The sequence below is a fragment of the Pinus tabuliformis genome, chromosome 2_2 (assembly GCF_031772625.1).
Source record: "Pinus tabuliformis cultivar Carrire ecotype Pingquan chromosome 2_2, CPIR1, whole genome shotgun sequence".
Classification (NCBI taxonomy): Eukaryota; Viridiplantae; Streptophyta; class Pinopsida; order Pinales; family Pinaceae; genus Pinus; species Pinus tabuliformis.
Genome location: NC_142300.1, coordinates 1,029,846,836 through 1,029,991,014, shown reverse-complemented (window position 1 = coordinate 1,029,991,014; position 144,179 = coordinate 1,029,846,836). Strand labels below are relative to the sequence as shown.

At 36.2% G+C, this 144,179-nt stretch overlaps 2 protein-coding genes and 1 pseudogene across 2 annotated transcripts; all 3 read right to left on the bottom strand.

Moving 5' to 3' along the window:
• Window positions 1-13,099: 13,099 nt before the first annotated feature.
• Window positions 13,100-13,561, bottom strand: LOC149196863 (36.4 kDa proline-rich protein-like). The gene has a single exon (XM_089408468.1). It carries the CDS (start codon window positions 13,559-13,561, stop codon window positions 13,100-13,102), a length of 462 nt encoding a protein of 153 aa, XP_089264594.1.
• An 18,441-nt stretch (window positions 13,562-32,002) lies between these two features.
• LOC149196862 (potassium channel AKT1-like) lies at window positions 32,003-72,874 on the bottom strand (annotated as a pseudogene).
• A 4,321-nt stretch (window positions 72,875-77,195) lies between these two features.
• Window positions 77,196-77,699, bottom strand: LOC149196861 (14 kDa proline-rich protein DC2.15-like). The gene has a single exon (XM_089408467.1). The coding sequence runs from the start codon at window positions 77,697-77,699 to the stop codon at window positions 77,196-77,198; it is 504 nt and encodes a 167-aa protein (XP_089264593.1).
• Window positions 77,700-144,179: the final 66,480 nt, after the last annotated feature.

Here is a 144,179-nt window from a genome sequence, read left to right as displayed (position 1 = left end):
TCATCATTTGCGGGTTCTGAGTCAGGGGATGTTGGAGCACTCCTTTATTGTTTGACCTCACTATTAGTGTGGGACAATCCTCCGTCTCATGATCAAACAATGTACAATACATGCATGATGGTTGCATCAAATTTGTACAATCATAGGCATAATGTCCTGGCCTTCCTCAATTGTAACATATCCGCTGTTTACGACCTATCCCAGGTCCTCCTCCATCTCGGCCTCATCCGTGCCCCTGAAATTTGTTTTGCGCCATCCCTGCATTTTGGTCAAGGGGCCGTGTTTTAGCCTGAACTCTGTAGGTGGGAGTCATATCCACCATCAATTCATATCTTTTGCAGGTGTGCTCATCATGTCCTACTAACCTATAGAAATTACAAAACAACTGCTACGAATTCTACGTGTACTTCTGTAATAAATTGTAGTTATCCATACCATGATTTCCTCCTATCTGACAAATCACGCACCACAACGCAAGTGATGCGCTCAGTCCTACCTGCGCCTCTGGTCTCAATGCCATTGGTCCTCCTCGCGAAGTAATTCATGAACACTGGACAATGGTCCTTGTCATGACCCTGACCCTTACATTTAACACACCATACTTTGTCATGCACTTCTAGGCGAGCTGCCCTGTCGTGTTTCAGACTCTGCATATCAAGTCATAGGTTTTTCAACTGTGCGTGAATTTGCTAAACTCCCAGGTTGGGATCATATATTGGAGTCTCAGGTTGGGATCTTGAGTTTTTAGCCTTTGTTGTGACAATACATTCCTTAGATGCGGCATTAATGATGCTACAAACCATTCGCGGTGTTGTCCATCCGTCAACATCCTGTTAGCTTCACAAATTGTGCACTTTAGTATTTGATCCAACTCCCAAGGGGTTTCACCTGGTATCATTGTGATCTCCTTGAAACCAATGATCGACTGCACCTCTAACTTCGACCTGCTAAATTCCCTATTCAGCGCAATTTGGATGTTTGCAATCCACGCATTTGGATTGTCATTAGAATGCTTAATGTACTAGGTTAGCGCGTGATACTGTAGAGCGCTGACCAATGTTTCTTTCTTTATATTGTCATCTGCGACTCCCTGTGCTTCCCATACAGCCTTTACCATGAACCAAAACTGGTCTGAATATTCATTTCCTACACCCTTAAACACTGACAATTTTATCGTGCTTTCCATATTCCCTTGCAGTGGTGGCGGAGGTGGTATGGACGAAGATGGGGGTGAAGATGGTGAAACTAGTGGTGGTGTGGGTGGGGGTGGTATGTGCGGAATCCTCTACCTTATCAAATTGATCGCACTTCTTGGTGAGACCTTCGCAAGCTCTTCCTCATTCCCTTGCGGAGGTGAAATCAAGGGGCTAGTTTCTAGTTCTGCACTGTCTTCATTTCTGTAAATTATCCCACTTCATGTAGCCCCAAACATCAATTTATTAGAATAACCCACTTTTCACACAGTATCATTTTAATACAAATGTTCAAAGACTTAACGTACTTACCTTGCGGTCCTTTGAGGAAGCATCATACTGGCTCACTGTCGCTGACTGAAGTATCTACCATGAACTCAGTGATGAATCCACCTATAATTTGATCAAGCCAGCGGTCGACAACATGCATGATCTTATACTCTGATGCTTCCAATCTGTGCAACAATTCTGGAGTCCACACAATAGGTCTATCGAGCTTGCACCTTCCTTGGCTATCAGTTTAGTAGAGAACTAGTCACTTTGGTGTTTTAAGGTCAATTCAATACAATACCAACATTAGCCAATTTGAACCACCAAGCTAGACTACTACAACTCTAGGCTAGTTCTAATAAGAATGTGCCCTTCTCATCTTCCTCTCAAGTTGTTGTGTTGGATCCTTTCAGGAATGGTGATTTAGAGAGTGCCATAAACTGTTAGACTGTTGTGAGCACCTAAGATCATAAGTAGTTAAACCTTGACAAACAGAAATTTGCAAGGAACCAGTACAGACATCCCAAAACATATTTAGTGAGGACGTGCATGCAAGGAACTATTAGAAACCTCCCAAGATACTTAGTGGGGACGTGCATGACCAAAAAGCATCAGAAAAAACTGTCCACCCTCAAACCCTGCCCAAAACATTTAAGTATGGTGCAAAACAAATTGTTGGTAGGCTATTAATGCTACCAACAATCATTCCCTCTCCAATTTCAAAAGAAGCTCCTACTCAAGATACCTCCTCCACTATGGTTACAATAAGTTCTTGAAACTGTGTGAGCTTCAAGAAATTAAAACTGCATTGGAATCTCCATCAATATTAGGGAACTCAACTTCTCTGCATGCCCAACTATTTTGGGTTGATTGATTAGTTAACTGGATGATCACTAATTTTGACTAAAGTCTCACTGCTTAAATGAACTTCCACTAGTTCCTCCAAAAGTTAGAACTAGTTTAACTAGCAACAACTTGAGATAATTGACCTTCATTGCTACAAATTAGCAATCGCATATGCACAACTGAACTCTAACTCCTCCAACTCAAATTTACTGAGTAAACTAGGTGACACAAGCCATGTCACACAAGTTAAGATCATCCAAGTTGTATGTTGATATGGAAATTCAAATTTTTTTCAATTTAATCAAGGAAAAAGCAAATTGAGAATTTCTTGTGGCATTTTTCAACACATAGTTCACTAGAATGTATTAATTTCACTATGAACTTAGCATAGCTCACATGTAAAGTTCATAAGGTTTTCGATTGATGTGGCTCTATGTGTTGTGTATATAAAGAATAAGTTTCCAACTCTTGCTATTATAAATAAGAGTCCCTATGAAATTTGGTATGGCCACATTCCTTCAGTGAGACATTTCAGGGGTTTTTGTTCCTCCTGTTATGCCATCATACCTAAGGAACAGATTAAAAAACTCAATGCAAGGAGTCAGAAATGTATATTCTTTGGGTACTCATACTTCCAAAGCATGCCATCTCTATGATGAAGTGAATAAAAGGTTTATAATATCTAGAGATGTGATATTTCTTAAGTCTTCCAAGATTGGCAATGTTGTTTAGTGGCAGCTTAATAATTTGGATAGATTCGAACATGAAAAGTATTTTCAAGAGTTTGATAGTGAGATTCCACATCTCCTTCTCTTAGCTCTATAATTTCTATGAAGAGCCTTGAAGAAATCAGGTTGAAGTAAATTCCTTCCCCTGCTTTGTTAGGAAAGAGCTAAGAGACTACTCGTAGCAGGTAGCTAAATCTAACAAGCAGTGAGGGTACATGCAAGATACAAAGCAAGGATTAATGAAAAGGAGTGTACTGAAAATATACATATCAAAAAACATCTTTGATCCCACTTAGGATGCCTTGCATCATGCCTAGTTAGTCATAAAATCATGTTGGTCACAACCTCCATAGCTTAAATAAACAAGTGGTAATGATCTTCATCTTCTAAGCTATGTAACAAATAAGTTAAAGGGAGCAAGACACGTAGAGGAAACACATGGAATGACTTTTAGTTCTTGCAATCATTCATGCAATTGAAGATGGATCAATATGACAATGATAAGCAAACTTTTAAGCTACAATAAGAAGTGTATTTCAAAAGATGTGCTTTATTTTCCATACGTAGCCTCCAAAGGGTTATGCATCAGATGTAGTCTTCTTGTGGTCCCAATATTCTATCATACTTTCGGTTCCTTCACCTGATTATTTTCTCCTTAGCTCCTTGAGAGTCATCTATCATGTCATCTTTATTTGTGGCCCCTGAGAGACATAATTGCGTACTTACATTGGGCACTGACTGTTGCGGGATGAGGCCCTGGGAGGACACATTTACACAGTTTTAGGATGCAAGGCACTGATATGGGATGAGGCCCTAGAAGAACACATCTACACAATTTTAGGATGCAAGGGCGACTGGGTAGTCAAGGGACAAAACTGCACAGTTTCCAAAGGTAGTGGGTTCCGGCTAAGGGAAGGAAATTGGAAGAAACCACTGTGCAATTCTGAATGATACAGGAGGTTGGAATTTCTACACATTTCACGGTTCCAACAATCAAGGGAAAAGCTTGAAGGTTACATATGTGAAGTGTGTAGCTCAGGAAAGTTGGATTAGGCTAGGTTAATAAGGAATCTCCAAAATTTGGCTAAGTGTGGGATCAATGGAATTGATGTGAACAATGATAAAAATTGGCTAATATCATACACTTGAAAACCTAGCGATACAACATAGATCATCTAGAACATATATAACATACTTCGCTTAATGCAATAACCTTTGTGGCAGACGGTGAAGCAACCTCCACATTTCTCTTCAAGGTGGTCTCCTTCACTCGCTTTTTGTTCTCACAGGCAAGTACGATTTCTCCTCTCAGATCAGCAGTTTTCGTGGATGATGATGAAAATCATTGAAAGGAAATGAGCAATCATCGTGCTTTTCCCTCTACAATCCATGATGATCAATGCTCTTTTTACCTCAGGAAGAACGATGATTACTGTGAATAAAATTAAAAAAATTCCATGTTGCTCTACCTACTCACCATACGAGGCTTTCTTCACACCAACCACAAAGGGCCTCTCTTCTGCCACCTAGACACTTACTCAGCTATCAAAGCATACTAGCTTTGACTCACCAAACCTGGAGCTGTGATACCATGTTAAAAACTGAATAATCAACTTTATTAATAAACTAGGCATCTCACAAGTAGGAGCTCCACTTGGAGATTGCCTCCGGTAGAATGTTCTACACATTTCTTCTTACACTAAAAAATATATACAATTTTCACACAAGTAGGGATGTTAGAACAACTTCCTAAGAAGTATGAACCAATTTACATGTTCTCAATTATCTGCAACAAGTGGTTTGTCGGATTAGTGAGAGATGAAAAAATATCTATACTTCGAAAAGAAATTGTAATAAATGATGTAGAGAGGTTTCACAAAGAAATTGTAAAAAATGATGTAGAGAGGTTTAGGATATTAATATAATAATAATAAAAAGGAAATTATGATTACACGATGGGGAAGAATTCATATTTTTTTTAATGATATTTTATACATAATCATAAATTCTCATTTAAAATTTGTATTATATCACTTTAATTTTTCATTAATACACTCATACTCACTTTGATAATATGTTGCTTATAAAAACACCTAAATATTAGGAAATGCAACCAACATCGACTTGATATATAATAATTTCTCAAAAATTAGATATACTTCAACTTATATATAATATTTTCTAGAAAATTAGATATCTCTTTTTTACTCTAAAAAATGTGATGTTCATTAATTCTAGAAATAGGAGTTTGTTGAGGTTTAGTTGGTTGAGAGATTCTCTCCAACTAGTTAGCTTCTTAGATTGGTGTGTGGTTCAAATATTCACTCAACAAAGAGATTGTATGTCCAACGTAGACTAACTATTTAAAGACATCATTTCCTGCATTTATATTGTATCATTATTTGATATGAATAATAAAATTTAAAATGTATTTAGAAAATCTTTATTTATATAACACAACCGCTTTAATAAATATAATTAATAAGTATATATCAATCACATACATAACCATAATAATATTTGTAATTAATTAATAATATTCAATAATTAATTAAATCTATTTAATCATAATAAGTTTGAATAGAAAATGTCCTTTTATCTTTGTAGTGGATTAGTGGTTATAAGTAATTGATTATAAGTAATTGATTTTTATTACCAGCAATGAGAGAAACATCTAAAATCTAACGAAATTCTTTTGTGTGGATGACGACGTCTCAAATTCAATTAATATTTAAGCCAAAATTCACCATTATTATTCGTTCATTCAATCAATTGAGTGCACAATTAAAATATACCACCTGGAAATTGTTACCGTACATATTAAAGTCCACTTATATTTGATTCATAATATATCTAAAATAAATAATGCCAAAGTATTCAACATATAAGTGCTATGAATTGATAAAGAAAACCCAAAACGTTAATCACTCGTACGAAAAGAAAATAATGAGGAAAAAGAAAACTTCGGGTGACTTTAAAGTTGGCCTTCGGTGAAGAAATTGTGCAACCGAGGGGCTATTGGAAGTATAATGTGTCACATTAGTAACAGATGAAATGATTTCTATACTTCGAAGGAGAGTGTAATAAAGGTAGACAAACGATTTCTATACTTCGGAAGAAAGTGTAATAAAGGTAGAGAGGTTTAGGATATCAATGTTAGACCAAACAATATGCAGCGGAAATAAAATTAAACAAATATACACAACACATTAAAAAAGCACAAAACCATAACACACAGATTTAACGTGGTTCACCCAACCAATTTGAGCTACATCCACCATAACAAAGTCATCGACAATCTTATTATTCAGCAAGAGATTATAACAATTTCTAATTCTTCACACATACTCTCAGCTCACCCTATTTTTTCTACACTCTCTACACACACTCTCAATCCTCTACGGGATTACATTTCTTATAGCTGGAGCATAAAACTGAATCATAAATTCCCTCACAACAAATATAGGATGCATTAACTCCTCCTGAAAAAATACTAGAGTTAATATAGGAACTAATCCTATTGTTGTCACATACATGAGATTTTTCCCAAATTTAATACAACAGAAAATCTCAACAATCTCCACCTTGACAACAATAGGCTATTGTTTTCACATAGTCTGATGCTCTGTTCATTTATTATTTTTATCTTTTCTGCAAGCCAAGAGAAGCTAGACACCAACGTAGCTTCTCTAACAAAACTGGTTTCGTGAACATGTCTTCATAGTTTTCCTTCATATGCACTTTTTCAAGAGAGACTCCCCTTTCAGTGATAACATGTCTTACAAAATGGTACTTGATAGGTATATGCTTAGATTTACTATGATAGGCCGGATTCTTAGCCAAATGAATTGCACTTTAACAAAATAAATTGATGTTTTCCTGTAACCTACCAAACTCACCAATCAAACCTTTCAGCCAAACCACTTCTTTGCAAGCATGCGAATCAGCTATGTATTCTACTTCAGTAGTGGATAAAGCAACAATATTTTGTAGCTTTGACATCCAGCTAATAGCTCCACCTGCAAGAGTAAAGACATACCCTGAAGTTGACCTTCTCTTATCCAAATCACCTGCAAAATCGGAATCAACATATTCGCAAATAAATTCAATACTTATGTTATAAGTGATACAATAATCACCTATGCCTCTAAAATACCGAAGCACCCATTTCACTGCTAACCAATGTTCTTCTCCTGGATTTGCCATATACCTGCTGACAACCCCAACTGCATGTGAAATATCCGGTCGAGTACAAACCATTGCATGCATTAAACAACCTACTACATTAGCATATGGAATTCGAGACATCTATTCCTTTTCTTCATTTGTATTAGGACAAAAACTTGAAGAAATCTTAAAATGGGAAGCTAAAGGGACTGAAACAGGGTTCACATTGTTCATACCAAACCTCAAGAGTATTTTCTCAATATACTTCTGTTGTGATAGCCACAGCTTACCATTGCTTCTGTCTCTGAAAATCTCCATGCCCAAAATTTGTCTTGCTGCTCCTAGATCTTTCATATCAAATGTTCTAACCATCTGAGCCTTTAACCTGTTGATCTCTGTTATGCTTTTGCTTGTTAAAAGCATATCGTCAACATACAACACTAAGATAATGAACCTGCCATTACTTAATTTCTTAAAGTAAACACAATGATCATATTCACTTATATAATTTTGACTCAACATGAAAGAATCAAACTTCTTGTACCATTGTCGAGGCGACTGCTTCAGACCATACAATGATTTCTTGAGCCTGCAAACAAATTTCTTGTTGCGATCTTGAACAAACCCTTCCGGTTGTTTCATGTAAATCTCCTCATCTAAATCTCCATGTAAAAATGCAGTTTTAACATCTAGTTGCTGTAATTCTAAATCAAGTAAGGCAACTAATGCTAATACAATTCGAACTGAAATAATTTTAACAACAGGTGAAAATATCTCATGAAAATCAATGCCTGCTTTCTGAGAAAAACCTTTCGCGACCAGCCTTGTTTTGTATCTGTCCTTTGAACCATCAACACCCCTTTTCAATTTGTACACCCATTTACATCCCACAGTTTTTTCTGTCTTTAGGAAGTTCTACCAGATCCCATGTGTCATTCTTGTCTAATGCCATCATCTTGTCCTTCATAGCTTCTTTCCAATTTTCACTTTTAGAACCTTCTACAGCTTCCTGATAGCACAAAGGTTCATCATCGTTAGTGGTTAAAGAAACTAAAGTAACATAATCATAATACCTTCTAGGAGGACATTTAATTCTCATGGACCTCCTTAAAGATGTTTCTGGTACTTCCACAATTTGCTGATTATTATCTGTAGGAACTTCTTCATGATCAGCATCTGAATCATGTTCATGATCTACATCTGAAACTTGTTCATGACCTGCATCTGAAACTTGTTCATGACTTACATCTGAACCATGTTCATCTTGATTATCATCAATATTTGGACTGGTTTCAAATTGAATGTGTTGAAGCTTAGATACATTATCATGTTTCAATTTATCATCTACATCTGAACTTTCAAGTGAGGATTCATTAAAGTTAACATATTTGTTAATGATGATCTGGTGAGTAGTAGGATCCCACAATCTGTATCCCTTAGTCCCATCAACATATCCAATAAAGATATATCTTTTTGATTTAGGATCTAATTTAGAATGCTGATGTTTTGGAACTAGAGCGTATGCATCACAACCAAAAACTTTCAGTTCAGAATAATCACAAGGATGACCTTTCCATACCTCTTGAGGAATTTTGCATCCTATTGCAGTTGATGGTGATCGATTTATCAAATAGCAAGCTGTAGCAACCGCTTCTGTCCACAATTCCTTCTGCAAATTAGCGTTACTCAGCATACTTCTTGCTCTCTCTAAAAGAGTTCTGTTCATGCGTTCAACAACTCCATTTTGCTGAGGAGTATATACAGTGGTTTTATGTCTTTCGATCCCAGCTTCCTTGTAATAATTATCAAATTCCTTTGAAGTAAACTCACCACCATTGTCAGATCTTAAATATTTAATAGTTCTTCCAATGATGTTTTCAACTAATGCTCTAAACTGTTTGAAAACTATAAACACATCAAATTTCTTCTTTAACATGTAGACCCATACTTTTCTAGAGAAATCATCAATAAAAGATACAAAATATGATGAACCTCAATATGAGGTTATAGGAGATGGAACCCAAACATCATAATGGATATAATCAAGGATTCCCTTACTAGTATGTATTCCAGTTTTAAACTTCTGCTTGCTTTGTTTCCCAAACAGACAATGTTTGCAGAAATCTAACTTAACAAACTTTAGACTAGGAAGTAATTTACGATCAGATAAAATCTTTAAACCTCTTTCGCTCATATGGCCCAACCTTTGATGCCATAAACGAATATAATTACTGTCATTTTCAGACACTAGAGAAACATAATCTGACTCTGTTCTTCCTTCTAACTGAAAAAGATTTCCAACTTTCTTTGCTTTCATTACTAGTAAAATTCCTTTATAAATTTGCATTACTCCACCTTGAATAAAGGTTTTATATCCATTTGTGTCCAGTACTCCTAATGAAATGAGGTTTTTTCTTAGTTCAGGTACATGTTTTACATCAGTTACAATTTTATTTGTCCCATCAAACATTTTAAGCTGAACGGTTCCAATTCCCACAATGTTACATGTGACATCATTTCCCATGTAAACTACTCCATCATTGTTTGGTTTATAAGTTTTAAACCATTCCCTATGAATACACATGTGATTTGATGCACCAGAATCTAACAACCAATGTTGATTATGACTAGACAAATCAACTGATAACACTTCATCACTCATACCTGTCTTGGATGCCCAACCTATATTGTCGTGTTTGCTTCTTTCTTCTCTGTTGAAGAGTCTTCTTTGGATGTTTGTTGTCCCTTCCAATAGTCCTTCTTCAAATGTCCCGATTTGCCCCAAAACCAACACTTTAACTTACTCTTCTTCCCTTTCGATTTTGAACGCGAGTTGTTGTGCTTACCAGACCGTCTTTCTCTAGAACGACCTCTAGCCATCATTGATTCTGATGTAGAGGTTTCAGAATTTGACCTCTTCCTTGTCTCTTCGGACAACAAAGCTCCAACAACATCATCAAATTCAAGGGTTTCTGATGTAGTAAGACTTATAGAAGTAACAAAATGATCCCATGACTCGAGCAACGAGCATAATAAAGTTATAGCTTTATCTTCTGATTCAAATTTTACTTCTATACTTTCTAATTGCACTGGAAGAGTATTAAAGACATTCAAATGATCAGTAATAGATGTACCTTCCTTCATGCGCAGACTGTACAATTGTCGTTTCAGAAGAATCCTATTGGTCAAGGATTTTTTCATGTAAATCTTCTCAAGCTTTGTCCACAAACCAGCAGCAGTTTTTTCTGACACGATGTTAAGCAAAACATCATCCGCCAAACAAAGTGGAATACCGCTCAGAGCTCTTCCATCCCATTCATTCCACTCATCATCTGTCATGGTGTAAGGTTGTTTGGATTTTCCCAATAGTGCCTTCACCACACCTTGTTGCACAAGTAGATCTTGCATCTTCACTTTCCAAATTTCAAAGTTATTTTTACCATTGAACTTCTCGATCTCAAAACAAGCACTTTGAGTTTTGGTCATGTTGTAACAAACAGAATCTCCAATTCCAACTTAATAAATAAAGTTAATATCTAACAATAAAATGCCTTTTCCTTCTACTGTGCTGCCTTTACCTTATCATACAATCCCTCTGTTGTACAAACTGCAGATTACAATTAAAAAACAAATAACAAAATTGCAATTTTACCAAAGCAATCCTCGCTTGGCGCGTTGGCGCTTCTTTGACAGTAGACAATCTGCATCGAAACAAAAATGGTGTTGACAAAATATTGGCGCGCTTAAACCCATCGATTCCGCGCCAATCGGGATACTGGCGCTCTGGCGCGAGTATTAAAATCGGATCCGCGCCACTGGCACGTTTGTTCCAAAATAAAAACGTGCCAACCCGATCACTGTTAGAATTTGGCACAACTGTCTCTGCCGAAACCATGCCAATCGTAAAAAATCCACCTTCAGCAGCTCTGTCACATGCACCAGCTCCACAACCAGGGACTTGTAGGTTATGGGCCCTCCACGCTTCCGTTGCGCCGCTCTGATACCACTTGTTAGACCAAACAATGCGCAACACAAATAAAATTAAACAAACATACACAACACATTAAAAAAACACGAAACCATAACACACAGATTTAACGTGGCTCACCCAACCAATCTGGGCTACGTCCACCAGAACAGAGGCATCGACAATCTTGTTATTCAACAGGAGATTACAACAATTTCTAATTCTTCACACATTCTCTCAGCTCACCCTATTTTCTCTACACTCTCTACACACACTCTCAATCCTCTACGAGATTACATTTCTTATAGCTGGAGCATAAAACTGAATCATAAATTCCCTCACAACAAATATAAGATGCATTAACTCCTCCTCAAAAAATACTAGAGCTAATATATTAACTAATCCTATTGTTGTCACATACATGAGATTTTTCCCAAATTTAATACAACAGAAAATCTCAACAGTCAATACAAACAAAAAGGAAAGGATTTCTATAGTGCAAAAGAACATGTAATAAAGGTAGAGAGGTTTAGGATATCAATATAAGCAAAAGGGAAAGGATTTCTAAAGTGTAATAAAAGTAGAGAGGTTTAGGATATCAATATAAGCATAAAAGAAATTGTAAATTGGATGGTAAGAATTAAATAATGACCTAATAATTAAAAAAATTTATTTAAAAATAAAAAATAATTAAAAAAATAATTTATAGTTTTTAATTAACAAAAAAAATTAAAATCGGCTAGGAGTATGTTTTAAAATTGTTTTTGTTAGGTTAAGAGTTGGAGTATGTTCTAGAATTGTTTTTGCTGGGCTAATAACTTGTTTTCTTAGAACATAAGGAAATAGGTTAACAACCCAAGATTCAAAAGCATATAGCAGGAGTGAAGCCTACCCTCTTATGGATGACTAAAGATTTATTCGAATTAGTGTGGTTTTCCTTGAATAATGGTGACGAGTCACCTAAATATTAACCAAAAATGGTTATCCTCACTTTTGGCTTGACAACTAAGTTATGGTAAGTTTCTTAACATCAAAAAAATAAAACCCAATTTTATTTTTTTAATAATATTTTTAATGTACTTATAATAATGATCGCTAAACTATCGGCTTTTAATAATATAATAAAAAATTCTTAAACATGTAAACTTTTACAAATGTTACAATTAAGCTAACATCCTGCTTATGAAATTTAAATTTAAAATCTCATAATATCTATGAGAGACGAATAGATATAGTCACTCTGATGTTAGGTATTAGAACACCTGAATTTTAGGAAATGTTACAAATTTGAATTTAAAATCTCATAATATCTCTGACAGGCGAATAAATATACTCGCACACTTCCTAATTATATTTTAGGTATTAGAAACCCTGAATTTTAGGGAATGCGACAAACTTTTATTTGACATATAATATATTTTTGGAAAAGTAGATATCATTTTATATTCGAAAAGATGTAATCCAGTATCTAGAATGGGAGATCATTTTATATTTTGAAGTGATGATCCAATACATGGATCCTATTCGTACGAATTACTGAAATTCAAATTGAGAAGTACATGATTACGTTAATCAAATAGGTTAAGCTTCAAATTGCGATTAACGATGGCCTCATAAAGAGAAACGAGTACATTTGTTATAATTTATAAGTTAAACACAGTGCAAAAGCTACCATAAACTATTATTCTGAATGCTGTGCTACACTGCTCTGCTCATCTCTCATAAAACCAAGGAAGGAAATCATTGGTCTTTCTTAAAGAAACAAAATAACAAAACCCGGGCACATATTGTATTTAATCCGTGAAGGTCGGTCCGGTTATTGTCACAACATTACATTTCACTTGAGCGCAATCCATAATCACTGTGGACATATGATTGACACTACACCATTAAAGGAAATAGAACGTTTAAATGAAACAAATAGTGCCCTAATTGAGAGGTGGGCATGTGAATCCGGGAGGAGGGGTAACGCCACATCGAGCAAAGACATCCAGAGCCAATGGTAGGATGACATTGACATTCAGTAGCTTCAGGCGGATAGTTGTACACAAGCACAGGGCTGCCTCCAACTCCGCAACGCCTTGTATGAGTGGGCACCACTGGTTGACAAGAGGGTTGCCAATGCCTAAGTGCACCAACCCTCCCAACAAATAAACACACGCTCCCACTTTCAACGCATCCAAAGGACATGATACACCACCTGGGGGCCTACTACCTGTGCCCGACATGCTAGGAGGTCCGCCGGATCGCCCACCCGGGGGGCTACTGCCACCGCACGGAACGCTAGTAGGTGTTGCAGCAGGAGGACAGTCACAAGAGAGGACTAGCATGGGCATGGTACTTGCAGCACTAATCATATATATGAAAAGCATTGCTGCAACCTTTCCCATCTTCAACCAAATGCGATGCTGCTCCCTTACTCGAAATGAAATTGAATGAAAGAGAAGGGAAAGAAAGAACCGAAAAGGAAAAATAAGGGAGTTTCATGTTTGAGGTCCCACGATATGGATTTTATAGCAACTTCAGTAACTGTTTCATGTTGGAAATTTGAGATAATTTCATAACAGACAGACAAAAAAATGCTCTGTTTTTACTCTGTTTTTAACAGAAAGCTGAAAAATGTTTACTAAAAACGGTGTTGTCGCAACGTAGTTTGGTGTTGCAGCAATGGTGGAATTGGTGTAACAGCAACGGTGACGGTGTACCAACAACAGGAAAAATAACTTAACCTGTATTGGTAAAGAAGAGATACTGACTGTAAAACGAAAACAAGCAAACAAAAATTCTGCTGGAAAAATTCTGCTCAACAAACTTCTTACAGCTCCTACAGTGAAAAACAATCTCTGTTTTTGACTCACTGAGTGGCTAGACAGGCTCTGATACCATGTTGGAAATTTGAGATAATTTCATAACAGACAGACAAAAAAAATGCTTTTTTTACTCTGTTTTTAACAGAAAGCTGAAAAATGTTTACTAGAAACGGTGTTGCAGCAACGTAGTTTGGTGTTGCAGCAACGGTGGAACTGGTGTAACAACAACGGTGACGGTGTAACAGCAACAGGAAAAATAACTTGTATTTATTAAAAATAAAACTAACTGTTACAGGTTTGTCCTTCTCTCACAGCAAACAACCATAAAACAAAATTACATTCAAGATATCTGCACTACTGTGCATTTTTCCCTTGTTGTTCTCTGCTACGCTATTGTGTCTACTCTGATGTGCACTACTGTGCGTTTCACTGTTCTGAAATTATTCTTCTTCACGCTGTTGCGTGCTCTCCTCTGCTCTGTGTGATTCTTCAGCTGCTAACCTTAAAACAGAACTGTTGTGTGATGTATTTATATGCTAAAACATATCTGATTTAAACAATAAAATATTACAAAATATCTTCTAATGCCTATCTCTGTATTTAATGCAGCAAGGCGGTAATGCTTTTATCAAAAAACAAGTCGGCTGTCTGCAGGGGAAATCAATTCTGTGAGTTTAATGCACATTTATGTGCAAAAATATCAAAGGCGACTTTGCGGCATCAAACAGCCTGGAGTATTTACTGCAAATTAAATTCCTTTCCAGTTTTTCATCGTTGCAGTTGGAATTAAATTCCAACACTCCCCCTTAATTTCAACTGTTGCATACCCAGACATTTCCTGAAATGATCAAAACCTTTCTTTGCAAATGGTTTTATCAAGATGTCAGCTATCTGATCCTCTATTCTGCAGTGCTGCAAAACAATCTCACCATTGTTAACCAATTCACGTATGAAGTGAAATTTGGTGTCTATGTGCTTTGTTCTTTTATGAAAAACAGAGTTTTTAGACAATGCTATTGCTGAGCTATTGTCACAATAAATGGTTGTGCCATTTTCTTGTTCATGACACAAATCTTTGAGAACTCTTCTCAGCCATACTGCTTGGCATGCAGCTGCTGTTGCTTCCACATACTCTGCCTCTGCTGTTGATAAAGACACAACTGGTTGCTTCTTGGAAGCCCATGAGATGGCTCCCGATCTCATATGAAACACATATCCTGATGTGCTTTTCCTATCATCAACACTTCCAGCCCAATCATTGTCAGTGTAACCTGTCAACATGAAACTTTCAGAAGAGGAGTATAAAATACCAAACCCGTTCGTTCCATTCACATACCTTAGAATCCTCTTGGCTGCCTGCCAATGAGTTTCTTTTGGTCTTTCCATAAATCTGGAAATTAAGCTCACAACGTGCATAATGTCTGACCTAGTTGCAGTCAAGTACATAAGGGTTCCAACTAATCTTTTGTACAGTTTTGGATCAAAATATTTGCTGTTGTCTTCTTTGGTCAATTTCAACCCTACTGCAGTTGGATTCACAACTGCTTTGCTGTTCTGCATGTTAAATCTCTTCAACACTGCTTCTACATATTTATCTTGAGAAATGAAAACACCATTTTCACTTTGGTCTACTTCAATTCCAAGAAAATATCTTAAGAACCCGAAGTCAGTCATTTAAAATTCACTTTTCATGACTGCTTTAAAATCAGCAATGAAAGAAGCATCATTGCTAGTAAAAATCAGATCATCTACATATAAAACAACAATAATAACCTTACCGTCATTCTGTTTTATGTAGAGTGTGGGTTCACCATCACACTTATCAAATCCATTCTCAATCAGATAAGCATCAATTCTGCTGTACCATTCTCTTGGGGCTTGCTTCAGCCCATAAAGAGCCTTCTTCAGTTTACAAACTTTATGCTCTTGGCCTTCAACTTCATAGCCCGGAGGTTGATCAACATAAACCTCTTCTTTTAATACTACATTCAGGAATGCAGATTTAACATCCATCTGATAAATCTTCCATTTGTGTTGTGCTACAATAGACAACACTGTTCTGACTGTTTCCATCCTTGCTACTAGTGCAAAGATTTCATCATAGTCTTTGCGTTGTTGCTGCTTGTAGCCTTTCACAACAATCTTGCTTTGTGCCTGTCAATCCTGCCTTCAGCATTGCTTTTGGTCTTATAGACCCACTTAACTCCAATGACATCTTTGCCTTTAGGGAGGTCCACCAACTCCCATGTTTTACTCTTCTCAATTGCACCAATTTCTTCATTCATTGCTTCAATCCATTTATCTTCATTTACAGCGTCTTCAAAATGGATTGGGTAATCAATATGACAATACAAAGCAAATAATGAATTCAGATCGGTATTGTTACTTACCTCTCCTTGTTCATAAATCTCATTCAGAGTTCTGAATCTTGGTCTTCTTGGTGTGCTTGGAGTTCCATCCGAACTTGAGGGTATTTCGGATCCCTGCGGCGTGCTTGGAGAAGCACTTCCTTGACCTCTTAAAGCTGTTCGAATTCCAGCTTGTGGTGTGGTTTGTTGTACTTGTTGTGGTGGAGGAGGAACCACCAAGGAAGGATTATTTGCTGTTGTCCCTTTCTCTTGTTCTTCATGAGACACAAATGTCTTCACATTCACTGTTTTTTCCAAGCTTCATCTTCAATGAAGTGCACATCTCTGCTTATTATTAATTTCTTGGTGGATGGATTATAAAGTTTGTATGCTTTTGACTCATCACAATAGCCAATAAAGACACACTTCTCCCCCTTACTATCAAGATTTTGCCTTAGCTGATCTGGTACATGTGCATATGCTACACAACCGAATACTCTCATGTGAGTGATAGTTTGTTTTTGACCACTCCATGCCTCTTCTGGTATTCGGTTCATGACAGATTAAGTTGAGCATCTATTCAAGATGTAAACTGCGCAAGTAACAGCTTCTGCCCAATACTCATGCGGCAAGTGTTTTGCCTTCAGCATACTTCTGAACATGTCAAGAATGGTCCTATTCTTTCTTTCAGCAACACCGTTTTGCTGAGGTGTATACCTTGCAGTAAACTGCTTTTGTATGCCATTATCTCTGCAAAAACGTAGGAAGTCTTGGGAGATGTACTCTCCTCCTCTATCTGTTCTGAGCACTTTGATATAATGCCCACACTGCTTTTCAACAAGAGTTTTCAAGTGGCGGAATTTCTCAAACACTTCACTCTTCTGTTTCAGCATGTACACCCATCTTTTTCTGGTGTAATCATTAATGAAGGTTAAAACATATTTATTTCCAGCAAATGATGGTATTTGCATCGGTCCGCACACATCAGAGTGAACAATTTCCAAGGGTGCTTTTGCCCTATACTCTTTCCTGCTAGGAAACTTTCTTTGTGTTGCTTGCCCAAGATGCAACCTTCACAAAGGCTGTCTGGTTTCTCAATCAACGACAATCCCTTTACCATTCTCTTTCTGTGCAACAGATTCAGGCCTCCAAAATTGAGATGTCCAAATCTCAAATGCCACAACCAATTCACATCTTTCACCTGTTTTTGAAAGACTTCTTGTGTTACAGTCGCAATAGTTCTTCCTTCCTTCAAATCTGCTCTGAGTTTGAGAGGAAACATTCTATTGCTGGTCATCTGCACCTGTGCAATGATCTTCTTACTTGGAGGTATGTCTCTGATTGTACACATATCATCTTTGAAGAACACGTTGTAACCTTTGTCTATGAGCTGTCCAATGCTCAAAAGATTACATTTCAGACAAGGTACATAGTATACCTCTGGCAAAATCATCTGTTCTCCATTTTTTGCTCGAATACAGACTCTGCCCTTACCCTTGACAGTTATCTTATCATCAGTCCCTGTTGTTACCTCAGATTTCACATTTTCATTCAGATTGGCAAACATTGCAATATTTCCAGTCATGTGATTACTACAACCTGAGTCTAAGAACCAAAAATCTTCTTGTTTGTCTTGTGCTATGTTACATGTTAACAGCACGTTCTTTGGGTTCTTATCTTCTTCATTTGCAAAATTAGCATTCTGCCTATTATTCATGTCATTTTGTTTTTTCCTACATTCATTGGCATAGTGCCCATTTTTCTTACAATAATGATATTGGACTTGGGATTTGTCATACTTTTGTCCATGAGTTTGCAGTTTTCTTGAACCTTCAGCTTGGTTTTGATTGTAGCTCCTTCCGCTTGTTCTAATAGGATAATTTCTGCCTCTGTTTTTGCTTCTTCCAGGACCTCTGTTATTTGCTCTGCCTCGACCTCTTCTTTGGCCAAAAGACATCTGAGTCTTGAATGCTTGGTCAAATGAGGAATCTGTTCATATACTCAATCTGTGTTCATGAGACAAAAGTGAAGCACTCAGCTCATCTACCGTGAACTGTGAGAGAACTTTTTTTTCTTCTATTGCTACCACAATAGATTCAAACCTTGAGGGTAAACATCTCAAGATTTTCTCTACAATCCTTCTATCTTCAAGAATCTCACTATGAGATCTTATCTGAGTTATTAAGCCAATAGCCTGAGTGAAGAATGAATCTATTGTATCAGATTCCTTCATGCTGAGATTTTCAAAGTCTCTCCTCAACATCTGCAACTTTGCAGTCTTCACCTTCTCCATGCCTTGATAGGCAGTTTTGAGAATATCCCATGCCTCCTTAGATTTTGTTGCTGCTGAAATCCACGGAAAAACACTTTCATGTACTGATTGGAAGAGGAAAAAGAGGGCTTTGGCATCCTTCTTTCTGTTGCCCTTCAATTGGTCTCTTTCTGCTACTGTCAAAGTAGCCAGTGCTGTTGCATGTGCAGGTTCAACATAGCCAGTTTCAACGAGCTCCCATAGTCCTTGAGAAGCAAACAATGCTTTCATTGTTATGGACGAATAACTGTGATTTTTCCCTTCAAACTGTGGCAGTTGGGAATTTGTCAAACCTGTTCCAGCATCTGCCATCTTAACCTGTATTGGTAAAGAAGAGATACTGACTGTAAAACGAAAACAAGCAAACAAAAATTCTGCTGGAAAAATTCTGCTCAACAAACTTCTTACAGCTCCTACAGTGAAAAACAATCTCTGTTTTTGACTCACTGAGTGCCTAGACAGGCTCTGATACCATGTTGGAAATTTGAGATAATTTCATAACAGACAGACAAAAAAAATGCTTTTTTTACTCTATTTTTAACAGAAAGCTGAAAAACGTTTACTAGAAACGGTGTTGCAGCAACGTAGTTTGGTGTTGCAGCAACGGTGGAACTGGTGTAACAACAACGGTGACGGTGTAACAGCAACAGGAAAAATAACTTGTATTTATTAAAAATAAAACTAACTGTTACAGGTTTGTCCTTCTCTCACAGCAAACAACCATAAAACAAAATTACATTCAAGATATCTGCACTGCTGTGCATTTTTCCCTTGCTGTTCTCTGCTACGCTGTTGCGTCTACTCTGCTGTGCACTGCTGTGCGTTTCACTGTTCTGAAATTATTCTTCTTCACGCTGCTGCGTGCTCTCCTCTGCTCTGTGTGATTCTTCAGCTGCTAACCTTAAAACAGAACCGCTGTGTGATGTATTTATATGCTAAAACATATCTGATTTAAACAATAAAATATTACAAAATACATTCTAATGCCTATCTCTGTATTTAATGCAGCAAGGCGGTAATGCTTTTATCAAAAACCAAGTCGACTGTCTGCAGGGGAAATCAATTCTGTGACTTTAATGCATATTTATGTGCGAAAATATCAAAGAGGACTTTACGACATGAAACAACCTGGAATATTTAATGCAAATTAAATTCCTTTCTATATGTTCATCGTTGCAGTTGGAATATGAGTAATCTTCTTAATTCCATATGTTATTGTAGCAAATCCTGATTGCAAAAGCTGAAGCACTCCATATGGCGCCGGATGCTCAATCAGAAACCGCATCTAGTCCTAGCTCTACGTTTTATAATAATCTTGCAAACTACACATTTCCACGTGATCCTGAAACTCTTCCGTGGATGACAGCTTCCAACTGAAATAAGATGCATTCACGTGAAATCAACTCGAAGATAATTAATTCAAAATCTACCAAACCTTCTCGAACATTTCCGGATATACAGATAAAGAATGTTCGGATATGACTAATTTGAAAAGCGCACCTTATTCACCCATGTTTCGTTAGAACATTCTTTTTAAACAACAAGATCAACTGAGGGTCCATGAGTTCATATAATTTTGCTTTTTTCATATAACATTCTTATATAGGTATATGTGAAAAAGTAATGTTGGAAATACTTCTGGTGGCAGCCATCCGCATTATCACTCAATTTTGCTATTAACTCTGTTTTATATAAAACATTTTATAGTAACTGCTGTTATAATTGATGTTCGGTAAGTACTCTTATGGGAAAAATTGACTCAAGAGCACTATATTACACGGGTAAGGTAAATTAAACAATATGTATAATTATACTTAATTAAACGATATATATAATTAAACACTATTTATAGCTAAACAATATAACTAAATAATATGTAAATTATATTTATTTCTGTTTTATATAAAACATTATTTTAGGATAAGGGCTCTTATTTAAAAAAATGATATTTGGTAAGTACTCTTATTTTGTAAAAGTTCACTCAAGAGCATTATATTAAATGGAGTTAAGTCACTGAAACAGTGTTTGTAGTTATGTGAAGTATTGTCATGCCAACAATAATATTGTTTATTTTTATGGAAAGAATAATTTGTTGGAGTATGAATTTGTTGTAGTTTGTTTTTTATAAAATATGGTATATATTTTAAATAAGATATAATTGAATTATAAGAGAAATATGAAAATAAGTTTTATTTTCAAAGTTAATGTAATTGATTATTACTACTTTCATATAATATAATATTTATATAGAGAGAGAGAATGATTTCTCACTTTCTATTATTTATTTTTTTGTGTCACTTTTATGGTTTTATAGGTGTGAAATAAAGATATTACTATAGTGCACTACTGTTTTCTGTTTTCTTTAGGGTTTAATGAGCACTAAAAGAGTTAAAAGTTCACTAAATAAGTGTTTTTTACATAGCTTCATGATTTTTATTTTTTTTATGAAAGTAAGATCAACTATTAAAATAATAACATACATCAATTTTCCAATTTAGTGGAATGGACCTATGAAAATATTATGTAAATAAACACTAGAAAATCAAGCATTTATTGTGGTAGTTCTCTCTATGGGTGTAAACACTGCTTAGAATATGTATCCTAATGCAAATGGTAAGAGATCAAAAGTGGTTACAATGGAAATACACAGTTCAAATCAAATTAATGATAGGGTAGTATAGATAACCAACAATATGCATGTGTAGCTATGAAATTGTTGTTGCCAAAACCCCTTATATTCTTCTTTTGGAAGGGGTATGAGGACTCGCTATATAAATTTTGGATAAATCACTTTTATTTTGTCTGATTTGATTTATTTTGCCCTATCTCCAATTTGTTTGAGTTTTTATTTTAATGATTCTATAGCATGTGGTTTGTTGGCAACTTCCTAATAGCTAAGATTTTGTTGAGTTTAAAATTAAAGCTTACTCAAAATTACGGTCAATTTCACTCACTAAAATTAAAATTTACAAATTTGTATTTTATTAAATTTTTGTTATTTATAAATAATATTAATTTTAGTATATTTAATTAAAATATTTTTAATTAATTAAATCGATTTAATTTAATTCTAATTAATTAATAACAAATAATTTATATATTTCTAATTATTTAAATAATTATTTAATTAATTATTTATTTATTTTATTAATTTAATTACTAAAGCAGTGAGTTGAAAAATTAGATATATAGATATAGATATATAAATTATATTAAAAGAATTTTTAAATTATTAATATAATATAATATAGCATATATAATAAAATATAAAATAAAATAAGATATCGAGATTTATACACACCTCACTCCATGGACCGAGGAAAGCTCGAAAGTCATTTATTACATAAGTGTATTGAACTGGCAAGTAATTTCGAATCAAAGTAATGAAGGTTTGATAATACAGTAGGTTTATTTTAGTAGGATGAGGGGTCCAATCAGCCACATTCTTCATCATTATGTACGTTTACGTCTTATCTGAACCATGCTTATATATATATATATATATATATATATATATATAATTTTAGTTTTAAAAATATTATTTTTATTTAAATATTATTTAGTTTAATTTTAATTTATTTTAATATTTTTTAAGTTTTATATAATTAAAAGTAAAAATTTGAAACATACAAAAATAAAAGTAAAATGGTTTAGTGCTTTGATTTTTTTAAGGAAATGATGAATTTTGGAATTTAGATATTAGAAAGTTTTATTTTGAGTTTTATTTAGCCAAATGCCGTTGGGATGGTTTATTGGAAGCTAAACTCATGGAGAATAATATAGAGATATTAACTTAAGAAAATTAGAACATTTATTATGACAAAAAAAATAGTGAAAGTGAATACTAAGAATTTGCAACTTAAAATTAATTAGTTATGTGTGCTTGGATTTTAGAAATTCATTTTTTGAAAGTTGTGTTGTTGCAAATTCATTCGAAACTATCCTCTTGTGCCAAAAAAATCATTGCAAGAAGCAATGGGAAGAACACATCTCTTTTAATTTAACTTAATTTATTTTAGTCTATGAATTTGTTTTCACAATTTTATATTTTCATATTTGATGTTCAAACCTTATTGGTTTTAATTTTAGTTGATCTTTTAGTGAACTTGTTGAAGAGGATGAGGCAAAGCAATCTTGGTGAAATGTGGTTGAACCAACAAGAGGGAAAATATGGATCTATCGAGCTATAAGATCATGGACCAAAACTTCTTTCAAAAACTCTCCTTTTTGTGAGATTTTTCCAAATTATAGAAACAATTTTGAGGAGGAGAAAATAGTCCCCCTTTTATGAAAAGTAGAGACTCTAAGCACTTTTATGAGGACTTTTTTTGTTGTAGGTTGAGAGGAATCCTCATATATGAGTGTTGTGAGATTTTCATTTCATGATCCAATCTTTGTCTTTGGAGCAAATCTTCCGCTATTGCATATCTTTTTTTTCATGACAAAGCTCAAATTTTTGGGAAGATTGTTGATGAGATTTATTGTAAAATAGAGAAATGGGCTTCTGGTTTTATTTTTATTCAAATTCTTTTATTTGTTAATGAAATTTATATGATTTTTAATTGGAAATATGTGTCAACTGTTTCATTTTTTTCACTTGTGTTGGATATGAGAAAGGTTGTTCATAATTTTAGTTATATGATCTTGTAGCTTCATTGATCTGTGATTGATTTCCGAATTTCCTTTTAGGCTTTAATCAAATTTGTGAATAATTGTTTTCCAAAAAAATTTCCATTTAAAATAAATTTAATCGTCATTTAATTGTATGAACTATTTTGCAATTTCATGTCTTATGTATCAACTTATCTTTGATTATTTTTAATTTCTAAAATGGAGCATGTATGACACTTAAAATGTTGTGTGTTAGAATTTCTTCAAAAACTTGATATTTATCATACAACACATGTTAAATCCTCATTATTTTGTATCACTTTGTTATTTATTGGGATGAGATATATATCTTGTCCTAATCAATATGGGATAGATAAGATTTCCTTTTTGCTACTTGTATCCTAGGGTAGATTTGAATTAAGAATTAATTCATGAAATTTTTATAAATATCCTTATGTGTGAGAAAATTCTAGTGTACCTTGGTTGAGCCCTTGTTCTAGTTTAAGGGTTTCTTTCTTGCGAGAGTTATGCAAGAGGGTATATCTGATATTTCTCTTTTTGGTGATGAGTAATTAGGGACATCATAAGTTAGCAGGAAGGAGGTGGGTGTAATTGGAAACAATAGAACCAGTTGGAACCACAAGTCCAAACTGAAGAGACTCTTATTTGGGGCTCTAATTGGGCGGTCTCCTCAATGTTGATTTTGGTAATTTTTGGCCATCAAATTTTTTTGGTGATAGAAGGAGGGCCACATATAGATTTTATATGCGGAGTCTTGTTTTAATTTTTTTTTAACTAATCATGGCTCTAGTGTACATTCCTAATTGTGGTTATTCTTTTAGCTCATGAAAACCTACTAGAAGCATACCTAGGAGACAACTTGAATCCTTGTCTAATATGAGGTATGAAAGTGAGAGTAAAATTTCTTCCTTAAATCATATTTGTTTTTGTAGATAAAAGTGAATCCTTCGATGATACTAATGATAAAGAAATTTGTAGATTGCAATACCTTGTATGAATGTGAAGCAATGGTTGACAATAGGGTCGTCAATGCCTAAGTGCACGAACCTTCCCAATGAATCAATGGATGCACCTAGTTTCAATGCATGCAAAGGACATGATGAGCTTCCTCTGCCTAGTCCACCACCTCGGGGGCTACTGCTAGTGCTTAAGAGGCTAGGAGGTTCATCAGATCTCCCACTTTGGGGGCTACTTCTGGTGCCCCGGACGGTAGGATATCTCTCTTGATCCTCTTCTTCGGGGGCTACTGTTGGTGCCTCGGAAACCATTGTTGGACAATTGGCATTGTCTAGATGGCCAGTGTCCTAGTGAATATATCTGCAAGTGTTTTGGCATTGATTTCAATAGTCATCTTGGGAAGATGTGTTGGGAAGTTGGCATTGCCTAACTGTTGGCAGGAGCGTTGGCATTGATGTCAACTAGATTATCTTAGATGCTTGTCACAGTAGGTCTCGATAGTGATGGCCCAGGAGGAATCTCATGGGAGTTATAGGTTTCATGTAGAGAATCATCACAGTAGCAAGCTTACTAAATAAGCCATAAAACGATCACCTTAGTGGTTGTTAGTTCAACTGTATGCATAATCAAGGGGAAGAGATTTTGCAGTAATTTTGTCGACGGTAGATGGGCTGAAAGCCTACATCAGACCCTCTCCATTGGAAATTTCTATGAATAATCTTTCGAACGATATATGGAAGTCCAAAATGGACTTCTAGATAAAAAAAATTGGCTTGCTAATGTTATGGGACATGAAGTCTTGAGAAGGTTGAAATATCGGAGGTTGGAGCCCATTGAGCCCTGATATCTGAACCCTAGAGATTGAAGTATCTAAATATCAAAGATTAGAACATCGATGTATCAGCATATCCTAGATCGAAAATTTGGAGGTTGAAAAGTCAGAGGTCCAACATATTGGCATATCGAAGAGTGCAATGTCAAAGGTCCAACATATTGGCATATCGAAGAGTGCAATGTCAAAGGTCCAACATATCCACACATCAAAATATGGGAGGTCAATGTATCAGTGCATCAGGATATCGGAACCCCGGAGATTGACGTATCAGTGCATCAGGATATTAGAACCCCGGAGATCGACGTATCAATGCATCAAAATGTCAAATGTCAACATATTGGTGATATCGGAATATTAGAGCTTTGATACATCAGAGTAGGCTGTATCGGGTTTTGGAGGATATGGGAATCCCAGAGATCGGTGTATCAGAACATCGACCTCTCGGGAATCAGAATATCAGAACTTCTTAAAGTGAGGAACCTTTAAAAGTTGTGATATCCGATAAGTGTCGATAAGCCTGAAGGATAGAGAGATGTAAAAGTTTTGATGAATTTTTGATCTTGAACATGAAAATCTTCTTTTTTGGTAAGTGTTTTTTTTTTCATATGCTTGTTTCTTTCCTTTTTATAGATTTAACAAAACTAATGATCTTGGGAGTATGTAAATCTCACTAAAGATGTAATTTCTTGACATTTTTAAGCATTAATAGAAAGAATAGAGTGCTTCCATAAGGCCTAAAATTTGGAAAAATCAAGGTAAATAATAACAAGAGTCTCCAAGGTAATTTGTTATGCTTGTTCATATTTTTCCATATAATCTATTTTAGGGATCCCACATTATTCATAGTCTCTTGTTTCAACAAGTATAATATTAATTTTACATAAGTTTAGATGTTATATAAAAAATCTTAATATATCCAAAACTCCTCAACAGGTTATTCCTCCTCTATCTAAAACCATCTTCACCTGTATGGACTCCCTATTTAACAACATTTGGAATGTTCAAAATATTATTTCTTATAGGTTATTTAGTATCTATCCATAATAACATATTTTCCATTCATAATTATTACATATTATTCTTTCTTCTTGGTTTCTTTTACCTTATAAAATTCCTAAATTAAACTTGGTACTCTTGTCTTAATTTACAATATTTATGAATCTCTAGGATTTACAACCATATTCCATAGTTATGGTTTGTATAGCTTATTTAATGTGACTAAAATATTTCTCATATTTTCTTATCTCAAACAAGTAAATTCACTTTACAATTTACATTTTAGTTCGTTTAAATGAGTGGTAGCATTTCATGGTCTTTTTTTCTATGATGTTGAAGGATATTTTGTTGTGCTAATGATCTAAATCAATAACTCAATAAATAAATAATTTTTATTAGTGCTACATTTCAATGTAGTAAAAATAATTTAAGTTATTATTAAATCATTTCCAACTTAATATACACAACTTCTATTTGAATAGATATGATAAGATATTCAACAAACCTTACTTTCAATTTATAACACTTTCATTTTACTACCATTTGAGATATTTAAGTTTCAATGAAATTAACAAACATTATTATTACTGAGATACCAATTTATATAATCATAATTAATATCATCATTTTAAATTTATATAAATTATATATTATTAATTTATAATACTAAAATATATTTAAAATGCACTCTAATTAAAAGCTAATATTATATATAAATATGTATCTTCTAAATTAATATAGAAAAAAATAATAAATTGAAAAATAAAATAAAAATTCAAATAAACCAACACAAGTAAATATGACATGTGAATATGTATTTTAATATTAAAATTCGTTCCTTCAAGTAAAATTGTTTATACAAATGTTTAATTTGCTCTAAAATATATGAAAACCCAATGGTGGAGCATAGCCATTGGAATCTATATGTTGAAACTTTAAAACCAAATCCATGATACTTATATACCACTATATATTTATCATTGGTCTAGCGAGTTTAAAAAGGAATTAATCTTTTTAGGTGAAAATCTTTTTCACAATGAAAAACCTAAATGATTTTTATTTCTACAGATTATATATATATAAATTTAATTTTATAATTGTATTTGTGATGAATATACATATATAGAGATATAGAATTGAACACAATAAAACTATTTTTTATATTTCAAAGTCAAATATAATATATTTAAATAGTTGGTATCAGATTTTCCTAATTTTAAAGACGGTTATGGAGGTTTAGATGTTCACTCAACAATATCTAAAATCAAATCTAGACTTAACACACCGCATTAGTGAAAACATTATCTCCAACACCCCCTTTTAATGTTTACATTAGAAAACACAGTATAGAAAACACATATAATCCAAATTCAAGTCAGAATTGTTTGATATGGCCTTGATTAATGCTTATACCTACTATGGAATTTGTGGGATTGCGCTCTTTCTCAACTAGATCTTCTTGCTTATCACTTGAGAAATTTAAGATATAACTACTTCTAGCGATCATTGAACTATTTGTAGTGATTAGCAATATTGAAATGAACCCCAAAAAAGGAAAGACCAGGAAAGTGTGCAAATCCAGAATGCCACTACTTTTCCATTTTCTACAAATAAAGCATTATGTCCAGCTTGCTAAATTTTTTTCCACAATTGATGAATGCCCAAACAGCTTAATCTTGGCAGATAAGTAGATAGGTAGAGAAACAAAGGAGCTCAATAGTTTAATCTAATCCCTTGGAAGTAATAAGTGCAGACTTAGGTGGGCTTACTATGCAAAGAAAAGAAAAGTTGAGGAGGGTTTGAAAGTGTAAGTGCACCCGAGAAAGAGAAGAAAAAATGCTAGGAAAAGTAGGCCAGGTAGGTAGATTGATGTTGCAGAATGATACTTGTGATGGATCATATCTCTCAGTGTGTTAAATTTCACTTCTATCACAAGTGCTAGGCAAATATTGCACCTGATGCAGTTCAAGAAAGATAAGATTCATAACTAACTCCCCTTCATATTTTTCCCTAATCATTTACTAATTTCCCCCTAAAGTATTGAGATCTGCTTAATACCACTAAAATCACTCATCTCATTTCATAAACAGTGCCTAAATAAGACCCTATTTTACTTAGGAAAATGGCCATATTCTCCATAAAAACCATTTTCTGGATTTAGCCTAAGTTTTAAATATATGTAAAGTGTTTTAGAACTTGGCACTTTCATTCATTTTCATATTAACGATTAACATTTATTATATAAACTCCCATGTAAATATCACCCTTATCCCGTATTATGTAAATATAACAAAACCCCAAGTAATTAATATCCCCACCCCGGTCGATTATGACCATAGCACTATTTGAAAGAAATTAACGGATTTATTTTTTCATTAATAAACTCCCCACCGTCGCGCTAAAGGGATTAATCACCATCTGGGTCGATTAATAACCAAGCCCCACCAATGAAAATAACCTCAAAAAACATTAAAAAAAATTCTTTATTTGTATTGCACTCGCACATTAAACCTCCGCCTTGATCATAACCCGTCTGTCATCAGATCTCTGCTCCACCATTCGACGGTCTGCATCTATTTCACGACCCCCCTTTCGGCCGATGTTTAACCTGCGGGGAACCAATAGTTTTGGCACCGTACCAAAGACACGTGTTGCTCTCCAAGCATGATCGCTCCCTCCCCACCTGAAACCACTTGACCCCAAAAGTGTTGCAGGGAAAAACCCCTTACCACCACCCCACGCTGACTGCTGATGTCACTACCACATCATTTGTCCCGTACTCCTACTTACATTAGCCATCCTTCAAGTCAAAAATCCCCGCCAAGCTTCATTTTGTCAAAAAAGGGATAAAATATCATTTTTGTTATATTTTCACTGCAAACGACACTCTGGGCATGATATCTACCGAGTTCGCATTTCATTCTCGACCGCCTCCAGACCAGAAAAGGCTCCATCAATGAGCTCCTTCACCTGTCAACCGACCCTCCAGAGTACGGTTTCCTCCTCCTTTGACATAGGTACCTGTAAATTTTCTCAATACCAGCGCATCAATTTCCAAAACTTCTTAGCAATCTCCGCAGGAAATTAGCATACCAGCCACATAAAATCTAAAGGAAAGGTAATCGGAAGACACGTTATCAATTGTATTTTTCCAGAGAGCAGTGAGCAAGAGTCAAAACAACAATTAAAGAGTATCGGCTCAACATTAAAGTGTATCAAATCAGCATTAAAGATGCTATAGAAGAATTAAAAGCAACATAGAAGAATTAAAGAAAGCAGATAAGAATTAATGCATCAATTAAGACAGGTAGTCGACACAAATTTACTACAGAAGAAAACTGCAATGCTGAACCCTAGAGGCCTACCCCCAGCACAACATCAGTCAGTTGTTTCTATTTTACTTGTAAACTCTTATTAGTTAAAACTAGATATTACCTCACAGCTGTAATGAGATATTTGTTGTACAAATTTGTAGTATAAGTACGCCCTCCATTAGAGTTTGGAGGTGGTTGGTGGTGTGTGGATTTCCTAGACTCTGCTGTAATACTGGATTTTTGGAATAAAGAGCTGTTGAAACAATCTGTTGTCTGGCCTACTGGATGAAGAATTGAATCAAAGGACTTGTCACAGAATTCTTGAATCAAACTCCAGATCAATAAGTCCCCTATATCTTGTGTTTTACAGTTTTCTGGTTTACTATATCATCTGTGTTTCATAATCTGAATAATAAAGAGAAAGGTTAATTTCAGAATATGCTTGACTGCACTCTGTTTTCAGTCTTTATTATTCTCTTTGTTTTCCTCAGAATTTATATGAACAGTCAACTCTTAATTGCTCATGTTTTCTAATTCTTTCATGTTGATTATTTGCTAAATAATTCTTAACTGCTCCTTATCAGTAATCATCCATTTCCCCTCTTTAAAATAGGTTGAAGGATTCTGAACTGCCCTTCACCCATCTGAGCCCATTCCAACTTTTTCTAGCCTTCATTTGTTCCCTGTTTGACTACCTTGCTTTGTGAAGCCATCCTCTGTTAAGAAACCAAATCTAGAAAGCCATATTCTTTGGCTCCATTAGCACAATGGACTGAAATGCTTAGTTTTACCTCTCTGTTCTATCGAATCTCACCACCCAAACTAAAAAAAAAAACCCTTGAACTTCATAACTAGCCTAATACATTTAAAAATAAAGCTAAATTATAAAGAGAGAGCCCTCTCTGGATACAAATTGGCTAGATTCTGTATCTAAAAGATTGGTTTGTGGTTACCTCGGCATCCTTCCCTTTCTTACAGCTTTTGGGAAAACCTGAGTGATAACAAGTCCTAGAAAGAAAAGTAACTAAAATTAGCACAAAATCTTAATATCTTGCCACAACAATTAACTTTCATATTTCTTTCTACATCAGATTTTGTTAATAAAGAAATATAAAAAAGGGTCCCAAAAAGGCTTCAAATCACTTCATTGACACCATTACCACTTGGTTTGATTGATTGCAAGAATAGCTCTTTTAACCCATTTGAACGCTCATGTTTGTATGAAAATCTCATTTAGCAAATTGAATAGATCCTTTAGCTCAACCTACGCTCCTTCCTGCTATGTCTATATGAAAACCTTGATTTTTCATATATGTCAACTGATTTTAATATAAAAATGAAAACATTGAAAAGTCTCATACATGATCTTAGATGAAACTTAATTTAATTAAATTCTTCAAACAAAATATGGATTTCATCTTAATTAATTTTCTGAAACAACCCCTATGTAGTAGTGTGTAAATCTTGCATATCATGTCTCCTGCTACCACTATTGCTATCATTGGAACTACTGAGAAGTATGTGATGAGGAGGATCATGTGGAATTGATTTTTCAATCTTGGGCCTGACGTTTTCTGGAAGTCCTTGTTTGGGAACATGAAAGGGGACATAATGAATTCTTCTCTCTGTGCCTACAACATCCCACTTGGATGAGGTCCAAAAAAATATTAGAAGTGTTGATATATCACCATTAACAATAAACAAGCAATCCACCACCATGTCTATGCCTTGCAATACTTTCCTATATGCTTGTCCTTGCAGTCAAGTTTTTTTCATGAGTATAGTATTCATTTGTTGAAACCCTTGTACTTCTAAAAATATTTCATTATATTTTTGAAAGGCCTCCCAAATCTAGCCAAATAATTACCAAATCTAATGCCTTAAATTTCTACAACTATCATTTAGGCATGTTAACAAAATTTCTACAACTATCATTGATCATACATCTCATATATCTCTTCAGTCTCTTCATTTTCAACAAGGATTAGATGATCCCCTTCTCTAATGACATCGATATCATATATTTATGTACAATCTTCACTCAAAATTTTCACAAGCAAATAATCAAAATTTTCACTTGCGAGAACAACAATTCTATGATGGCTAATTTTAAGTTCTTCTGCATCACTCTCATTTAAAATATTATAGGAAATCTGAACTCATGAAATCATGAGCTCATATATAAAATAAATACTTGCCGCCAATTTGCAGTAGCTCCTGAATTGTATTTGGCAAGAGTATCACTTTCCCTACTTGCTTATTTTCTTTGTTGTAAATAGGTTTATTTCTATAGATCGTCACTCTTTTAGGAAGAGAGGGGCTTGTCCAGCAGGAACAATTAATTGTGTGACTCATGCCACCAACACTAGGATCAGTGTTGCAAGACATTGTGACTATATCGATAAGACAATTATCAAAATTAGCAACTCTTTTCCTCTGCAATCCATTAGGTGGAGTGGAAATTGTATTTATAAAATGATGAATGCCATTTTCCTCTGCAAATCCTAAAGGTTTCGTGATCTCCACATGATTTTTCTCATCTAGGTTCAATGGGACAAACGAATCTTTGATAAATAAACATAAGTGTGAACATGTTGACTGAGATTTTTCTTGAAATAATTCTCATATTTATTCATGTCCTTGATTCTCTGAACAAAGCTTTTAGTGTCCAACCACCACAATCTGTTTTGTTCATGTCTCCTCCATGATCCAAAAGATATTTCACTACCTCTATCAATCCATCATTGATGGAAACATCGAGGGATGTGTTCCCATATCCATTTGTTGCATTTATATCTAATCCATAACTTAGTAAATCGTTCAACATATCCAAATCCTTATTTTGTGTAGCAGTGCAGAGGAAACTGGTAATAGTACCGGTCTGAATATTTGCACCATTATAAAAAAGTAATGTGGAAACTGGTTTATGATGGCTCAGTATTGCTTCCCATAGGCGAACACTTCTATCTTCATCTGCTAAGTTTATGAAATGTTATATATACTATGGTCAAATTCTTCATATTATTAATGGTGGCAACATTTTGAAATTTAAAAATATGTTGATTTCATTGAGCTTTAGAGAAAATTTTAGAACACGTGTTTATATTAAGAAATACACTCCTTGATTGGGAAAACAACTAAATAGTGCACAAGGGAGGGGAAAATATAATCTTTCTATTGTCATCTGCTCCATGTTCTAAAAGACGGTTGACACAATCCTTAAAGCCATTTGTTGCAACAATGTGCTTATAACAAAACAAAACAAAATGGAAAGTTTTAATCAGTTATCCACTCATAGCAGTGTATGCTTTCAAACTAAAATATGTACTTAAGTCAGGAACCACAAAAACATAAAGAAAGTATTGCGAATACCATGAAACTCTACTGATCAAAATGAATTTTAGTTTTGAAATTTACCAAGGGTGTCCAACAATTGTAGTTTGATTCATTAGGATCCATCCCTCTCTTCAATAATTCCTCCATTAGAAGGGCGTCCCCTATTGGAGCAATAGAACATAGACAAACAGGTACATCGATTCTTCTCTTAGCTAGCAACTAATCTATTTTTTTTTAAAGTTGTCCAAAATTTGGGTCCTTCAGTTCCTTCAATTGCTAGAGTCATATCAACACGAAGTTAAGTTTTCCTGCAATACTAACCAAGACATTACAATAATACATTTAATTGATCCTCTTCCTAGAAAAACCTATTATGGTAAGTTCACTTGGCATATTTATCGTAATTCTTGCTTGTAAACATTAAGAAGGTTTTTCATGATGGTCGATCCATCTGCATTATTAGATTGTAAAATATTCATGAATGAATTGCGGTTCAATCGTAAAAGTTGAGAAAGCCTTTTTGTGTGGACTGTGTATTGTTGTGGTCTATAAAAGAGCACTCCAGTTTCTCAAAAGACATCTCCAAGCTTGGACTGCCCAAGAATCTGGAATGCAGCATGAGACGAGTTCACAATAAAGAAACCATCTGACTTAGTTTTGTGATTTCAAAAACATGTATGTGCTACTAATTCCTGGGGTAAAACAAACAAGTCATTTGGAATAAGATATGTCACTTTTGTACTTCAAATTTTCTAATTTGACTATAACATAAAGTGAATAATCACTTAAATTAAAAAAAAATAAAACATAAAGAAGATAGTAAGAGCATGAATAATCACTTAAATTAAAAAAAAATAAAACATAAAGAAGATAGTAAGAGCATGAATAATCACTTAAATTTAAAAAAAAATAGCTTGCCTACTATGTTTTATGCTTGTCTTTGTCTACTAGTATGTCCTGCAAAATGAAACAAATTTCAGTGTTATTGTAGCTTCACATCAACATTTACAATGCTTTGTTGTTGTTCTTTGTTTGAAGACACCCATTCGGCAAAAGAAATAAAGTGAACCACCTAAAAGTTCTGAAATTTTAGACTTTGTAACATTTAGAAGGATACCTACCACAACACCACTACACTAGACACTAACACATAAAAATACGTGGGTGATTCATTGATTAAAATGACATCTTCCTTTGGGGGAAAGTACTCTTCCTTCATCTCTGAAACCTTCCAAGTAGAGGGTGAATATTAGTTTAATTTTTCCTCAAAGTTGTTCTATTGATGTCCACTAGCAAAGACAAAATATAAGGTATCCTTACCATAATTAGGCAGTACTTACTAGCTAGAAAAGAAAATCATGTGACACTCCTTGGAAAGGATACACTTTATCAACAATAGGAAAAAACAAGACATTTGTGATGCTTGTGCAGATGGCCTTTGGCAGATTATTTAATGTTTCTTCTTGTTGCAATACCTCTGTCATGAATTTCAAGCATATATGTGCCAACATTTGATCTTGCAATTCCAGTGGTAGCCGGTTCCTAAAGGGAAATATTGACATTTCCTGAATTGTGTCCCTCTACAATCGAAATAGAAGTCAAATCCTCATATGACATATCATTTTTGCATTGAAAAGAGAGAATATGTAGGTATCACTTTTCTATACACAAATCTATTAAAAATATATTCCTTACAAATTTTATGGTCCGGCTTGTGCCATGTACAATTAAATTTGTCATGTTTACTATCAAGTATGCAGACAAGCCTATATTAAATAACATGTAGACGATATCAAATATCATTTCTCTCATATTTTCAGCATGCAGGTCTCCATATCCAACAATGGTCAGAGTGGTAATGGAAAAATAGATTGCAATAATATAGAAAATCCAAAGGCTTTGTTTCATAAAATATGGAAATGCAACACCAATCCATGTCCTACTTGGATCATGATATCTAGCAGCAAGCAGATATGAAAGGCATCTAGCATAGTGAACTGCAAAAAGTGTTAACTGCACTATTGAGAAAATATGGTTTCAAATTCATTATGCCGGTGAATACTATTTGCAATTAAACATTGCCTTCCACAAAAATCAATCAAAATGAATTTATTGGTGTTAACTTACACAAACAAGCTTAAAACAACATGTCCAGAAATATTTGGGTCGGATATCCTTCTTTGGTCTTGAGAGTCAAGCACTGATCTGGAGTCTTAAGAACAAAGCACTGAAACAATTGAGTTCGAAGCTTTTTTTCTTGGAAGTTTGCGTGCCTCAAATCCCCCAAGTATTGGAAGAGTCAAAGTATTTGATACCAATGATTAAAATTTCATTTGAATAGTGTTTCCTCTTTTTCCTGATTAACAATTTTGTTCTCATTCTAGAGGCGATCAAAAACTACCCGTGTATTTCTCAAAATAAAATCATCTTTCAAACTATATTTTTGTGTCTTCTCGAAATCGAAATCTTCTTTCAAACTAGATTTATTAGTAGAATCAAGAAAAGATAGTAACATGTATAAATTAAGAAAAAATAATAGCTCCATCTGCTCAAAACTACCCAGTCCTTTGAATTCCAAGCTAAAACGTATTCGGTCCTTTGAAGTCCAACAAAACATGGAAGATATGACCACAAACCCTTCCTCCCTACAAGTTACTAAGAACACTACCACAAGTGAAAAAACTCATTAGAATCGTAAGAAATAAGCACATTGTCTACCTCAAATCCAAAGGTATTTGATGGGAGCAAGCTATCCAGTAGATGCAAATTTTGAACACAATGCATAACTTAGATCCAATAGTATTTGAAGCATATCTTAACAAAATGTTGTTTAGAAAATGCAAACTTCGATATGAACTGGTTGCAAACTTGTCAAAAATATAATACATGGGGGCAAGATCCAAGAATCTTCTTTAATCATAAAATTAAGCTACCATATTTACTGCACTTCATACTGCTTGCAATTGCATGACTTTGTTAGTTGACATAGTTGTATGAACTGGTTGCAAACTTATCAAAAATATAATAGAAGGGGAAAAGGTCCAAGACTCTTCTTTAATCATAAAAACAAGCTACCATATTTTCTGCACTTTATATTGTTTGCAATTACACGACTTCCCTAGCTGACATGGTTGTCAAAGTTTCTTTCTTGAGAATCATTAATCAATATCAGATGCATTCACAATCAAATCCCCTTGCGAATTTGGGTATAGAATTTGTGCCATCTACCCTTAAACATAAACCTATGTGTTACCAAATATAAAGATATACGCATGAACTAACCCCTCGGGGATTCTTTTTCCAAGGAATACTTTGCAGGGAAACCTACTAGATGCTTGTCCACTTTGGTGGATAGTTTCCCTATTGAGCCTTACTGAGGAGAAATTGAACAATACACATGTGGGCATGAAATTAGCCAAGTGCCCAACAACAACTCAAACAACTAGTTCAATTAATCCCTGGCATTCTATCACAAAATTCTAATCTCCTAGGGAAAAAACATTTTGGGTAGAAAAAATAAGCCATGAAACATCTCATTCACCATATTTTTCTTGCATATGAAATGGATCCAATGATCTAATACAACATCATCCACAATCATCCACTTAGCCTTCACTTCCCTTTCGTCATGAGTTTTCAACTACTATAGATCTATAACTAGAGTCACAATGTCCTTCAGATTATTCTCTTCTAATACGAATGTAACCCTCACCATTCACCATAATAAATTTGAGGCACCATCCAATCTGTCTTCACACTTGAGGCTAGCTGCACAAACTCCCTAATCTAAAAATTAGTTTGAATTCCTTTTGATAGACTAATTGCTATTCCTTTCTCCATCCAATCTGTCCTCACACCTAAGACTGTCTGCACAAACTCCCAAATCTAGAAAATAACTTGAATTCATCTGATTTCTATACCTTTCTCCCTACGTTGCAAATTCCTAAGAATCACAATCACATAAATAACTTTGATACCATGTTGAAATTGGATTGGGGAAATAGGTGGTTCAGTTTTGTTTTACTATGGGTATTTTTTATAACCTCTTGACTGCAAAATGGTTTTAAAATATGTTGCAATTATTTCAATCAGCTAAAGATAATTTTCACCATTATTCATGTATGTTGTAAATAATTTAATTGCATTTGTTCACAATACGTATGAGCAGATAAGTATCTCCATTCCCTTTGTTATAGTTTTCTATCATAGATTAGGAAAATAAAACTTTATGCTCAATTTTATTGAGATATTTGTGTGATCATATAAAATTCCTGTTAAGAGTACCATGACAACCGAGGCATCCATATGAGTCCACCTGTTCTCTACTCTATTCTCTAACATGAAATCTAGAATCTCCTCTCTATACATACTCGTTAAATACGTGTAGCGGAATTTTCCTATTTTTCCTAAGATCATGAATTGGAATGTAGTATAATTTTCTCATTTTTTCTAAGAACTTGAATTCCAATGTGGTACTCAAGGTGTAGGCATTAACAAACTCTTGATACAAAAGCTCATGCTACTCTACGAATCTAGTTAAGATTTTTAGTTGGAATCTCAAGCTGCATAACCATGCACATGGTTATATATAATCAATCAAGGATCTTGGATTTATAAATTAGTTTTAACTAGTTTAGATATACATACCTCTTTAGATCCTCCAAATGTAGAATTGTGGGGGTGTAGGATATTGCAAGCTTATGGATGGATGGGATTTGTCAAACCCCTTGGCCTAAGAAAATTAAATATTGTTTAACCTATTAAATTCTCCAATAGGTTTAGATCAGCGAGCCTTATCCCATAAAAATATTTGGATGTAGCCTAGGGCTCCTATAGAAATCACTGGACCTCAATGGTTCATTCAATAAATGCTAATGAAAATAAACATGTGCATAAAATGTACTTCGTAATAAAATTGAAACATTCTTTGACTCTATCATTTATTTTTTAATGCAAGATTTATTATGAGCATTATGAATTGTAACGTTGGGACTGCCCAAGAGTTTGGAATGTAGTAGGAGACAAGTTTATAGTAAAGAAACCAACTGAATTAGTTTTATGATTTCAAAATAATGTATGTGCTACTAATGCCTGGGGTCAAACAAACAAGTCATTTGGAATGAGACATGTCATTTCTGAACTTCAAATTTTCCAATGTGACTAAAACATAAAGTGAAAGAAATGGTTGTTCCAAATTTATTTGTAAATGAAATGAAAACCTTTTAATATTCATGCTTATTATGTAATGAATCTCCTAACAAGAAGATACTAAGAGCATGAATAATCACTTTCCTTTAAAATAAATTAGCTTTCCTGCTCAGTTTTACCCTTGTCTTTATCTTCTACTATTCTTGCAAAATGAAACAAAATTTCAATGTTATTCTAGCTCCACATAAACATTTACAACCCTTTGTTGCAGTTACCTATTTGAAGACATACATTCAGCAAAAGAAATAAGGTGAACCAACTAAAAATTATGAAATTTTAGACTTTGTAACATTCAAAAAGATACCTACCATAGCACGAGACACTAACACATAGAGACCTATGGGTGCTTCATTCATTAAAATGACATATTCCTTTGGGGGGAAGTACTATGTCTTCATCTTTGAAACCTTACAAGCATAGGGTGACTATTAGGTTATTTTTTCCTCAAAGTTGTTGTACTGAAGCCCACTAGCAAAGACAAAAAATAGGGTATCTTACCTAACTCGACAATACTTACCAACTGGAAAAGAAAATCATTCTGACACTCCTTGGAAATGTTGATCTGTTTATTATTAATAGCTTCTGCTAGCTTCCATTACAATATCTGAAGATATTGAACAATCCTAACTCATAAATTAATAAAAAAACAACAGGTAGAGTAGGAGACATACATGGCAAGGTATTTTTGTTCGACACAAAATTGGACAATCATAGAGCCAAGGAGAGAAATGGAAGGTATTTTTGTCCGACACAAAATTGGACAATCATAGACCCCAGGAGAGAAATGGTAAGTTTAAAAGTCATGATAAAAAACTGAAACGCCAGCTACATTGACCTAGAGTTTTGAAGTGTGGCACCACAGGAAGAATTTCTGTCGAGGAGAGTTTCATGAAAAAATTGCAAGTGTGCTTGATATTGCAAGTTGAATGCCAAAATTGTAGTACTTCAGTTATGATCTATGATAAGATTTGTGCCAAGAATCCATGATAGACAGAATATGAACCCACTCTAGCATGGGAATTAAACATGTGGTATTAACGGTTGTGAAGAGTACTATGATTGTATAAAATGTATGGAAGGTCGTGGAAAAATGGATAAAGAAGATTGAGTGGGAAGGTGCTACATGCAGGTTTATTAACCTGCTAATAGGAGAAGAGAGCATTCATGTGCTATGGATTCCTAGAGTAGCTTGGAGGTGAGATGTTGAGGATAAACTTGAATAAAAGGGACACCAAGGAAGCTGGAATTGAAGAACTCCCAAAGTAGTTAATCTAAGGTTTTGATACTAACTGACATTAGTACAGTCAAAAACAATGAAAAATACTTACAAATGTGAAAAAGACAATGCGAGTTATAAAAGAATATTGTTGCAACTATGCATCATGTATACTCTATATTGTATTAGATATTTATGAAAGAAAAAAATTGGTGGAGAGAAATCATCTTTAGCCAAGATTCTGAGGGTCATGAAATAAAAATTATAGAGTTAGGTGAGTGATCATTGTTGACGAAGTTGTACATGAGATATTCATAATGAGGCAGGCAGGATACAAAATATGAAAATCCATTTCTATACATATTTGGTTTAAGTACACTAGGAATTAGTGACCAAGTCTCATCAGTACCTCCATCTCTTTCCATTCAAGATTTCCTCCAACAATAAGTTAAACATAGTGGGGATTAGGTTAAAAAATAATGGCATATGTGTGTCATTGATGTTACTAAAAAGTATCAATAACAAAACCTAACAACTTCTAGTTCAAAGGGCAGGAATTATTTAGTCCCATTCACCTTAATTTAACGAACACTCGGAAGTGTGAATTGGATGTAACAAGCCTAGACATTTTCAGAGTAATGGGGAGGTGTTTTCTGTTGATCAACTTTTCCTATGAGCAAAGTTATATTTCTTTTTGTTCTTCTTCAAACTATGCTAACAAATACGTAAGTATCAACAAACCTTCTACATCTTTAGACAAGGAGAAACATGTGCATGTGAATGTGTGTGTGCGCGTGTGTAAGAGAGAGAGAAGCCATTGCAAACCAACCTAGTTATGTTATGTATTTGAAATCTTTTTTCACTGTACTTTTAAATGGGAGATATAAGTTCAAAGAAGATACTTGTTAGGTCCCTATACTACTAGTGTAACCCCTTATTGTTTTTAGTACAACCCCCTTATTATATTGTTGTGACCATGTAGTCCCCATATTGTTATTATTGTGCCCTATAGAAGCACACTATTGTTATTATTGTGCCCTTACATTATTATTGTTATGTTGACTCTGATTATATTATGACCCCTTAGACTCCTATATATAGAAAGGAGGTCTTGTCATTTGTATAATCAAAGAATGGTTCATTTGTGTAATGTAAAGGAGGTTGCCCCCTCGAAGAGGCTTATTTTTAAGGCATTTATCTATCTTTCCTATCTTTTTTGTGAGATGGTTTCATAACATTTGGTATTAGAGCTTTGGATTCTATGGTTTCGCTGCTCCAAACAGGTCATGGTGGAATTTTCACTATAACGTTTTTGCTGCAAATTTTCAGAAGAAAAAAATAAAACCCATTTGAGAAGAAATAGATCTGCACCTCGGGTCCAAATTTCATATCCTTTCTCTCTATAGTTTGAGAGATATTATCTGAGGAATTTAGGGTTTTTGAAAGATCTAGAATTTCATCTCAAACATGTCATCATGGATGTTTTGCTATAATTGTGTTTCTACTAAGGTTCATTCTCTGAAATTAAAACCCATTTGATCCGAGATCTTGGTGAAGCTCAAGTCAGAATTTTCGATCTTGTCTCGCTATAATTTTAGAGATATAATTTGAGACATTTAGGGTTTCTATAGGATCCCGAATTAAATCCCAAACAGGTGACCTGGGGAAAACATTCATAACTGTCTCTCTGAGCATCATATTGAAATTTCGTAAGAAGTTATAGAAAGAGGATGGACTATAGTTTTATGTGTATATTTTTCAGATCCGAAGGTCAAAACAATGACATGTGGAACTTCATACAAGTTCGATCTTCTGAAAAGGTATATAATTAGTCCATCTTGGGAGATTGTACATAACTCTTTCTTGGAGAATACAATTTTGACCAGAATGGTGGCATTGGAAAGAGGACATAGTGGGCTACTATAGATCGCAATTTCAAGATTGGAAGATCTGAAATTACAAAGTTACAGTCGTTTCCAGATTGAGATCCTAAAATAAAGAAAAGACGATATGAGGAGGTTTGATGGACATGATTCGGTAAATTGGATACTACAGATGGAGCAATATTTTGATATACATGAAGTGCAACTGTTACAAAAGGTACGTATTGCATCTCCATATTAAGAACCAGATCAATTTTTATGGTATATATGGCTTTGTTCTCATAAACCACTTGTTACATGCTCAATTTTCACGGAAGAAATGATAGCACATTATGAGGATACAAAAAGAAACACATTCTTCAGCAAATTGATAAATCTCAAACAAAAGTGTTCAATGGTAGAGCACATTGAGGACTTTCAAAAATTGAATATAATGGAAAATGAAATTCCAGAGAATCAGAGTATTGATGTCTCCATAGGGAATTTAAAGGATAACATTCAACATGAGGTTTGTCTTTGGGAACTTGGTTCATTGGAGAAGGCATTCATGTTGTAAAGAAAAGTGGAAAGCAAAATTATGGCAACAAGGAATTCTACCCATCACAACTATAAAGATGGAGGTGTTGTTTCTCCTAGCCTCCCACAACCTATAAGGTTGAAACCACAACAATTGGAAGAAAAAAAGCAAAAGGACTTTGTTACAATTGTGATAACAAATACATTAAAGGTCATAAGTGTGCTGAGAAGAAATTATTTTACATTGATTGTGAATAGGACGAAAAAAAGGATCAAGAAACATCAAAAGAAGAGGATATACACCAGGAACCAACCCCAAATAAAGAAGAAATGAATCCGACCATATCTTGTAAAGCATTGGCAAGAATTACCACTCCTCAAACTCTCAAGATGGAAGGACATATCAAGAAGAAAAAGGTTCAAGAAGTGAAGATCACATCCAGAAAGAAGAAATGAATCCGACCATATCCTGTAATGCATTGGCTGGAATTACCACTCCTCAAACTATCAAGATAGAAGGACATATCAAGAACAAAAATGTTCAAGAAGTGAAAGATCACATCGAGAATCAAGAAATGAATCCAACCATATCTTATATTGCATTGGATGAAATTACCACTCCTTAAACTCTGAAGATAGAGGGACATATCAAGAAGAAAAATATTCGAGCAGTGAAATATTAGATCAAGCATTAACAACAAGTTCTCCAACTTTTAAAGGATAATACCACTTTGGTCAAGAATCGAATGAAACAACAGGAAAATCAACATCACAGTGAAAGAAGTTTTGATGTAGGCGATTGGGTATTTTTATGACTACATCTTAAGCAAGCTATTTATGAGAAGGAAATGTCGGCAATACTACATGCACTTAAGAAATGGTGACCTTACCTAATGGGAAGACACTTCAAGGTAAAAATGGATCATGACAGTCTTAAATAATTTTTAGAACAAAGATTATCTTTATAAGAACAGAAAAAATGGGTCACAAATATGTTGGGTTATGACTTTGAAATAATCTTCAAAAAAGGGAAGAAAAATGTTGTTGTAGATGCATTCTCAAGAAAGGATGAGGATGTGGAAGCATTGCTTTTTGCTATTTGTATCATCCACAAGATTGGATAAACGAAGCAAGGGATGAATGGAAGAAGGATGAAGAAGTGTGGCCACACATTCAAAAGTTGTAGAAGATCCCAGTTAAAAAAATATTGCCAGAACTTGATGAGGAAGGAAAAATAAATAATCTAACAAAAATTATTGGGCAAGTGTCATGGTAATTTAAGTCATGTTACAATTGAGATGGTCGTGATTAAACGAAATTGGTGGCCAGCTAACTGGCCACCCTCATCCATTTCAAACAGAACCCCTCATCCAGTTCAAACAGTGCCTTGTCCAATTCAAACAGTGTTCAGTGGGTGCAATCGGCATGTGTGTTCAGTCAACTCGGGAAGAAAAACTCAAAACAGGTAGTGGTGGCAGCATATAACGGGAATAACAGAAGTGATTGCGGGTAAGCAGCATGAAGTATCATAATGGCACTGAAGTAGGGACCAATGGTCCAGATGAAGGTAATGTACCCTTCCTGCCACCTCACCTCGTCACCACAAAACACGCTCGTAAGCTCCCGTAAGCTTAAGTTCACTGCAGTCGACGTCCTCATCACCTTTGTTTTCATTTGCATCGTTGTGCTCTCGACTACAACAACCTACCTACCACCTCCAGAACCTCGAAGCAGTCGCTTTCTGTCAGTTTCAAAACCCTTCCACTTATCGGCCTTCTACAGGAGCATTATCGCACTCTACAGGAGCGAAAAACACAATCCTACAGGAGCCCTTCTATAGGAGGGCCAATGAGCAAAATTGCAGAGGAAAATTCAGGATTTTCTATACCAAATTCGAGCTCCAAAAGATAGGCTCAATAAAACCCACTCTGCATTTCATATATCTACAAAAGGTGGTGGATTTGAAGCGAAGTACTGAGTTGAAAAGAAAGGAAAAGTAAGAACAGAAGTTTGCCTGTGTTTTTTAGAAATATATATAGTTTCTCCATTTACTCTCTGAACTGAAATTCTGTCTCTTTCTCCTCCGCGGTATTCTGCTGTGTAAAGAAAGGATGCAACCATAGGAAATTAAGCCTGTAAAATAGTGAATTTGCATTGGGTGGTCTGCTTACTTTGTGAAAAGAAAAAAAACATTGTCTTGTATACTCTTTGTTTTTTTAAAAGATATTGTTTCCCTCAAACAGACCAAGAAGTAAATTAAGTTTGAGAATAGAGTTTGAAGGGAAGGAAAATTTCAAATTGCTTTTGTTAAAAAGGAAGAACACGAAAAATTCTCTCTCTGGTTCTAGAAAAAACCTTAGTTGTTCCTCTGTTTTCGGGTTTGAAAATTTGTTGCCTTCCTCCTCACCTGAAATGTTCCAGTAGTCTCTGAACATCATGACAGGGGGTTTTATGAGGAAGGAGCCTCTTAATTCAACTAAATTGCATGAACATCCAAAAGTGGTGGCCCTCTTTACCGGGGCAAATTGGATGCCTTTATTTGAGAAGCTTCATGGGTATGATGAGGAAGTCACTAAGGAATTTTTATTGTCTTTAAAACCCCACACAAAAACCCATGGTACAGTCAGTTTCATGGGTCTAACCATATAACTTACACCAGAGTTCATCAGTAGAATTACAAGTCTCCCACTTGGGCTCCCCTGGAGCAAAGAATAAAAACCACTAGGACAGGTTGCTAAAAAGACCTTTTTCCAGCCTGATGAACATCTTGTGGAGGATAAGAATGGGATCAGAAGGACAAGTATACCTTATCCATGGGGTGAGGTCAGCTATCAGATCATGAAGTATATCTCTTGTGACGGAAGATACAACATTGTTTATGGTTATCATTTCAGACTGTTACATGAACTAAAATATGGCATGAACCTGCCTGCATCTAGAAAACTCAGTCTTCCATATTTTCTCCTCCAATCCTTGATAGAGTGTAGCACCAAATTGAATGCAGGGGTTCCAAACCAGCTGGCTCACCATGGTCTCATTAAATTGCTGGTGGAGGATGCCCTCCACACTTACACAATCCCTATAGCTTGGGAGATTTTCAGGAACATGACTAAAGAATATGACATAAAAACTCTCACTGATGACCTTAGTCCATCTGGAAGTGAAGAGGAGGAAAAAAAGAGGAAGCTGAGAAGGAAATCCATGAAGAAGAACAGAACATTTAGCTGGGAGAAGAAAAGGAAGAAAAATAGAGAGGAGAGAAGAAACATGACACCACCATAGATGAACCTAAAGCAGAGAAGAAAACATCATCAAAAGCAGAAAAAGGGAAAACCATAGTAGAGAAAAAGAAGAGGACAAGAACTGAAAAGAAGAAACCCAAGACAACTCAGAAAAAGGCTGCCACAGGAAAGTCAGAAACTCAGCAAGTAGAGGAGAAAGCAACACAAGAGGCAACAGGATCAAAATCAGAGATAGCAGACATAGGAAAAATAGCAGATGGAAAGGAGGAAGCACAGCAAGAAGAAGTGTCTCCTGAGACACTAGCAAGAGAAGTAGCAGCTCTTCTTGTTGCACTTAGTACTCCAACCAAGCCCAAAGGAAAAAGAAAGAGACATCCATCTATGTACTTCAAGGCTCGAAAGAGCACCAGAATCAAGATGGGGAAGCCTCAGCCACCTTCGAAGGAGCCCATCATCATTGAGGATGTATCTACTGCAACAAGGGAGGAATCTCCCTCCAAAAGCCCAATGACTTACGAGAGAGGAATTCCTAAGACCTCCACTTGGAAAGAAAGGATCAAATTAATGGACTCTAAAACAGTCCTACAGGAGGCACATAACTCTCTACAGGAGACATTAGTAAAGCTCAAAGAAACTAAAAAACTTGAAAAGAAGGCAGAAGAACAGACCTATGAGGAAGACAAGACAAAAGAGATACCAGAGCCTGGACCTCAGCCTAACTTAGGCTCCTACTACAACCTTCTGGAAGGAGGGAAGATCATCCCACAAAAGTTTGCAGTGCCTTTTTTCTTCGAGATGGAAAGGGAAAGAGTCAGGACCCATATATGGATGTAGATTTCAAAATCAAAAGGGGTATAAGATATTGGGAACATGGAAAACAAGTTGAGAGAAATGGGTAAAGAATTGAGCATGGTCGGGCATACAGAAAGCATCAGAAGAGATCAATTGGAGGAGGAAAATTAAATGTTGAAAAAGCTGCTGCAAGAAAGGGAACCTCAAGGAGGAAATGAGCTATCAGTCTTAAAAAGAAAGCAATAGGAAGAGGAACCCCAGACAGACAGTGAGAAATTAATGAAACAACAGGAAAGAGAATCCTAGGAAAAAAATGAAGTGTTGATGTTGAAAAGGAAACTACAGGAAAAGGAAGCCTAGTTAGCCTGCATGGCCAGCTGGGTAATGGAAGCATTATAGTGCAGGAAACCAGCCAAATCATATGCACTATACCTCAAGGATCAGTGGCTCCAATTTCATATTAAGACACTAGACTAGAGGGGCACAATACCTTTTCAGGATTATGGCAAATTTATGCATTTATGTGATCACAGTTCAACTGAGGACAAGCAAAGCCATCAAAATTTTACTTGCAAAACATGGCACTTACTAACGTGAGCTTGTGGGATCCAAATGCTACATTGGGAGACTTGCAGTGATGGCTATGGCATCTTGGATGAGCCATGAAGAGAAAAGGGTAGTGGAAATCTAGAAAATGATGGCAAAAGAGCTGAGGGAGCCCCTGATGATTAGAACAGAACTAGCAGACCCCTTAGCTCTCATCTATGCCCACCAATATCTTGCAGCTAATCCTCAAGTTTTCCTAGAGTATGTTGATAAGCAGGCCCAGGTCATTCCTCACTTCAAGGAAATGGAGAGACTATTTGGAGATGGCTGCATTCATGCCTGGATGAGAAGGTGGAATACATTGCCACACATCCTATGGATTAGGGAGTATCATTCCCCAAACAGGATGAGGGAAGCCGTGAGGAGAGTGCCCTAGTATAAGCAATCAATGAAAAATTTGAAGGCCAATTGGATTTGCCTTAAATTCAATCCTCCACTGCTGCTAGGACTGCTGGAAGGAGTAAGAGAAGAACAAGAACAGAAATAATGGGAAGAAGTGGATAGGAGGGCAGGTTTCAATGATAAAGAGGAATATATCACATCAGAGGCATGGGATGTCAAGGAATTTGTTAGAGCCATCAAGGATGAAGAGTTATATTAGTTTCTCAGAGGATGAGCAACACAAACAAGCTTAAATCGAAATCTTCTTTCAAACTAGATTTCTTAGCAGAATCAAGAAAAGATAGTAACATGTCTAAATTAAGAACAAATAATAGCTTCGTCCACTCAAAACTACCCAGTCCTTTGAAGTCCAAGCTCAAACGTATTTGGTCCTTTGAAGTCCAACAAAACATGGAAGATATGACCACAAACCCTTCCTCCCTACAAGTTACTAAGAACACTGCCACAGGTGCAAAAACTCATTAGAATCGTAAGAAATAAGCACATTGTCTACCTCAAATCCAAAGGTATTTGATGGGAGCAAGCAAATACCCATCCTTGGGAGCAAGCTATCCAGTAGATGCAAATTTTGAACACAATGCACAACTTAGATCCAATAGTATTTGAAGCATATCCTTAACAAAATGTAGTTTAGGAAATGCGAACTTCGATATGAACTGGTTGCAAACTTGTCAAAAATATAATACATGGGGGCAAGATCCAAGAATCTTCTTTAATCATACAAATAAGCTACCATATTTACTGCACTTTATACTACTTGCAATTGCACGAATTCCTTAGTTGACATGGTTGTATGAACTGGTTGCAAACTTATCAAAAATATAATACAGGGGAAAAGGTCCAAGACTCTTCTTTAATCATACAAATAAGCTACCATATTTTTTGCACTTTATATTGTTTGCAATTACACGACTTCCCTAGTTGACATGGTTGCAAATTTTCTTTCCTGAGATTCATTAATCAATATCAGATGCATTCACAATCAAATCCCCTTACGAATTTGGGTATAGAAATTGTGCCATCTACCCTTAAACCTAAACCTATGTGTTACCAAATATAAAGATTATGCATGAACTAACCCCTCGAGGATTAATTTTCCAAGGAATAATTTGTAGGGAAACCTACTAGATGCTTGTCCACTTTGGTGGATAGTTTCCCTATCGAGCCTTACTGAGGAGAAATTGAACAATACACATGTGGGCATGAAATTAGCCAAGTGCCCAACAACAACTCGAACAAATAGTTCAATTAATCCCTGGAATTCTATCACAAAATTCTAATCTCCTATGGATAAAACATTTGGGGTAGAAAAAATAAGCCATGAAACATCTCATTCACCATATTTTTCTTGGATATGCAATGGATGCAATGATCCAATATAGCATCGTCCACAATCATCCACTTAGCCTTCACTTCCCTTTCGTCATGAGTTTTCAACTGATATAGATCTATAACTAGAGTCACAATGTCCTTGAGATTATTCTCTTCTAATACAAATGTAACCCTCACCATTCACCATAATATATTTGAGGAACCATCCAATCTGTCTTCACACCTGAGGCTAGTTACACAAACTCCCTAATCTAAAAATTAGTTTGAATTCCTTTTGATAGACTGATTGTTATTCCTTTCTCCATCCAATATGTCCTCACACCCGAAGCTGTCTTCACAAACTCCCAAATCTAAAAAATAACTTGAATTCCTTTGATTTCTATACCTTTCTCCCTATGTTGCAAATTCCTAAGAATCACAATCACATAAATAACTTTGATACCCTGTTGAAATTGGATTGGGGAAATAGGCGGTTTAGTTTTGTTTTACTATGGGTATTTTTTATAACCTCTTGACTGCAAGATGGTTTTAAAATATGTTGCAATTATTTCAATCAGCTAAAGAGAATGTTCACCATTATTCATGTATGTTGTAAGTAATTTAACTGCATTTGTTCACAATACGTATGAGTAGATAAGCATCTCCATTCCCTTTGTTATAGTTCTCTATCATAGATTAGGAAAATAAAACTTTATGCTCAATTATATTGAGATATTTGTGTGATGATATAAAATTCCTGTTAAGAGTACCAAGACAACTGATGCATCCGTATGAGTCCACCTATTCTCTTCTCTATTCTCTAACATGAAATCTAGAATCTCCTCTCTATACATACTCGTTAAATACGTGCAGGCATTAACAAACTCTTGATACAAAATCTCATGCTACTCTACGAGTCTAGTTAAGATTGTTGGCTAGAATTTCATGTTGGATAACCATGCACATGATTATATATAATCAATCAAGGATCTTGGATTTATAAATTAGCTTTAACTAGTTTAGATATTCATACCTCTGTAGATGCTCCAAATGTAGTATTGTGGGGGTGTAGGATATTGCAAGCTTATGGATGGACGGGATTTGTCAAACCCCTTGGCCTAAGAAAATTAAATATTGTTTAACCTATTGAATTCTCCAATAGGTTTAGATCAGCTAGCCTTATCCCATAAAAACATTTGGATGTAGCCTAGGGCTTCTGTAGAAATCATTGGACCTCGATGGTTCATTCAATAAATGCTAATAAAAATAAACATGTGCATAAAATGTACTTCGTAATAAAATTGAAACATTCTTTGAATATATCATTTATTTTTGAATGCAACATTGATTATGAGCATTATGAATTATAATGTTGGAACTGCCCAAGAGTTTGGAATGTAGCAGGAGACAAGTTTATAGTAAAGAAACCAACTGAATTAGTTTTATGATTTCAAAATAATCTATGTGCTACTAATGCCTGGGGTAAAACAAACAAGTCATTTGGAATGAGACATGTCATTTTTGTACTTCAAATTTTCCAATGTGACTAAAACATAAAGTGAAATAAATGGTTGTTCCAAATTTATTTGTAAATGAAATGAAAACCTTTTAATATTCATCCTTATTATGTAATGAATCTCCTAACAAGAAGATACTAAGAGCATGAATAATCACTTTCCTTTAAAATAAATTAGCTTTCTTGCTTTGTTTTACCCTTGTCCTTATCTGCTAGTATGTCTTGCAAAATGAAACAAAATTTCAATGTTATTCTAGCTCCACATCAACATTTACAACACTTTGTTGCAGTTATCTATTTGAAGACATACATTCGGCAAAATAAATAAAGTGAACCAACTAAAAATTCTGAAATTTTAGACTCTGTAACATTCAGAAAGATACCTACCATAGCACCAGACACTAACACATAAAGACCTGTGGGTGCTTCATTCATTAAAATGACATATTCCTTTGGGGGAAGTACTATGCCTTCATCTCTGAAACCTTACAAGCATAGGGTGACTATTAGGTTATTTTTTCCTCAAAGTTGTTGTACTGAAGCCCACTAGCAAAGACAAAAAATAGGGTATCTTACCATAACTGGACAGTACTTACCAACTGGAAAAGAAAATCATTCTGACACTCCTTGGAAAAGTTGATCTGTTTGTTGTTAATAGCTTATGCTAGCTTCCATTACAATATCTGAAGATATTGAACAGTCCTAACTCATAAATTAATCAAAAAACAACATGTAGAGTAGGAGACATACATGGCAAGGTATTTTTGTCCGGCACAAAATTGGACAATCATAGACCCCAGGAGAGAAATGGTAAGTTTAAAAGTCATGATACAAAACTGAAACACCAGCTACATTGACCTGGAGTTTTGAAGTGTGGCACCACAGGAAGAATTTGTGTCGAGGAGAGTTTCATGAAAAAATTGCAAGTGTGCTTGATATTGCAAGTTGAATGCCAAAATTGTAGTACTTCAGTTATGATCTATGATAAGATTTGTGCCAAGAATCCATGATAGACACAATATGAACCCACTCTAGCATGGCAATTAAACATGTGGTATTAACGGTTGTGAAGAGTACTATGATTGTAGAAAATGTATGGAAAGTCGTGGAAAAATGGATAAAGAAGATGGAGTGGGAAGGTGCTACATGCATGTCTATTAACCTGCTAATAGGAGAAGAGAGCATTCATGTGCTATGGATTCCTAGAGTAGCTTGGAGGTGAGATGTTGAGGATAATTTTGAATAAAAGGGACACCAAGGAAGCTGGAATTGAAGAACTCCCAAAGTAGTTAATCTAAGGTTTTGATACTAACTGACATTAGTACAGTCAACAACAATGCAAAATACTTACAAATGTGAAAAAGATAATGCGAGTTATAAAAGAATATTGTTGCAACTATGCATGATGTATACTCTATATTGTATTAGGTATTTATGAAAGAAAAAAATTGGTGGAGAGTGATCATCTTTAGCCAAGATTCTGAGGGTCACGAAATAAAAATTATAGAGTTAGGTGAGTGATCATTGTTGACCAAGTTGTACATGAGATATTCACAATGAGGCAGACAGGGTAAAAAATATAAAAATCCATTTCTATATATATTTGGTTTAAGTACACTACGAATTAGTGACCAAGTCTCATCAATACCTCCATCTCTTTCCATTCAAGATTGCCTCCAACAATAAGTTAAACATAGTGGGGATTAAGTTAAAAAATAATGGCATATGTGTGTCATGGATGTTACTAAAAATTATCAGTAACAAAACTTAACAAGTTCTGGTTCAAAGGGCAGGAATTATTTAGTCCCATTCACCTTACTTTAACGAACACTCGGAAGTGTGAATTGGATGTAACAATCCTAGACATTTTCAGCGTCATGGGGAGGCGTTTTCTGTTGATCAACGTTTCCTGTGAGCAAATTTATGTTTCTTTTTGTTCTTCTTCAAACTATGCTAAGAAAAACATAAGTATCAACAAACCTTCTACATCTCTAGACAAGGAGAAACATGTGCATGTGAATGTGTGTGTGCGCGTGTGTAAGCGAGAGAGAGAGAAGCCATTGCAAACCGACCTAGTTATCTTATGTATTTGAAATTTGTTTTCACTGTAATTTTAAATGGGAGATATAAGATCAAAGAAGATACTTGTTAGGTCCCTATACTACTAGTGTAACGCCTTATTGTTATTAGTACAACCCCCTTATTATATTTTTCTTCCCACGTAGTCCCCATATTTTTATTATTGTGCCCCATAGAAGCCCACAATTGTTATTATTGTGCCGTTACATTATTATTTTTATGTCGGATTTGATTATATTATGACCCCTTAGACTCCTATATATAGAAAGGAGGTATTGTAGTTTGTATCATCCAAGAATTGTTCATTTGTGTAATGTAAAGGAGGTTGATGCCTCAAAGAGGCTTATTTCTAAGGATTTTATCTATCTTTTCTATATTTTTGTGAGCTGATTTCATAACAATACTATTTGAAAAGTCATATCTACCATGACTTCTTGATCCATAACTCTATTACAGTATTATTGTTCATTTTGAAAGTTGGTGAGATACAAGGTTTAAAACCAAACTGCTAGTCATACGTGTTAGCTACCTAGGTTCTGGCATGGCTGGGATATATGACCCCTCCCTCATTTGCATCACAGAGGTCAAAGTAACTAAAGGAATTATTCGAGTCAAATATAGACACTTTCTAGCCTATTGACTGCTTGATGCATCTACATCAGACACAAGAAAACACATATACACAGATAAATGGCTCCAGCCAGTGTTACCAAAAATAAGAGACAATAATGAAAAGGGGGGTGGGGAGGGTGGAAATTAAACGATGATAGAAGGTTTCAAGGGACAAGATACTTGACCCCCCTCCATATGCGTGAATATATTACGTATTTGAAATTGATTGGCAATATTCTAATGTAGTATCGAGATGGTAACAGAAACAAGAACAAGAAACATGCCTATTGGTCAATTTTCTGGTATCATAGATTTCTATCATTACACTTCCCGAGTGCAGTTGTAGAGATGAAAAAAATCATTTCATTACATGAATTTTGTAATCATGAAAAGAACATAGCCCCATATGTAAACACCGTATTTTATTTGCAACTCCTCTACAATTTCACCGGTAACCCCAAATCCCTCTCTACACCCAAACTTTCCAGATTGTGTAAATTGGAAACAACACCCAAGTAGTCACCGTAGTACCTCAACATACCCACCCTCGCCCCACAACTGCTACTCACGAAACCTTCCATTGGGAAAAGCTTCCCATTTTATGCAATTGCGAGAATAGATTGATGTTATCGGAGTAGTCTGTGTGTATTTATCTTATTCCTTGTTTGAGGATTTTGTTAGAGGGCTCTATTTTAGAATTCACAAATTTTGTAGCATGTGCACTGAATACCTTAAAAAGGAACGAAAAGAACCAGAATCCAGCACAAGATTTCCGAAAAAGAAAATATCCAAATTCAAAGTTAGTTTTGTGATTTCAAAACAATGTATGTCCTACTAATGCCTGGGGTAAAACAAACAAGTTATTTGGAATGAGATATGCCATTTATGTACTTCAAATTTTCCAATGTGAATAAAACATAAAGTGAAACAAATGGTTTTTCCAAATTTATTTGTAGGTGAGGTGAAAACATTATAATATTCATGCTTTTTATGTAATGACTCTCCTAACAGGAAGATACTAAAATCATGAATAATCACATTCATTTGAAAAAAAATTAGTTTTCCTGCTCCGTATAACCTTGTCTTTATCTGCTAGTATGCCCTGCAAAATAAACAAAATTTCAATGTCAGTCTAGCTCCACATCAACATTTATAATGGTTTGTTGCAGTTCTCTATTTGAAGACACACATTCGACAAAAGAAATAAAGTGAACCATCTAAAAGCTCTGAAATTTTAAATTTTAGACTCTGTAATGTTCAGAAAGATACCTACCGTATCACCAGACACTAACACATAAAAATATGTGGGTTCTTCATTTATTAAAATGCCATCTTCCTTTGGGGGGAAGTACTTTGCCTTCATCTTTGAAACCTTCCAATCATAGGGTGACTACTAGGTTATTTTTTCCTACAAGTTGTTGTACTGAAGCCCACTAGGAAAGACAAAAAATAGTGTATCCTTACCATAATTAGACAATACTTATTGACTCGAAAATAAAATCATGTGAAACTCCTTGGAAAAGATACAATTATCAACAATAGGAAAAAACAAGATGTTTGCAATGCTTGTGTGGATGGCATTTGGCAAATCATTTAATGTTTCTTCTTGCTGCAATCACTCTGCCTTGAATTTCAAGCATATATGTGCCAACATTTGATCTTAGAATTGTAGTGCCAGCTAATTCCTAAAAGCAAATCTTGAAGTTGCCGGAATTTTGTCCCTCTACAATTAAAATGAAAGTGAAATCCTCATATGACGTAGAATTTTTTCATTGAAAAGAGAGATTATGTAGCTATAACTATTCTATACACAAATCTATAAAAAATATATTCCTTACAGATTTCATGGTTGGGCTTGTGCCATTTACAATTAAATTTGACTTGTTTCATATCAAGTATGCAGTCAAACCCAGATTAAATAACATGTAGAGGATATCAAATATCATTTCTCTCGTATTTTCAGCATGCAACTCTCCATATCCAACAGTAGTCAGAGTGGTAATGGAAAAAAAGACTGCAGTAATATAGTGAATCCGAAGGCTTTGTTTCATAAAATGTGGTAGCACCAATCCCTATCCTACTCTGATCATGATATCTAGCAGCAAGAAAATATGAAAGGCATCCAACACAGTGAATTGTAAAAAGTGTCGCCTGCATAGTTTAGAAAATATGGTTTCAAATTCATTATGGCAGTGAATACTATTTGCAATTAAAGATTTCCTTCCACTAAATTAAAGAAAAATGAAATCGTTGGTGTTAAATTACACAAACAAGATTAAAACAACATGTCTAGAAATATTTGAGTCAGATATTCTTCTCTAGTCTTGAGAATAGAGTAAGGAGGTTTCCATCAATGGTGAACAGAAAGCAGGTGATGTTAGAGTCATGGGAAGTTATGAATATGGTCCTATTGAGGTCATAGTGCTTGACTCTCATCTTCTCGTGGTGCCAGCCTGAGGAGGACAACATGAAGCTCTTGGGAGCATGAGAAAAAACACACAAACCCTTAGGGTTTGCCTTCGTCTCAATATCATGCACCAACTTCAAATCCACGAAAGTGTACACAAAAATTGTGTTCCCCAACATGACCACAATTCTATCTTGTCTTAGCTTCACGACCTGAACCGCAGACCTGAAGGATAATTCCTTATGACAACGACCTGATGATCATCCTAGATTATGACCTTATTGGGTGGTACTGGGGATTCAAAACCCTGCCCACAAGGGCCAAAATATTACTTCAAATTAACATCTCCACAACAAAAATACTGCCATTGTTGAAGTCCCTTCTAAAGGTTTCTCTGAATGGATCGTAGTTGTAAACCTAGAAACCCTGCTCTATACCACAGGAAAAACAACTGAAGTCCAACCTGGAGACCCTACTATATGCCATAGGAAAAACAGGGGAAGTCCAACCTGGAAACCCTACTTTGTGCCACAGGAAAAACAACCGAAGTCCTGGTTGGATGATACATAGAGAAATAGGATTATTCACTGGTAGTATCTGGAGAAGACAACAAATTTGGATTTGTATTGAGAGAGCACAGGGGCAGTCCTATCTCTCGGCTGTGAAAAAGTCGTATTATCATGTTCCATACAAAAGAAAAAGAAAACAACCCAACCAAAACAAAACGTTAAAATATAAACATCTTTCATCTTACAGAAAGGTCATAATTCAATCTTTATTTTCTAAAATTAATATCATTGTATAGTTATGTTGTTTGTTCAAGTTAATCTCAAACATCAAATGTGATAATAAGAAAATATCTGCATAAAATGTAATAATAATCAAATATGAACATTGGACATACATTATGCAAGAGTCCTCCCCAAATATTTTATCTTTTGCTCTTTCTTTCAATTTCACGTGCATGAGGGATTGCAATTTCTTGTAGCTTTTGGCCATTAAAAGAATACGACTATATGGAAGGTCAAATGACGAATCTATATTGGCTTAGTATGTTATTGCTTGTGTTTTTTTTTGTTTGGAAAGAATTTTTTTAGCATTAGTGATATTTAATAAAATTATTATTTGGTATGATAAAACTAATATAAAAATAGATTATAATAATACATTATAATAATGAAAAGGTAAAATTTTCTAATTATTTGAGCATTTTTATTTCATGTATGCAACTTATATAGTTGTGTGTTTGATCCTGTAAATGGTGCAAAAGGAGTATGTTAGATTTTTGAAATTAGATGAATCTAGTGACAATTGATGTTTATTGATTTGATTTTGTAAGTGGTGGTGAGATGTTGCAAAATAGCTATGTGATATTCTCTTATATTAGATGTATCTAGTGATCCCCCAAAAAGAAGATTCAATTTTCATGAGTTTCCAAAGGAGTTTTCAAAACTGCCACTAAATATCTAAAAAACTTTTAGCGACAGTTTTGACAAGACCTTCTAAAGACTAAACCTCCCCTAAAGGTCTTTTTTGTAGTAGTTTTTTCATTATATGTCCACTACAAATAAGTTAACCAATATAAAATTTACATCAAATTAACATTCACAAGATTACTAGAGGCGAAAATAAGGGAACTTCAAATTTAGAAGGGCACAAGTTTTAGAGATATATCATGACAAATATCAACGATCAATATAGTCTATAAATTAGGGTTTTGAAAGGTACATAACTTAGCATTTCCATAACATTGATTAATATGTAAAATATAGTTGTCCCCTATGTCTCCTATATAATATGGAAAATAAGGAAAAACCCCTACGTAATGAAGCAATCATAACATAAGTGGAAAACGCAGTTGAGCAAGATACCCTATAGGATATGGAACTTGATGATCTTGATTTCTCACCCATGGAAGAGGCTTGGAACATAAGGAGGGAGATGTAATGGAATGCCCATAATTTGGTTTTGTTGTAGTAGTTCGATCAGAAAGTCTCAAGAGAAAAAGATATTTGGGTATTATTACCACATAGGGTTAGAATATTGAGATTGTAGTAGAGTTGAACTGGGTCTTTAAAAGCAGCAAAAGAGGAGTAGTTCGAGAAAGGAGCTCTTAAAAGGTTGGTTAACACGATTTTGACATGGATAAATAATTTTGTGGTAGAAGACGATTATGTGTCTTTTAGTTCTCCAACCATGGAAGTGTAAAGACCAATGCTCAAAGGCAACCTAGAATGGATTGAATGATATTGAATAACTAAGGGAATAAGGTGCCATGGAGGAAGCACATGCATTAAATAGGGTAAAATAGGATTTTAATCAAAATGAAATAATTAAGAAGTGGTGGATGAATAGAATGAAGGGGATTCATCACAATAATATGGTAATGAAAATGAGTATTAGTGAGGATTGAAATATGAAAAGTATTTTCAAGAGTTTGATCATGAGATTCCACATCTCCTTCTCTTAGCTCTATAATTTCTATGAAGAGCCTTGAAGAAATCAGGTTGAAGGAAATTCCTTCCCCTGCTTTGTCAGGGAAGAGCTAAGAGACTACTCGTAGCAGGTAGCTGAATCTGACAATCAGTGAGGGTACATGTAAGATACAAAGCAAGGATTAATGCAAAGGAGTGTACTTACTATATAGATATCAAAAAAAAAATTGGATCCGACTTAGGATGCCTTGCATCGTGCCTGGTTAGTCATAAGATCATGTTGGTCACAACCTCGTAGCTTAAATAAACAAGTGGTAATGATCTTCATCTTCTAAGTTATGTAATTAATAAGTGAAAGGGAGCAATACACGTAGAGGAAACACATGGAATGACTTTTAGTTCTTGCAACCATGCATGCCATTGAAGATGGATCGATATGACAATGAAAAGAAAAATTTTAAGCAACGGTAAGAGGTGTATTTCAAAAGATGTGCTTTGTTTTCCATACCTAGCCTCCAAAGGGTTATGCATCAGATGGAGTCTTCATGTGGTCCCAATATTATATCATACTTTGGGTTCCTTCACCTAATTATTTTCTCCTTAGCTTCTTGAGAGTCATCTTGTTGGAAATAATACTGAGAGGGGAGGGTGAATTAGTATTATCAAATTCTTTTCAATATACCCTCTAGATTTATAATTTAATTTATTCTTCAGATGTTGACCATTAATTTGAATAATAGTGAAGAGGAACAAGAAAAACATACAGTCACACCAAAGAACACTAGATATAAGGTGGAAACCCAGTGTGGGTGAAAACCACCTGCTGCAATGTGTCTCTATATTCTTTCAATTAGAAACTTCTTTTTACAATGCTTTTGTACTGGTGCAGTCCTTTACCAGTATGCAAGCTGCAACTTGTAGAGAGCTACAACCGTCTCTCATTTTCCAAACTCTCCTGGAAGGGAGCTACAACCCCCTTAGCTCTTGTACTAGCTGAGCTACTAGTACGTAGGTGCTCAGCTATTGAAGGCTTCAACCTTCTCTTTTCTTCTAGGTACCACATTTCATTAATTTTCAAACTGGATCCAAGTATCTCAATCAAACATCAATTAGATCTGCAATAAACCAACTTCCTTGTGCAAAGATTGAATTAATAACTTCTCAGAACATAGTACCAATAATCGGACACCAATTCAGAACCCTGAACACAACAGTGATAGACAAAAGTAGCTGAAACATATATCTAGAGAAAAGTCCGCAACTTCACCAATCGTAACCTACGGATATCCACACTTTCTCTGTCAGTGGCCTGCGTAGCTTCGCTCTTGTGCTGTCTATGGCATGTGCTGCTTCGCACTTGTACTTTATCTGCCCGGCGGACATCCGCACCTGAGGCATCTCCTGATTTGCGTACCTCCGCACCTGCGCTGTCTGTGATTTGTACACCTCTGCACCTACACTGTTGGTTGCTCCGTGCACCTCTGCACCTGCACTCTCGGCTGCTCTGTGCACCTACGCACCTCCACTGTCGGCTTCTCCACGCACCTCCACAGCTGGGGCGTCTTATAATCTGTGTACCTTCGCACCTGAACTGTTTCTGGCCTACAGACCGCCAGATAAAGGCAGTTTATCAGTCCTCAGATATACCCTCGACTGTCAGATTCACAGATCTGATCATGCACCAAAGAGGTCATGACCCCTCAATTGATCTGTCTTCTCATGCTCAGGTTCAACTATAACTCACCAACCGATTACAACTATTTCAGATCTTGTTCATCTTAAGATATTCAACACATCAGTGCCTAGCCAATTGATCTCCTTTCCTTTTTATAAGCAAGCCCTTACTCAAACCACGGATCAAAACAATAGAAAGCCAATACAAGGGACCCAAAACCGGGGTTCAATATTTTAGATGCAATACCACAGACCAAAACCATAGGATCAAAAACATCAGACTAAATACCATGGATTAATCATAAAATTTCCCACGTGGGCTCACTTCTCTGCATGAAAGTGAGTGAATTTGGCATCCACACCTTTTGTTTGAAGAACCTGTGAGTATGTTCGCACTTCTTGTTCGGAGCACCTATGGGTCTGCAGCTTTTGTTAGGCGCGCCTGCGGGTATCTCATTTTCTATCATTTTGAGAGCCTAAACAGTGATTTTCCACTTGAGTGAGTTGCCATCAAGGACAACACATATGCCATAGCACCACATCTGTGTCATAATGCCAACAATCTCCCCCTTTTGACTTGATGGCAACCCCAAGATCCTCAAAGTCATTCTCTCCCTTTGTCATCAAGGGCAAAGGGTTATGCTCCCCCTGAGAACATGCTGAAAACTCCTCTCTATTGTGCTGATCGTTCTCCCCTTGATTGTAGGCCAGATCTGCAAAAGAAATTTTCTTTAAGAAGAACCATAATCCACACCACACCATAAATGACCTTCCTATCACCAAAAGACTCTATACATACATTCATCACCCAACCAAGTGGGGATCATCCACCGAACCAAGTGGGGTTACATCAGAAATTTACATATGACAACCAAGTATATTATATCATTCATCCTAGGCATAGAGGGGAAACCAAAATAGGCCATTACATGACCTTGACAAAGAAATATAAGACATAGAGACAAAACATTAGCAGCATTATTCAGATCAGCATCCATGTTCTCCTTCTGTACTTTCTCTTCCAAGATCTTCTACAATAATGCTAACAATGCATTATTAGAAGAATATATGCTCCCCTTGAACCTGTGCTAGTTGGTATTTGACCAATCCATAAACCAGCAAATGTACACGTATGCCCCATATGAAACTCGCATACAACCAACAATCTCTGAAATAGACAAGATTCAACAGCAAGATGATGCATCAACTACCCCTAGCTTTTGTCTGAGGTATTCAAAGGTCTCCCTAGGCAGTGGTTTGGTGAGTATATCAACAACTTGTACCTTGGAGGGAACATACTCCAACATGACCTTTTGTTCAAGCACTTGTTCCCGAAGAAAATGATATTTCATAGGTATATGCTTGGCCTTCGAATGCATGACTGGGTTCTTTGAAATGTTGATAGCACTTGTATTATCACATAGGATGGAGATAGGTGGAGTACAAGTGATTTGAAAATCCTACAAATTTTGCATCATCCAAAGAAGTTGTGTGCAACAAGATGCAGCAGCCACATACTCTGCTTCAACTATAGATAATGCTATTGAACTCGGTTTCTTGCTGAACCAAGATACTAATATGGAACCAATGAAGAATGCACCACCACTAGTGATTTTTCTGTCATCCAAAATTCTGGCCCAATCTGCATCTGTATAAGCATGAAGTGTGAGATTTGTATCTCTAGGATACCATAAGCCATAGTTTTGAGTTCCTTGAAGATACTTGAAGATTCTGTTAACTGCCTGAAGATGAGTTTCCTTTGGATTTGCCTAAAATCTTCCAACTATTCCCACTGCATGCATGATGTCTAGTCCGGTACCTGTCAAATAAAGCAGACTTCCAATCATGGATCTATAGGTTGGTTGATGCACTGCTACTGATTCATTATTTTCATCGAGGCTGCATCCTGTAACCATAGGGGTACATACTGGTTTCAAATCTTCCATGCCATATTTCGTCAAGATCTGCTTGAGGTACTTGGTTTGAGATAAAAAGATACCGCCTTCATTTTGTTGGATTTGTAGACCAAGAAAATATGTAAGCTCTCCTAGCAATGACATTTCGAATTATTTCTACATTACCAAGGCAAAGTTTTGACTCATAGCTTCTTCATTGCTGCCAAAGATAATATCATCTACACACACAAAAAGTATTAGCAATTTGTCATTTTCAATTTTTATATAAAAATTTCTATCTGTTGATCCTCTTGAAAAACCTTGTCGATGAAGGTATTTCTCCGAACAATAGTACCAAGCCATTAGAGCCTGTTTAATACCATAGAGAGCATTTTTTAGTCTGCATACAAGATTTGGATCATTCCCAAGGATGAAACCATCTGGTTGCTCAATGTACACTTCTTCTTCTAAGTCTCCATTTAGAAAGGCTAATTTCACATCCATTCGAAATACTTTGAACTTCTGAAAGCTAGAGAGAGCAAGGAACATTCTGATGGCCTCAAGTCTAGCAACGGGAGCAAAATTTTCTTCAAAGTCTATTCCTTCTTGTTGAGCATACCCTTTACAAACAAGTCTGGCCTTGTTTCTAATTACTTCCCCATTTTCATTCAACTTGTTTTTGAAGATCCATTTTGTCCCTATGACATTCTTATCTTTTGGTCTAGGAACCAACTCCCAAGTGTTATTCTTTTCGATCTGCTCAAGTTATTAATCCATTGCCTTGACCCAGCAGTCATCTTTTCACGACTCTTTTACATTTTGTGATTCAGCGTAGGAGAGTAATGCCAAATAGCTTGAAGCTTCTGAAGTTGTTCTTCTTGTTTGTATACCTGCCTCCTTTTGCCCCAAAATTTGAGATTCTGGAAGATTCTTTTGAACATACCTGGATGGAGTCTTTTCTTCTACCCTTATCTGTTCCTCTGGTGCTTCATGGGTTTCTTTTTCATCATGAATATGATTTGATGTTGATGGATAGTCCTCATCATCTTTGAAGTCTTAAGATCTTACCTGTTTGGGAGTGATTTCTTCTTCATCAACCACTACATCAATGTTGTCGACAATTCTTCCAAGCCTTTTATTGTAACATTTATATGCTTTGATGTGAGGAGAATAACCAAGGAGAATTCCTTCATCTGCTCTAGGTTCAAAGTTGCCAATATTTTCATCATTATTTTTAATATAGCATTTTCTTCCAAAAATTTTGAAATGTTTTACTGAAGGAGTCTCACCATACCAGAGCTCATGAGGAGTTTGAGTGTTGTTCACCCAGATATTTGTCTTTTTGAGAATAACAACTGCAACAAATGCGGGTTCAGCCCAGAAGGTTGCGGGAGTAACAGACTCATCAAGCATAGCATGAGCCATTTGTTGAATCGTTCTGTTCATCCTTTCCACTACTCCATTTTTCTTAGGAGTCCTAGCTGTAGAGAATTCCCTTCTTATTCCATGTTCTTCACAAAAATCGAAAAATTCATTCGAGGTAAACTCCCCACCTCTATCAGACCTGAGGCATTTGATTTTGTGATCTGATTCGTTCTCCACCAAGGCTTTGAATGATTTGAACTTTTCAAAGGCTTTGTCTTTGTGCTTCATAAGTCCTATCCAACACATCCTGGAAAAGTCGTCAATGAATAATATAAAATATTCTTCTCCTCGAGGTGACCTTTTCCTAGATGGACCACATACATCAGTATGGACAAGTTCAAGTGGCCTACTAGCTGATCCTTCCTTCTCAGGGAAGTTAGTTCTGGTTTGCTTACCAAACTGACACGATTTGCATATTGTATTGTCTGGAATTCTGATGTCTAGAAGACCACGAACTGCCTGGTATTTGCATGCTTTCGTTATCCGTGAGAAGCTAAGATGCCCCAATCTTCTATGCCATAATCAGTGTTCATCGTTCTTGCTTAGATAGCATTGATGTTGTCCTTCTTTGAATATGTATAAATAATTTGGAGTCCTTATGCCTTTGATCACTGTTTTTCCTGTATCAAGATCACAAACACTACATCCATTTGATCGAAGTATTACCTCCGTTCCTTGATCACACATCTGACTGACACTCAATAGATTATGCTTTAAGCCATCAACATACATAACATTTCCAGCTTTGACCTTTTCTTTCAACTGAACAAAACCTTTACCTTTTATGAGCGCAGGGGTGTCATTTCCAAATGAGACCTTCTTCTCCTTCTCTAAGGCAGTATATGACTGAAGTTTTCCTTTATCACCCATCATATGTTTCGAACATCCACTGTCGATGTACCATTGATTTTCTTGTCCTTCCGCATATAAGGCTATACCACATCTTTCTGGTTGTTGTTCTTTCATTCTCCATGTTTTGGGGTTTGAGACTTGTTCCTTTGTTTACCGAAACCTGCTCCTGCATTCAGAACCTTCATGACCAAAGTTGTTACAAATAGAACATTCAATTTCATTCTCAAGGGCAAAAAATTTAATGTAGGTTCTTTTCATGATCCCAGTCATACTTCTTTGTTTTTGAGCTTCTCTAATCATGGTTGCCTTACAGGCAACACATTGAGCTGCTTTGTGACCAAATTTATGACAAGAGAAACATTGGCCATTGAAAAAACTCCTGCGATTATCAAATCTACCAACCGAATGATTGTAGTTTCTATCGACATCCATTCTTGAGGAAAATTGAGAATGTTTTACCTGTGGCTGCTTGTAGCTTCTTTTCGTCCTTAAAGTAGATTGCCCCCGATTTACCTGGTAGTCTTTGTTCATTCTTGAGGTAAATTGTCCCTGATTTACCTGGTGATCTCCATAGTGCCTTTGCTGTCGATTGTCAATTTGTTCACTCCTCCTTGCTTCATCAAGATAACTTTTGGAGGTTGATGGTTTCTGTGCTTGGGATGCTTCTTCATTATATCCCAGAGCTCTCTTGAGTAGAGAATAACGCTGCACATTGATAATCTCATCTAGAGTTTCAAATCCTTTAAGAAATCTAAGATTAAGTGGTTTTGTTTTCTCAATCTCTTTTTTAAGACCCACAATTTCACATTCCAACTTTTCATGATGTTTTTCCCTTTCAGCCAGTTGGAATTGCAGAGTATCAATAATTATATTTTTCTCTTCTAAACAAATTTTGAGCTTAGAAATTTCTTCATACAGACCTTCTTCATCTATAGCATCCATGAAATCATCATCTTCAAAGGCCATTAGAAGTCTATAATTATTACCTTGTTCATCTTCATCACTATTTGAAAGTCCATCACTGTCTTCATGAGTGTAATAGATTTTCTTATTTACATTTTGTTTCTTGTTCCATCTAATAGGTTCCTTACCTTTTTCAAGCTTATCCTTATGAGGACACTTGGCAGCATAGTGACCAACTCTTCCACAAGCAAAGCATTTGAAAGGTAACTTACCTCTGAATCTTCCAGCACCCCGTTGAAGGTTCTTGACAAAATTTGCTTCTTCCTCTTCTTCTGACATATGTCCTGACTCATAGTAATATCCTTTGCCTACAGCCTTGAATTCAGCTTCTCTCATGTCTGATGGTCCTCCTTTCCTCATTTTGTAAGCAGTTAGAATCCCGTGCAGCTGTGACATGGTAAGTTGCTGTAGATTATGTTTTTCTTCTATTGCAGAAACTTTTGATTCAAACTTAGAGGACAAATATCTTAGTACCTTTTCAACCACAACAACCTCTTTTATTTCTTCACCCATGTTTTTCATACAATTAACAATCTCATCTATACGTAGAAAATACTTAGCCACACTTTCATCATTGTACATTTTGAGATTTTCATACTGAATTCTGAGGGTTTGAAGTTTTTCTTGTTTTACCTGTTCATCTCCTTCATAGCTCAGAACGATCTTATCCCATATTTGTTTTGCGGATTTGTACAACTTCACCTTGACAAACTCTAATTGAGATAGACATCCTAATAGAGTATTGACAGCCTTTGCATTTGTTTCACGTTTCTTCTTACCAGCCGGATCTGTAGGTGCTGCTGACAGAAAAGTGTACCCTATATCTATGATATCCCAGACTTCTATACCAAGAGATTGAAGATAGGTAGTGACACTTACCTTCCAATATACGAAGTTTGTCCCATCAAAAATTGGAGGTCTGATCGATGCTTCTCTTTCATAGTTGCTCATGATGATAGATCTTCCTTCAAGCGATCAAGCTTCTTCCGAAGGACCTGCTCTGATACCAATTGTTGGAAATAATACTGAGAGGGGGGGGGGGGTGAATCAGTATTATCAAATTCTTTTCAATATACCCTCTAGATTTATAATTTAATTTATTCTTTAGATGTTGACCATTAATTTGAATAATAATGAATAGGAACAAGAAAAGCAGACAGTCACACCAAAGAACACCAGATATAAGGTGGAAACTAAATGCGGGTGAAAACCACATGCTGTAATGTGTCTCTATCTTCTTTCAATTAGAAACTTCTTTTTACAATGATTTTGTACTGGTGCAGTCCTTTACCAGTACGCAGGATGCAACCTGCAGAGAGCTACAACCCTCTCTCGTTTTCCAGACTCTCCTAGAAGGGAGCTACAACCCCCTTAGCTCTTTTACTAGCTGATATACTAGTACGTAGGTGCTCACCTACTGAAGGCTTCAACCTTCTCTTTTCTTCCAGGGACCACGTTTCATTAATTTTCAAACTGGATCCAAGGATCTCAATCAAACATCAATTAGATCTGCAATCAACCAACTTCCTTATGAAAATATTGAATTAAGAACTTCTCAGAACACAGTACCAGTAATCAGACAACAATTCAGAACCCTGAACACAACATTGATAGGTAGAAGCAGCTAAAAGATATATCTAGTGAAAAGTCCGCAACTTCACCAATAGTAACCTGTGAATGTCCGCACTTTCTCTATCAGTGGCCTGCGTAGCTTCGCTCCTACGTTGTCTATTGCCTGTACAACTTCGCACTTGTACTGTCTCTGCCTTGTGGACCTCCGCACCTGAGGCATCTCCTGATCTGCGTTCCTCCACACCTGCACTATCTGTGATTTGCGCACCTCTGTACCTGCACTGTCAGCTGCTCCATGCACCTTCGCACCTGCACTCTCGGCTACTCCACGCACCTACGCACCTGCACTATCGGCTTCTATGTGCACCTCCACACCTGGGGTGTTTTCTGATCTGCGTACCTTCACACCTGAACTGTTTCTGGCCTACGAACCTTTGGATAAAGATAGTTTATCAGTCCTCAGATATACCCTCGACTATCAGATTCACAGATATGATCATGTGCCAAAGAGATCATGACCCCTCAATTGATCTGTCTTCTCATGCTCAGGTTCAACTATAACTCACCAATGGATTACAAGTATTTCAAATCTTGTTCGTCTTAAGATGTTCAACACATCAGTGCCTAGCCAATTGATCTCCTTTCCTTTTTATAGGAAAGCCCTTACTCAAACCATGGATCATAACCATAGAAAGCCAATACAAGGGACCCAAAACGGGGGTTCAATATTTTAGATGCAATACCACAGACCAAAACCATAGGATCAAAAACGTTTCCCACGTGCCTGCTCTTCTCTGCATGAAAGTGAGTGAATTTGACGTCCGCACCTTTTGTTCAGAGAACTTGTGGGTATTTCCACACTTCTTGTTCAGAGCACCTGCGGGTCCACAACTTTTGTTAGGCTCACCTGTGGGTATCTCATTTTCTATCATTTTGAGAGCCTGAACAGTGATTTTCCACTTGAGTGAGTTTCCATCAAGGACAGAACTTATGCCATAGTGCCACATCTGTGTCATAATGCCAAAAATCTCCCCCTTTGGACTTGATGGCAACCCCAAGATCCTCAAAGTCATTCTCCCCTTTTGTCATCAAGGGAAAAGGATTATGCTCCCGCTGAGAACATGCTGAAAACTCTGCTTTGCTGTGCTGATCCTATTCCCCCTGACTGTAGGCCAGATCTACAAAATAAATTTTCTTCAAGAAGAACCATAATCCACCATACACCATAAATGACCTTCCTATCACAAAAAGACTCTATACATACATTCATCACCCAACCAGGTGGGGATCATCCACCCAACCAAGTGGGGTTACATCAGAAATTTACATATGACAACCAAGTACATTATATCATTCATCCTAGGCATAGAGGGGAAACCAAAATAGGTCGTTACATGACCTTGACAAAAGAAATATAAGACATAGAGACAAAACATTAGCAACATTATTCATATTAGCATCCATGTTCTCCTTTTGTACTTGCTCTTCCAAGATCTTCTACAATAATGCCAACAATGGATTATTAGAAGAACATATGGTCCCCCTGAACCTGTGCCAGTTGGTCTTTGACCAATCAATAAACCAACGAATGTACGCCTATGCCCCATATGAAACTCGCGTACAACCAACAATCTCTGAAACGAACAAGATTCAACAGCAAGATGATGCATCAACTACCCCCAGCTTTTGTCTGAGGTATTCAAAGGTCTCCCAGGGCAGTGGTTTGGTGAGTATATCAACAACTTGTTCCTTAGAGGGAACATACTCCAACTTGACCTTTTGTTCAAGCACTTGTTCCCAAAGAAAATGATACTTGATAGGTATATGCTTGGTCTTTGAATGCATGAGTGGGTTCTTTGAAATGGTGATAGCACTTGTATTATCACATAGGATGGAGATAGGTGGAGTACAAGTGATTTGAAAATCCTACAAAGTTTGCATCATCCAAAGAAGTTGTGTGCAACAAGATGCAGCAACCACATACTCTGCTTCAACTATAGATAAAGCTATTGAACTCTGTTTCTTGCTGAACCAAGATACTAATCTGGAACCGATGAAGAATGCACCACCACTAGTGCTTTTTCTCTCATCCACGCTTCCGGCCCAATCTGCATCTTTATAAGCATGAAGTGTGAGATCTGTATCTCTAGGATACCATAAGCCATAGTTTTGAGTTCCTTGAAGATACTTGAAGATTCTCTTAACTGCCTGAAGATGAGTTTCCTTTGGATTTGCCTGAAATCTTCCAACTATTCCGACTGCGTGCATGATGTTTGGTCGGGTACCTATCAAATAAAGCAGACTTCCAATCATGGATCTATAGGTTGGTTGATGCACTGCTGCTGATTCATCATTTGCACTGAGGTTGCATTGTGTAAACATAGGGGTACATATTGGTTTCGAATCTTCCATGCCATATTTCTTCAAGATCTGCTTGAGGTACTTGGTTTGAGATGAAAAGATAATGCGTTCATTTTGTTGGATTTGTAGACCAAGAAAATATGTCAACTCTCCAAGCAATGACATTTCGAATTCTTTCTGCATTACCAAGGTGAAGTTTTGACTCATAGCTTCTTCATTGTTGCCAAGGATAATATCATCTACATACGCAACAAGTATTAGCAATTTGTCATTTTCAATTTTTATATAAAGATTGATATCTGTTGATCCTTTTGAAAAACCTTGTTGATGAAGGTATTTGTCCAAACAATAGTACCATGCCCTTGGAGCCTGTTTAAGACCATAGAGAGCCTTTTTTAGTCTACATACAAGATTTGGATCATTCCCAAGGATGAAACCATCTGGTTTCTCAATGTAGAATTCTTCTTCTAAGTCTCTATTTAGAAAGGCTGATTTCACATCCATTTGAAATACTTTGAACTTCTGAAATCTAGAGAGAGCAAGGAACATTCTGATGGCCTCAAGTCTAGCAACAGTAGCAAAAGTTTCTTCAAAGTCTATTCCTTCTTGTTGAGCATACCCTTTACAAACAAGTCTGGCCTTGTTTCTAATTACTTCCCCATTTTCATTCAACTTGTTTTTGAAGATCCATTTTGTCCCTATGACATTCTTATCATTTGGTCTACGAACCAACTCCCAAGTGTTATTCTTTTCAATTTTCTCAAGTTCTTTATCCATTGCCTTGACCCAACATTCATCTTTGCATGCCTCTATTACATTTTGTGGTTCAGCAGATGAGAGTAATGCCAAATAGCTTGAAGCTTCTACAATTGTTCTTCTTGTTTGTATACCTGCCTCCTTTTGCCGCAAAATTTGAGATTATGGATGATTGTTTTGAACATACCTGGATGGAGTCTTTTCTTCTATCCTTATATGTTCCTCTGGTGCCTCATGGGTTTCTTCTTCGTCATGAATCTGATTTGATGTTGATGGATAGTCCTCATCATCTTCGAAGTCTTAAGATCTTGTTTGGGAGTGATTTCTTCTTCATCCACCACTACATCAATGTTCTCGACAATTCTTCCAAGCCTTTTATTGTAACATTGTATGCTTTGCTGTGAGTAGAATAAGCAAGGAGAATGCCTTCATCTGCTCTAGGTTCAAACCTGCCAAGATTTTCATCATTATTTTAATATAGCATTTGCTTCCAAAAATTTTGAAATGTTTTATCGAAGGAGTCTCACCATACCAGAGCTCATGAGGAGTTTGAATGTTGTTCACCCGGATATTTGTCTTGTTGAGAATAATAACTGCGGCAAATGCGGCTTCACCCTAGAAGGTTGCGGAAGTTCCAGACTCATCAAGCATAACACGCGCCATTTGTTGAAACATTTTGTTCATCGTTCCCACTACTCCATTTTGCTGAGGAGTCCTAGCTGTAGAGAATTCCCTTCTTATTCCATGTTCTTCACAAAAATCAAAAAATTCATTCGAGGTAAACTCCCCACCTCTATCAGACCTGAGGCATTTGATTTTGTGATATGATTCGTTCTCCACCAAGGCTTTGAATGATTTGAACTTTTCAAAGGCTTCGTCTTTGTGCTTCATAAGTCCTATCCAACACATCCTGGAAAGGTCATCAATGAATAATGTAAAATATTCTTCTCCTCGAGGTGACCTTTTCCTAGATGGACCACATACATTAGTATGGACAAGTTCAAGTGGCATACTAGCTGATCCTTCCTTCTCAGGGAAATTATTTCTGGTTTGCTTACCAAACTGACACGATTTTCATATTGTATTGTCTGGAATTCCGATGTCTGGAAGACCACGAACTGCCTGGTATTTGCATGCTTTCCTTATCTGTGAGAAGCTAAGATGCCCCAATCTCCTGTGCCATAACCGGTGTTCATTGTTCTTGCTTAGATAGCAATGATGTTGTCCTTCTTTGAATATGTATAAATTATTTTGAGTCCTTATGCCTTTGATCACTGTTTTTCCTGTATCAAGATCACGAACACTACATCCATTTGATCGAAATATTACCTTCGTTCCTTGAACACACATCTGACTGACACTCAATAGATTATGCTTTAAGCCATCAACATACATAACATTTCCAGCTTTGACCTTTTCTTTCAACTGAACAGAACCTTTACCTTTTATGAGCGCAAGGGTGTCATTTCCAAATGAGACCTTCTTCTCCTTCTCTAAGGCACTATATGACTGAAGTTTTCCTTTATCACCTGTCATATGTTTCGAACATCCACTGTTAATGTACCATTGATTTTCTTGCCCTTTAGCATATAAGGCTATACCACATCTTTCTGGTTGCGGTTCTTTCATTCTCCATGTTTTGGCATTTGAGGCTTGTTCCTTTGTTTGTCGAAACTTGCTCCTGCATTCAGAATCTTCATGACCGAAGTTGTTACAAATAGAACATTCAATTTTATTCTCGAGGGCAGAAAAGTTATTGTAGGTTCTTTTCGTGATCCCGATCATACTTCTTTGTTTTTGAGCTTCTCTAGTCATGATTGTCTTATAGGAAACAAATTGAGCTGCTTTGTGACCAAAGTTATGACAATAGAAACATTGGCCATTGAAAAAACTCCTGTGATTATCAAATTTACCAACCGAATGATTGTAGTTTATATCAACATCCATTCTTGAGGAAAATTGAGAATGTTTTACCTATGGTTGGTTGTAGCTTCTGTTCATCCTTAAAGTATATTGCCCCCAATTTACCTAGTAGTCTTTGTTCATTCTTGACTTAAATTGTCCCTGATTTACCTGGTGATCTCCATAGTGCCTTTGCTATCAATTATCAATTTGTTCACTCCTCCTTGCTGCATCAAGATAACTTTTGGAGGTGGATGGTTTCTGTGCTTGAGATGCTTCTTCATTATATCCCAGACTTGTCTTGACTAGAGGAGAACGCTGCACATTGATAATCTCATCTAGAGTTTCAGATCCTTTAAAAAATCTAAGATTAAGCACTTTTGTTTTCTCAATCTCTTTTCTAAGACCCACAATTTCACATTCCAGCTTTTCATGATGTTTTTCCCTTTCAACCAGTTGGAATTGTAGAGTATCAATAATCACATTTTTCTCCTCTAAACAAATTTTGAGCATAGAAATTTCTTCATACAAACCTTTTTCATCTATAGCATCCATGAAATCATCATCTTCAAAGGCCATTAAATGTCTATAGTTATTACCTTGTTCATCTTCATCACTATTTGAAAGTCCATCACTGTCTTCATGAGTGTAATAGCTTTTCTTATTTACATTTTGTTTCTTGTTCCATCTAACAGGTTCCTTACCTTTGTCAAGCTTATCCTTATGAGGACAGTTGCAAGCATAGTGACCAACTCTTCCACAAGCAAAGCATTTGAAAGGTAACTTACCACTGAATCTTCCAACACCCCGTTGAAGGTTCTTGAAAAAATTTGATTCTTCCTCTTCTTCTGACATATGTCCTGACTCATAGTAATCTCCTTTGCCTGCAGCCTTGAATGCAACTTCTCTCCTGTCTAATGGTCCTCCTTTCCTCATTTCGTAAGCAGTTAGAATCTTGTGCAGCTGTGACATGGTAAGTTGTTGTAGATTATGTTTTTCTTCTATTGCAGAAACTTTTGATTCAAACTTAGAGGACAAATATCTTAATACCTTTTCAACCACAATAGCCTCTTTTATTTCTTCACCCAAGTTTTTCATATAATTAACAATCTCATCCATATGTAGAAAATAGTTAGCCACAGTTTTGTCATTGTACATTTTGAGATTTTCATACTGAATTCTGAGGGTTTGAATTTTTGCTCATTTTACCTCTTCATCTCCTTCATAGCTCAGAACGATCTTATCCCATATTTCTTTTGCAGATTTGTACTGCATAACCTTGACGAACTATGATTGAGATAGACATCCTAATAGAGTATTGACAACCTTTTCATTTGCATGATATTGCTTCTTACCAACCGGATCTGTAGGTGTTGCTGACAGAAAAGTGTACCCTGTATCTATGATATCCCAGACTTCTGTACCAAGAGATTAAAGATAGGCAGTGTCTCTTACCTTCCAATATACAAAGTTTTTCCCATCAAAAATTGGTGGCTTGATCGATGCTTCTCTCTCGTAGTTGCTCATGATGATAAATCTTCCTTCAAGCGACCAAGCTTCTTCTGAAGGACCTGCTATTATACCAATTGTTGGAAATAATACTGAGAGGGGGGGGGGGGGGGGGGGTGAATCAATACTATCAAATTATTTTCAATATACCATCTAGATTTATAATTTAATTTATTCTTCAGATGTTGACCATTAATTTGAATAATAATGAACAGGAACAAAAAATACAGATAGTCACACCAAAGAACACTAGATATAAGGTGGAAACCCAATGTGGGTGAAAACCACCTGCTGCAATGTGTCTCTATCTTCTTTCAATTAGAAACTTCTTTTTACAATGATTCTGTATTGGTGCAGTCCTTTACCAGTATGCAGGCTGCAACATGCAGAGAGCTACAACCTTCTCTCATTTTCCAGACTCTCCTGGAAGGGAGCTACAAGCCCCTTAGCTCTTGTACTAGCCGAGCTACTAGTACATAGGTGCTCACCTACTGAAGGCTTCAACCTTCTCTTTTCTTCCAGGGACCACGTTTCATTAATTTTCAAACTGGATCCAAGGATCTCAATCAAACATCACTTAGATCTGCAATCAACCAACTTCCTTGTGCAAATATTGAATTAAGAACTTCTCAGAACACCAATTCAGAACCCTGAGAACAGCAGTGATAAACAGAAGCAGCTAAAACATATATCTAGAGAAAAGTCCGCAACTTCACCAATAGTAACCTTTGGATGTCTGCACTTTCTTTGTGAGTGGCCTGCGTAGCTTCGCTCCTACGCTGTCTATGGCCTGCGCAGCTTCGAACTTGTACTGTCTCTACCCTGCAGACCTCCGCACCTGAGGCATCTCCTGATTTGCGTACCTCCGCACCTGTGATGTCTGTGATTTGCGCACCTCCACACCTGCACTGTCAGCTGCTCCGTGCACCTCTGCACCTGCACTCTCGGCTGCTCCGCGTACATACGCACCTGCACTGTCGGCTTCTCCGCGCACCTCCGCAGCTGGGGCGTCTTCTGATCTGCGTACCATCGGACCTGAACTGTTTCTGGCTTCCAGACCTATGGATAAAGATAGTTTATCAGTCCTCAGATATACCCTCAACTGTTAGATTCACAGATCTGATAATGCGCCAAAGAGATCACGACCCCTGAATTGATATGTCTTCTTATGCTCAGGTTCAACTATAACTCACCAACCGATTACAAGTATTTTAGATCTTGTTCGTCTTAAGATATTCAACACATCAGTGACTAGCCAATTGATCTCCTTTCCTTTTTATAGGCAAGCCCTTACTCAAACCATGGATCAAAACCATAGAAAGCCAATAAAAGGGACCCAAAACTAGGGTTCAATATTTTAGATGTAATACCACAGTCCAAAACAATAGGATAAAAAATGTTGAACTAAATACCATGGATCAATCATAAAATTTCCCACGTGCACACGCTGCTCTGCATGAAAGTGAGTGAATTTGACATCTGCACCTTTTGTTCAGAGAACCTGCGGGTATCTCCACACTTTTTGTTTGGAGCACCTGCGGGTCCACAAATTTTGTTAGGTGCACCTGTGGGTATCTCATTTTCTATCACTTTGAGAGCCTGAACAGTGATTTGCCACTTGAGTGAGTTTCCATCAAGGACAACACTTATGCCATAGCGCCACATCTGTGTCATAATGCCAACACATCTATCATGTCATCTTTCTTCGTGGCCCTTGAGAGACATAATTGCGTAATTACATTGGCTAGTGACTGTTGCGGGATGAGGGCCTGGGAGGACACATTTACACAGTTTTAGGATGGAAGGCACTGCTATGGGATGAGGCCCTAGGAGAACACATCTACACAATTTCAGGATGCAAGGGAGACTGGGTAGTCAAGGGACAAAACTGCACAGTTTCCGAAGGAAGTGGGTTTCGGCTAAGGGAAGGACATTGGAAGAAACCATAGCGCAATTCTAAATGCTATGGGAGGTTGGAATTTCTACACATTGCACGGTTCCAACAGGCAAGGGAAACGCTTGAGGGTTACATATGTGAAGTGTGTAGCTCAGGAAAGTTGGATTAGGCCAGGTTGATAAGGAATCTCTGAAATTTGGCTAAGTGTGGGATTAGTGGAATTGATGTGAACAGTGCTAAAAATTGACTAATATCACACACTTGAAAACCTAGCGATACAACATAGATCATCTAGAACATATATAACATACTTCGCTTAATGCAACAACCTTTGTGGTAGATGGATGAAGCAACCTCCACATTGCTCTTCAAGGCGGTCTCCTTCGCTCGCTTTCTGTTCTCACAGGTAGGTGCGATTTCTCGTCCCAGATCCGTGGTTTTCATTGGCGATGATGAAAATTGTTGAAAGGAAATGAGCAATCATCACGCTTTTCCCTCTGGAATCCGTGATGATCAACGCTCTTTTTCCTTCAGGAAGAACGATCATTACTATGAATAAGATTAAAAAAAAATCCATGTTGCTTTTCCTACTCACCATATGAGGCTTTCTTCACACCAACCACAAAGGGCCTCCCTTCCGCCACCTAGACACTTACTCAGCTATCAAAGCATACTAGCTTTGACTCACCAAACCCAGAGCTGTGATACCATGTTAAAGAGTGAATAATCAACATTATTAATAAACTAGGCAACTCACAGGTAGGAGCTCCACTTGGTGACTACCTCTGGCAAAATGTTCAACACATTTCTTCTTACAATAAGAAATATATATAGTTTTCACACAAGTAGGGATGTTAGAAAAACTTCCTAAGAAGTATGAACCAATTTACATATTCTCAATTATCTGTAACAAGTGGTTTGTCGGATTAGTAAGAGATGAAAAAATATCTATACGTCGAAAAGAAATTGTAATAAATGATGTAGAGAGGTTTAGGATATTAATATCACAATAACAATAAAGAAATTATGATTACACGATGGGGAAAAATTCATATTTTTTAATGGTATGATATACATAATCATAAATTCTCATTTAAAATTTGTATTGTATCACTTTAACTTTTCATTAATATACTCATACTCACTCCATAATAAAATGTTGCTTATAAAAACACCTAAATTTTAGGAAATGCAATCAACTTGGACTTGATATATAATAATTTCTTGAAAATTAGATATACTTCGACTTATATATAATATTTTCTAGAAAATTAGATATTTTTTTTTAGTCTAAAAGATGTGATGTTCATTAATTCTAGAAATAGGAGTTTGTTGAGGTTTAGTTGGTTGAGAGATTCTCTCCAATTAGTTAGCTTCTTAGATTGGTGTATGGTTCAGATATTCACTCAATAGAGAGATTGTATGTCCAACGTAGACTAACTATGTGGAGACATCATTTCCTGTATTTATATTGTACCATTATTTGATGTGAATAATGCAATTTAAAATGTATTTAAAAAATCTTTATTTATATAAATAGCACAGCCAATTTAATCAATATAATTAATAGGCCTATATCAATCACATACATAACCATAATAATATTCGTAATTAATTAATAATATTCAATATTTAATTAAATCTATTTAATAATAACAAGTTTGTATAGAAAATATCTTTTTATCTTTGTAGTGGATTAGTGGTTGTAAGTAATTGATTTTTATTACCAGCAATGAGAGAAATATCTAAAACCTAACCAAATTCTTTTGTGTGGATCACGACGTCTCAAATTCAATTAATATTTTAAGCCAAAATTCACCATTATTATTCGTTCATTCAATCAATTGAGTGCACAATTAAAATGTACCACCTGGAAATCGTTACCGTACATATTAAAGTCCACTTAAATTTGATTCATAATATATCTAAAATAAATAATGCCAAGTATTCAACATATAAGTGCTATGAATTGAAAAAGAAAACCCAAAATGTTAATCACTCGTACGAAAAGAAAATAGTGATGAAAAAAACTTCGGATGATTTTAAAGTTGGCCTTCGGTGAAGAAATTGTGCAACCGAGGGGCCATCGGAAGTATAATGTGTCACATTAGTAACAGATGAAATGATTTCGAAGTATCGGAAGTATAATGTGTCACATTAGTAACAGATGAAATGATTTCTATACTTCGAAGGAGAGTGTAATAAAGGTAGACAAACGATTTCTATACTTCGAAAAAAAGTGTAATAAAGGTACTTCGAAAAAAAGTGTAATAAAGGTAGAGAGGTTTAGGATATCAATACAAACAAAAAGGAAAGGATTTCTATACTGCGAAAGAAAGTGTAATAAAGAAAGGATTTTTATACTGTGAAAGAAAGTGTAACAAAAGTAAAGTAGAGAGGTTTAAGAGTTGGAGTATATTTTAAAATTGTTTTTGTTGGGTTAATAGTTTGTTCTCTTAGAACATAAGGAAATAAGTTAACAATCCAAGATTCAAAAGGATATAGTAGGAGTGAAATCTTACTTTTTTATGGATCATTAAAAATTTATTCGACTTGGTGTGGTTTTTTTGAATAATGGTGACGAGTCACCTAAATAATAACTACTTGACAACTAAGTTATGATAAGTTTCCTACCATTAAAAAAAACCAATTTTATTTTTTTTATTATATTTTTCATTTACTTGTAATAATGATGGCTAAATTATCCGCTTTTAAAATCTCATAATATCTAAGAGAGACGAATAGATATAATCACTCCGATGTTAGGTATTAGAACACCTGAATTTTAGGAAATGTTACAAATTTGAATTTAAAATCTCATAATATCTATGACAGGCGAATAAATATACTCACCCACTTCGTAATTATATGTTAGGTATTAGAAACCCTGAATTTTAGGAAATGCGACAAACTTTTATTTGATATATAATATTTTTTTTGGAAAATTAGATATCATTTTATATTCTAAAAGAGGTAATCCAGTATCTAGAAATGAGAGATCGTTTTATATTTTAAAGCGATGATCCAATACATGGATCCTGTTTTTACGAATTATTGAAATTCAAATTGAGAAGAACATGATTACGTTAATCAAATAGGTTAAGCTTCAAATTGCGATTAACCATGGCCTCATAAAGAGAAATGAGTACATTTGATTATAGTTATAATTTATAAGTTAAACACAGTGCAAAAGCTCCCATAAATTACTATTCTGAATACTGTGCTACACTGCTCTGCTCATCTCTCATAAAACCAAGGAAGGAAATCATTGGTCTTTCTAAAAGAAACAAAAATAACAAAACCCGGGCACATACTGTATTTAATCCGTGAAGGCCGGTCCGGTTATTGTCACAACATTACATTTCACCTGAGCGCAATCCATAATCACTGTGGACATACGATTGACACTACACCATTAAAGGAAATAGAACGTTTAAATGAAACAAATAGTGCCCTAATTGAGAGGTGGGCATGTGAATCCGGGAGGAGGGGTAAGGCCACATTGAGCAAAGAGATCCAGAGCCAATGGTAGGATGACATTGACGTTCAGTAGCTTGAGGCGGATAGTTGTACACAAGCACAGGGCTGCCTCCAACTCCGCAACGCCTTGTATGAGTGGGCAGCACTGGTTGACAAGAGTGTCGCCAATGCCTAAGTGCACCAACCCTCCCAACAAATCAACGCACGCTCCCACTTTCAACGCATCCAAACGACATGACCCACCACCTGGGGGGCTACTACCGGTGCCCGGCACGCTAGGAGGTCCGCCCGATCTCCCACCTGGGGGGCTACTGCCGCTGCCGGGGACGCTAGGAGGTCCGCCGGATCGCCCACCTGGGGGGCTACTGCCGCCGCCCGGTGTTGCAGCAGGAGGAGAGTCACAAGAGAGGACTAGCATGGGCATGGTAGTTGCAGCACTAATCATATATATGAAAAGCCTTGCTGCAGCCTTTCTCATCTTCAACCAAATGCGATGCTGCTCCCTTACTCGAAATGAAAGTGAATGAAAGAGGAGGGAAAGAAAGAACCGAAAAGTAAAAATAAGGGAGTTGCATGTTTGAGGTCCCAGGATATGGATTTTATAGCAGCTGCGGTAACTGTTTCAATGAGTAATCTTCTTAATTCTATATGTTATTGTAGCAAATCCTCATTGCAAAAGCTGGAACACTCCATATGGCGCCGGAAGCTCAATCGGAAACCGTATCTAGTCCTCGCTCTACGTTTTATAATAATCTTGCAAACTACACATTTCCACGTGATCCTGAAACTCTTCCGTGGATGACAGCTTCCAACTGAAATCAACTCGAAGATAATTAATTCAAAATCTACCAAACGTTCTCGAACGTTTCCGGAGATACCGGTAAAGAATGTTCGGATATGACTAATTTGAAAAGCGCACCTTATTCACCCATGTTTCGTTAGAACATTCTTTTTAAAAAACAAGATCAACTTAGGGTCCATGAGTTCATATAGTTTTGCCTTTTTCATATAACATTCTTAGATAAGTATATGTGAAAAAGTAATGTTGGAAATACTTGTGGTGGCAGCCACCGCATTATCACTCAATTTTGCTATTAACTCTGTTTTATGTAAAACATTTTATAGTAACTGCTGTTATAATTGATGTTTGGTAAGTACTCTTATTGGAAAAATTGACTCAAGAGCACTATATTACACGGGTAAGGTAAATTAAACCATATGTATAATTATACTTAATAAAACGATATATATAATTAAACACTAGTTATAACTAAACAGTATGTAAACTATATTTAACTCTGTTTTATATAAAACATTATTTTAGGATAAGGACTGTTATTTAAAAAAATGATATTTGGTAAGTACTTTTATTTTCAAGGATAATTTTAGGGGCGAATGTTCGTCCTTTGGCTAAATTAAGGGATTTTAAATTTTTACAATATTATATTTGGTAAGTCTTAATCTACAATATTTATGAATCTCTAGGATCTACAACCATATTCAATATTTATGGTTTGTATAACTTATTTAACGTGACTAAAATATTTCTCAACATCTTTTCTTATCTCAAACAAGTAAATTCACTTTACAATTTACTTTTTAGTTCCTTTAAATGAGTGGTAGCATTTCATGGTCTTTTTGTCTATGATGTTGAAGGATATTTTGTTGTGCTAATGATCTAACTCAATAACTCAATAAATAAATAATTTTTATTAGTGCTACATTTCAATGTAATAAAAATAATTTAACTTATTATTAAATCATTTTCAACTTAATATACACAACTTCTATTTCAGTAGATATGATGAGATATTCAACAAACCTTACTACCAATTTATAACACTTTCATTTTACTACAATTTGAGATATTTAAGTTTCAATGAAATTAACAAACATTATTATTACTGAGATACCAAATTATATAATCATAATTAATATCATCATTTTAAATTTATATAAAGTATATACTATTAATTTATAATATTAAAATATATTTAAAATGCACTGTACTTAAAAGGTAATATTATATATAAATATGTATCTTCTAAAATAGTATAGAAAAAAATAATAAAACGAAAAATAAAATAAAAATTCAAATAAACCAGCACAAGCAAATGTGACATATGAATATGTATTATAATATTAAAATTCGTTCCTTCAAGTAAAATTGTTTATACAGGTGTTTAATTTGCTCTAAAATATATGAACACCCAATAGTGGAGCATAGCCATTGGAATCTATATGTTGAAACTATAAAACCAAATCCATGATACTTATATACCACTATATATTTATCATTGATCTAGCGAGTTTAAAAAGGAATTAATCTTTTTAGGTGAAAATCTTTTTCACAATGAAAAACCTAAATGATTTTTATTTATATATATATATATATATATATATATATATATATAAAATTTTAATTTATAATTTTACTTGTGATGAATATACATATATAGAGATATAGAATTGAACACAATAAAACTATTTCTTATATTTCAAAGTCAAATATAATATATTTAAATAGTTGGTATCAGATTTTCTTAATTTCAAAGACGGTTATGGAGGTTTAGATGTTCACTTAACAATATCTAAAATCAAATCTAGACTTAACACACCACATTAGTGAAAACATTATCTCCAACACTCACTTTTAATGTTTACATTAGAAAACACAATATAGGAAACACTTATAATCCACATTCAAGTCAAAATTGTTTGATATGGCCTTGATTAATGCTTATACCTACTATGGAATCTGTGCGATTGCGCTCTTTCTCAACTAGATCTTCTTCTTTATCACTTGACAAATTTAAGATATATCTACTTCCAGCCATCATTGAACTATTTGTAGTGATTAGCAATATTGAAATGAACCCCAAAAAAAGAAAGAGCAGGAAAGTGTGCAAGTCCAAAATGCCACTACTTTTCCATTTTCTGCAAATAAAGCATTGTGTGCAGCTTGCTGAAATTTTTGCCACAATTGATGAATGTCCAAACAGCTTAATCTTGGCAGATAAGTAGATAGGTAGAGAAACAAAGGAGCTCAATAGTTTAATCTGAGACCTTGGAAGTAATAAGTGCAGACTTAGGTAGGCTTACTATGCAAAGAAAAGAAAAGTTGAGGAGGGTTTGCAAGTCTAAGTGCACCCAAGAAAGAGAAGAAAAAATGCTAGGCAAAGTAGGCCGGGTAGGTATATTGATGTTGCAGAATGATACTTGTGATGGATCATATCTCTCAATGTGTTAAATTTCACTTCTATCACAAGTGCTAGGCAGATATTACACCTGATGCAGTTCAAGCAAGCCAAGATTCATAACTAACTCCCCTTCATATTTGTTTGTAATCATTTACTAATTTTCCTCTAAAGTATTAAGATTTTCTTAATACCACTAAAATCACTCATCTCATTTCATAAAAAATGCCTAAATAATACCCTATTTTACTTAGGAAAATGGCCATATTCTCCATTAAAACCATTTTCTGGCTTTAGCCCAAGTTTTAAATATATGTAAAGTGTTTTAGAACTTGGCACTTTCATTCATTTTCATATTAACGATTAACATTTATTATATAAACTCGCATGTAAATATCACCCTTATCCTGTATTATATAAATATAACGAAAACCCCAAGCAAATAATATCCCCACCCCGGTCGATTACGACCATAGCACTATTTGAAAGAAATTAACAGATTTATTTTTTCATTAATAAACTCCCCACCGTCGCGCTAAAGGGATTAATCACCATCTGGGTCGATTAATAACCAAGCCCGTCAATGAAAATAACCTCGAAAAACATTAAAAAACATTGTTTATTTGTATTGCGCCCGCACATTAAACCTCTTCCTTGATCATAACCCGTCCGCCGTCAAATCTCTGCTCCACCATCCGAGGGTCCGCATCCATTTTGTGACGCCCCTTTCGGCCGATGTTTAACCTGCAGGGAACCAGCAGTTTTGGCACCGTACCAAGTACACGCATTGCTCTCCCAGTGTGATCACTTTGTCCCCGCTCGAAACCACTTGACCCCAAAAGTGGTGCGGGGCAAAACCGCTTACCACCCCCCCACTAACATCATCTGCTAACGTCACCCTTTTGCTGATGTAACTGCCACATCATCTATCCCGTACTCCTACTTATGTCAGCCGTCCTTCAAGTCAAAAATCCTCACCAAGTTTCATTTTTTCAAAAAAGGGATAAAATATCTTTTTTTGTTATATTTTTGCTGCAAACGACACTCCGGGCATGATATCTACCGAGTTCGCATTTCATTCTGGATTGCCTATGGACCAGAAAAGGCTCCATTGACGAGCTCCTTCACCTGTCCACCGACCCTCTAGAGTATGGTTTCCTCCTCCTTTGACATATGTACCTGTAAATTTTCTCAATACATGGCTATCAATGCATTAATTTCTAGAACTTCTCCGCAAGAAATTAGCATACCAGCCACACAAAATCTAAAGGAAAGGTAATCAGAAGACACGTTATCAGTTCTATTTTGCCAGACAGCGGTGAGCAGGAGTCAAAATAGCAATTAAAGAGTATTAGTTCAACATTAAAATTTATCAAATCATCATTAAAGATGCCAGAGCGGAATTAAAAGAAGCAGAGAAGAATTAAAGAAAGTAGATCAGAATTAATGCATCAGTTAAGACAGGCAGTCGGCGCAGAGTTACTATAGAAAACAACTGCAATGCTGAACCCTAAAGGCCTGCCCCCAGCACAACATCAGTCAGTTGTTTCTATTTTACTTGTAAACGCTTATTAGTTAAAACTAGATATTATCTCACAGCTGTAATGAGATATTTGTTGTACAAATTTGTAGTATAAGTACCCCCTCCATTAGAGTTTGGAGGTGGTTGGTGGTGTGTGGATTTCCTAGACTCCGCTGTAATACTGAATTTTTGGAATAAAGAGCTGTTGGAAACAATCTGTTGTCTGGCCTACTAGATGAAGAATTGAAGCAAAGGACTTGTCACAGAATTCTTGAATCAAACTCCAGTTTAATAAGTCCCCTATATCGTGTGTTTTACAGTTTTCTAGTTTACTATATCATCTGTGTTTAATAATTTGAATAATAAAGAAAAAGGTTAATTTCAAAATATGCTTGACTACACTCTGTTTTCAGTCTTTATTATTCTCTTTGTTTTCTTCGGAATTTAGATGAACAATGAACTCTTAATTGCTCATGTTTTCTAATTCTTTCATGTTGATTATTTGCTAAAGAATTCTTAACTGCTCCTTATTAGTAATCATCCATTTCCCCTCTTTAAAATAGGTTTAAGGATTCTTAACTACCCTTCACCCATTTGAGCCCATTCCAACTTTTTCTAGTCTTAATTTCTTCGTTGTTTGACTACCTTGGTTTGTGAAGCCATCCTCTGTTTAAGAAACCAAATCCAAAAAGCCATCTTCTTTGAATCCATTAGCCAAATGGACTGAATTGCTCAGTTTTACCTCTCAGTTCTATCGAATCTCACCACCCAAACTGAAACAAGACCCTTGAACTTCATAACTAGTCTAATACATTTAAAAACAAAGCTAAATTATAAAGAGAAAGCCCTCTCTAGATACAGATTGGCTAGATTCCGTATCTAAAAGATTGGTCTGTGGTTACCTCGACGTCCTTCCCTTTCTTACAACTTTTGGGAAAACCTGAGTGATAACAAGTCCTAGAAAGAAAAGTAACTAAAATCAGCACAAACTCTTAATATCTTGCCACAACAATTAACTTTCATATTGCTTTCTACATCATATTTTGTCAATAAATAAATATAAAAAAGGGTCCCAAAAAGGCTTCAAATCGCTTCATTGACACCATTACCACTTGGTTTGATTGATTGCAATAAAATGAATAGTTATTTTAACCCATTTGAACGCTCATGTTTGTATGAAAAGCTCATTTAGCAAACTAAATACCTCCTTTAGCTCAACCTGTGCTCCTTCCTGCTATGTCTATATGAAAACCTTGATTTTCATATATGTCAACTGATTTTAATATAAAAATGAAAACATTGAAAAGTCTCATAAATGATCTTAGATGAAAATTAATTTAATTAAATTCTTCAAACAAAATATGGATTTCATCTTAATTAATTTTCTGAAACAACCCCCTGTGTAGTAGTGTGTAAATATTGCATATCGTGTCTCCTGCTACCACTATTGCTATCATTGGAACTACTGAGAAGTATGTGATGAGGAGGATCATGTGGAATCGATTTTTCAATCTTGGGCCTGACTTTTTCTGGAAGTCCTTGTTTGGGAACAGGAAAGGGGCCATAATGAATTCTTCTCTCTGTGCCCACAACATCCCACTTGCATGAGGTCCAAAAAAATATTAGAAGTCTTGATAGATCACCATTAACAATAAACAAGAAATCCACCACCATGTCTCTGCCTTGCAATATTTTCCTATATGCTTCTCCTTGCAGTCAAGTTTTTTCATGAGTATATTATTCATTTGTTGAAAACCTTGTACTTCTAGAAATATTTCATTATATTTGTGAAAGGCCTTCCAAATCTAGCCAAATAATTACAAAATCTAATGCCTTAAATCTCTACAACTATCATTTAGGCATGTTGACAAAATTTCTACAACTATCATTGATCATACATATGATATATCTCTTCAGTCTCTTCATTTTCAACAAGGATTAGATGATCTCCTTCTCTAATGACATCGATATCATATATTTATGTAGAATCTTCACTCAAAACTTTCAGAAGAAAATAATCAAAATTTTCACCTGGGAGAACAACAATTCTATGATGGCTAATTTTAAGTTCTTCTGCATCACTCTAATTTGAAGTATTATAGGAAATATGAACTCATGAAATCATGAGTTCATATACAAAATAAATACTTCCCACCAATTTGCAGTAGCTCCCGAATTGTATTTGGCAAGAGTATCACTTTCCCTGCTTGCTTATTTTCTTTGTTGTAAATTGGGTGATTTCTATAGATCATCACTCTTTTAGGAAGAGAGGGGCTTGTCCGGAAGGAACACTTAATTGTGTGACTCATGCCACCAACACTAGGATCGGTGTTGGAAGACATTGTGACTATATCGAAAAGACAATTATCAAAATTAGCAACTCTTTTCCTCTGCAATCCATTAGGTGGAGTGGAAATTGTATTTATAAAATGATGAATGCCATTTTCCTCTGCAGATCCTAAAGGTTTCGTGATCTCCTCATGATTTTTCTCATCTAGGTTCGATGGGACAGATGAATCTTTGATAGATAAACATAAGTGTGAATATGTTGACTAAGATTTTTCTTGAAATAATTCTCATATTTATTCATGTCCTTGATTGTCCGACCAAAGCTTTTGGTGTCCAACCACTACAATCTAATTTCTTCATGTCTCCTCCATGATCCAAAAGATATTTCACTACCTCTGTCAATCCATCACTAATGGAAACATGGAGGGATGTGTTCCCATATCCATTTGTTGCATTTATATCTTCTCCATAACTTAGTAAATCATTCAACATATCCAAATCCTTATTTTGTGCAGCAATGCAGAGGAAACTGCCAATAGTACCGGTCTGAATATTTGCACCATTATCAAAAAGTAATGTGGAAACTAGTTTATGCTGGCTCAGTATTGCTTCCCATAGAGGAACACTTCTATCTTCATCTGTTAAGTTTATGAAATGTTAAATATACTCTGGTCAAATTCTTCATATTATTAATAGTGGCAACATTTTGAAATTTAAAAATATGTTGATTTCACTGAGCTTGAGAGAAAATTTTAGAACACATGTTTATATTAAGAAATACACTCCTTGATTGGGAAAACAACTAACGAGTGCACAAGGGAGGGGAAAATATACTCTTTCTATTGACATCTGCTCCATATTCTAAAAGAAGGTTGACACAATCCTTAAAGCCATTTGTTGCAACAATGTGCTTATAACAAAACAAAACAAAATGGAAAGTTTTAATCAGTTATCCCACTCATAGCAGTGTATGCTTTCAAACTAAAATATGTACTTAAGTCAGGAACCACAAAAACATAAAGAAAGTGTTGCGAATACCATGAAACTCTACTGATCAAAATGAATTTTAGGTTTGAAATTTACCAAGGGTGTGCAACAATTGTAGTTTGATTCATTAGGATCCATCCCCCTCTTCAATAATTCCTCCATTAGAAGGCGTCCCCTATTGGAGCAGTAGAACATAAACAAACAGGTACATCCATTCTTCTTTTAGCTAACAACTGATCTATTTCTTTTGAAAATTGTCCAAAATTTAGGTCCTTCGGTTCCTTCAATTGCTAGAGTCATATCAACATGAAGTTATGTTTTCCTGCAATACTAACCAAGACATTACAATAATACATTTAATTGATCCTCTTCCTAGAAAAACCTATTATGGTAAGTTCACTCGGCATATTTATCATAATTCTTGCTTGTAAACCTTAAGAAGGTTGTTCATGATGGTCGATCCATCTGCATTATTAGATTGTAAAATATTCATGAATGAATTGTGGTTCAGTCGTAAAAGTTGAGAAAGCCTCTTTGTATGGACTGTGTATTGTTGTGGTCTATAAAAGAGCACTCCAGTTTCTCAAAAAACATCTCCAAGCTCGGACTGCCCAAGAATCTGGAATGCAGCATGAGACGAGTTCACAATAAAGAAACCATCTGACTTAGTTTTGTGATTTCAAAACAATGTATGTGCTACTAATTCCTAGGGTAAAACAAACAAGTCATTTGGAATAAGATATGTCATTTTTGTACTTCAAATTTTCTAATGTGACTAAAACATAAAGTGAAACAAATGGTAGTTCCAAATTTATTTGAAGATGAGATGCAAACATTATAATATTCATGCTTATTATGTAATGACTCTCCTCACAAGAAGATACTAAGAGCATGAATAATCACTTAAATTTAAAAAAAAATAGCTTGCCTACTATGTTTTATGCTTGTCTTTGTCTTCTAGTATGTCCTACAAAATGAAACAAAATTTCAATGTTATTGTAGCTTCACATCAACATTTACAATGCTTTGTTGTTGTTCTTTGTTTAAAGACACACATTCGGCAAAAGAAATAAAGTGAACCACCTAAAAGTTCTGAAATTTTAGACTCTGTAACATTTAGAAAGATACCTACCATAGCACCACTACACTAGACACTAACACATAAAAATACGTGGGTGCTTCATTGATTGAAATGACATCTTCCTTTGGGGGAAAGTACTCTTCCTTCATCTCTAAAACCTTCCAAGAAGAGGGTGAATATTAGTTTAATTTTTCCTCAAAGTTGTTGTATTGAAGCCCACTAGCAAAGACAAAAGATAAGGTATCCTTACCATAATTAGGCAGTACTTACTAGCTGGAAAAGAAAATCATGTGAAACTCCTTAGAAAGGATACATTTATCAACAATAGGAAAAAACACGATGTTTGTGATGATTGTGTAGATGGCCTTTGGCAGATTATTTAATGTTTCTTCTTGTTGCAATACCTCTGTCATGAATTTCAAGCATATATGTGCCAACATTTGATCTTGCAATTCTAGTGGCAGCTGATTCCTAAAGGGAAATATTGACATTTCCTGAATTATGTCCCTCTACAATCGAAATAAAAGTCAAATCCTCATATGACATATCATTTTTGCATTGAAAAGAGAGAATATATAGGTATCACTTTTCTATACACAAATCTATTAAAAATATATTCCTTACAAATTTTATGGTCCGGCTTGTGCCACGTACAATTAAATTTGTCATGTTCACTATCAAGTATGCAGACAAACCTTGATTAAATAACTTGTAGACGATATCAAATGTCATTTTTCTCATATTTTCAGCATGCAGGTCTCCATATCCAACAATGGTAATAGTGGTAATGGAAAAATAGATTGCAATAATATAGAGAATCCAAAGGATTTGTTTCATAAAATATGGAAATGCAGCACCAATCCATGTCCTACTTGGATCATGATATCTAGAAGCAAGCAGATATGAAAGTAATCTAGTATAGTGATCTACAAAAAGTGTTAACTGCACTATTGAGAAAATATGGTTTCAAATTCATTATGCCGGTGAATACTATTTGCAATTAAACATTGCCTTCCACTAAAATCAAACAAAATGAATTTATTGGTATTAACTTACACAAACAAGCTTAAAACAACATGTCCAGAAATAGTTGGGTCGGATATTCTTCTCTGGTCTTGAGAGTCGAGCACTAATCTGGAGTCTTAAGAACAAATCACTGAAACAATTCAGTTGGAAGCTTTTTTTCTTGGAAAGTTTCGTGCCTCAAATCTCCCAAGTATTGTAAGATTCAAAGTATTTGATACCAATTATTAAAATTTCATTTGAATAGTGTTTCCTCTTTGTCCTCATTAACAATGTTGTTCTCATTCTGGAGGCGATCAAAAACTACCAATGTATTTCTCAAAATAAAATCCTCTTTCAAACTATATTGTTGTGTCTTCTCGAAATTGAAATCTTCTTTCAAACTAGATTTCTTAGAAAAATCAAGAAAAGATAGTAACATGTCTAAATTAAGAACAAACAATAGCTCTGTACGCTCAAAACTACCCAGTCCTTTGAAGTCCAAGATCAAATGTATTCGGTCCTTTGAAGTGCAACAAAACATGGAAGATATGACCACAAACCCTTCCTCCCTACAAGTTTCTAAGAACACTGCCACAGGTGCAAAAACTCATTAGAATCGTAATAAATAAGCACATTTTCTACCTCAAATCCAAAGGTATTTGATGGGAGCAAGCAAATACCCATCCTTGGGAGCAAGCTATCCAGTAGATGCAAATTTTGAACACAATGCATAACTTAGAATCAATATTATTTGAAGCATATCCTTAACAAAATGTAGTTTAGAAAATGCGAACTTCGATATGAACTGGTTGCAAGCTTGTCAAAAATATAATACATGGGGGCAAGATCCAAGAATCTTATTTAATCATACAAATAAGCTACCATATTTGTTGCACTTTATATTTCTTGCAATTGCACGACTTCCTTAGTTGACATGGTTGTATGAACTGGTTGCAAACTTATCAAAAATATAATATAAGGGGAAAGGTCCAAGACTATTCTTTAATCATACAAATAAGCTACCATATTTTCTGCACTTTATATTGTTTGCAATTACACGACTTCCCTAGCTGACATGGTTGTCAAAGTATCTTTCCCGAGAATCATTAATGAATATCAGATGCATCCACAATCAAATCCACTTGCTAATTTGGGTATAGAATTTGTGCCATCTACCCTTAAACCTAAACCTATGTGCTACCAAATATAAAGATATACACATGAACTAACCCCTTGAGCATTCCTTTTCCAAGGAATACTTTACAGGGAAACCTACTAGATGCTTGTCCACTTTGGTGGATAGTTTCCCTACTGAGCCTCTCTGAGGAGAAATTGAACAATACACATGTGGGCATGAAATAAGCCAACTTCCCAACAACAACTCGAACAACTAGTTCAATTAATCCCTGGAATTCTATCACAAAATTCTAATCTCCTAGGGATAAAATATTTGGGGTAGAAAAAATAAGCCATGTAACATCTCGTTCACCATATTTTTCTTGGATATGCAATGGATCCAATGATCCAACAGCATCATCCACAATCATCCACTTAGCCTTCACTTCCCTTTCGTCATGAGTTTTCAACTGCTATAGATCTATAACTAGAGTCACAATGTCCTTGAGATTATTCTCTTCTAATACAAATGTAACCCTCACCATTCACCATAATAAATTTGAAGCACCATCCAATCTGTCTTCACACCTGAGGATAGCTGCACAAACTCCCTAATCTAAAAATTAATTTGAATTCCTTTTGATAGACTGATTGCTATTCCTTTCTCCATCCAATCTGTCCTCACACCTGAGGTTGTCTGCATAAACTCCCAAATCTAAAAAATAACTTGAATTCCTCTGATTTTTATACCTTTCTCCCTACATTGCAAATTCCTAAGAATCACAATCACATAAATAACTTTGATACCATGTTGAAATTGGATTGGGGAAATCGGCAGTTCAATTTTGTTTTACTATGGGTACTTTTTATGACATCTTGACTGCAAAATGGTTTTAAAATATGTTGCAATTATTTCAATCAGCTAAAGAGAATGTTCACCATTATTCATGTATGTTTTAAGTAATTTAATTGCATTTGTTCACAATATGTATGAGCAGATAAGTATCTCCATTCCCTTTGTTATAGTTTTCTATCATAGATTAGGAAAATAAAACTTTATGCTCAATTATATTGAGATATTTGTTTGATCATATAAAATTCCTATTAAGGGTACCAAGACAACAAATGCATCCATATGAGTCCACCTGTTCTCTACTCTATTCTCTAACATGAATCTAGAATCTCGTCTCTATACATACTCGTTAAATATGTGTAGCGGAATTTTCCTGTTTTTCCTAACATCATTAATTGGAATGTAGTAGAATTTGCTCATTTTTTCTAAGAATGTGAATTGCAATGCGACACTCAAAGTGCAGGCATTAACAAACTCTTGATACAAAATCTCATGCTACTCTACGAGTCTAGTTAAGATTGTTAGCTGGAATCCTAGGCTGGATAACCATGCACATGCTTATATATAATCAATCAAGGATCCTGGATTTATAAATTAGTTTTAACTAGTTTATATATTCATACCTCTGTAGATCCTCCAAATGTAGAATTGTGGGGGTGTAGGATATTGCAAGATTATGGATGGACGGGATTTGTCAAACCCCTTGGCCTAAGAAAATTAAACATTGTTTAACCTATTGAATTCTCCAATAGGTTTAGATCAGCTAGCCTTATCCCATAAAAATATTTGGATGTAGCCTAGGGCTCCTGTAGAAATCATTGGACCTCGATGGTTCATTCAATAAATTCTAATGAAAATAAACATGTGTATAAAATGTACTTCGTAATAAAATTGAAACATTCTTTGACTCTATCATTTATTTTTGAATGCAACATTGATTATGAGCATTATGAATTGTAATGTTGGGACTGCCCAAGAGTTTGGAATGTAGCAGGAGACAAGTTTATAGTAAAGAAACCAACTGAATTAGTTTTATGATTTCAAAATAATGTATGGGCTACTAATGCCTGGGGTAAAACAAACAAGTCATTTGGAATGCTCAATGTCATTTCTGTACTTCAAATTTTCCAATGTGACTAAAACATAAAATTAAACAAATGGTTGTTCCAAATTTATTTGTAGATGAAATGAAAACCTTTTAATATTCATGCTTATTATGTAATGAATCTCCTAACAAGAAGATACTAAGAGCATGAATAATCACTTTCCTTTAAAATAAATTACCTTGCCTGCTATGTTTTACCCTTGTCTTTATCTGCTAGTATGTCTTGCAAAATGAAACAAAATTTCAATGTTATTCTAGCTCCACATCAACATTTACAACACTTTGTTTTAGTTATCTGTTTGAAGACATGCATTCGGAAAAAAGAAATAAAGTGAACCAACTAAAAATTATGAAATTTTAGACTCTAACATTCAGAAAGATACCTACCATGGCACCAGACACTAACACATAAAGACCTGTGGGTGCTTCATTCATTAAAATGACATATTCCTTTGGGGGGAGTGCTATGCCTTCATCTCTGAAACCTTACAAGAATAGGGTGACTATTAGTTTATTTTTTCCTCAAAGTTGTTGTACTGAAGTCCACTAGCAAAGGTAGAAAATAGGGTATCTTACCATAACTGGATAGTACTTACCAACTGGAAAAGAAAATCATTGTGACAGTCCTTGGAAAATTTGATCTGTTTGTTGTTAATAGCTTTTGCTAGCTTCCATTACAATATCTGAAGATATTGAACAGTCCTAACTCATAAATTAATAAAAAAACAACATGTAGAGTGGGAGACATACATGGCAAGGTATTTTTTTCCGGCACAAAATTGGACAATCATAGACCCCAGGAGAGAAATGGTAAGTTTAAAAGTCATGATATAAAACTAAAACACCAGCTACATTGACCTGGAGTTTTGAAGTGTGGCACCATAGGAGGAATTTGTGTTGAGGAGAGTTTCATGAAAAAATTGCAAGTGTGCTTGATATTGCAAGTTGAATGCCAAAATTGTAGTACTTCAGTTATGATCTATGATAATATTTGTGCCAAGAATCCATGAAAGACACAATATGAACCCACTCTAGCATGGAAATTAAACATGTGGTATTAACAGTTGTGAAGAGTACTATGATTGTAGAAAATGTATGGAAAGTCTTGGAAAAATGGATAAAGAAGATGAAGTGGGAAGGTGCTACATGCATGTCTATTAACCTGCTAATAGGAGAAGAGAGAATTCATGTGCTATGGATTCCTAGAGTAGCTTGGAGGTGAGATGTTGAGGATAATTTTTGAATAAAAGGGACACCAAGGAAGCTGGAATTGAAGAACTCCCAAAGTAGTTAATCTAATGTTTTGATACTAACTGACATTAGTACAGTCAACAACAATGCAAAATACTTACAAATGTGAAAAAGATAATGCAAGTTATAAAAGAATATTGTTGCAACTATGCATGATGTATACTCTATACTGTATTAGGTATTTATGAAAGAAAAAAATTGGTGGAGAGTGATCATCTTTAACTAAGATTCTAAGGGTCACGAAATAAAAATTATAGATTTAGGTGAGTGATCATTGTTGACCAAGTTGTACATGAGATATTCGCAATGAGGTAGGTAGGATACAAAATATAAAAATCCATTTCTGCACATATTTGGTTTAAGTACCCTAGGAATTAGTGACCAAGTCTCATCAGTACCTCCATCTCTTTCCATTCAAGATTGCCTCCAACAATAAGTTAAACATACTGGGGATTAAGTTAAAAAATAATGGCATATGTGTGTCATGGATGTTACTAAAAATTATGAATAACAAAACTTAACAACTTCTGGTTCAAAGGGCAGGAATTATTTAGTCCCATTCACCTTAATTTAATGAACACTCGGAAGTGTGAATTGGATGTAACAAGCCTAGACATTTTCAAAGTCATGGGGAGGTTTTTTCTGTTGATCAACTTTTCTTGTGAGCAAAGTTATATTTCTTTTTGTTCTTCTTGAAACTATCCTAACAAATACCTAAGTACCAACAAACCTTCTACATCTTTAGACAAGGAGAAACATGTGCATGTGAATGTGTGTGTGCGCGTGTGTAGGAGAGAGAGAAGCCATTGCAAACCAACCTAGTTATGTTATGTATTTGAAATTTGTTTTCACTATACTTTTAAATGGGAGATATAAGTTCAAAGAAGATACTTGTTAGGTCCCTATACTACTAGTGTAACCCCTTATTGTTTTTAGTACAACCCCCTTATTATATTGTTGTGCACATGTAGTCCCCATATTGTTATTATTTTGCCCCATAGAAGCACATTATTGTTATTATTGTGCCCTTACATTATTATTGTTATGTTGGCTTTGATTATACATGACCCGTTAGACTCCTATATATAGAAAGGAGGTCTTGTCATTTGTATCATCCAAGAATTGTTCATTTGTGTAATGTAAAGGAGGTTGCCCCCTCAAAGAGGCTTATTTCTAAGGCATTTATCTATCTTTCCTATCTTTTTGTGAGTTGGTTTCATAATATTTGGTATCAGAGCTTTGGATTCTATGGTTTCAGTCCTCCAAACAGGTCATGGTGGAATTTTCACTATAACGTTTTTGCTGCAAAGTTTCAGAAGAAAAAAAGAAAACCGATTTGAGAAGAAATAGATGTGCACCTCGGGTCCGAATTTCGTATCCTTTCTCTCTATAGTCTCAAAGATATTATCTGAGGAAGTTAGGGTTTTTGAAAGATCTAGAATTTCATCTCAAAGAGGTCATCATGGATGTTTCGCTATAATTGTGTTTCTACTAAGGTTTAGACTCTGAAATTAAAACCCATTTGATCCGAAATCTTGGTGAAGCTCAGGTCCGAATTTCTGATCTTGTTTCGCTATATTTTTAGAGATATAATTTGAGACATTTAAGGTTTCTACAGGATCCCGAATTAAATCCCAAACAGGTGACATGGGGAAAACATTCATAACTATCTCTCTGAGCATCATATTGAAATTTCCTAAGAAGTTACAGAAAGAGGATGGACTATAGTTTATGTGTATATTTTTCAGATCCGAAGGTCAAAACAGTGACATGTGGAACTTCATACAAGTTCTATCTTCTTAAAAGGTATATAAACAATCCATCTCGGGAGATTGTACATAAATCTTTCTTGGAGAATACAATTTTTACCAGAATGGTGGCATTAGAAAGAGGACGTAGTGGGCTACTATAGATCGCCATTTCAAGATTGGAAGATCCGAAATTACAAAGTTACAGTTGTTTCAAGATTGAGCTCCTAAAATAAAGAAAAGATGATATGAGGAAGTTTGATGGACATGATTCGGTAACTTGGATACTACAGATGGAGAAATATTTTGATCTACATGAAGTGCAACTGTTACAAAAGGTACGTATTGCATCTTCATATTTAGAACCGGATCAATTTTTATTCTATAAAGGGCTTTGTTCTCGTAAACCACTTGTTACATGGTCAATTTTCACGGAGGAAATGATAGCACATTATGAGGATACAAAAAGAAACACATTCTTTAGCCAATTGATAAATCTCAAACAAAAGCGTTCAATGGTAGAGCACATTGAAGACTTTCAAAAATTGAATATAATGGAAAATGAAATTCGAGAGAATCAGAGTATTGATGTCTCCATAGGGACTTTAAAGGATAACATTCAACATGAGGTTCATCTTTGGGAACCTGATTCATTGGAGAAGGCATTCAGGTTGTAAAGAAAAGTGGAAAGAAAAATTATGGCAACAAGGAATTCTACCCCTCACAACTATAAAGATGGAGGTGTTGTTTCTCTTAGCCTCCCATAACCTACAAGGTTGAAACCACAACAGTTGGAAGAAAGAAAGAAAAAGGACTTTTTTATAATTGTGATAACAAATACATTAAAGGTCATAAGTGTGCTGAGAAGAAATTATTTTACATTGATTGTGAATGGGAGGAAGAAAAGGATCAAGAAACATAAAAAGAAGAGGATATACACCAGGAACCAACCCCAAATAAAGAAGAAATGAATCCAACCATATCTTGCAAAGCATTGGCAAGAATTACCACTCCTCAAACTCTCAAGATAGAAGGACATATCAAGAAGAAAAGGGTTCAAGAAGTGAAAGATCACATCGAGAAAGAAGAAATGAATCCGCCATATCTTGTAATGCATTGGCCAGAATTACCACTCCTCAAGCTATCAAGATAGAAGGACATATCAAGAAGCAAAATGTTCAACAAGTGAAAGATCACATCGAGCATCAAGAAATGAATCCAAACATATCTTGTAATGCATTGGAAGAAATTACCACCCCTCAAACTCTCAAGATAGAAGGACATATCAAGAAGAAAAATATTCGAGCAGTGGAATATCATATCAAGCATTAACAAAAAGTTCTCCAACTTTTAAAGGATAATACCACTTTGGTCAAGAATCAAATGAAACAACAGGAAAATCAACATCACAGTGAAAGAAGTTTTGAAGTAGGCGATTGGGTATTTTTATGACTACATCTCAAGCAAGCTATTTATGAGAAGGAAATGTCGGCAATACTACATGCACTTAAAAAATGGTGACCTTACCTAATGGGAAGACACTTCAAGGTAAAAATGGATCATGACAATTTTAAATAATTTTTAGAAAAAAAATTATCTTTAAAAGAATAGAAAAAATGGGTCGCAAATATGTTCGGTTATGACTTTGAAATAATCTTCAAAAAAGGGAAGAAAAATGTTGTTGTAGATGCATTCTCAAGAAAGGATGAGGATGTGGAATCATTGTTTTGTGCTATTTGTATTATCCAACCATATTGGATAAACGAAGCAAGGGATGAATGGAAGAAGGATGAATAAGTGTGGCCACACATTCAAAAGTTGTAGAAGATCCCAGTTCAAACAATATTTCTAGAACTTGATGAGGAAGGAAAAATCATATTGGAACTTGGTGCGGTCATAGAAGCAAGAAACCGACAGCTACAAAGTCGGTCAATTTCAGAGTATCTCATCAAGTGGAAGAACCTACCCGCTAAAGATTCCACATGGGAGGACAAGAATTTTATATAGAAGCATCAAGAACTACTCAAGCATTGAGGACAACACTTTTTGAATGAGCGGGGCATGTTAGGTCCCTATACTACTAGTGTAACCCCTTATTGTTATTAGTACAACCCCCTTATTATATTTTTCTGCCCATGTAGTCCCCATATTGTTATTATTGTGCCCTTACATTATTATTGTTATGTCGACTCTGATTATATTATCACCCCTTAGACTCCTATATATAGAAAGGAGGTGTTGTCATTTGTATCATCCAATAATTGTTCATTTGTGTAATGTAAAGGAGGTTGCTTCCTCAAAGAGGCTTATTTCTAACGTGTTTATCTATCTTTTCTATATTTTTGTGAGCTGATTTCATAAAAAAACTATTTAAAAAGTCATATATACCATGATTTCTTGATCCATAACTCTATTACAGTATTATTGTTGATTTTTAAAGTTGGTGAGAAACAAGGTTTAAAACCAAACTGCTAGTCATATGTGTTATCTACCCACGTTCTGGCATGGCCGGGATATATGACCCCTCCCCTCATTTGCATCACAGATACCAAAGTAACTAAAGGAATTCTTCGAGTCAAATATAGACACTTTCTAGCCTATTGACCGCTTAATGCATCTACATGAGACACAAGAAAAAACATATACACAGATAAATGGCTCTAGCCAGTGTTACCAAAAATAAGAGAGAATAATGAAAAGGGGGGTGGGGAGGGCGGAAATTAAATGACGATAAAAGGTTTCAAGGGACGAGATACTTGACCCTCCTCCATATGCATGAATATATTACGTATTTGAAATTGATTGGCAATATTCTAATGTAGTATCGAGATGGTAACAGAAACAAGAACAAGAAACAGGCCTATTGGTCGATTTTCTGGTATCATAGATTTCTATCATTACACTTCCTGAGTGCAATTGTAGAGATGAAAAAACTTGTTTCATTGCATGAATTTTGTAATCATGAAAAGAACATAGCCCCATCTACAAACACTGTATTTTATTTGCAACTCCTCTACAATTTCACCAGTAACCCTAAATCCCTTTCTACACCCAAACTTTCCAGATTGTGTAAATTGGAAACAATGCCCGAGTAGTCACCTTACTCCCTCAACATACCCACCCTCACCCCACAACTGCTACTCATGAAACCTTCCATTGGGAAAAGCTTCCCATTTTATGCAATTGCGAGAATAGATTGATGTTATCGAAGTAGTCTGTGTGTATTTATCTTATTCCCTATTTGAGGATTTTGTTAAAGGGCTCTGTTTGAGAATTCACAAATTTTGTAGCATGTGCACTGAATACATTAAAAAGGAATGAAAAGAACCAGAATCCAACACAAGATTTCCGAAAAAGAAAATATCCAAATTCAAAGTTAGTTTTGTGATTTCAAAACAATGTATGTGCTACTAATGCCTGGGGTAAAACAAACAAGTTATTTGGAATGAGATATGCCATTTATGTACTTCAAATTTTCCAATGTGAATAAAATATAAAGTGAAACAAATGGTTTTTCCAAATTTATTTGTAGATGAGGTGCAAACATTATAATATTCATGCTTGTTATGTAATGACTCTCCTAACAGGAAGATACTAAAATCATGAATAATCACTTTCATTTAAAAAAAAAATTAGCTTTCCTACTCTGTTTTACCCTTGTCTTTATCTGCTAGTATGTCCTGCAAAATAAACAAAATTTCAATGTTAGTATAGCTCCACATCAACATTTACAATGGTTTGTTGCAGTTCTCTGTTTGAAGACACACATTCGACAAAAGAAATAAAGTGAACCACCTAAAAGCTCTGAAATTTTAAATTTTAGACTCTGTAATGTTCAGAAAGATACCTACCATAGCACCAGACACGAACACATAAAAATATGTGGGTGCTTCATTTATTAAAATGCCATCTTCCTTTGGGGGGAAGTACTTTCACTTCATCTTTGAAACCTTCCAAGCATAGGGTGACTACTAGGTTATTTTTTCCTACAAGTTGTTGTACTAAAGTCCACTAGGAAAGACAAAAAATAGTGTACCCTTACCATAGTTAGATAATACTTATCGACTCGAAAATAAAATCATGCGACACTCCTTGGAAAAGTGTTATGAAAACAGCTCAAGAAAAGATAGAAAAGATAGATCAATGCCTTAGAATTCAACCTCTTCGAGGGGGCAACCTCATTTACATTACATAAATGAACAATTCTTGGATGATACAAATGACAAAACATCCTTTCTATATATAGGAGTCTAAGGAGTCGCAATATAATCCAGCCGACCTAACAATAATAATATAAAGCCACAAAAATAACAATATAGGGATTCTATGGGGCACAGTAATAACAATATGGGGGCAAGAGGGGCACAACAATATTAATAAGGGGTATAACTACAATAGTAATGGGGTAATCACTAGTATTATAGGGACCCAACATGCCCCTCTCCTTCAAAAAAGTGTTGTCCTCAATGCTTGAGTAGTTCTGGATACTTGTGCATAAAATTCTCATCCTCCCATGTGGAATCTTCAGCGGATAAGTTCTTCCACTTGATAAGGTACTCTGAAATTGATCGATTTCGTAGCTGTCGAGTTCTTGTTTCTGTGACTTCTTCCGGTTCCAATATAATTTTTCCTTCCTCTTCAAGTTCTGGCAATATTGTTTGAACTGGGAGCTTGTCGCCTATAACCTTCTTCAAACATTGAACATGGAAAACTGGGTGCAATCGAGAAGCTGCAGGAAGCTCCAATTAGTATGCCATAGTACCAATCTTTTGCAACACCTTGTACGGACCATAATACTTTGGTGATAACTTATTATCCTTCTTAGCTTGCTTGAGGGACATTTGCTTATATGGTTGTAGCCGTAGGAATACCCAATCAACTACATCAAAACTTCTTTCACTGCGATGTTGATCTACCCGTTGTTTCATTCATCCGGATTTAAACAGGAACGCAACAAATTACAGGGATAACCATATACACAAAGATGCAGCGGAAATAATACTTCATTTCATTAATGGAAAATACTGAAATATGCTTACAGACAGAAATGGAAATAACCTAGCTAGGGCGATGGTAGCTTATCTCTGAGAAGAGATGTGATGGCTACATGCCTCTGAACTGTGTTACAATGAGGCTCGAAGGCCTATTTATTGTTGAGAAACAATGGAAAAACCCTTAACATTCCAAAACCTAACCCTAGGAGATGAAACGCCAAACTGTGGGCCCCGTTTGGGGGTAAGTTGGTACATCAACTTCCCGAGGTCGTAACTTTGGCATATGATCTCCGTTTGACACGTAGAATAGCTCATTAGAAAGATCTATCCGAGCACTATCATGGTTGGAACGGGCAACACCAGTCCATTCCACGGACTAGTGTTGCCCCCGGATTCCCCAAAAAACGTCGTTTAGGGCCTCAAAACGGCTCCGGAAGTTCAGGACCTGAAAAACTGCTAAAAATAGTAAGTTGTGCTACAATTAAGGAAACTGAAAATGCTGAGAAAGACAATGGTGGGGGTCCAGGTGGACTTGGCAGGTGGCCACCAATATCCACCTGGATCATTCCTCCCCCCTTAGGAAGCAATGGTCCCCATTGCGTTGAGCTCCTCCATGAGATGAGGAAACTTCTGCTGAACTTGTTCCCTGGTGAGCCACTTGCCCTGCTGAAGGAGTTGGCCCGCTTTGACAACTCGATACAGTTGGATATTCTGTTGGCGAGTGTTCTTGATCTGTGTGTCCATGATCCCATCAGTTGCAGCTTGTTCCATGCAATCTGGATTTAATTCTGTGGGTTTGAGCTGTTCTGCAATGTCGGATGTGTCTAGCAATGGTGGAAAGTATGGCCGAAGGTGGTCCACATTGAATACTGGGTGCAGGCCAAGGAATGGGGGAATGCTGAGCTCAAATGCATTGTCTCCCATAGCCTTAGTAATGGTGTAAGGACCATATCGGAGTGGTCTCAATTTCCGATAGGCTCCAGTAAGGCGTTCCTTTTGCAAATGCAACCAGACTTTGTCGCCCACGTGAAACTTGTGTGGCACCCGATGTTGATCATGTCGCTGCTTGTACTTGGCATTTGATTTCTCAAGAATGTCATGGACCTGCTGGCGAATATGTTGGATGCGCTCAATGAAGCTGGTTGCCTTATCTGTTTCGGACTGGACATGAGCTGAATTCATGTGAGTAGCTGCAAGTGGCATGGCCACATCAATGGGGCATAGTGGCTGGAATCCCAAACCCACCTGAAAAGGGCTATGGCCAGTGGAGCTGTGAAGAGCTCGGTTGTAGCTGTGCTGAACGTAGGGGAGGCTCTCGTCCCATGTGCGTGGATGCTTTGAGTTATACATGCGCAGAATGTGCACAATCATCCTATTGACAACCTCTGTCTGGCCATCAGTTTGAGGATGGAAGGCTGTGGACTTCGTGAGTTTGGTGTCCAGCATTGACCAGAGACTGGACCAAAAGGTGCTGAGAAACCGACTGTCTGTCGATCTGAGATGATAGACTGTGGGATCCCAAAGTGCACCCACACTCGTTCAAAGAAGAGTTTAGCAGTGGCTTCTGCTGTGATATTCTTCTTGCAGGCCATCATAATGGCCATCTTTGAGAACCTGTCGACGACCACAAAAACACAGTCATTTCCATGCTTAGTGGAAGGAAGGCCTGACATGTAATCCATGGAGATGGATTCCCAAGGTCGACTAGGGGTAGGCAACGGGGTATAGAGGCCTTGCTTCTTAATGGTCGGTTTGGCAATGGCACAGGCAGTACATGATCGGATGTACTTCCCAACATCCTGTCGAAGATTCGGCCAATAGAAATAGTTTTGCAGTACTGCCACTGTTTTCTCGACCCCGAAATGCCCAGCAGCCCGACTGTAGTGTGCTTCCCAAATCATCTTGGCACGCTCGCTTGAAGGAACACAAAGGTGACCGAGGTGGCATAATAGGGCATCTTGGAGGTGAAAATCTGCAACCTGCCGACCCTCCAAGAGTGTCTGGTATGTGTGGCCGAATTCTGGGTCGCTTTTGTAGAGAAGTGGCCAATCAGAAGTCTCGTGCCCGCAAGAGTTGAGCACGGTGGTTAGCGCCATGATCGGTGGTCGACTGAGGCAATCTGCAACATTATTGGTGCTGCCCTTTTTATACTTGATATTCAAGTGAAACTGTTGCAGGTATGTAGACCACTTCTGATGGCGATCATTCTGCAATTTCCCTTGGGTCTGTATGAACTGCAGAGGTCGGTGGTCTGTGTGGATGACCGTTTCCTTCCCCAAAATGTAATGCTTCCATTGTCGGCAGGCCTGTACAATGGAATACATCTCTTTATCATAAGTGGGGTACTTCCGGACTGTGTCTGAAAGTGTTTCACTGTGATATGCCACTGGATGTCCATGTTGAGTAAGGACTGCCCCAATAGCATAGTCAGAGGCATCTGTCTCGACCTCAAATGGTTGTTGTAAATCTGGTAACGCGAGCACTGGTGCCGTGCAGAGGCGATCCTTCAACTCCCTGAATGCCTTCTGTTGAGATTCAGACCAAAAGAATTTTGCTTTCGCCCCGCCCTTGGTGACTTGACTCAAGGGCCAAGAAATATGAGAAAATCCCAACACAAACCTGCGGTAGAAGTTGGCAAGACCTAGAAAGCTGCGGAGCTCTGTTAGAGTGGTTGGAGAGGGCCAATCCCGAATGACTTGGACCTTGGCTGGATCGACATGCACCCCCTGTTCATCAATGATGTATCCCAGATACTGAACCTCGGTCATGCCAAAAGTGCATTTCTCCAAATTGGCACATAGCTTGTGTTGCCGCAGTGTTTGGAGAACCTGTCGGATGTGTTGGAGGTGCTCTTCCCAACTCTGGCTGAAGATCAGAATGTCATCCAAGTATACTACTACAAAGGAGTTGGTGAATGGCCGCAAGATGTCATCCATTAGCCTCATAAAGGTTGCAGGAGCATTCGTCAATCCGAAAGGCATGACCAACCATTCGAAGAGGCCCTCCTTGGATTTGAAGGCAGTCTTCCACACATCTGAGGGTTCAATTGGTACCTGGTGATATCCTGACTTCAGATCGATCTTGCTGAAATATTTCGCCCCCTTTAGTTGGTCTAGGAGGTCATCAATCCGCGGGATCGGGTACCTATTACGGACAGTGATCTTGTTCAGCGCCCGATAGTCAATACAGAGTCTCCACGTCCCATCCTTCTTCTGTACCAACACTATCGGGCTCCCACAGGGCGAAGAACTCGGACGGATGTGACCTTTCTGCAGGAGCTCCTGAATCTGCCTCTTGATTTCATTGTTCTCCAGAACGGAGCGCCGATAAATTGGTCCATTGGGTAGCGGCGCACCTGGGGTCAGATCGATGGAGTGCTTGACTTGACAGTGCAGAGGAACCCCTGCCGGGGAGGTGAAGATGTCTTCGTACTCCTCCACAATCTTGTCCATCTGTAGGTGCCGTGCAGAGGGACCCCGTTTGGAGGCCGCGGCCACTGTCTTCTTCTTCCCTTGAGGGCGTATCATCAGGAAAACAAATTTCCTGGTTTTGGAAATGATCTTACTGCATTGTTTTGCAGTAATCAAAGAGATGGCGGCAGGTGGTGCTACCTCTGGTATCCTGAACAACTTATTTCCCAATGTAATAATAACAGCACGGGGCCTTGATTCATACACAGCATGTCGCTTCCACAAGTATGGTTGTCCTAGTAATACGTCACAAACTTCAAGGGAGAAATGTCACACAATACCTCATCCGTGAAGGGCTTGATGTTGTATGGAAGGCGACATTGCTGGCTCACGCGAAGATCTCGCCCTTGGTGAAGCCACCCAATGGTGTATGGTTGTGGATGTGCTGTGGTCGGTAAGCCCAACCGCTTCACGACCTCTGCCAAAATGAGGTTCTTTTGACTCCCGCTATCAACAATGAACTGTATCGGGGAGCCCTTTACCCACATCTGGGAGTGGAAGAGACGCTCCTCCTCCTCTGGATCTTCGGGTTCATTTTTCTGGATCTTTGCGGTAGCAACAGTGGCGCTGGGATCCGCATCAATGATCTGCTTCCCTTTTTCATACCCCTTATCGGGTTCTGACTCAGAGTCGGAACATGCATCTGATTCTGAAACCTTTAGCTCAGCCACCAGTGACTGCTTGGCCCGACACTCACTTGTGTTGTGAGTGGAGCTCTTATGGAACTCGCACCATTTTCCAGTGTCCTTTCTCGGCTTCGCGGCGTTGCTCTTTGCTTGCAGCTTCGGCTGGTTGTCTTGGGCTGTCCCGCCTTGGCTTTGTCCTTTGTTCTGTGGTTTAGGGGCACCTTTCCCCTGCTTTGGATTCGCAGATCCAAAGTCTCGCTTCTTTTGTTTAAACTTCTGCTCGACCTTGACGGCATAACGGTATGCTGCGCCGAGCGAGGGGATGTTTAGGAACTGTATTTCTTCCTGGATGTACTTGTGCAGGCAGCCACGGTATTTGAGTATCAAATGTTGCTCCAAATCCTTGATACCCAACTTTGTGCGAAGGGTATGGAAAAGATTGGTGAACTCCGGCACGTCTTGGTCCCTTCCCTGCCGCAGCGTGGTCCACTTTATGTATTCATCCTCATAGCTTCTGACAGGGTAGTACTGCTCCTTGATGGCATCCCGGAACGAATCCCAGGTGGGTGCGGCTGAAAATAGTGAGCCAGTACTTTCATCCTTCTGCTCGCAGTAGGTTTCCCACCAGTCCTTGATGTGGGGGGCTGCTTTGAGAAGAGCAAAAACAATCTTTTCCCGACTCGAAAATTCATGAACAGAAAAATAACCCTCTAGCAGATTTAACCATTTATCTACGACATCGGCATCTATCTAACCCTCGAATATGGGGATTTCAAAATTAACTTGTACCTTAAAGGGTGTGGCGTTTCCAGAGGAGCTGCTGGAAGCCGATGCGCCGCTTCTGGGTAGCCGCTGAAGGATCTGCGCAAAGCTGTCCATCATCGCGTTCCGTTGTCGCTCGAGCGCTTCTTCAAGCAAGATTTTGATGGGATCTCCTGCCCCCTCGTCTTTCTTCTCGTCCGCCATGGGAGGTCGTCGGGATTTGCGAGGCTGGTCTTGCAAAGGTTCAACCAGTTCAAGCCCTAACTCCTTATATCCCGACCTTGTTAGGGACATGCAAAGAAAAACAGAGAAAAAACAGACCGCTCTGATACCACTGATCCGGATTTAAACAGGAACGCAACAAATTACAGAGATAGCCATATACACAAAGATGTAGCGGAAATAATACTTCATTTCATTAATGGAAAATACTGAAATATGCTTACAGACAGAAATGGAAATAAACTAGCTAGGGCGATGGTAGCTTATCTCTTTGAAGAGATGTGATGGCTACATGCCTCTGAACTGTGTTACAATGAGGCTCGAAGGCCTATTTATTGTTGAGAAACAATGGAAAAACCCTTAACATTCCAAAACCTAACCCTAGGAGATGAAACGCCAAACTGTGGGCCCCGTTTGGGGGTAAGTTGGTACATCAACTTCCCGAGGTCGTAACTTTGGCATATGATCTCCATTTGACACGTACAATAGCTCATTAGAAAGATCTATCCGAGCACTATCATTGTTGGAACGGGCAACACCAGTCCATTCCATGGACTCGTGTTGCCCACGGATTCCCCAAAAAACGTCGTTTAGGGCCTCAAAACGGCTCCGGAAGTTCAGGACCCGAAAAACTGCTAAAAATAGTAAGTTGTGCTACAATTAAGGAAACTGAAATTGCTGAGAAAGACAATGGTGGGGGTCCAGGTGGACTTGGCAGGTGGCCACCAATATCCACCTGGATCATTCATTCTATTACGTGCCAACACGAGGTTATCCTTTAAGAGTTGGAGGACTTTTTGTTGATGTTCGATGTGATGTTCCACTGCCTGAACCTTAGAATTTTCTCTTAAATATGATGTGATGGATGGTGGTTGATACCCATAAAGTGCCATAAATGGGGTCATTTTTGTTTATGTATGGAAGGAAGTGTTATACCACCATTCAGCCAGAGGCAACCATTTGACCCATTGTGTCTGTTTATCAGATACAAAGCAACGAAGATATCCTTCCAAACATTTTTTACTATCTCAGTTTGCCCATCAGATTGAGGATGATAAGATGAGCTATGAGCTAACTGAGTACCAAGACAAGAAAATAATTATGTCCAAAAATTTCCAGTGAAAATGGGATCTCTGTCACTTACAATAATCTTTGGGTTTCCATGTAGCTTTTGAATTGTTTCCATAAATGCAGTAGAAACTGTACTGGCTTTAAATGGATGTGATAATGCACAAAAGTGTGCATACTTGGTAAGTCTGTCAACTACCACCATGATGACACTCTTTCCCTCAGACTTGGGTAAAACTGTGATAAAATCCATTGAAACCTCCTCCCAACGTTGGCTTGGAATGGATAAAGGTTGTAATAGACCTGGTGTCTTAATTGTTTCAACTTTATTTTGTTGGCAAACCAAACATTCTGCCACAAACTTTTGAATATCTGATTTAAGGCCATCCCAAAAAAATTCCTTCTTAACCCTGTGGTAAGTTTTTAAAAATCCTGAGTGCCCTCCTAAGGGAGAAGTGTGCAATTCCATAAGAATCTTTTGTTTTAGCTGGGAATTCTTACAGAGGTATAAGCGATCTTTGTACCATAACGAATCATTTTGCCAGCTAAATGTATCAGACATACTGGAATCTTGTTGTAACTTTCGAATAAGTGCCCACACTTCTTCGTCATTCTTCCATTCCTCCCTTGCTTCGTTTATCCAATCTGGTTGGATAATAGAAATGGCGCACAACAATGCTTCCACATCCTCATCCTTTCTTGAGAGTGCATCTGCCACCACATTTTGCTTCCCTTTTTTGTAGATGATTTCAAAGTCATAACCCAACATCTTTGTGACCCACTTTTGTTGCTCTTCAGAGGATAATCTTTGTTCTAAAAAGTATTTAAGGCTATCATGATCCGTTTTTACCTTGAAGTGTCTTCCCATTAGGTAGGGTCGCCATTTCTTAAGTGCATGGAGTATTGCCAACATTTCCTTCTCATAAATAGCTTTGTGTAAAAACTTTCCCTTGATTGGACGACTTTCAAAAGCAATGGGTCTTTCATCTTGCATTAAAACAGCACCAATTCCATTTCCTGAAGCATCACATTCCACAATAAAGGTTTTTGTGAAGTCCGGTGTAGCTAAGACCGGTGCTTGGCACATTGCCTCTTTAAGATGTTCAAAGGCCTTTGTTGCTTCTGGAGTCCATGAAAATGCATCTTTCTTCAATAATGTTGTTAGAGGTGCTGCTATTCTCCCATAATTCTTAACAAACTTGCGATAATACCCTGTCAACCCGAGAAATCCTCGCAGATGCTTTATGGATGTGGGGATTTTCCATTCCTTAATGGCTTTAATTTTTCTAGGGTCTACCTTAACTCCTTCATGAGATACAATATGACCCAGATATTCCACCTCTTGTACTCCAAAGAAACATTTGGATCTTTTTGCATATAATTGTTTCTCCTCCAATAGTTGTAGCACCCTGTCAACATGTTCAACATGATCCTTCCAAGACTTGCTGTAGATTAGTATATCATCAAAAAATACTAACACAAATTTTCTAAGGAATGGTTTGAAAATTGAATTCATCAAACCTTGAAATGTTGAAGGTGCATTGGTAAGGCCAAAAGGCATGACCAAAAATTCATAATGACCCTCATGAGTTCTAAATATTGTTTTCGAAATGTCTTCAATCTTCATTCTGATTTGATGATATCCCGAACGAAGATCCAACTTGGTGAAGTAAATTGATCCATGCAATTCATCCAGTAATTCATCAATGACAGGAATGGGAAACTTATCTTTAATAGTGAGCTTGTTGAGCTCCCTATAATCCGGACACATGCGCCATGATCCATCCTTCTTGTGCACCAATACTACTGGAGCAGAGAAAGAACTTTGACTTGGTTGAATTATACCAGCCTCTAGCATTTCTGCAACCATACGTTCAATTTCACTCTTTTGGGCATAGGGATATCTGTACGGCCTGATGTTTGGAGGAACACTTCCTGGAATCAGATGAATAGCATGATCATGATCACGAATAGGTGGGAGACCTTTGGGAGTCTCAAATACCTTGGAATGATTGTCCAAGGCTTTTTGGAGATCTGGAGAAATAGATGATTCCAATGTGGAAACATCTAGCGAACATAATTGTGCAATTACACCTCTTTGTTCCTTTTTTAGAAGCTTTGTCATACCATTAGAGCTGATTATCTTTCCTGGTTTCCCTGCAATACCCCTTAATTCAACTTCCTTTCCTTCCAGAGAAAATTTCATGAAAAGTTCTTGAAAATTAAAAGCTATTGTACCCAAGGATTGTAGCCATTGGACTCCTAGTACAACATCAACACCTCCCATTGGAATGGAAAGCATTGGGCTAGTCAATACATATTCTCCCATGGATAGCTTGATATTATGGCACTTTCCAGAGCAATTTATTGTTCCTCCATTTGCAACCATCACTTGACACTCTGGTGCTGGATATAAGAAGCAATTCAATTCTTTTGCTACCTTACAATGAATAAAATTGTGGGTACTTCCTGAATCAATCAACACTATTACCTTTTTCTTCTTGATTTGTCCTTCTATCTTGATGGTTTGAGGAGTGGTAATTCCCGCCAATGCATTACAAGATATGGTCGGATTCATTTCTTCTTTATCTAGGCTTTGTTCCTGGAGTATATCCTCTTCTTTTGACCTTTCTTGCTCCTTTTCTTCTTCCTCTTCACAATCTATGTAGAATAATTTCTTCTCAGCACACTTATGACCTTAGTGTATTTGCTATCACAACTGTAACAAAGCCCTTTTGCTCTTTTTTCTTCCAATTGTTGTGGTGTCAACCTTATAGGTTGTGGAAGACTAGCGGCAACAACACTTCCTTCTTTATAGTTGTGAGTGGTATGCTTCCTGGTTGCCATAATTTTTCTTTCCATTTTTCTTGCTAACCTGAATGCCTTCTCTAATGAATCAGGTTCCCAAAGGCGGACATCATGTTGGATATTATCCTTTAAAGACCCTATGAACACATCAATCCTATGCTCCTCTGGAATATCTTTTACCCTTATGTTCAATTTTTGGAACTCCTCAATGTGCTCCATTATTGAACCCTTTTGTTTGAGACTTATCAATTGGCTAAAAAAAGTGTTGCTTTTTGTATCCTCATAATGTGCTATCAATTCTTCCGTAAAAATTGCCCAAGTGATAAATTGTTTACGAGAGCAAAGCCATTGATACCATACAAACTGATTTGGTTCCAAATATAAAGTTTCCATACGTACCTTTTGTGTGTTTTGCACATTATTGAGATCGAAGAATTGCTCCATCTGTAATATCCATGTGGCGGGATCCTTGCCATCAAACTTCCTCATATCGATTTTTGGAATATGGTGAGTCTTCGATCCAACATTAGAGTCTATGGAATCATGATTAACATTTCTTTTGTTCTCATCATGAGTTTCCTTTAGTACCCTTTCACCCTTAGTGACCATTTCTTGTAGCAACTTATTCATATTTATCTTCAATTCTTCCATCTTATCATCCATGCCATCAATTTTAGCGTCCATGCCATTCACCTTAGCTTCCATGCCATCCATCTTAGCTTCTACGCCTTTCTTTAAACAATCCATCTTAGCTTCTACACCCTTCTTTAAACCATCCATCTTAGCTTCTACATCTTTCCTTAAACCATCCATCTTAGATTCTGTTGCTTTTTGTGCAAGTGACACTTGTTGCACTTGTTCTTGTAATTTTGATATGTCATATAACATTTCTTCTTCTTCTTCATGAATCATGCTAGAGCTTTCAGGTTCCTTACTAGGTGTTTGTATTTTCTTTCCTCGAGGCATCAGTTACCGATAATAATTCTCTAATATGCCCTTTTAATTCCTCCAAAATAAATTTCAAACCAAGCTTAAGCAAAAATTAAAGAAAATCTACACACATTTTTTCACTTTGTAGGAGCTCGATATTTCATCTGATGTATCTCTGTACTTTCTAATTATCCAGTTCTGAATTTGTGACTTGTAGTAGCCCTCTATGTCCTCTTTCGAATGCCACAAGTCTGACCCAAATTGGATTCTCCAAGGAACAGTTATGCGAAATCTCCCACAGTGACTTGATTATAGACTAGTTCAGTAGAGCGAACTTGTACGACGTGCCACGAGTCACTGTTTCGACCTTTGGATATAAAAAACACCCACAAGAAACTACAGTCCGTCCTATTTTTTTACCTTCTTACGAAACTTCAATCTGATACCCAGATAGAAAGTTATGACGATTTTCCCCAGGTCACCTGTTTTGAATGTAATTCAGGAGTCTGCAAAAAGACCAACTTCCTCAGATCATATCTCTACAAATATCACGCAAAAAGCTCTGAAATTAGGACCCAAGGTTCAACGCGATTTCTTCTCAAATGGGGTTTTTTTTGCGACTTCTGAAACGTCACAGAAAAAAAGTTATAGCGGAAATGCCATGATGACTTGTTTGGAGCAGCGAAACCCTAGAATCCAAAGCTCCGATACCAAATGTTATGAAACCAGCTCAAGAAAAGATAGAAAAGATAGATCAACACCTTAGAATTCAACCTCTTCGAGGGGGAAACCTCCTTTACATTACAGAAATAAACATTTCTTAGATGATACAAATGACAAAACCTCCTTTCTATATATAGGAGTCTAAGGAGTCACAATATAATCGAGCCGACCTAAAAATAATAATATAAAGCCACAAAAATAACAATAGAGGGATTGTATGGGGCACAGTAATAACAATATGGGGGCAATACGGGCACAACAATATTAATAAGCGGTATAACTACAATATTAATGGGGTAATCACTAGTATTATAGGGACCCAACAAAAAGATACAATTATCAATAATAGGAAAAAACAAGATGTTTGCAATGTTTCTGTGGATGGCATTTGGCAAATCATTTAATGTTTCTTCTTGCTGCAATCACTCTACCCTGAATTTCAAGCATATATGTGCCAACATTTGATCTTGCAATTGTAGTGGCAGCTAATTCCTAAAAGAAAATCTTGAAGTTGCCTGAATTTTGTCCCTCTGCAATTAAAATGAAAGTGAAATCCTCATATGACGTAGAATTTTTGCATTGAAAAGAGAGATTATGTAGCTATAACTTTTCTATACACAAATCTATTAAAAATATATTCCTTACAAATTTCATGGTCCGGCTTGTGCCATTTACAATTAAATTTGTCTTGTTTCATATCAAGTATGCAGTCAAACCCAAATTAAATAACATGTAGAGGATATCAAATATCATTTCTCTTGTATTTTCAGCATGCAACTCTCCATATCCAACAGTAGTCAGAGTGGTAATGGAAAAATAGATTGCAGTAATATAGTGAATCTAAAGGCTTTTTTTCGTAAAATGTGGTAGCACCAATCCCTATCCTACTCTGATCATGATATCTAGCAGCAAGAAAATATGAAAGGCATCCAGCATAGTGAACTGTAAAAAGTGTCACCTGCACAGTTTAGCAAATATGGTTTCAAATTCATTATGGCGGTGAATACTATTTGCAATTAAAGATTGCCTTCCACTAAATTCAAGAAAAATGAAATCGTTGGTGTTAAATTACACAAACAAGCTTAAAACAACATGTCCAGAAATAGTTGAGTAGGATATTCTTCTCTAGTCTTGAGAATAGAGTAAGGAGGCTGCCATCAATGGTGAACAGAAAGCAGGTGATGTTAGAGTCATGGGAAGTTATGAATCTGGTCCTCTTGAGGTCATAGTGCTTGACTCTTATCTTCTCACGGTGCCAACCTGAGAAGGCCAACATGAAGCTCTTGGGAGCATGAGAAACAACACACAAACCCTTAGGGTTTGCCTTCATCTCAATAACATGCACCAACTCCAAATCCATGAAATTGTACACAAAAATTGCGTTCCCCAACATGACCACAATTCTATCTCTTCTTAGCTTCACGACTTGAACTAAAGACCTGAAGGATAATTCCCTAATAAAACGACCTGATAATCATCCCAGATCATGACCTTATTGGGCGGTACTGGGGATTCAAAACCTGGCCACGAGGGCCAAAATATTACTTCGAATTAACATCTCCACAACAAAAATACCGCCATTGTTGAAGTCCCTTCTAAAGGTTTCTCTGAATGGATCGTAGTTGTAAACCTAGAAACCCTGCTCTATGCCATAAGAAAAACAACTGAAGTCCAACTTGGAGACCCTACTATATGCCATAGGAAAAACAAGAGAAGTCTAACCTGGAAACCCTACTTTGTGCCACAGGAAAAACAACTGAAGTCCTAGTTGGATGATACATAGAGAAATAGGATTATTCACTGGCAGTATCTGGAGAAGACAACAAATTTAAATTTATATTGAGAGAGCACAGGGGTAGTCCTATCTCTCAGCTGTGAAAAAGTCGTATTGTCATGTTCCATACAAAAGAAAAAGAAAACAACCCAACCAAAACAAAACGTTAAAATATAAACATCTTTCATCTTATAGAAAGGTCTTAATTCAATCATTATTTTCTAAAATTAATATCATTGTATAGTTATGTTGTTTGTTCAAGTTAATCTCAAACATCAAATGTGATAATAAGAAAATATCCACATAAAATGTAATAATAATCAAATATGAACATTGGACATACATTATGCAAGATTCCTCCTCAAATATTTTATCTTTTGTTGTTTCTTTCAATTTCATGTGCATGAGGGAATGCAATTTCTTGTAGCTTTTGGCCATTAAAAGAATACGACTATATGGAAGGTCAAATGATGAATCTATATTGGCTTAGTATGTGATTTCTTGTGTTTTTTTTTGTTTGGAAAGAATTTTTTTAGCATTAGTGATATTTACTAAAATTATTATTTGGTATGATAAAACTAATATAGAAATAGATTATAATAATACATTATAATAATGAAAAGTTAAAAGTTTCTAATTATTTGAGCATTGTTATTTTATGTATGCAACTTATATAGTTGTGTGTTTGATCCTGTAAATGGTGCAAAAAGAGTATGTTAGATTTTTGAAATTAGATGAATCTAGTGACAATTGATGTTTATTGATTTGATTTTGTAAGTGGTGGTGAGATGTTGCAAAATAACTATGTGATATTTTCTTATATTAGATGTATCTAGTGCTCCCCTAAAAAAAAGGTTCAATTTTCATGAGTTTCCAAAGGAGTTTTCAAAACCGCCACTAAATATCTAAAAAACTTTTAGAGACAATTTTGACAAGACTTTCGAAAGCCTAAACCACCCCTAAAGGTCTTTTTTGTAGTAGTGTTTTCATTATATGTCCACTACAAATAAGTTAACCAATATAAAATTGACATCAAATTGACATTCACAAGATTAATGGAGGGGAAAATAAGGGAACTTCAAATTTAGAAGGGCACAAGTTTTAGAGATATATCACGACAAATATCAACGATCAATATAGTATACAAATTAGGGTTTTGAAAGGTACATACCTTAGAATTTGCATAGCATTGATTAATATGTAAAATATAGTTGTCCCCTATGTCTCCTATATAATATGGAAAATAAGAAAAAACCCCTGCTTAATGAAGCAATCATAACATAAGTGGAAAACGTAGTTGAGCAAGATACCCTATACGATATGGAACTTGATTATCTTGATTTGTCACCCATGAAAGAGGCTTGGAACATAAGGAGGGAGATGATCCAGGTGGATGTTGGTGGCCATCCACTTATCCCATTTGGACCCCCACAACTATCTCTTTCAGTTTTTCATTTTCCTTAATTATAGCGCAGTTTACTATTTTTAGCAGTTTTTCGGGTCCTAAACTTCCGGAGCCGTTTTGAGGCCCTAAACGACATTTTTTGGGAAATATACCTCCGCGTTTTTTATATAAAAAATCGTCTTTTTTGTCGTAGTCCTCGGAGAGATCTTTCCAACGGGCTATCATGCGCATCAAACGGAGATCGTATGCCAAAGTTACGGCCCCGGGAAGTTGATGTACCAATTTACCCAAACGGGGCCCATAGTTTGGCGTTTCATCTTCTAGGGTTAGGTTTTGGAATGTTAAGGGTTTTCCATTGTTTCTCAATAATAAATAGGCCTTCGAGCCTCATTGTAAAGACATTTGGGAACAGTTCAGAGGCATGTAGCCGACACATCTCTTCTCAGAGATAAGCTACCATCGCCCTAGCTGGGTTATTTCTATTTGTAAGCATATTTCAGTATTCTCCATTAATGAAATGAAGTATTATTTCTGCTGCATCTCTGTTTTTATTATTATCGCATCTGTGTATTTATGGTTATCTCTGTAATCTATTGTGTTCCTGCTTAAATCCGGATCAGGAGATGTAATGGAATGCCAATAATTTGGTTTTGTTGTAGTAGTTCGATCAGAAAGTCTCAAGAGAAAAAGATATTTGGGTATTATTACCACATAAAGTTAGAATATTGAGATTGTAGTAGAGTTGAGCTGGGTCTTTAAAAGCAGCAGAAGAGGAGTAGTTCGAGAAAGGAGCTCTTAAAAGGTTGGTTAATAAGATTTTGACATGGATAAATAATTTTGTGGTGGAAGATGATTATGTGTCTTTTAGTTCTCCAACCATGGAAGTGTAAACGCCAATGCTCAGAGGCAACCTAGAATGGATTGAATGATATTGAATAACTAAGGGAATAAGGTGCCATGGAGGAAGCACATGCATTAAATAGGGGAAAGTAGGATTTTAATCAAAATGAAATAATTAAGAAGTGGTGGATGAATAGAATGAAGGGGATTCATCACAATAATATGGTAATGAAAATGAGTATTTGTGAGGATTGAAACATATAGGCATAAGTGAAAGAGCTCAAAAGGTTTCAAAGGTGTCAAGAAAATACCAAAGATTTTTTCAAATAGGGGGATTTAATAATTGGAAAGAGCTTGGAGAGAATAATAGGAGGGGACAATATGCCTATAAATTTGGAAGAGAAAAAAGAAGTGATGGCACAAGGAGGTGAGCACATTCAGTTAGATGGATCATGATTGTATAAAAGGAAGCCTCAATTTGTAAGGTATTGATTAGCCTATGGAGATAGATATCATCACAAAGAAAGAAGAGGAAGAAATAGTTAGAAATGTGTTCTAATTGTTTGAGCTAGAGGAAGGTCAAGTAGTGGACATGATATAGCCTAAGAAAAGTGGATCCAATCCAAGCCAACCACCCTATGAATTTTAAAATCCTAGAGGTAATCCCAAATTTTTATTCTACTTTTGACTTGAAAGCACCTTCTCTTAGCATTTTGGGATATAGTCGTAGTGAAAAAAAAATGAAGGTGGGAATACAAGTAGAAGTGGAATATGCTATGTTTGAATTTTAGTTCAAGTGGGGGAGTAGGGCTAATTATTCAAACATGTCCATAAGGTTTTATCTTGGTGAACAATCCAACCAACGATATGGTTATATCAGTTCCAAGAACTTTATGAAGGGTGATGGTGATGGAAAACCACATTGATTCCTATGTGGATTCATATCGAGAGTGAACATGATTAAAGTGTTAGTTTCTATGTTGACAAAGATAATAACCACATTATGGGGAAAGCTTCTCTAATGGTCCATGAACTTCATATATATTTTTCCCTAGAGTGTAGCTAAGGCCTTGGACTAATTAAAGGTGGTATTTATAGCTAAATTCTACATGCTAAACATTTAACAACAAAAAATCACTAAGTTGAAGGAGATTAAGAAAATTGTTGGAGAAAGTTCTCAGGAGCATGATGAAAAATTACAAAACTTGATCAACAAACTCTCCTATACTATCCATGAAACTCAACACAAAGAATGATCCATTCAAAGTTTGTTGCTCTTTAATAGTGTACCATTAATGCAATAGTCGTGGGTGACATAGAGGGATGCCTTATCTTAGGCCATGAGGATAGAATATTTTAGGGTGAACATCCATTTTACTAAAAATTGTCATGCTTGGTAGGATCTAAGAGAGAATTACGTAAGGAGTTCCTTATAGGTAAAGGACATTGGTATTACTATTGCTAAAGGGGGTGGCCTACAAGGATACATTGGTAGCTATTGATGCAAGAGCATAATTTCAACAATTTATTTCAAAATTTGTATTTGTCCTCGAGAAGGTCTTAGAGATTTCTAGAAGAGGATGTTGGTTTCCTTGTTGCCCTATAATTTGATAGAATTTCTAATTGCATCTTTAGGATAGGAAATTTTAGCAATTTTAAGTAGAAGTTAGGATGTTGTTTGATTTTTAGGGGATTTGAATTTATCTCGAGAGTTTTCAATCTTATTGTCTCATAATGTATAAATAAATCCTTTGGTCATGAGAATGTAGCAATGGGAATGGTTAGAAAAGAAATTTGTAGTTTCATTGAATGGACACAACTTCTAGCTCATGTTCCTATAAACTATTGTGTGATTGCATTTGAAATGAGTTTTACTATATTGTTATCTAGATATATTAATTTATACTATGGATGGACAAGATCATTTTGATCTCTTTTATTTACTATATTTTTGTTGTCTAACTCTAGTTCTCAATCTCTTTTGGTATCATAGTCAATAGTTGATGAATTGATAGTTAATAATCGATGTGAAAATTGTTAATTTCATGGTGATTAGTGATTGATTGGGAGTAATTTGGTTTTAGATACACCTTAAATGTTGAAAAGGGTCAACATATATAGATAATGCATTGTGAAAACATGGGATTAGAATGTTTGGGGGTTGTAGCATTCCAAGAAAAGGAAATCACATCAAGACTGAAGAAGGTTCGATATCACCAAAGCATTGTGGCATGTAACCATACAAGAAAGGGATTAGGGGTTAATGATTATAGGGGCTAGCTATAGTGTCCCTTTTAGCATTACTTGGTTTTTTTTAAACCCCACTCCAAAAGCATAGCCTCTAAAATTCAAGACTTTGAGGGCCATTTGAAAAAAAACTACATAGAAAAGCATAACTTCTAAAAGTCAAGTATTTTAGGGGTGTTTATTGAAAAGATATGAATAGAATTTACAACAATTCTCTTAAGTGAAACAAAATTTGATATGGCAGCATGAATTAAACCCTTTGGTTTTGGTTCCTCTAAGGCCAACTTTCCAATTGGTCAATGACAAGTGTTCTATTTAGTAATCCTTTTTTTCTAATATTTAGAAACCAAATCAACTCACCACCCACTCTTGGAGATAAAATTATATTTTAACATTGGAAGCTTTATGAAAGTATGTATTCCATGTTAACATGCATATGTATGCAACTCCTAGTTTATCATACGTTCAATAATAAACTTGACACATTTTGTTAATATAAGCTGCAATTTATGTGACCAGCTCTCACTTTCATATTCATTTATTTTTCAAAATATCTCACAAGTTTAGAAAGTTTGATTATAGGATTACAACCAGATATTGACAGCTTAGAGAACCCACAAATTCATTGAATCAAATAGCGAGCACCATGAATAGGAATCTAGGTATCTCAGTATGTGCTAGGATGTGTCCATTTGGTTCTAGAATTAAATTGGTTAGGGAGTGTGCTTCATGCAACATTTTTGACATGAGCAAGGAGATTTTATTTATTCCCTTGAAGCACACTACACTTTTGAAGGCTCCCAAATCCCTAATTCACCTAAGGTCCTAAACCATCAATATCATGTTCAGATACAGATGCAGGTTATCCATGGGTAAAAGAATACCAATGGAGACCACCTCTCAAGGTCACCACATGGCAAAAAAGATCTACCAAGTTCTCTGATATTGACTATATCTCTAGTTATACCCACATTCACAGCAAACTACTTGCTTCCTCTATTGTCCACAACTCATGATTATTTCAATTTTCACTACTAAAGTGTTGTAGCAAACCCAGTTCCTCTACTATACAATAAGTAATATCTTATTGCCCTTGTTGCTACAAGAGAGCTACAGAGATCTATTTCCTGCTATCTTCTTATTTGGGCCTCAACCTTGTAGTTCATGAGCAATCATGACTGTGATCTTTTCGTTTTAGTGTTCCAGGCATCCATTCCACACTCATGATTATGAATAATTAGTAAGAGATTGGGTAGGTAGATGATCGCTGCAGGTAGAATACTCTCAGAATCTATTACTGCTTTAGTCTCTTCAAGCACTGCAAATGCAATATTGAGACATCCAAACAAGTTCACAAGAAGAAACTGATTTGTCTACGAAATTTTCTTAAGTACACCCATTTCAACATACAAAATATGCAACAGGACAGAGTGCTCTTTCACGCTCCATTGTGAAGTTTGCATAATCCTAACCCTAAACAATATATTTCTGTGCCATTCCATTATATCCTGAGCTGTGAGTGACCACATGTTTTCATTGTTCTAGGTTTAAGTCCTCATCAAACACTTTCCCACCCAGATGCTCACCAACTATGAGAGTTATGCCAACATGAGCGTCCCATGAATATGAGATGAGAAGGAATCACATGCATGTTGGTGAATATAATTAAAATATTTTCCCTTAGAAGGACGATGCCAAATTGGAAACTTGTTTTACTACTTAAGCTATAACTCAACATTGAAACGTGTGGAATTTTAATATTATTAATCAAAGTTTGATGGGGAATAAAAGTAGGAATCAATAACATGTCAGCAGTGCAGTTCTCTGAACTTCAACTCAATCCCAGTAAATTCTTGTAAAGGAATAAGTTTCTAACTAAAAACGTTATGGTAATGGAAACATAACAACTTGTATTTGGATTCTTTTCACATTCATTACACTTTGTCCATATGTTAAAAGAACCCTAAAAAGGAATAGCTATATGTGAATCATGAAAAGAAAAAGCTTAAAAATAATCGTAAAAAGGAAAATCTCTATGAAAATTTACTATGGTATAAGTGTGTGAAGGGATCACAACCACTGCCTGTATAATAGTGAAAAGAGAATATGACCCCTCAACCAATAAAATCTTAAAAGGTGTATTAAAGATAACATAAAACATATAAAAATAGTGTATAAATCGATTATTGTTTTTTTAATTATTTAATGGGTATAAAACTAGTGTATAAATCGCCTAACTATATGGAGGCTACACATATTTTCCCTAGCTACTTTAGCTAGAAAACAACTTAAGTGGAGTCCTTTATGCTCTCAGAGTTTGCATATAATTTCTTAATATTTCTGGAGGCTCTCAAACTCTAAGAGGAAACAAATTTGTATTAGACCTTGTTTCTGTATTGATCATTATAATGTCATTTTCTAAAAACCCTATGCCTTGTAATTTCAAAAAACCAGTCTCTTACATATTTGAGGTCTATATTGCCAACATATGCAAAAAAAAAAAAAAATCTCATATGAGTTTCAAGATTCCAGCCCTTCATAAGCTATATACTCTCTACTAGTTTTACTTGTCTTAAAACTACCTCGATCTGGATCTGTGTAGTCAGTTTCAGAAACTAATTTGAATAGACATACGAGTAACATCAATCCTCTTCAATTCGCAATTCACCTTATACAATGAAATATTCTTAATACCTCACTTCCGTGGCAAAAATCATGAAATCGACAACAGTTTAATTCCTCACTTCTGTGTCCAAAAGTTGTGAAACCGATAACAATTTAATACCTCACTTCTATGGCAGAAATTAAGAAATTGATAACAATTGTAAACAACATGGTTAATGTATGGCGTCCAAATGACTCAGATAATATTAAAATTGTGTAGCTTAGAACGAGGGCAAAGGTATAATCATCATATACAACAAAATATCAATGTGAGTTTCTTTATCACACAAGTTTGGTCTTTCAGCCCATGGGTCCTTTCTTTTACAAAAGCACTAAATTTCTATACCCCCATTCCGCTTTGCCTTTAATTTTTCCAATATTTGCTTTTTATGTTTAGTAAGGTGGGGTCGTATCATTTCTTAAAGACTTGTCTAAGATTGAAGTAATTCGAATATCAGTCCATTGCTTGGAGGGTATGAATACATCATTTGGTCATATATTTCTTCTTTCCTTTCTCTTTTTTTAATCCTTAAGCTAGCAGATATCCCATCGAGTATCTAGTTTGACTATGGTTAAGCTCTAACTAGAAATGTTTATTTCCAAGAGAATAGACTTTTCTCATTAATATAAGTTTAAAAAACATCTTTAAAGTTTGTTGAGAGATGTTGGTTGCTTTTTTGGAGGAGAAAATGAAACTTTTAAACCTTGATTTACTTATTATTATTAGCTAAAACAATATTTTTATAAATCAATCATTAGTAATACCACATGCATTACATCCAACTTATTCTCTAAATTCATCTTACCTCTTTTATAGCGTTCACCATTACCATTACTATGAGCTTAATCAATACCTTTGGAGTCAATAATCCATGAAAAGTGGTAATTGCTTCCACAAGTGCTAGATCTAAGCCTTCTTACCAAAATTGTATTACTTCCTTCATCACAAACTAAATCCTTCTCACCAAAGCCTTATTACCTCTTTCATTAGTTCAAAGTTCATTCACTCCACTATATCTAAACCTTCTCACCAAATCATTAGTTCCACTATTGGTCATTACATCTTTCATTAGTTCCAAGAGCTATTCATAAACCTTCTCACCAAATCATTAGTTCCACTAGTATTTTATCCACTCCCATAAAAACTACATCTAGACCTTATTACGAAATCCATCTTAAGGTTTCCTTCATCACACACTACGACCGTATGTTCTCACCAAACTCATCATACCTCCCTCACTCTCTCCCACACACATTAGATGTAAACCTTGTGAACAAACTTGTTTCAGGTTTTTCATTAGTTCCACCTATGGTCCATGACTACCACATGCAATGCATCAAAATATTCTCATTGGACATGTTTTACCTCCTTTAGTTACACTATTGTTTTTATTATGTTTCTTAGTGTTGAAGATGAATAACAAGGAATATAACCAATAATATGATAAAAAATTATTCTACTTCATTGAATCCAAAACCATCAAGGTAAGTTAACATTTTATAGTAATCATTTTATGGAAAGATAAACTCATGTTCATTTTCCACTTCAAGGGCAACCTCCCAATGAACTAATTTTGAAATACAATCACTATACTTAACAAATCCAATAAGGACGACTCAAATATTATTCATTTATAAAATTAAATTTTAACCACTATTGGTGCCTATGCTAATGAATAAGCCATATTACATTTTCGCATGAAAACTACCTAGTATGAATTATTTAATAATAAGTGACATAACAAACTTTGTATACATTACAGTAAATGACCACCATACTTATAATATTATTACCATTATGGACCCAATTACATCACTCGGGGGTATCCCACTATTTCATCCCCTTTGGAACACATTTCTCTCAAATTTTATATCTATGATGTATCTCCATAAGACAACTTCCTATTTATGGGCGTTCCCCCAACCCTAAAAGTTAAGTAGTCCAAGAAGTGTGTCCATAAAGGGATCATCTAGAAACCAAGGTCCCATGTACAAGCACTACACTCCACACTAAGAATGAAGTCATCCAGGTAATGCATCCAAAAATCCAACTATCAAGTATAAACGTTTCCTTAAATGGTTACAATGATGTCATCCAAGAAAGGATTACATAATATTATATCCTAGGTACATGTGTGCATGTTGTGTCCTGACTAATCACACATGAAATTGATGAATGGACATGAGGATTTTGTTAAATATTATCACCATGGTCATATGGATCCAAACATATTTCCACCAAGATACTATGTCATCCATAACAAAAATATCATCCACATAGATACAAAAGGTTAGTTATTGATATGGAGTTATGTACTCTATGGTATGTACAAGTATTCTTACACCAGATTGTGGTAAAAACATAGCAGCAAGAATTAAAGTGGAACTTCAAAGTTTAATTTGTTTTACTGTGACTAGGTTAGGTAGGAGGCGCCATGTCAGATCCTCATAGCAATATCAACATATTTTACCTAACAACTATCTCTTTCACCAGCTTTCTTGATTGAGGCCCTAAATTTCATCAAGGCCTGCTCACATTGCTTAGAAGAACATAATATGCCATCCTCAAAATCCTCCACCTCCTCAAGTTAAAAAACAATATTAGGGGAAGGACAAATTACTTTGAATCCTAACACACCAATATTATTTTTTCTACTTGTTTTATCAAGAAATAGAGTTATATTAATGAAACAATATGACCATGTAATCAACAAATGTTGATGCTCAAAATAGTTTTGTGAGAATTTTCCATCACCTAAGGAGAACATATAGACGAAGGAGATACTAAAGATGAGGCTCCCATAATAGGTACAAATTAATCTCCACCCATCAATATCCCATTCTAGTAGTTTGAGTTAATTTGACTCTCCCTCTTTAATGCATCCATCATTACAACACATGAACTCTTGAGGCTTAATATTTTCATATATTGAAAAGGCTTGGTTGATCCAATCCCTCTACTCTAGTACTTCTCACATGGATATGTTATCAATATATTGTGTGTAAACTTAAGATAATTTGTGATCCCATTTTTATTATCATGAATTAAATATTCCCATCCATTCTCTACTTTATTTTGTATAAACATGAGAAGGAGACATGAAAACTTGACTTACTAGTGACGTGACTTCTAAATAGTCCACAACATCATAAGGTAATCCATAGAAACATCATTAAAAGTCAACCCATATTAAATAGTTATCAATTTAATAATTCATTATATAGTTTAATATATGTTATTTTCTAAATAAACCATGGTTGATAATAATTTTGTTAACAATAACAAAAATCTTGTATAATAGAATATGTTTGTGTGTTTTTTCATTAGCAAAAACAAAGTTGATCATATTTCTATTTCGATTTTAAAAAATTACACATAGTAGATACTTATAGCATTCACAAGGAATTGAGGTCATTATATTCTCGTTTCAAATTTCTATATCAATACTTAAAATTCCAGTAAAAATATTAAGATGCCCACAACCCTTTATAGAATTGATTGTAAACATATAGTATTTTAAATATTTATAATTAAATTATACCATGATAAAATTTTAATTACTTCCAAAATAATGTACACTATCATCACCTAGAATAAAGTATTCTCACAAAGGTCTATGTAGAATATGACATTCTATTCACTTAAGATTCATTATTACAAAAAATATATGGAGTTCTACTCTTCACCTAGCCATAGACCTTATTGCTCGAGATATTTAAAAAAAAAGTCACTCATGAGCCATCAATCCATTACTATGTTGTCTCTTCTTAGCCTTCTCCTCAATTACACAAGAAAAAGTGATTCCATCTTCTCCTTCTCTCCATATTTATATAGAATACATCGATGGTAAGAAACCCAACCCCTATGGTCCACCAATCATTATATAATTATTCCTTTGTCTTAAAATTTTCCATTCACATAAACCTACATTATATATTATTCTTCCTTTGTCTTCAATTTTGTAATAATCAATATAATAATTAATTAGTAAAATTTATACTTGTTACAAATTTCAAATTTTTGAATGGAATGTCAAGAAAAGGTATCATGTAGATATTGAATATTGCATGTCTTAAATCAATATAGAATTTGATATATCTTTAAAAATTGCACCAGTAAAAGTTTCACAAATGCTCGTTTTGCACATACCAACCAAGATTTTAGAAGGAGAACAAAATGCGAGATGAACACCACCAGCATAGAAATTTAATTTGAAAATCTCAAAATCCCAACTTTCCCGTTCAATAAGAAAATGACAGATAGGAAATGTAGGTGAAAATGTTGAAAAGCATCGCCACTTGGTTCGTTATCATATAAATTTTCTTGATGAATGAAAATAGTGTATTCCTTTGTAGAAAAGTATGAGCTCTAAAATGTTCCATGATAATTGCATATTCTTAGGGCTTGGTTTTCAAGGCAAAGTCCAACATTCACTCTAAACTAGCTATTATCATCAATAACCACTTGGTGAATGCTAGTAGTCAACGAGTAAACCAACCACACTAGAATTTGGAACTCAATAGGTCAAAATCAAAATTAAGTATGTTAACACAAGAGTTCAATAAGAACTTGAATTTGGTTACTCGTGAATACTAGGGAGATATCTCCACTAAAGGAAATCATAACACAAGCAACAATACAACAAAGTATAGGTGATCTGAATGATAACGTTACCAAAGATGTAAGTGAAGGATTGGGAAATTTATGGTGATCATGGGAATGATAAATCTCGAAGACAACATGATGATGTTGTTGGAGAGGGACATATCATTGTGGAGGGATGGATTTAGTTTCTAAAAGGATCTAAAATCAATCTACCCAGTTGGATGGGTTGTTTATCTTAGATACAATGAGATGGGTTAAATTCATCTTATCAGGTTCATGAGGGTAGGAGAGGGAGGTGCAATAGGGATGGAAAGCTTAATAGTCCTCCACAAGGAAAATATATGCCTCCATGTAAAGGTAAAGGGAATATTAGGGGGGTAATTTGATGAAAATCAAAAGTGAATTATTCCTCCCTAAATGCACATCATGAGACCGTGTTTAAGATTCACCATTATAAAGCTGCAAGAAGGCTAGAGTGTAAGAACAAGAGAGAAGCTAAACATATTGTCAGTTGAGAAGAGGGCCAAGAAGGCCCTTTCTAGTTCTTCCTCTTTTATATTGGAGATACACAATTTAAGAGTGTTTATGAGGTAGCAATAAATATGATATGGATTGTCAAGCATATGCTGGTAGGGGTATTGTTGGACTGTCATAGTGGAAAAAATGACCTAATGGATAAAATGAATGCCTTCTTCCAAGGAAACTTTCAATGTTGTGGAGAAAATTGGGAGGGGTAATTGATGGTTCACTAAGCTAGGTCAATTTCTTGCAACAGATAAATATAAACTTCTGCTCCAAAGTCTCACGAGGAATATGATTATGCAATAAATTCACATGAAAAATTGGAAGTCAAAGTCTAGTACTCATTACATGAAGTTGGAACCACTCTAAAACAACTCGAAACAATTAAAGTTAGTATTCAAAATTTAAGTAAAAGTTGACATTATCCTTATCTTACATTATCTTTACCTTTCCTTTTCAAAAAGGAAAGATAATGAGAATGTCAACTTTTAGTTTAACTTTAAATATTAAATATTACCAGGGTTAGGTTTTGTAGGGCCCTAGGTTTATGATATTTCTTTTCCTTGTAAGTATTTTTTATTAAAAAAATAATATTTGGTGGTCATTAGCTATGTTGCACTACATTCTTTAGAATTGGTCAGTTTAGTAGAGAACTAGTCACTTTGGTGTTTTAAGGTCAGTTCAATACAAGACCAACACTAGCCAATCTGAACCACCAAACTAGACTAGTACAACTCTAGGCTAGTTTCAATAAGAGTGTGCCCTTTTTATCTTCCTCTCAAGTTGTTGTGTTGGATCCTTTCAGGAATGGTGATTTAGAGAGTGCCATAAACTGTCAAACTCTTGTGAGAACCTAAGAACATAAGTAGTTAAGCCTTGACAAACAGAAATTTTCAAGGAACTAGTACAGACATCCCAAAACATATTTAGTGAGGACGTGCATGAAATGAACTATTATAGACCTCCCAAGATACTTATTTGGGACACGCATGACCAAAAAGCATCAGAAAAAATTATCCACCCTCAAAAACCCTCCCCAAAACATTGAAGTGTGGTGCAAAACAAATTGTTGGTAGGCTATTAATGCTACCAACATTCATTTCCCCTCCAATTTCACAAGAAGCGCCTACTCAAGAAACCTCCTCCACTATGGTTATAGTAAGTTCTTGCAACTGTGTGAGCTACAAGAAATTAAAACTGCCTTGGAATCTCCAACAATCTTAGGGAACTGGACTTCTCTACATGCCCCAACTATTTTGGGTTGATTGATTAGTTAATTGGATGATCACTAACTTTGACTGAAGTCCCACTGCTTAAATGACCTTCCACTAGTTCCTCCAAAAGTTAAAACTAGTTTAACTAACAACAACCTGAGATAATTGACCTTCATTGCTACAAATTAGCAATCGCATATGCAGAACTGAACTCTAACTCCTCCAACTCAAATTTACTGAGTAAACTAGGTGACACAAGCCATCTCAAACAAGTTAACATCATCCAAGTTGTATGCTGATATGGAAATTCGAAAATTTTTCAATTTAATCAAGGAAAAATCAAATTGAGAATTTATTATGGCATTTTTCAACACATAGTTCACTAGAATGTACTAATTTCAGTATGAACTTCGCATAGTTCACATGTTAAGCTCATAAGGTTTTGGGTTGATGTGGCTCTATGTGTTGTGTATATAAAGAATAAGTGTCCATCTCTTGCTATTAGAAACAATACTCCTGATGAAATGTGGTATGGCCACATTCCTTCGGTGAGACATCTCAGGGATTTTTGTTCCTCCTGTTATGCCTTCATACCTAAGGAACAAATAAAAAAACTCAAAGGAAGGAGTCACAAATGTATATTCTTTGGGTACTCATACTTCCAAAGCATACCATCTCTATGATGAAGTGAATAAAAAGTTTATAATATCTAGAGATGAGATATTTCTTGAGTCTTCCAAGATTGGCAATGTTGTTTAGTGGAAACTTAATCATTTGGATAGATTCAAATATGCAAAGTATTTTTAAGAGTTTGATAGTGAGATTCCACATCTCGTTCTCTTAGCTCTATAATTTCTATGAGGAGCCTTGAAGAAATCAGGTTGAAGGAAATTCCTTCCCCTGCTTTGTTAGGAAAGAGCTAAGAGACTACTCGTAGCAGGTAGCTAAATCTGACAAGCAGTGAGGGTACATGCAAGATACAAAGCAAGGATTAATACAAAGGCATGTACTTACTATATACATATCAAAAAACATCTTTGATCCCACTTAGGATGTCTTGCATCATGCTTGGTTAGTCATAAGATCATGTTGGTCACAACCTCCGTAGCTTAAATAAACAAGTGGTAATGATCTTCATCTTCTAAGCTATGTAATTAATAAGTCAAATGGAGCAAGACACGTAGAGGAAACACATGAAATTACTTTTAGTTCTTGCAACCATGCATGCCATTGAAGATGGATCGATACGACAATGATAAGAAAAATTTTAAGCTACAGTAAGAGGTGTAATTCAAAAGATGTGCTTTGTTTTCCATACGTAGCCTCCAAAGGGTTATGCATCAGATGGAGTCTTCATGTGGTCCAAATATTCTATCATACTTTGGTTTCCTTGGCCTACTTATTTTCTCGTTAGCTCCTTGAGAATCATCTATCATGTCATCTTTCTTCGTGGCCCCTGAGAGACATAATTGCGTAGTTACATTGGGCAGTGACTCTTGCGGGATGAGGCCCTAGGAGGACACATTTACACATTTCTAGGATGCAAGGCACTGCTATGGGATGAGGCCCTAGGAGAACACATCTATGCAATTTCAGGATGAAAGGGAGACTGGGTAGTCAAGGGACAAAACTGCACAGTTTCTGGAGGCAGTGGGTTCCGGCTAAGGGAAGGACATTCGAAGAAACCATTGCACAATTTTGAATGCTATGGGAGATTGGAATTTCTACGCATTACATGGTTCCAACAGGCAAGGGAAAAGCTTGAGGGTTACATATGTGATGTGCGTAGTTCAGGAAAGTTGGATTAGGCCAGGTTGATAAGGAATCTCTGAAATTTGGCTAAGTGTGGGATCAGTGGAATTGATGTGAACAATGATAAAAATTGACTAATATCACACAATTGAAAACCTAGCGATACAACATAGATCATCTAGAACATATATAACATACTTCGCTTAATGCAACAACCTTTGTGGTATATGGATGAAGCAACCTCCACATTGCTCTTCAAGGAGGTCTCCTTCGCTCGCTTTTTGTTCTCACAAGTAGGTGCGATTTCTCCACTCAGATCTGCGGTTTTCATGGGCAATGATGAAAATCGTTGAAAGGAAATGAGCAATCACCGTGCTTTTCCCTCTGGAATTCGCGATGATGAATGCTCTTTTTCCTTTACGAAGAATGATGATTACTATGAATAAGATTAAAAAAAATTCCATGCTGCTCTGCCTACTCACCATATGAGGCTTTCTTCACACCAACCACAAAGGGCCTCTCTTCCACCACCTAGACACTTACTCAGCTATCAAAGCATACTAGCTTTGACTCACCAAACCTGGAGCTGTGATACCATGTTAAAAACTGAATAATCAACTTTATTAATAAACTGGACAACTCACAGGCAGGAGCTCCACTTGGTGACTGCCTCTAGCAGAATGTTCTACACATTTCTTCTTACAATAAGAAATATATATAGTTTTCACACAAGTAGGGATGTTAGAAAAACTTCCTAAGTATGAGCCAATTTACATATTCTCAATTATCTGCAACAAGTGTTTTGTCGGATTAATAAGAGATGAAAAGATATCTATACTTCGAAAAGAAATTGTAATAAATGATGTAGAGAGGTTTAGGATATTAATATAATAATAACAATAAAGAAATTATGATTACACGATGGGGAAGAATTCATATTTTTTTTAATGGTATGATATACATAATCTTAAATTCTCATTTAAAATTTGTATTATATCACTTTAACTTTTCATTAATATACTCATACTCACTTTATAATAATATGTTGCTTATAAAAATACCTAAATTTTTGGAAATGCAACCAAGTTGGACTTGATATATAATAATTTCTTGAAAATTAGATATACTTTGACTTATATATAATATTTTCTTAGATATCTTTTTTTAGTCTAAAAGATGTGGGTTCATTAATTCTAGAAATAGGAGTTTGTTGAGGTTTGGTTGGTTGAGAGATTCTCTCCAATTAGTTAGCTTCTTAGATTGGTGTATAGATCAGATATTCATTCAACAGAGAGATTGTATGTCCGATGTAGATGGTGGGCTCCAGTATTGTAGAAATAATGCTACAACTCCTGGGGCTTCCTATCTCTAATTTTATCAACCCGGTAGTTCGTACAAACTTGGAAGCGACGGTGTTGTATGCAAAAGTACTAGCTCTTGTCGCAGCTGTCACTTGGTTAGCTGGCACAAGTCTGCTAGGGCTCAAGCCAACTTCTATATGCTCTCAGAAGAAGCTTTCTAAATGATGGACGAAGGCTATTTCAAAGGAAATTAATCTACTTTGCAAAAATGAACTGAAAGCCAACCAAAACATGGAAACCATAGTAAACCCTAATCTGACTAGTTTAACCTCTATGATGCAATAGTGAGAGTGCAAATGTCTAAAAATGATGCCATTACTTCTAGTGATGTGAAATTCATGAACTCAAGCTACTTCCATTGAAAAGAACATTTTTTTTGTATTTTTGCTTAAGTGGATGGAGTGATTATGATTTTGTTTCTTATTAGGGTTTGGCTGTGCAGAGGTGGTGCGAAGGGAGAGAAAGCTTGGGAACGGTCAGGAGGGCTAGGAGAGGTCCCAGGGGATCCAAAACATCATTCCATAGAAGTCCACAATGTTCAGGTGCTCGGCAACCGAGGTTACGGGTTTCTACAGGATGTCTGCAGGGGATCCTACAGGAAACTCAGGGATTCTACAGGAAATCTGCTAACTTCTACAGGATGTTCTACCGTGGGAGTTTTGGGTGATGGTGAAGTGATGGAGCCGTATGGGAGGATAGGTAAGATGGAGATGGAGCTTGTGATGGCTGAGGAGCAGAGAAATAAGATGGAGAAAGAGTGCACGAAGTTGGTTGGTGGATAGAAGGATGGCAGCAACGAAAGGTCAAGAAGATGGAGCTACGTGGGCAGTGGAAGAGTTGGAAGGTAAACGAGCTGAACAGAGGTCGAGTAGGTGGCTTTAGGCGTGGTTAAGAAGAAGAAGGAAATGGAATGATACTGAGCAATGTAAATAAAACAAATTGCTTATGTCTTGCACCAAAAACGAGAATTCATAAACCTGTGCTACCTGTGCTATTTAACCAATGAACAGCAATGTAAATCGTGAAGAGAAGTCATGCATGGAGTTAGAATGAAGAAGTATGTCTCTAGAGCAAAATGCATGGAAAGATCTACGATTGCAACGACTATGTGGCAGCTTGCATGAAAGCATAATACTGCGTTTTTGGTGGTTGGTATAGCCCACACCCCCAATCTCTAGACAGAGATGCCAGCTGGTGCACTATCAACCTTTTTTGAGCTCTAATGAATTACAATCCTCCTACTCTAATCTCAGCAACTGAAAGCACTTAAACTGTAAATGAATCCTACAAAATCACATACAAGAAATCAAATCAGCAGACTGTAAATTCTAAATGCATATCAAAACAGAGGAAATAAAGTGCTGCAAGGAAACAAGTAACAATACAATGAAGAGGAGATCTATTTCTCTCAGGTTGGGCCCTAACCTGAGAGCTATATCTCCCTTAAAAGCTCAGAATTAGATCCAAATCTACTTGCCTTTATTCATAATCAAAAGTCTAATGTCATGCCAAAACTGGCTTACAAAAACAAACACCGAGCTGTAGCTCGTGCTCAGAAAGTACAATAATAGTTCAAAGGTTCAAAAAAGCCCCTATCAAAGGCTACGGCCTTCATATTTATACACAATGAAGATCATGCTGGCTTCCTCCATTCATGGAGCTTGGCTATCCAACTGAAAGTCAAACTGCTGGTCCTGTAGAATCTGTTGGCTGCCTCTAAGCTCGGTGGGGAGAGTTGTTGGAGCTCGGAGTTAAGGTGAAAATCACGAGGGAGGTTATTTAAGGCTTTAGACAACCTCCCTATAAACTTGCAATGCCACCTTTGTTGTCTCCTTGTCTCCTTCTGCGTGGTCTTTTGCTCTCTTTAATGCCAAAAACCTGAAATCATCATGTATTAGCCACACAGATATAATGCCTGCCCTTCTTCCTACAAATAACACAAATATACTAAGAAATGAATGCATAAGTGATAAAAGATGAATGGTTGAGCAAGGTAAGTAGGCCAAATGAGCCCAAATTGTACCAAAAATTGGGGCTCATCATCACCCCCCAGCTAAAATATTTGCTCATCCTTGAGCAACCTTGCTCCAGCTCCTTGTCCTCGGCCGAGAACTAGGGCCAGGCACATGCTCTTCCTTTCCTGTTCTTGGTGGTCCTGCCTCTTCTGCCCCTGGCGGTGACGAGGGTGGCGCTTCTTCCCTCTTTCCTGTTTCCTTGAGCCGGGCTTCGGAAGCCGGTTGGCCTATCCTTCGTGTCCAGGAAGTTATTTTTGGGCTTCCCCTCTCGGGGGTGGCCGAAGTTTTAGAGGGGGATCTTTCACTGGGTGAAGTAGGGACACCCCCTGAAATGGTTTGGCTGCTGGGTGGAGGCTGCGGCTTGCCCGTCTTTATTCTCTTACTTCTCCTAGCTTCAAAAGGTAGAGGGACCTCCCTCTCTCTCTTCTCCTTTGGCTTTGGAGGTGTACTGAGGGCGGCCAGCGCAACTGCTGCTTCCTTTTTGAGAATTCCAGCCTTGTCTTTCTTGCGTTTTGCTTTCTCAGGGCTCCCTGTAGAGGGCCCCTTCCTTTCTGATTTCGGGCTTCCTGTAGAAGACCCTGATTTACCCACTTTCGGGCCTTCGGTAGAAGACCCTTATATACAATATTTTCTTAGATATATTTTTTTAGTCTAAAAGATGTGGGTTCATTAATTCTAGAAATAGGAGTTTGTTGAGGTTTGGTTGGTTGAGAGATTCTCTCCAATTAGTTAGCTTCTTAGATTGGTGTATAGATCAGATATTCATTCAACATAGAGATTGTATGTCCGACGTAGACTAACTATCTCGAGACATCATTTCCTGTATTTATATTGTACCATTATTTGATGTGAATAATGTGATTTAAAATGTATTTAAAAAATCTTTATTTATATAAATAACACAACCACTTTAATCAATATAATTAATAAGCATATATCAATCACATACATAACCATAATAATATTGGTAGTTAATTAATAATATTCCATATTTAATTAAATCTATTTAATAATAATAAGTTTGTACCGAAAATATCTTTTTTTATCTTTGTAGTGGATTAGTGGTTATAAGTAATTGATTTTTATTACCAGCAATGAGAGAAATATCTAAAAGCTAACCAAATTCTTTTGTGTGGATCACGAATTTTAAGCCAAAATTCACCATTATTATTCGTTCATTCAATCAATTGAGTGCACAATTAAAATGTACCTAAATGATTCATAATATATCTAAAATAAATAATGCCAAGTATTCAACATATAAGTGCTATGAATTGAAAAAGAAAACCCAAAATGTTAATCACTCGTACGAAAAGAAAATAATGAGAAAAAAAACTTCGGAAGTATAACGTGTCACATTAGTAACAGATGCAATGATTTCTATACTTCGAAGGAGAGTGTAATAAAGGTAAAACGATTTCTATACTTCGAAAAAAAGTGTAATAAAGGTAGAGAGTTTTAGGATATCAATACAAACAGAAAGGAAAGGATTTCTATACTGCGAAAGAAAGTTTAATAAAGGTAGAGAGGTTTAGGATATCAATATAAACAAAAAGGAAAGGATTTCTACACTGCGAAATAAAGTGTAATAAAGGTAGAGATTTCTACACTGCGAAATAAAGTGTAATAAAGGTAGAGAGGTTTAAGAGTTAGAGTATGTTTTAAAATTGTTTTTGTTGCGTTAATAATTTCTTTTTTAGAATATAAAGAAATAGGTTAACAATCTAAGATTCAAAAGCATATAGAAGGAGCGAAAGCCTATCTTTTTATGGACCATTAAAGATTTATTCGAATTTGTGTGGTTTTAGTTGAATAATAGTGACGAGTCACCTAAATAATAACCAGAAATGGTTGTCTTCACTTCTGGCTTGACAACTAAATTATGATAAATTTCCTACGATCAAAAAAATTAAACCCAATTTTTTTTTTTTAATTATATTTTTGATGTATATAATAATGATTGCTAAACTATCCACTTTTAATAATATAATAAAAAAATTCTTAAACATGTAAACTTTTACAAATGTTACAATTAAGCTAACATCCTGCTTATGAAATTTAAATTTAAAATCTCATAATATCTATGAAAGTCGAATAGATATAATCACTGATGTTAGGTATTAGAACACCTGAATTTTAGTAAATGTTACAAATTTGAATTTAAAATCTCATAATATCTATGACAGGCGAATAAATATACTCACCCACTTCCTAATTATATGTTAGGTATTAGAAACCCTGAATTTTAGGAAATGCAAAAAACTTTTATTTGATATATAATATTTTTTTGGAAAATTAGATATCATATTATATTCTAAAAGATGTAATCCAGTATCTAGAAATGAGAGATCGTCTTATATTTTAAAGCGATGATCCAATACGTGGATCCTGTTCGTACGAATTACTGAAATTCAAATTGAGAAGAACATGATTACGTTAATCAAATATGTTAAGCTTCAAATTGCGATTAACCATGGCCTCATAAAGAGAAATTAGTACATTTGATTATAGTTATAATTTATAAGTTAAACACAGTGCAAAAGCTGCTCTAAATTATTATTCTGAATGTTGTGCTACACTGCTCTGCTCATCTCTCATAAAACCAAGGAAGGAAATCATTGGTCTTTCTTAAAGAAACAAAAATAACAAGACCTAGGGACATATTCTATTTAATCCGTGAAGGTCGGTCCGGTTATTGTCACAACATTACATTTCACCTGAGGGCAATCCATAATCACTATGAACATACGATTGACACTACACCATTAAACGAAATCGAACGTTTAAATGAAACAAATAGTGCCCTAATTGAGAGGTGGGCATGTGAATCCTGGAGGAGGGGTAAGGCCACATTGAGCAAAGAGATCCAGAGACAATGGTAGGATGACATTGACGTCCAGTAGCTTGAGGCGGATAGTTGTACACAAGCACAGGGCTGCCTCCAACTCCGCAACGCCTTGTATGAGTGGGCAGCACTGGTTGACAAGAGTGTCGCCAATGCCTAAGTGCACCAACCCTCCCAACAAATCAACGCACGCTCCCACTTTCAACGCATCCAAAGGACATGATCCACCACCTGGGGGGCTACTACCGGTGCCCGGCACGCTAGGAGGTCCGCCCGATCTCCCACCTGGGGGGCTACTGCCGCTGCCCGGGACGCTAGGAGGTCCGCCGGATCGCCCACCTGGGGGGCTACTGCCGCCGCCCGGAACGCTAGGAGGTGTTGCAGCAGGAGGAGAGTCACAAGAGAGGACTAGCATGGGCATGGTAGTTGCAGCACTACTCATATATATGAAAAGCATTGCTGCAGCCCTTCCCATCTTCAACCAAATGTGATGCTGCTCCCTTACTCGAAATGAAATTGAATGAAAGAGGAGGGAAAGAAAGAACCGAAAAGGAAAAATAAGGGAGTTGCATGTTTTATGTAAAATTATTTTATGATAAGGGATGTTATTTAAAAAAAATGATATTTGGTAACTACTCTTATTTTTCAAAGGTTGATTCAAGAGCATTATATTAAATGGGGTTAAGGCACTAAAACAGTGTTCGTAGTTATGTGAAGTATTGTTATGCCAAGAACAATATTGTTTATTTTTATTGGAAGAATAATTTGTTGTAGTATGAATTTGTTGGAGTAGTGCTTTTTTCATAAAATATGCTATATATTTTAAGTAAGATATAATTGAATTATAAGCGAAATATGAAAATAACTTCTATTTTCAAAGTTAATGTAATTGACTATTACTACTTTTATATAATATATATATCTAGAATGATTTTTCACTTTTTATTATTTTTTTTTTTTTGTCACTTTTATGGTTTTATAGGTGTGAAATAAAGATAATAATATAGTGCACGATGTCTTCTTTAGGGTTTAATGAACACTAAAAATGTTAAAAGTTCACTAAATAAGTGTTTTTTACATAGTTTCATGAGAAAAAAGTATTTTATGAAAGTAAGATCAACTATTAAAATAATAGCATAGATCAATTTTCCAAGTTAGTGGAATGGACCTATGAAAGTATTATGTAAAGCAACACTAGAAAATAATGCATTTATTGTGGTAGTTCTCTTTGTGGGTGTAAACACTACTTAGAATATGCATCCTAATGCAAATGGTAAGAGATCAAAAGTGGTTACAATGGAAATACACAGTTCAAATCAAATTAATGATAGGGTAGTATAGATAACCAACAATATGCATGTGTAGCTATGAAATTGTTGTTGCCAAAACCCCCTATATTACTCCCCCATATAAATTTTGAATAAATCACTTTTACTGATTTGATTTATTTTTCCATATTTCCAATTTGTTTAAATTTTCATTTTAATGATTCTATAGCATGTGGTTTGTTGGCAACTTCCTAATAGCTAAGATTTTGTTGAGTTTAAAAATAAAGCTTACTCAAAATTAAGTTCAATTTCACTAGCTAAAATTAAAATTTATAAATTTGTATTTTATTAAATTTTTATTATTTATAAATAAAATTAATTTTAATATATTTAATTAAAATATTTTTAATTGATTTATTTATTAATGAGAGATTAGATGACCTAGCTCTGCGCTCTGCGTTCTAGGGTTTGAACATTTGCAGCGACGACAGGCTTTGCAAAACTGTAGAATACCTGCAACTTCTGACGGATTCAGGCTCCTTCATTCACAGGACAGAGGGTACACGACCTCATGGAGCCCCTGCGGGGGGAGGGCGATGAACCTCCCCCACAAAACGACAATGAGCAGTTTCTGAATAAGGAAGAAAATGGAACTGCAAACCAGAACGAGAATAATGAAGATCTGAAATGTCAACAGACAAAACAAGACGAAAAGCCACCAGAGGTACACTCTGCTACATGAAAACCAGTTGCCTCCGTGCGCCCAAGGGTAGAACCACCAGGCCGTCGAATCAATGTGAAGATATAGTACATGAAAGATCATGCTTTAATAGGGAAATTCATTGAACTGTGGCCAACTAAAAAAGCATTAAGGAGCTGGATAAATGCGAAATGGCACCCAAAGGGACATATGACTCTGCAGTTAGGACCAAAAGTGTTCTTCACTGCTATCTTCAACCGCTTGGAGGACAGAAACAGGGTCCTGGATGGTGGGCCTTACTTCTTCAATGCAGTCGGTCTGTTCCTCAGAGGATTGGTGGAACGCTTCAACCCGGACAAGGAGGACCTCCACTGGGCTCCGGTGTGGATCCACTTATACTCGTTACCGGTGGAATATTAGGAGGAAGACTCCCTACAGGCAATTGGAAACACTCTAGGCGAGTTTGTCAAGGTTGCAGAGGAAACGAAAACATGGAGATACACTTCTCTTGCCCGTATTTGTGTCTATATGAATCTCAATCAGGCTCTCCCAGATGCGGTAAGCATATCTCACTATGACATTGAATGGGTTCAGACGATTGACTATGAACATGTGCCTTTTCGATGTCGTAGATGTCATGCCCTGGGGCGTTTATTCAGAGACTGCCCATTAATGCCAAAACCCTCTCCTGCCTCTGATCCGGAAGCTTCTGAAGCAGGTGGCTTCATCAAAGTCACAAATCACCGAAGATCCCACAAGAAACAAGCTTCAAAGCCCAAAGTGGTGCAAACCAACCACCCTGGGCCCTCAACAAGAAACAATTTTGGTGTTTTAGCTAACCAGCTGGAACTGAAAACGAATCCTCCCACTCCACCAGAGCCAGAGTCAATGAACGACGACCACTCAAAGATGGGAAATCCCGCAATGCCACATGCAGATACTCAAGGTAAGGAAGCTTCTACCTCAGACAAGCAAAAAGAAATATTATGGAACACTCAAGTCATGCAGTTCGATATACCACATTCAAATGCCAGTCTAGAAGAGGAAGCGATGGAAGAATTAAATTACCCTCAATTCATGGAGGAAGAAACAGAGGCAATAGACATTGGGGATGTGGACCTTCCAGGTCTAGAAAAAGCCTGCACAACAAATAACTTTGACAGCATTCCAGTGGGACAACTTAAGAACCTGGAAGAATTGTTATCTAGGGCTCAGAGGCAAAAATCTTTAGATATACAGACTAGAGGCCCATGGGATGGTAGATTCATAGCCAGAGACATCAAAAAGCGGGGAAGGAAAACTGTTCTACAGAGAACAATCAAAGTAGGACAAATTCTAGTGGATTCTGGCAGATATGCCAAGTTAACCAAGTACTACCGCACTAAAAACACTCCTTCCCAATGAGCTTAATATCCTGGAATATAAGAGGGCTTAATGGCCCAAGGAAGACTCGAATTCTTAAAAACATGATAAAGCAAGAAAACCCTCAAGAGACCAAATGCGATTCTAATGCATTACATAGATTAGCTGCTAAAATCTGGCCTGGGAGTCACAACATAGCAGTGGATGCAGATGGAGCCTCGAGAGGCCTAGCAATTATCTAGGATTCGAGAGCTATCAAGCTCAACAATTTCCATGCACACAGGAATTTCCTTCAAGCAATTTTTCACATCATAGGAACAAATCTACATGGGCTCTTAACAAATGTATATTTTCCACAAGAGACATCTCGTAAAGCGGGTATCCTAAACTCCATCTCTGAACTTAACCATAACAGATTGCACCCTCTATGGATCGCAGGAGGGGACTTCAATATGATTACAAGACTGGAAGAGAAGAGAGGTGGCAGATGCAGAGGATCTCAGGAAGGGTCACTCCTAAAGGACTTCATTCAGAATAACTGGCTCATCGACCTACCTTTCAACAATGGAGTATTTACCTGGAACAACAGAAGAGCAGGGAACCAACACATAGCTTCTCGGTTTGATAGGTTTTTACTCTTAGACAATGCCATACATCTTGGTGGTGATTTCGCAGCTTCCATACTTCCATACTCGGGATCTGATCACTGGCCCATTGCCCTCCAATGGTCTCGTCTGGGAAACAAGCTCCGTAGGTCATTTCGCTTTGAGGCCTTCTGGTTGACCCATCCGGACTTCCAAAAATTAATCAGTAAAGAATGGAACAACTTCTATCCTCCTCCAGGCTCAAAAATGTTCCAATTCCAACAAAAGCTCAAGCACCTAAACGAAAAGATCAAGCATTGGAATCACACATCATTCAGCAATATCTTTCACGGTAAAGCAACCCTCGAGTTGGAAATGAGGCAACTAAAACAGAAGATTATTATAAACAGCTGATCAGAGGACCTGGCAGAATTGGAAAAAACCCTTGAAGTGAAACTGGCAGAAAAGGAAAAGTAGGAAGAAACGTTGTGGCGGCAAAAATCAAGGGTCAGGTGGCTCAAAGATGGAGAGAAAAAAACTAAATTCTTTCATAGCAATACAATCCAATGCAGGATGCATAACAATATAACTCATATTCAAAACGAGGAGGGAATCAAAGTGGAAAAGCATGAAGAAATAGAAACTGAACTATTAAATTATTTCAAGCAGGTGCACCGAGAGCCAAATAGTGACAGATCTCAGGCCATAGAGAAAATTACTCGAAATATTCCCAAACTTATCTCATAAGAGCATAACCAAATGCTTCTCAAGCTTGTTGATCTCCAAGAGGTGGAACTTGTTGTACAATAACTGAAAGCAGGCAAAGCACCAGGCCCGGATGGATTCACCTCTAATTTTTTCCACAACTTCTGGGATTTGATCAAGATGGAAGTCTGGCAGGTGGTTGAGGAGTCTCGCTCTCTGAGATGGATGTTTCTCGGGGTAAATGCTACTTTCATAGCCCTGGTTCCCAAGGTGGATCAGCCAAGCACACTTGAAAAGTACATACCGATAGCACTATGCAACATAATCTATAGATCGTGTCTAAAATCATAGCCTCCAGACTCAAAATCTTGCTTGCTCTCATCATCTCGCCCGAGCAATCCGGATATGTTGAGGGGAGGCAGATCACGGACAAGATCATCCTAACTCATGAAATAATTCATTCTCTGAAGATCTCCAAGAAGCCAGGTATGCTACTCAAACTAGATCTTTCAAAGGCTTTTGATAGCCTTAGTTGGAAGTACATTGAAAAGGTTCTAATGGCTTTTCGATTTGATGCTTCCTGGGTTCGATGGATTATGAGCCTCATCTCATCCTCTTTTTTCTCTGTCTTAATCAATGGCATACCCTCTGCTACCTTTCATCCCTCTCGAGGCATCAGACAGGGAGACACCCTTTCCCCTTTTCTGTTTGTTATCATGGCTGAGGGTTTAGGTCGTAGTATTAAATCAGCTCAGCAATCTCTTCATCTTAAAGGCCTCTCCTTTCATAACTCTCCGGCTTTCACTCACCAGCAATTTGTAGATGATAATATGCTTTTTGGGCATCCTTCGGTCCAGGAGGCTCGTCAGCTCAAAACCCTTTTAACAGACTTATCGGAAGCCTCTGGACCCTCTATCAATAACTCCAAATCTCAAATCTTCTTCTTTCATACTCCCTCAGTTACTCAGTCAGCCATCATTCGCATTCTGGGTTTCTCCTCTACCAAGCTCCCCTCTTCTTATTTAGGTGCTTCGCTCATTTCCTCAGCCCTAAAGCACTCTTCATGGAGAATCCTTTTAGAAAATCTGGAAGCGCGACTCACAGATCTCTAAATATGGCAAGTTGTCTTGTCCTCATAAAAGTTGTTCTTCAAGCCATGCCTTTATACCTCTTCTCCATCCTTGCTGCTCCTAAATGGGTTCTTAAAGAAATCAAAACTTTCCAAAGATCATTTCTTTGGGGCAACAGTGGCCTCAAGCGCATGTGGGCTCTAGTCAAATGGGAAATGGCATGTCTTCCAAAGAAAGGAGGCGGTATTGGATTGAGGGACCCCTCTCACAGCAATGCAGTTATGGGGGCTCGAATCTGGTGGAAGTGGCTAACTGAACCTTTCACCCCTTGGGCCACGCCATGGACTGCTAAATATACGGGAAATTGTCCAATGGAGGAACTAATTAGAATATCAGAGATCAGCACAGGCTCAATCATGTGGAACTCGGCCAAACAGCACAAGAATCTCATTCAGCAGCATAGCTTTTGGGAAGTGAAGAATGGTAGTAATGCAAGGTTTTGGGAAGACTCTTGGCAGCAGATGCCCAAACTCAGGGACCTTCTCCCTCCAAACCCTCTTCTGGAACAGGATATGCAACCTCATGACACGGTGAGAAATTTCTGGCGCAATTCATCACACCAAGATTACAGAGAATGGCTCAAAGCGACTCAAATCTTAAGACAGGGGCCGATGCAAGTCCAACAAATTCTGGATACAGAATTAATGAAAAGGAAAATTCAATATTCTGAGGAAAAGGACATTCTCAGATGGGGATATGAAGAAAAGGGTACCTTTTCTACAAGAGAGGCCTACAACATCCTTATCAAGGAACACATGGTGTTGGATTCGCTCTGGAGCAAAATATGGGACCCCTCCATTTGGCTGAAAGTGTCCACCTTTCTTTGGCTCCTTTGTCACAACGATATTCTCACATGGGACAATCTGAGAAAAGGAAATTTCTATGGACCCTCCATCTGTCCTAATTGTAAAAAGGCTGAGGAAACCATTGAGCATCTCATGCATTACTGTCCGTTGGCACACAAGCTCTGGCAAAAGATCAGTTTCCGCTGCCAAAAAGAAGGAAGATCTAATGGAGATATCACTGCTATTGTGCGCAACTGGGACCACCACCCCTATCAAAGTAAGATCTTGAATTTTCTCTGGAAGCTCATTCCAAGATTTGTTATGTGGGCTATATGGAAGGGGAGAAATGGTAGAATATTCAAGAATCACACCAGATCGCTGGATGACATCTGGAAAATAATCAACCAAAATATTGAAGAAACCATATCTCTCAAGACCTGGTACCAAGAGGATCTCCCAACTATCCCCCAAGAACAATCAATATGGAATAATTGGAATTTCCAAAGGAAGCAAGAACAACTAATCAAAGGAACAAAGCCTCCGAGAGGCCACTCACCTGAGAAATGGCTCCCTCCCCCCATGAACATGTATCAGCTGAATTTTGATGGTGCATCAAAGGGTGACCCAGGGAATTTTGGCTTCGAAGGGATCTTCCGAGATCACAAGAGAGCTCCTATCCTAACCTACTTAGGCTCAATAGGGTGGGATACCGATAACTCAATAGAATTAGAAGGTCCATGGCAAGGGTTACTTCTGGCGCAAGGTAAGGACATTTTTCCTCTTATAATAGAGAGAGACTCCCAATTATCATCAACATGGTCTCAAGAGTTTTACAGGGCTCCCCCTCCTGCAAGATCAACAACAGCTGGAGAATGGCAAAAAGGCTATAGTATATTGAATGATGGTTTTCCTCCCACAGGGCGGTCTCCTTGAAACACATTCGCAGAGAAGGGAACAAAGTCGTAGACTTATTAGCTAATATGGGAGTTGACTGCGGGATGCATCTACATGTTGGATCAATTACTAACTTAGCATCTGAATCTCAACTCTTGGATTTCAACAATCTAGTGCAGAAGGAAATGCTCAAATAGTAGACACATCCCCGAATGCGAGTGACACTACGGCTTTCAGTGTTCATCATGTAGAACAATAAATCCGGTACTGCCAGCTGCAGAGCAGCGTGGCTTCCCAAGACTTCACCTCGCATAAGAGGGTTGGAGTTATTAGGGCTAGATTTGGTAGGATATCTGCATTTATTGAGTGCGCTGTTCAACACAACATTCTGGCTGCTATAATCATGTCGATCCTGTATGTTTTCCTCACACCCTATGCTCAATCTCACTGTGCCAGGAGCTGGTTAGCTGTGGTCTATGGTGACGGGCTGACTCTTGCACATAGAGGCAAGCTCCAGGTCGACTCTCTGTATCTCCGGAAGAGGTTCAACACGGCTTTCATGGGTAAGCTCTCCACAGTTCTTGACTTCAACATTGGTAATATTGTGTCTCCGTCTTGGGCTTTCTTTATGCATTCAATTCAGTTTCTGTGTCATTTCTACCATCCCTCTATTGTTGTCTCTCGTCTCTCTGTTCTCTCTGCGCCCTACCCTTCACCTTTCATAATGGTTCGACAGGGTAAAAGGAGTTGCTCCGGAGGGTGTCAAGGTAGTGGCATGAACTCAACCGTGAGCCACTCTGTGGAACTTGAGCAGTCGTCTATTAATCTCCCCCCCTCTCATGAGGATGTGCCACCTTTAAGCTCTCGGTGCAAGCCAATTCCTAATAGCACTTTCCAAACCACACATTTTAAATTTCAAAGCAATTTGAACAGGCCTCTGATTACTGCTCACATTACTATAATCCTTTCGGAAAAAGAAAATCAAATCTCCCCTCTGGCATGCATCGCTCCCGATCCTTCCCAAAGAAGTGAGCATTCCATGGATAAAGATAGCCCGGAGAATTGGAAGCGTGATAAGTCTGGTCAGGAGGAAATTCCTAAAAGTATTTCGCGCCTTGAAGACATAGGCCCAGTTTATGAGGAACGAACTCTTAGCGCCACAAGTCACTCCATGGCGATCCCTGTCAGTGAGACGGATGGCAATGAGAGTCTGAGGATCGGCAGTGCGTGTCTGGTTGAGGAGAAGACTCCTGGTAAGGTTAAGGAAGTTTAGCGCCACCTGGGACCGCTTCTTTCCTTTTTGTTTTTTGCTACTACTCAGGTGACCACCTACAGGCATCTTTGCTTACAGCTAAGGTTCAACATTCATGGCCTGTTGTTTTGGCATCCCTTTGGGGAATTGGTGGTTAATTTGATGGTTGTTCTGCAATGAATTTAAGCTTCTGTTGCTAATGTCTCTACCTCCACTATACAAGTCATCCTCTAAGTTCTATATCTATTTTGTAGCTATATGTAATTGGTCTCCCCAGATTCTTTTTGTAAGGGGGCAGTTCTGCTGTGTTAAGTGCCCTCGAGCTCTGATCTCTGAGGCCTTAACTCCATGTAAAAATATTCTTCTTTTCAGTTAATAGAATTTAGTATTTGCAGAGAAAAAAAATTTAATTAATTAAATTGATTTAATTTAATTATAATTAATTAATAACAATTAATTTATATATATTTATAATTATTAAATTAAATTAATTATTTGTTTATTTTATTAATTTAATTACCAAAAATTATATATGTATATAGTAATATTATATTAAAATAATTTCTAAATTATTAATATAAGATAGCATATATAATAAAATATAAAATAAAATAAGATACCCAAATTTATACACACCTCACTCCACGGACCGAGGAAAGCTCGAAAGTCATTTATTACATAAGTGTATTGAACTGGCAAGTAATTTCGAATCAAACTAATGAAGGTTTGATAAGGAGTTGTCTATAATGCGACTTTTTGGAGATTCCGGTGACGGAATCCGGCGGAAGAAATTGAGATTAAATTATGATTTGTTGTAGTTAAAATGGTTTTTTAACTGCATATTTGGATTCAGCACCCTGAAAAACCCCTGGGACGCTTTGATTGTGCAGAAACTAGCTATCAAACTTGTGATTCCAATAAATTGCTGCCGGATTTTCAATGAAAAAACCGACCAGAAAAACTTTCAAAAAGTAGCGTTATAGACAACTGCGTTTGATAATACAGTAGGTTTATTTTATTAGGATGAGGGGTCCAATCAGCCACATTCTTCATCATTATGTACGTTTACCTCTTATGTGAACCATGCTTATATATATATATATATATATATATATATATATATATATATATAATTTTAGTTTTAAATTTTTTTATTTTATTTAAATATTATTTAGTTTAATTTTAATTAATTTTAATATTTTTTAAAATTTTAAGTCCTATATAATTAAAAGTAAAAATGGGAAAAAAAAAATTAAAGTATAATGGCTTAGTATTTTGATTTTTTTTAGGAAATGAGGAATTTTGGAATTTAGGTATTAGAAAGTTTTATTTAGTCAAATGTTGCTGGGATGGCTTGTTGGAAGCTAAAATCATGGAGAATAATATAGAGATATTAACTTAAGAAAATTAGAACATTTATTATGACAAAAAAATAGTGAAAGTGAATACTACGAATTTGCAACTTGAAATTAATTAATTATGTGTGCTTTGATTTTAGAATTTCGTTTGTTGAAAGTTGGTGTTGTTGCAAATTCATTCGAAACTATTCTCTTGTCCCAAAAAATCATTGCAGGAAGCAATGGGAAGCACACATCTCTTTTAATTTAATTTAATTTATTCTAGTTTATGAATTTGTTTTCATAATTTTATATTTTCATATTTGATGTTCAAACCTGATTGGTTTAATTTTAATTGATTTTTTAGTGAACTTGTTGAAGAGGATGAGGCAAAGAAATCTTGGTGAAATGTAGTTGAACCAGCGAGAGGAAAAATATGGATTTATCTATCTATAAGATCATGGATGAAAACTTCCTTCAAAAACTCTCCTTTTTGCGAGATTTTTCCAAATTATAGAAACAATTTTGAGGAGAAAATTGTCACTCTTTATGAAAAGTAGAGACTCTAGGCACTTTTATGAGGACATTCTTTGTTGTAGATTGAGAAGAATCCTCATATATGAGTGTTGTGGGATTTTCATTTCATGATCCAATCTCTGTCTTTGGAGAAAATCTTCCACTATTGCATGTCTTTTCTTTAATGACAAAGCTCAAAGTTTTGGGAAGATTGTTGATGAGATTTATTGTAAAATAGAGAAATAGGCTTCATGTTTTATTTTTATTCAAATTCTTTTATTTGTTAATGAAATTTATATGATTTTTAATTGCAAATATGTGTCAATTGTTTCATGTTTTTCACTTTTGTTGGATATGAGAAAGGTTCTTATAATTTTAGTTATATGATCTTTTAGTTTCATTGATCTGTTATTGATTTCCGAATTTCCTTTTAGGATTTAATCATATTTGTGAATAATTGTTTTCTAAGAAAATTTCCATTTAACATAAATTTAATTGTATGAAGTATTTTGTAATTTCATGTCTTATGTATCAACTCATCTTTGATTATTTTCAATTTCTAAGATGGAGCATGTATGACACTTAAAATGTTGTGTGTTATAATTTCTTCAAAAACTTTTTATTTATCACACAACACATTTTAAATCCTCATTATTTTGTATCACTTTGTTATTTATTGGGATGCGATATATATCTTGTCCTAATCAATATGGGATACATAAGATTTCCTTGTTGATACTTGTATCCTAGGGTAGATTTGAATTAAGAATTATTTCACTAAATTTGTATAAATATCCGTATGCGGGAGAAAATTCTAGTGTACCTTGGTTGAGCCCTTGTTCTATTTTAAGGGTTTCTTTCTCGCAAGAGTTATGCAAGAGGGTATATATGATATTTCTCTTTTTGGTGATGAGTAATTAGGGACATCATAAGTCAACAGGAAGGAGGTGGGTGTCATTGAACCCAATACAACCAATTGGAACCACAAGTCCAAACGGAAGAGACTCTTATTTGTGGCTCTTATTGGGTGGTCTCCTCAATGTTGATTTTGGTAATTTTTGGCCATCAAATTTTTTGGTGCTAGAAGAAGGGCCACATATAGATTTTATATTCAGAGTCTTGTTTTAAAATTTGTTTAACTAATCATGGCTCTCGTGTACATTCCTAATTTTGGTTATTCTTTTAGCTCACACAAACCTACAAGAAGCATACCTAGGAGACAACTTGAATCCTTGTCTAATATCAAGTATGAAAGTGAGAGTAAAATTTCTTCGTTAAATCATCTTTGTCTTTTTGTAGATAAAAGTGAACCTTTCGATGTTACTAATGATAATGAAATTTGTAGATTGCAATACCTTGTATGAATGTGAAGCAATGGTTGACAACAGGGTCGCCAATGCCTAAGTGCACCAACCTTCCCAAC

Coding starts and splice junctions, on each gene's coding strand:
- LOC149196863 (XM_089408468.1), bottom strand. CDS start 13,561: ATGGGAAAGGTTGCAGCAATGCTTTTCATATATATGATTAGTGCTGCA.
- LOC149196861 (XM_089408467.1), bottom strand. CDS start 77,699: ATGAGAAAGGCTGCAGCAAGGCTTTTCATATATATGATTAGTGCTGCA.